Consider the following 144,179-nt stretch of genomic DNA (forward strand, 5'->3'; position numbering starts at 1 on the left):
GTGAAGCCAGGTGAACTACTCATGACCCCCAGCTGACAGGAAGCTTGGCCTGATTTACCTGCCATGCTTCCTAGGACAGTGGGTGTTATTCAGTCCACTTCTTGTCGTGCAAAGTCCACTTCTTGTCATTTGTGGGGTTTGAATTCTGGATCTGGATGTTGTCCCTGAGCTCCTCAGATCAAGGATAGCGCTCTACCACATGAGCCACCACATCACTTCCGGTTTTCTGTTGGTTCTTTGAGGATAAGTGTCTCACAGATCTTCCTGCCAGGGCCAGCTATGAGCCATGATCTTCACATCTCAGCCTCCTGTGTAGGTAGGATTATAGGCCTGAGCCACTGGCACCTGGCTTAAATGTAATTCTGGTACTCTCTCTCTCTCTCTCTCTCTCTCTCTCTCTCTCTCTCTCTCTCTCTCTCTCTCTCTCTCCCTCTCCCTCTCCCTCTCTCTTCCCCTCCCCCCTCTCTCTCCCTCTCCTTCTCTTTCTCTCTCTCCCTCTCTCTTTCTCTCTCTCAGGAACTGGTTGAATGTGTGCTGGAGGAGGTAGCCCAGCATCCCCATGTGGCTGGAACCCACAGTGACCCTCTCATTCTGGGGGTGGGCTGTGATTCAGGAGTTGTTTTGCTCAGCCTGTTGAACCAGCTTCATGAGGTAAGCCCCTCCATGCCCCGGCTAGACCATGACAGTTATTCATTGTCTATCTCATGAGTCATTCCCCACATCCCTCTGCTACACCATTGAAGGAAAGTGCATGAGAAGGTGTCAACTTGTCCCCCTGCCCAGCACAATCCCGGGCCTCTGACCTATACCCCCACTTATCTGACAAGACCCTGGCTATAAGACAATAAAAACACTCTGTGTGTACTACCCTTTGCTGGAGAGTGTCATTTTGGTTAGGGGGGAGGGGTTCAGAGGAAATACCCCAGACCTGACACCTTCCAGGGGACATTTGTTCTTGTGACAGAGCCAAGTCATTGCTGTGGATAAGGATAAAGCCTCCATCAGACTGACCCAGAACAATGCTCAAAGATAGGTAGGCTGTTGAAGTATCAAACCCACTCATGTCTGCTTCCTACTCCCACAAAGGAGGTGTAGTGTGGGTGGCCCGGCCCTGGGCCTAAGGGATTATAAATGGATGGTGGCAGTCAGGAGCTCATGGCTCCGACCCATCATCCTGGCTCTTTGGGAGGCTGAGGTCTGATGGTTGTGACTCAGAGCAGCCCGGGCAAGAAAGTCCATGAGATTCTTATCTCCCATAAACCACCTCCCTCTCCAAACCCACACATAATCCAGATGTGCTGTGTCTCAAGTGGTAGAGCCTCAGCCTTGAACAAAAGAAGCTCAGGGATAACACGCAGGCCTTGAATCCAAGTCCTAGGACTAACACAATCATAAAATAAATGAACAGTGTACACCTTTTATCTGACTATGAAGAAAGATGGATACAGTCTTCTGCTGGTACTTGTAGCCAAAGGTAAGGGGCTCCCCTTGTTGTTCCCCTAAACCTCTCCTTTTCTCCTTTATCTGTCCAGGCTTAGGCTGCAGGACAGAATTCCGATCATCCCCCTGGATGTGACCTTAGGTACCCTGCCCCCCCCCCTTCCTTGGGGTCAGGATCCTGGATGCACTCCCTACTAGGAGGATGAGGCACCGCAGAGATGAGGGTAGGTATTCTGGACACTTTTACACACACACACACACACACACACATACACACACACACATACAAACACATACGAACACACAAACACCCCTAAGCCAACTCAGACTAGCCTTTTTCAAAGACACTTTATCTCCTTGGATTAACTGACCTAGGAGAGAGTTTTGATCCCCTGTAACTGATTATTTTAAATTGGGCTTGCTAGTTGACAGGAGATAAACAGGAGCAAAACAAAAAGCCTTTGGTGCCCATCACCTGAGGCTCAGGCTCATGCCTGTCATCTGGCTACTCAGGAGGCTGAGATCTGAGGATCACAGCTTGAAGCCAGCCATAAGCTGGAAAGCCCGTGGGACTCTACTTTCCATGGAACCACCAAAAAGCTAGAAGTGCAGCTGTGGCTCAAGTAGTAGAGCACCAGCCTTGAACAATAAAACTCAGAGAGACAGCTCCCAGATCCTCAGCTCAAGCCCACATGGAGAAATGGCCCCATCTTATGGCCCACAGATTGCCCTGGCCACGAGCCCCCACTCATGGAGTGTGATACAACACCTGTCCCTGGGTGGTGTATCAGGGCCTTCAGAAATCCAGTGATGGAATCCACGCCTTTCCCTTCGTGCACTATCAACCCACACTGGCTGGAAGGCAGAGCCTGACAAGGCTGGCAGCTCTGCCAAGGTGATCAGAATGGTCTTCTTGGAGGCAGCACTTGAAAAGGGGGTCTCACTTAACAAGGAGGATCTGCCCGGAAGCACAGAGAGCAAAAGTGCTGAATATGATGGACAACACAGCAGAGCATGCTCATTTCCAGCCAGGGCTGCTGGTGAGAGACTCGGTATAAATGTGTGACTTGGTATAGATGTGTGAGACTGTCCCGAGATAGGTCTAAGGGGTCATAGAAGAACAGCTATCCAGGGCCGGGTTTGTATCTTAGAAGTAGAGGGCTCACCTAGCACGCAGGAAAGCACAGGTTGGATTCCAAGGTCCTGCATACACAGAAAAAGCTGGAAGTGGCACCACGGCTCAGGTGAAAGAGCACTCCCCTTGAGACAAAGAAAGTCGGGGACATCGCTGGGCCCCAATGTCAGGCCCCAGGGCTGTCACCATAAAACAGTTCTCTCAGGGACCTTGGTGACAGGTGGATGGCTATGCCCTGAAGCTCTCAGTAGATCCATCTGTGCTTTGTGTCTCCTTTGACAGAGGGGAGATGGATACTCCTTTTGCCCTGGGCACCCCTGGGCCCGGTTATCAGCAACCCTCCCAAGGTCTTCCACCGGGACATGGAGCAGGTGGCCCTAGAAATCCTCAGGTATCGGTTGGGTGGGGCAGGAGGATATAGGGCAGGCCCCAGAACTCCTTGTGGGTCTGATCTGCCCTGGAAGACCAGGCAATCAGGAGGAGGCAGATGGGAGCTTAGAGAGAGCTAGTGATGTGAGGGGGCCCTTTAATCCCCATGGCCCCACCCAGATTCTGAGCCTTCCTTTGCTGTCCCTGAGGGAGGTAGAGGGGTGTCTAGGTGGTAGCTTCTAGGAGGAGTAGGTGGAAATTCTGAAGGACTAGACACCTTAAGCCAGTCGCTCACCCCTCTTCTCCCACACCTGTCATCATGGCCACTCGGGAGGCTGAGATCCAGAGGATCTCATTTCCCAACCCAGGCAAGAAAGTACCATGAGAGGCTCATCTCCAATCCAACTGGAAGTGGCACTGTGGCTCAAGTGGTAGAGTACTGGCCTTGAAGAAAAATCGACCTCAGGGACAGTATCCAAACCCTGAGTTCAAGCCCCTCAACCAAGAAAGAAGAAAAATAAAAGAAAACAAAAAAAAAAACAGGAAAGAAAGAAAGGCATCCCTTCCTTGCTTGCAAGAAATGTTGAAGCAGTGGGGTTGCTATGGTTGGGAGACCAGATGCTGGCCTCCCTGGGTTTGCTCCAGTATGAAGCTGTAACAGGGTGGGTGGTGCCTTACCAAGAACTCCAGAGGTTGTGGCCTGTGGCAGGCAGGGAGTGGGTGAATGGGAGCAGGCGTGGGATGGCAGTGTCAATTATATGCTCTCCATTCATGGTTTTGGATGCTGGTGACAAAGTCTGAAGTGTAGGGTTACATGTGGTTTATGTCTTGATGAGTTGGGTTTTCCCTTGGTATTAGAAGGTGGCTGAAGCCGGTCGTTGCCCGTGGCTCACAACTGTCATCCCAGCTACTCAGGAGGCTGAGATCTGAGGATCATGGTTCAAAGCCAGCTTGGGCAGGAAAATGTGTTTGACTTTATCTCCAGTGAACCACTAGAAAGCCAGAAGTGGTACTGTGGCTTCAGTGGTAGAGCGCCCACCTTCAGCTCAAGAGCTAAGGGACTGTGTGCAGGCCCAGAGTTCAAACCCCATGACTGACAACCAAAAATAATGTAGCTGAGTTTTCTGCATAGTGGTATGTACATTTAGGAAATACCAAGATGTGTTATGAGCCATTCCAGATGTGTGAGATGTCCTCAGTTTTGTCTACACTTGGTCTGAGGATGGTAGTGCCATCTTCTTGGGTGTGGGATGTTCAGGGTGCTCAGGGACTGCTGAGGCCTTGGGCTGTGTGTGTGTTTGTGTGTGTATTTTTCCTTCGTCTCTCTCTGTCTCCTTCCTGGGTGCCTGTCTGCCTCTTTCTGACCTTGGATTGTGCCCCTCCTCCACACTGACCTTGCCCTTTAGCCCGCTATCAGGGTCTACAATGAGTCCTAAATTGCCAGAGGCCTGCATTCCAGTTTTTCTTTGGGGCCCAAGTCCGGCCTGTCCAAATCTTTGGGCACCTCCAGGGGATTCTGGATTCTGGATCAGCATGGCCAGCTAGCATAGGGTCTCTCCTGCCTCTGGGAGGCCTCAGTCATGCGATGTCTTGCCTTTTCCTCAGCTGGGTCTCTGGCTGCACGTCCCTCCCTGCACGCTGGCAGTAGAGTGGGGGATGGAAGTTTTCCGGTGGCTCTGGCCAACTCGAGCTTGATAGCTGACTGAAGGCCATCCAAGCAAGGAGGATCCGGGGCTACATGTGAGGTGAGGCCAAGGTGGCTTGGAAGTATCCGTCAGTGTCTAGGAAATGTCAACATACCTTGTCACAGGAAAGTCTATTTCCCCCTCCCCCTCCCCACAGCTTGGCTGCTCAGGTCCTTCTAGAGAATTCTAGATGCCCAGAATACAGATGCACACATTTAGATTCTAGGTCCAGGGAACTGGGGCATGAGAGACTAGTATGGCCAATACCTCAATGTTCTGGGTCATTAGCCTTGACCTGGCTATGCCCCCCTTGTTGTACGTTCACTCCTTTTTTTTTTTTTAATTTTTTTATTGTAAAGATACTATGCAGAGGGTTACAGTTACATGAGTGAGGTAATGAGTACACTTCCTCTTGAACATTGTTACCCCCTCTATTATTTTCCCCCTACCATCCCTTCCCTTCCCTCCCTCCCTTCCCTGAGGTTCTTTTTTTTTTTTTTTTTTTTGATTGTGATTAAGTGATTACATAATTTCCGGAAATTCACAGTATTGTGGAATAATGATGCTCATTTAAAGTCACAAGTTCATTCTAACTTTCCTGGAGCAAATTGTCTATCACAGTCTGTAATATATAACGGTGCTCACATGTTATATACCATATATGTGATCAGCAGCATGGGGATATTTGGTTGGGGTTCAACCAGTTGAGTGGGAGTTATTTGTTTCTTAAGTCCTGTTAGTTTTGTCATATCACCTAACATTTTGGATTTAGCATCCACTTATCAGGGAGACCATGTACTGTTTGTCTCTTCGTTCTTGGCTTACCTCGCTCAACATGATTCCTTCTAGCTCCATCCATTTCCCTGCAAATGCCATTATTTTGTCATTTCCAATGGCTGCATAATATTCCATTGTGTATAGATACCACAATTTTTGGATCCATTCATCTGTGGTGGGGCATCTAGGTTGTTTCCATATCCTAGCTATTGCGAACAGTGCTGCAATAAACATGGAGGTGCACGTGTCCTTGTATATTGGTTCCTGTTGTTCAGGGTAGATGCCTAGAAGTGGTATGACTGGGTCGTAAGGGAGGTCAATCTTTAGCTTTCTAAGGACCCTCCAGACTGCTTTCCAAAGTGGTTGTATAAGTGTACATTCCCACCAGCAGTGTAATAGCGTTCCTCGTTCTCCACATCCCCTCCAGCATTTGTTGTTGGCTGATTTGTGGATGTGGGACATTCTGACTGGGGTAAGGTGGTATCTCAGGGTTGTCTTTATTTGCATTTCCTTCACCACCAGAGATGATGAACATTTCCTCATGTGTTTCTTTGCCATTTTTATTTCTTCATTTGAGAAGTCCCTCTTTAGTTCCCTTGCCCATTTAGTAATTGGTTTGTTAGGTTTGGGAGGGATTAGTTTCTTGAGTTCCCTTTATATACAGGATGTTAACCCCTTGTCTGATATATTGCTGGTAAATATTTTTTCCCAATTAGTTGGTTGTCTTTCTAGCTTGGTTGCGATAGCTTTATCTGTGCAGAAGCTTTTTATTTTAAGGTAGTCCCATTTGTCGAGTCTCTCTCCAACTTGTTGTGACCCTGGGACTCTGTTCAGGAAGTTCCTTCCTGTGCCTATTAGTTCAAGTGTCCCTCCTACTCTGTCCTGCAGTAGTTTCAGAGATTCAGGTTTAATGTTAAGGTCTTTAATCCATTTTGAGTTGATGTTGGTGCATGGTGATAGGCTGGGGTCCACTTTTAGTTTTCTGCATGTGGCTGCCCAGTTTTCCCAGCACCAGCGGTTGAAGAGGCTGTGTTTCTTCCATTGTATGTCTTTGGCTCCTTTGTCGAATATCAGCTGGCTGTAGGCCTGTGGGTTTATTTCTGGATCTTCTATTCTGTTCCATTGGTCTTTGGGTCTGTTTTTGTGCCAGTACCATGCTATCTTTGTTATTATAGCTCTGTAGTAGAGTTTGAAGTTCGGCATGGATAGCCCTCCCATATTGTCTTTATGCCCTAGAATTGTTTTGGCTATTCTAGGTCTTTTGTTGTTCCATATGAATTTTTGGACTGTTTTCTGTATTTCAGTGATGTACGTCATTGGGATTTTAATAGGAATTGCGTTGAATTTGTATATTAGTTTTGGAAGTATTACCATCTTTACTATATTAAGTCGGCCTATCCAGGAGCATGGGAGGTCTTTCCATTTCCTAGTGTCTTCTGCAATTTCTTTCTTTAACTTTTTATAGTTCTCATTAAATAGTTCTTTTACATCTTTGGTCAGGTTAATTCCTAAATATTTTATTTTTTGGGAGGTTATTGTGAATGGGGTTGCTCCCTTTATTTCCCTCTCTTCCTGTACATTATCAGTGTATGGGAAGGCAACTGATTTTTGTGGGTTTATTTTGTATCCTGCTATTTTGCCGAAGTGATTTATGATTTCTAAGAGTTTGGGGATGGAGTTTTTGGGATCGTGGAGGTATAGTATCATGTCGTCTGCAAAAAGGGATAGTTTAACTTCTTCTTTCCCTATGTGGATCCCTTTAATGTCTTTTTCTTGCCTTATTGCCCTGGCTAAGGGTTCTAGGACTATATTGAAGAGGAGTGGAGACAGTGGGCATCCTTGCCTTGTTCCTGATTTTAGGAGAATTGGTTGTAGCTTTTCCCTATTAAGTATAATATTGGCTATTGGTCTGTCACAAATGGCTTTTATTGTTTTTAGAAATGTTCCTTCTATTCCTATTTTCTCCAGAGCTTTTAGCATGAATGTATGTTGAATTTTGTCAAAGGCCTTTTCTGCATCTGTGGCGATAATCATGTGATTCTTGACCTTGGCTCTGTTGATATGTTGAATTACATTTATTGACTTACGTATGATAAACCATCCCTGTGTCTCTGGGATGAAGCCTACCTGGTCATAGTGAATTATTTTTTTATGTGTTTCTGGATTCTGTTAGCTAGAATCTTGTTAAGGATCTTTGCATCTGTGTTCATCAAGGAGATTGGCCTGTAATTCTCCTTTTTGGTTGGGTCTTTGCCTGGTTTGGGGATGAGTGTGATATTGGCTTCATAGAATGAGTTTGGGATAGCTCCCTCCTTCTCTATTTCTCTGAAGAGCTTGAGGAGTATGGGTATTAGTTCTTGTTTAAAGGTCTTATAGAATTCTGCTGTGAATCCATCTGGTCCTGGGCTTGTTTTTGTTGGAAGACTTTTGATAGCTTCCTGTATCTCATTATAGGATATTGGCTTATTTAATTGGTTAACTTCTTCTTTGCTCAGTTTGGGCAACTTGTATTTCTCTAAAAATGCATCCATTTCTGCCCGATTTTCTTCCTTTAGAGAGTATAGCTTTTGAAAGTAGTCTGTTAGAATTATTTGGATATCTTGAGTACGTGTTGTGATGTTTCCCGTGGCATCCCTAATCCTATTAATATGGGTTTCCTCTCTTCTTTTTTAAATTAATCTAGCCAATGGGCCATCAATTTTGTTTATTTTTTCAAAGAACCAGCTTTTTGTTTGGTTTATTTTGGTTATGGTTTTCTGATTTTCTAATTGGTTAATCTCTGCTTTTAATTTGGTTATCTGGCTTCGTCTAGTAGCTTTAGGTCCCATTTTTTCTTGTTTTTCTAGCTGTTTTAATTGCAACATGAGATTATTTACTTGGTTGGTCTCCATTCTCTTGATGTGGGCACTGAGGGCAATAAATTTGCCCCTCAGGACTGCTTTTGCTGTGTCCCACAAGTTTCTTTGTGAGGTGTTTTCATTTTCATTGAGTTGTAGGAAATGCTTTATTTCTTCTCTGATCTCTTCTGTTATCCAGGCATTGTAAAGGAGTGTGCTGTTCAATTTCCATGTATTGGAGAAATTTCTGCGGTATGCTTTGTTATTGAGAGCTAGCTTGATTCCACTGAGGTCAGATAGGATACAGGGGATTATGTCGATCCCTTTGTATTTGCTTAAAGTTCCTTGCATGAACTATGATATGGTCTATTTTGGAGAAAGTTCTGTGAGCTGCTGAGAAGAATGTGTACTGTGTTGTTTTAGGGTGAAATACTTGGTAGGTGTCAGTTAATTCCGCTTGGAGTATGGCCTCTCTTAATTCGGTGGCTTCTTTGCCAATCCTCTGTTTGGTAGACCTGTCCTTTGGTGAGAGTGGTGTGTTAAAGTCTCCTAGTATTATCGTATTGGGATCTATTTTATTCTGTAAGTTTGAGAGCATTTGTTTTACATATCTGGTTGCACCAATATTTGGGGCATATAAGTTGATGATGGTTATATCCTCCTCTTGGATTGTTCCCTTTATTAATATGTAGTGTCCATCCTTGTCTTTCTGTACTGATTTTAATGAAAAGTTTATTTTGTCAGATATCAGGATAGCTACACCTGCTTTCTTACTGGGGGCGTTTGATTGGTAGATCCTTTTCCACCCCTTCACTCTGAGTTTGTTTGTATGTTTGGCTGAGAGGTGGGTCTCCTGAAGGCAACAGATGGATGGGTCTTGTTTTCTGATCCAGTCCTCAGTTCGTTTTCTTTTAATTGGCGAATTCAGCCCATTTATATTAAGAGAAAGTATAGAGAGATGCATTGTTGTCCCTGCCATTCCGTTTTCCTAAGTTTTTCTTCTTTCCTTTCCTCCTGTGCTTGCTCAGTTAGACTTTGAGTAATGCCTGTTTGGGGCAGGCCCCAGTTCCTGGTTGCTTTCTTCAGGTTGTGTCCCCCCTCTTAGAATTCTTTGTAATGCTAAGTTCACTTCTTAATCCAGTGCTGGCCCCACACCGACCACTTGTGGCAGTGCTGTGAAAGTGGCAGGAGTGGAAGTGAGATCCAGGGTGCCCAAAATCTGGATTTATGGCCTGATTGGGGGTGGAGTGGGGGCAAAGGGTGTCTTAAAAAAATCTTAGAGCTGGAACTCAGGGCCTAGGCACTGTCCTTGAGCTTCCATTGCTCAAAGCTAACACTCTACCACTTGAACCACAGCTCACCTTTCATCTTTTTTAGTAGTTTAGTGGAGAGAAGAGTCTCACAGACTTTCCTGCCTGGGCTGGCTTCAAGCTGCCATCCTAAGAGCTCAGCTTCTTACGTAGCTAGGATTGCTGGTATAAGACATTGGGACCTACTAAGGATGTTTTTGTGTGTGCTTTGTGTGTGTGTGTGTGTGTGTGTGTGTGTGTGTGTGTGTGTGTGTGTGTGTGTGTGTGTGTGTGAATTTACCGGCGCTTGAACTCAGAGCCTAGGTGGTATCCTTTAGCTTGTTTACATAAGATTGGTGTTCTACCACTTGAACTACAGTACACTTCAGCTCCCAGAAGCCCCTGACTATATGGAGAGCATAAAGCTCAAACCTGATCATATTTCTTTGACCTCAGGGAAGGATATGACTCCTTTGCAGCCTGGAGGAGTAGGGGTGGAGTAGGAGTGATAACTGTAGATGGGTGCTAGGCTGGTAGAGAGGTACTCTGTCTTTTGCCAAGAAGGATAGTGATAGCTCAAGCTCTCATTTTCCTAGCTATTCAGGAGGCTGAGATCTGGGCCAGGAGGGGCAAAAGCTGCAAGATGGCACGGCAGGTAATGCCTGCTCATGCAGGGATCACAAGAGTGCAAATCTGTCAGGCACACCTCGGGGGAGGGGATATTGAGTTGGGCTCATGAAAGACTTGTGTGCTTACAAATCCACAGCCAGCTAGCTGCTATTTCTAGCAGCAACCTGGAGTCCCAGGACTCAGAGCCCTTCTTTCCTCACCAGTGTTTGGGGGCAAATGAAGGTCTGCAATCATGGGCCAACTACAAAGGAGCATTTGAAGTGTTCTTTTCCTTGGTCCTGTGGCCCCATGCATGGATGGAGGGGCGGGTTCCCTGGAACTTACTGCCTTGGCCCAGACCCCTCAGCCCAAGAAAGACTTAGGGAGAAACCACATGATCTGGCTTGAGAGTTTACTATGACTATGCCTCAGGACTTCCCCCAGTTCTGACTCAGCTCATCATTACCACCTTCCTGTGTGTGTGGGTGCATCTTGGTACTAGGGCTTGAACTCAGGTCCTGGGCTCTGTCCCTCAGTTTTTTTTCATTCAAGGCTAGCACTCTACCACTTGGGTCCCAGAAGAATATGTCTCACCAGGCTCACTTTTTTTTTTTTTTTTTTTTTTGCCTGTCATCAGGCTTGAACTCAGGGTCTGGGCATGCTCCTGAGCTTCTTTTGCTCAAGGCTAGCCCCAGTGCCACTTTTGTCTTTCTTTGTTTCTGTGGTACTGAGAAATCGAACCCAGAGCTTTGTGCGTGCTAGGTAAGCACTCTACCGCTAAGCCACATTCGCAGCCCAAGGCTGAATTGTAACAGGAGTTATGAGGGTGGGATTTATTGGCTTACCCCATTTGGCATAGAAATCGCTGACTATTTCATATCTTTGCCGAGATTTGGGACCAGTCTGTGACTCGGCAATGAGCAATGATGAATGAATGAGAGCCACCAGACCCCACAGTTCTAGGCTCACATACTACAGAAGGATAGAGAATATAGATCCAGAACCTTCGACCATTCCTACAGCCTAGGAACTCTGAGGGCTTGTCCCAGCTTGCCCAAGTTGGGTGGGCTGAGCATGGACAACCTGCTGAATGCCCATCATCCATCCATACACAGAGACATGGAGTTACTGCTGCCTTTTTTTGGACAGGGGGCAGGTCTGGGGTTGAACTATGAACCTAGGCCCTGTCCCTGAGTTCCTTTTGCTCAAGGGCAGTTACTCTGCAACTTGAGTCACGATCCCACTCATGTTTTTTTTTTTCCCTGTGATCTCTTAGAAATAAGTGTCGCCTACTTTCCTGCCCTGGCTGAATTCAAGTTGGCATTCTCTACATCTCAGCCTCCTGAGGAGCTAGGATTACAGGCAGAAGCCACTGACACCTAGCTTTCTTTTCTTGTTCTTTTTTAACCATGATAATCTGAAATCTTCACCGTGTCATTCCAATGGTTTGCATACGATGTAAACAACCCTGGAGTTCGATTGCTAGGATTGCCACCCACAAATGGAGGGAGATCCTGACAAACTCATTCTTATTCGTGTGAATGCTAATGAAATATTATAAAAGTAATAATTAAATTTGCAGTTAATTCATGATTCTATTTTAGAATGCCACACAAATATTATTGGATTTATATCTTCCATTCTAGCACCATGGTATGATTCCCCTAATTGAAGGATTTTGACTAATTTTTAAGTAATGTGTATATAAGTATTCAACCATGATACTTCATTAAATGGTGGCATAATGTAATAACTAATAATCGATAATTATATATATAATTTAATATCATCACATTCCCTCTCTCTCAGTATATATCTATATCTATATACATACATATACACACACACATATATACATATACATATCTATTAATGTATATATTGGGCACTACTGTGGCTTGATCAAAGGTCTTCAGAATTTCCTGGCAGCTCTGTTTTCTGGAGGCTGGTGTGCTAAGACTGTGACCCCATTTATGGATTGGGCATTGTAGGCCATGAGTTGAAATCCCAGCATGGCCAAATATTTATTTGTGGAGTAAGAAGCCAACTTTGACACATTTTTTTTCCTTTTGTGTCAAAGTCCTGGGTCTCAGTATAATGTATAATCCATATGCAAATATAATCTAGGTGATATGATGTAATAAATGAAGTGTTATATGTGTAACAATACTAAATAAATAAGGGTAGTAAATGTCATACGCAGTAAACCCATGTATGTAAATAGATCTCACATATGAATATTATTTTTTCCAGTGCTGAGGCTTGAATTCAGGCCCTGGGACCTGATTTGAATTTCTTATCTTCAAGGACAATGCCACAGAGTTACCCAGGCCCTGAGTGAAAATCCCAGGCCTGCCAGAAAAATGGTGTAAATTCCAAGCCAGGGCCTTATTATTTATTTATTTATTTATTTTATTTTATTTTATTTTATTTTTTTGGCCAAGCACTTAGGTCTTGGCACCTCTGCCACAGCTGACCCTGGGATCCTAGGACCCAAGTTCAAATCTGAGGCTGGCAAAAAAAAAAAAAATAAGGAGAAGGATAAAACTGAGAAGTTCAAGGAGGTGGTTTTACTAATTTTTTTCCTTTGTGTTGTGACCATCCTGGGTCTAAATGACAAGGCCCAGAAAGTGCACATGACCTTGCATTGCTGATGTTTGGCGGGCTATTAGGGAAGCCATAGCCAAAACTGGCAACCTAGGCCTGGAGGTCAAATCCCAGGACTGCCACTAATGAATGGTGGGAGGTTCAAAGAAATACATTCCGATGATACATCCGTACAAATGGAATGTTATAAAAGCAACAATTAAATTAGAAGTTAGTGTATGATTTTCATATTATAAGATTATACACAATTATACTACATTAACTAATTTTCAATTACTACTTTATTATATATTCAATCATGATACTTAGAAAAGGAAGGAATAATTTAGTTGCCAATAGTTAGTAGTAATATCATATATGCAATTTCATAATATACAGGCATCACTCTTGTTTTATACATATACATCTATCTATCTATCTATCTATCTATCTATCTATCTATCTATCTACCAATCTACACATTTATTTGTTTATACACTTGTCACTCCTGGGGCTCAGTGGTAGAGTGCTCCCTAGTACATACAAAGCCCTGGTTTCTATTCCTCACTACCACATGCACAGAAAAATTCAGAAGTCGTGCTGTCGCTCAAGCAGTTGAGCACTAGCTTTGAGCATAAAAGCTTAGGGACTGTGTCTAGACACTTACTCAAGACCCAAGACTGGCACCAAAGAAAAGAATGTTCTGAGCACAATGATATAAGGATAGGACTGCAAATACCTCACCATAGAGCAAGCTGGCAGTCTGGTGTTGAGAGCTGCCATCTAACCTGACTTAGCCAGAGATAAACCACTGCAACCCAGCTCCATGGAACCAGATGCTACTGGCTCATTCACTCCTGTCATCTAAGATACCCGGGGTCTGAGATCTGACACTGGTGGGTTTAAAACCCAGCCCTGGCAGGAAGTCTGAGAAACTCTGAGCTGTGGCTCAAAGTGTTAGAGCTCTAGCCTTGAGCTAAAGATCTTAGGACAGTAGCCCCAACTTTGAGTGCAATCCCCATGGCTAACTCCCCCCCACACAAAAATCCCCACCACTTTAAACCATTAGATGTGAACTTTGTGCAGTTTGTGACATGTTTCTGAAAGAATGGTGATACTGATGAAAACACCCTAATTCTAATGACAGCTTATGGGATACAGCTATGTGATGAGACCTTCATGATGTGTTTTGTGCTGAGTCCTTCATGGGGTGCATTCTTTCATCTGGTCCTTGTAAGAGCTCCACAAGTAAGATGACTGTGCACATGAGAAAGTTGAGGCTCAAATATGTCCCCATGTCAGGGCCAAAATTATGTATGTATTGAACTCTAATGAGTTTTCTCCTGGATTATTTTTCTCGGTTGTGAATGTTGAACTCAGGGTCTAGGCACTGACCCTTCCCTATTGGGCTCATGGCTAGTGCCCTATCATGTAGAGCCAAGGACCCTAGGTATCTGTAGCTGGGGTCTGTCATCCTGCCTACTCAGGAAGCTGAGATCTGAAGATCTGGGTTCAAAACTATCCTGGACACAAAAGGTCCCATGAGACTATTATCTCCTACTCACCACTTAGCAACTTGAAGTGGAAGCCAGCACTGCTGACTCGTGCCTGTCATCCTAGCTACTCAGGAGGCAGAGAGCTGAGGAACACATTCCAAACCAGCCTGGGCAGGAAATTCCTTGAGATGGTTATCTCCAGTGAACCACCAGAAAGCCTGAAGGAGTGCTGTAGCTCAAGTGGTAGAGCTTGAGCTGAAGAGCTCAGAGACATCACCCAGGCCTGCCATGGGAGGTGGCACAAATGAAAGCTTCCTGTCAAAACACAGCACTGGGGAGAGAAAGACCTTGGGGTACAAAGAGACCTTTTTCTCCTGGACTTCAGAGCCCACCCACATTCATCCTCACCAATTGCCCCCAGATGAATTGTTACAAAGCTGTACAGGAGTGAGGCTTTTTGTCTGCCTGTTCCAACAATGAGGCAGACTTCCTCCAGCAGCCTGGGGTGCACAGAAACATTCAGGCTACACTGGGAACAGTGAGGGGAGCCCCGGCACATGCACTGTTTTGAAAGCTCTCTCTGTGCTATGAAATCATTCTATTCAAAGCAAATTTCCTAGCTGGGTGCTTTTCTTCATAGAGAATCTGGATGTTCACCAATAGAAATACATGCATTCATACACAGACACATGGAGTTACTGGCTCTTTTTTTGTGTTGCAGGTCTTGAGGCTTGAACTGTGAACCTAGACATTTTCCCTGAGCTCTTTTTGCTCAAGGAAGCATTTTATTGTGCCTTAAACCATGATTACTCTAGGCTGGGGTGCAGCTTTTACACCCACAGATGATCCAGGGATCCTAGGACCCAAGTTCAACTCCCAGCACTGGTAAAAAAAAATCAAACCAACACAAATTTAGGAGGAAAAAACCAGGAGGTTTTACATAACTGTTTTACCTTGTTTCCTTTGCACTGTGACCATCCTGGGTCTCAATGACTTGGCTTGAAAATTGAACGTGACCTTGCATGGCTGAAGGCTGGTGGGCTGTTAGTGAAGCTCAACTCACACACCTAGGCCCTGAGTTGGATTCTGGGACTTGCACCTACACACTGCTGAAGATCCTAGGAAAATTGTTCCATGTATAGGAACACTAATAGGATGTTTGAAATGTACTAATTGAATTACTGATTAGCTAGTCATTCTATAAGTTTGTATGCAATAAATACAGGTCATTGATTAATTTAATATTTATTAAGTCTTGTACTGTGATTAATTAATGGAGGCATAATTTTAGACCAAATAATTGGTAGTAGTAGAATATATAAAAGTAAAATATAGACATCACTTTATATAGAGTTATACACTAGAATCTACATAAATGTCTATCTGTCTCTGCATACATTTATGGATGCATATACATACGTAAATACACACATACACTGAAATCTACACATCTATGTGTTTATATAGTGGCCACTCCTAGGGCTTGATCTCAGGTCCTCAATGTTGCCCGATAACTTCACTTGCATCAGACTGGTGTGCTAATATTGACCCATTCATAAAGTGGGCCTTCTAGGCCCAGAGTTCAAACCACAGAACTGCCAAAAACTTAATCCTGATGGAAGAAGCCAATTGTCCCACTTGTTTTCCTAATTGGTGAAAATCCGGGGTCTCAGGAATGATGTCTAATACACAGGCAAATTTATGTCCGATGTAATAGGATGTAAAAAATATTATATGTGTAATCATACTCACTAAAATATATAATAAATAAAACAAAATAAAATGAATAACTACACTAACTGCAATATGCAGTAAACATGTGTATGTAAATATAAATCATGTATTTAAAATGTATACGAGTGCTAGGACTTGAATTCAGGCTCTGGAGACAGGCCTGATTTTCTTGTCTTCCAGCATGATGACCTCCCCCTTCCCCCACAATGCTGCAGATTTACCCAGACCCTGAGTTCAAATCCCAGGCCTGGCAGAAAAAAATGGCATGAATTCCAAGCCAAGGAGCCTCAAAAAATATTTTAGATATTTTTAATGTATGTATGTATGCATATATGTATGTATGTATGTATGTATGTATATATGTATGCATTTTTATTTTGTCAAGCACAGGGCTTGAACTCAGGTCGCAGCAACTCTGCCTCAGCTTCAATCACTCTAGGCTAGGGTGCAGCCACTGGACCCACAGCCAAACCTGGGTTCCTGGGCCCCAAAGGCTGACAGGAAAAAAATAAAACACTAGAAAAAAAAAACTCGGCAACTTGCATATGGCTGCAAGTTTTACATTTGTTTTCTTTGCAAGGTGACCTTCCTGGGTCTGAATGACACAGTTGAAAAGTGTTGGTAACCTAGCATTGCTGAAGGCTGGCGGGCTATCAGGGAAGCCATAGGCCAACATGGCAACATAGGCCCTGGGTGGGAAGCCCGGTCCTGACCCTTACCAATGGTGGGAGATCCTAAAAGTCTCGTTCCTATTCATAGGAATACTGATGGAAGGTTATGAATGTCAAGGTTAGAGTGATTTTAGGAGGCCAATGGAGTTTAATGAATATTTTTGGCACACTAAAAGAATACTATTAATTACATGGATGCAATTATTTTGGGACAGTGGTTGATTTAATTAATAATTCAATAAGGATGAAAACAATATTAATTACATGGAGGCATAATAAGTACCCAAGAATTGGTAGGAATGTAGCATATATAACTGAATATTGTATAGACATCTCTGGCACTCTATAAAGATCTATATTTATTTGTGCACTACCATCTACATGTTAATCTGTTCTTATTTTTCAAACCCTGGGGCTCGATCTCAGGTGATGGAAACTACTTGTGGGCTCAATATGCACCAGGCTGGCATGCTGACACTCACCCATTCATGAATTGGGCCTTGTAGGCTGTGAGTTCAGATGCCAGCACTCACAAAAATTGAATCGTGGAGTAAGAAGCCCATGGTGACACATGTTTTCCTTTTCTGTGAAAGTCCTGGATGTCAGATGTGAAGTTTCATACATAGGCAAATCTATATCCTCTGTAATAAATGTAATAAATATTCCATGTGTAATAACAGTCAATAAAATAAATGGCAAATAGATGAATGAAACAAAAAATTTAATGAATAGCTACACTAAGCACAATATTGAGTCAACAGATGGGGCTCTATTTCAGGGCCTGGAAACTGGCTAGGAGCTGAATTGGCTGCTGTGCTTACTATCACCCATTCATGAACTTCTAGGCCCTGAATTTAGATCCCAGCACTGCCAAAAGTATAATCTTGGAGTGAGAAGCTAAGCATGACATGTTTTCTTTTTCTTTGAAAGTGCTCAGTGTCAGGTAGGATGTATAATTTGGATGCAAATCTATATGCTATGTAATAGGATGTCATAAATGTAATAAATGTCATAAGTGGAATAATTGTCACTACAATAAATGATAAAGGGTTGAATTAGTGAATCATTCTAGATTAAATTAGATGCAACAATTATAGGAAGTGTATTAAGTTTTATTAATATTTTATTAAGCATTACCAGAATAAAAATTACATGGAGACATAATTAAATATCGAATAATAGGTAGTGACACATGATGCATAATTTAATTATATAAGACATCTGTCTCATTCTATAAAATATGTAAATATATATGTGTATATGTACATATATGATAAACAATAATGGGATATTGAGTAATTATTAATTAATGCTTTATTAATTGTTCAACTGGGACACATCATTAAATGGAGACATAATTTAATATCTAATAATTGGCAGTAATCCCTGCAACTACTGCTGCCTCCTTCTTGCCCTCATCGCTGGCCTGTCAGTGCCAAAAAAAGCCTCCAGGAGAACCCCTCCACCCCTGCACCAATGTGTCCTGTACTTCCAGTGACTCCTGGTGGTCAGTATGATCTACATGACCACAGAAGAGCATGAGGATATATGTTACACACAGACATGAAGAACTAGTATGATGGCTTGACCTTCATGGCCTCTGAAAATGGAGGTTTGACCTGCATAAGTTTTGCTTCACTATGAATTTTCTATTTTCACACTGAACACCATATACTTTCATTGTGATTCCTTTATTGGTTTTTGTCTTATTCTCTCAAAACAAGTCTATTATCATAGGCTGATACTATGTCTCTGGTGATGGCACCAGCAGATCCAAGTGGAAAGGGAAGTGGGACATAGAGTACCCATCCTTTCCAAAAGAGTCCACCACAGGTCAGAAGAACAAGTCTTAGGAGAGTGGGCACAGCTGATGCTTCCCTCTCTGAAGCATGGCTCAAGTTTGGAGAGGGATTTCAGGACATCTGAAATATTGAATTATTGAAATATTGAATTATCTCCAAGACCAAAGAAACAACCACATCTAGTAATTGAGCTCACAAGTATACCATGGAGATCCAGTGAAAATGATCAATCAGATGAAGATAGGACACTGTTTAAAATACAGAGAAACAATGGGATTGGCACTATTGGCAGGAACAATTTGTGTACAGAAAGAAGATAGGGCCAAGGGAGATGAACTGCAGTTGATTGACTAGAAAATGGACAGTGACAGAGAAGAAACCAGTAAAGGCAATGAATGTGAAGATGGAGAGGGTGCCATGGAAATTTCAGATGGTGCTTCTAGTGCAAGTAGTTATTCTTTGGCAAGTGATAGTAGGAAACCTGAGCTTCCTAAGGCAGGACCTGACTTTATTGCCTAGCTGGACTAAAAGTGAAGATCCTCCTGCCTCACATTCCGGAGTTCTAGGATTACAGTCATGCATTACCACATTCCTGTTTGAAACATTTAACTTTCATGTTAGATTATTTCTTTTTCACCTGTGGCCTTTATAAGCCTGACTTCGACATTTTTGGACCTTGGCGTGAACATTTGTCTGGATTATGAGGAAACAATAATTATTCCAACAGTTTCCCATATTGAAACACCCACTCCTTGGGTACTTGTCAACTCACTGTGTTCATCTGGCCTGTGTGGAGATTGTCCATTCTGCTCTGGTCCTTAAGAGGTCTGCAAGATTCTCAGCTGTGTACTAGAAGAACACAGAGATGGAGAGTTTTAGATAGCAATGAGAAAAAAGAAATTTACTTCACTGAAACTCTATTATTTGCCTTATTTTTGCCTGTCATATTTACCTTGCTCACAGTTTACATTCTTTTATGGTATAATGAAGTAATAACATTTATTTTCCTCAGCATTTAAGTTTAATTCTTTGTTTTCATTGAGACAAACTTCTAAGAAAGAACAACTAATCTCATGTTCATTTCCACAAATGGATGTTTTTATTTTCATATTCCCTTGTAAGACAATAGTTCTTGGTGTGGCAAGTCAGGAAATAGAAATAGATTAAAATTTTAAACATGATACATTTATTTGTGATGTCAGTAAGCTTTGGAATTTTAGTCACTAAAATGTGTGTGACTACTACGTTTACTCTTGCCCACTCTGGTGAGAGCATCCTTAATTACTAAGTTATTAACAAGTGAATGGATTGCCAGACAAACTTTGAGAGTTTTTGTTTTCTTGGCAGACCATTAAACATTTATTTAGAGGAAAAAATACCACACTATTTCTGCTCTTCATAGAGTCTACTATACTTCAGTTAATTCATCTGTAACTATTAGCATACAACTGAATGTATTTGCTTTTGGGTTTATTGGAACATTCTAGCAGCCACAAATAAGGGAAACCATGCAGCTTGTGTTCTCTGGGTCTGGATTACTTCCCATAATATAATTCTTTCCCAGTCTTTCCACATTATTACAAATGGTAGTCTATCATGCTCTCTGACAGATGAGTGGGATTTCTCTCTGTTTGTTTGTGTGTGTGTGTGTGTGTGTGTGTGTTCATACATACATTTATATATATGTACATATACACACATATATGTATATATATTTATATCTATATATACATATATGTATATAAAATGTGGTATACATGTATGTAACCTCATACATACATACATATATATATGTATGTATGTAACCTCATACATACATATATATATATATATATGTAACCTCATACATGTATACCACATTTTATTGATCCATTCACCATTTTAGGGTTTTCTGGGTACTGGAAAGTGAGAGACAGGAGCCTTATCCCTCTGTTTGTGGGAAGACATGAACTCTTGTAGCAACAGTCCTGAGCCTTGTTACCCTTTTTTATGGCCTGAAGTGGTAAAAGCTGATCGACAATTTGTTCACTTTTGCAATTCCTGGGGCCTGAACTCAGTGCCTGTGCACTGTCCCTAAGCATTTTTTGCTTAAATCTAGCATACTAACACTTGAGCCACTGCAACACTTCCAGCTTTTTCTGGATATGTGGTTACTGAAGAATCAAACTCAGGGCTTCATGCATGCTAGGCAAGCACTCTACCACTAGGCCACCTTCCCAACCCAATATTTTATTTTTTAAAAAACTAACATGTAAAAGAAACAACTACATGAGCAACTGTATTACAGGAGGCAAGCTCCATGACTAGAACCATGACTTCCCTGGCCAGAAACCTGGGAGACCAGGCCTTTGCCACAAGTCTCCTGTGAGGTCAGCTTCCAACCACTGAGCATCATTTCATTGGCCTGAAAGGAAGGAGAGTGTTGAGATGTGAAACATGATGCAAGCAGACAGAGGGAGCCTCATCCCCCAATGTCAACAATGAGGATGGTTACTCACAAACCCCAGATCCTGTGGCACATGTGCTAGTAGACACTAATTATGAATTGTGTAGAGTCATGATCCAATGGGCAGATGGGTTGAGCTATTATGAGAAAGACATAACCTCATTCAGAATCATATGGACTCCAAAAATGTGAACTAGAAAAGGTCTACTTTGTGTTTGAGGTTATTGTTTTAACTTCCTTTATCTGCACTCTGTCCTCTAAAGTCAGCTCCCATGTGTGAACTCTTCATATGCAAGAAAATGAGCCATAAATAAGGCCAAGTAATTGTTAATCTTATGGAAGTGAGCCAGGCATAGAATGGCTGTCTGGGGTTTCTTTTCCTCTCTGAGTTACAAAAAGTGATTTGTTCCTGAGACAGAGCCCATGTTCTAATGGCTGAGCTATTACTGCTGGATATCACATTTCACCATGTGGATATAACTATAAGAGACAAAGCAGCCAGGACTTTGATGTTCCCAAAATTATTGCCATGCTGAGTGAGTCTGACACATGACTTCGAATGACTGCATGAAGGAAGTGAACATTCTTTTGTTTTTACAACATGTAATAGTGTATAAATCGATACATGCTTATTCACTTTACACTGACTTTAATTTTGTCCCAGGTTTTCATTTTGGTTTCAGAGGAAAGTGTCTGGATTTACCATTCCAACAACAGGCTCCCAGATGCTCATGCAGGGTGAGGAGGGGAGAATGGGTCGAAATGATGACTTCCTTCTGTGTTTCCCTGGCAGTGCTGAAAACCAGACCCAGAGCTTCTGGGCTTCAGGTAAACAAGCAGTGGGTAGAGTCTCCCTTCTCAAGAGATGAAATCTTCATGAAAATTGCCCACAGGACACTACAGTTTCCACTGCTTTTTTACTTCCACGCAGTGCACATAGCACACGAACTAATGCTGGAGGGCACAGGTATGGCTGACTCACCACCCTTCAAGAGAGGCAAGAAGGATGAACACAGTGGCAGGGGACCTGTTCCTCAGCAGACAGCCTTGCAAGGTTCTGAACATCACCCTAAGTGAGGCTGGCATTTGAGCACAGTCTTGGACAGATCATAAGCATCTGAAGAGTGTGGAATGTTCTGCTAATACACAGGTTGACTAAGCAGCCTGTCCTTGGGGGAAAAGGATCTACTATAAGTAAACATTTATCAGAAATCTCACTAAAGCTTGTTCTTTATATTAAGTCAGTTCTTCAAGGCAGACAAGTGAGAGTGGATAAAGGAGAAGGGCCCTAGGACCACTGAATTTTCCCATCTTAGAGCATCATTTTCTTTCTCAACATATAGTAGGGAAGCCACAGCCTAGTCCTGCTAGCCAATAGAAGTATATTCTCAATAGTATATGCCAATATGTTCAGGTCCAGATAACTCAGTGATAGTGGTTCCACTCTGTTCTCTCAGTAACTTCTCTTTTTTGAGATAGGGTCTAATCTAAGTAGGACTTTGGGCTAAGCTACCTTTGTATGCAGATCATAGGCATGTACCACCATGCCTAGTCTCATTACTTCTTTTTGTTTTCTGCCCTTTGAAAGTCAGCCAATAGCTCTAACATCGTTCTCTTCCATTACATTCTATTCATGCCCTTATCTGGTTCTCTCCATCTGGTCTAACTGGAGCCATCTGTCTCTAGCCAGCACACTGTCATGGTGGTCCATCTTCCCAGCTAGCTCCATACACATCTGTTTGTTACTAGGGAGTCTTTCCTGACTTGTGCTTTTCACTTTTCCAAATGACTGGATGTGCAAGACAATAAAAGGAGTTCCTGAATTTTGCCAAGAGTGTGAATGACATGACTGATTCAAGGCTGTTAACCATTTTCTTTTCTTTTCTTTTCTTTTCTTTCTTTCTTTTTTTTTTTGGTCCGGTTGTAGGGCCTGAACTCTGGGCCTGGGCGCTGTCCCTCAGCTCTTCAGCTCAAGGCTAGTGCTCTACCATTTGAGCCACAGCGCCACTTCTGGCTTTTTTTCTTTTTGCTTATGTGGTGCTGGGGAATCGAACCCAGGGCCTCATGCATGCAAGGCAAGCACTCTACCACTGAACCACCTTCCCAGCCCCCTGTTAACCATTTTCCACTTAAACACACAAGCAGTGGGCCAGGATTGGTGGCTCATACCTGTGATCTTAGCTAATAGGTAGGCTTAAATCTGGAGGATGGTGGCTCTGAGACCAGTCTAAGCAGAAAAGTCTTGAGATCCCACCTTCAAAATAATCGCAAAAGAAGGGCTGGAAGTATGGCTTACGGTGAGCATACAATATGACCAAGAGCTGTCATAGTATAGGTCACCTTGTGCTGCTTGTAGCACAGGTCCTTTAGTCCCAGGTCTGTACTAATAACATCTCTTCAATTCCAACTTTGTGTATGTGTGTGTATGTGTACAACTTCACGTACTCATGCACTTGTTGTGTACACTGATAATATTAAGTTGCACGTGCTTATGTTGCAGAGACTTCAAACTAATTTTTATCTTTCCAAACACAATGAACCATCAAGAATTCTACCACTGTCAACATTCATTACAAAGATTCCACTTCCAAAATGCCATTTGGTTAGATGGTGTTTACCTATCCATATTTACTTAGTCTTTCCTCTAGTTGACCCTCATCCTCCCATACCATTGCACCTCCACACATTCCCCCAGATTATTGTTTACAATGATCTTAACATTTTCCTGGAAATAAGGATTCTTTAGTGGTAGAATTAGCATTTAATTGCTAGCAAGTCAGCTTCTTCAGTAATAACTCACAATGAGCTTAAAGATCTACCCTTAATCAGGTAGGGATAGGTGGACACAGCATAGTAAAATGGACAAAAAAGCATTTCAATGCCAGGTGGACCACTATGGGACCTGATGCGATACCATCATGTGCTAAACATGGACATCCCAGGTGAGGGCAGAATACTCTCTTGTACGTGTGGGACTCCTGGATATCAGGAAAGTAGGAGGCTGAGACCTGAGTCCAACCCTTACTCTTCTCAAATTGCTGGCAAAGTTTCAGAAAAACTCAGTATTCTGCCCAAGGAAGGTATGCTAGGCTACAGGTGAAGAAAGACAGGAGCCTAAAACGTGGCATGCAATTTCTGAGAAGACACCTTCATACTTACTAAGAACTTATGAGCTTATAGAAATTGATTTGTTGTGGTCAGACAGTGTGGGTATGCAAGCCAAGGAGGGGACTGGCCACTTCCTTACAGTATCATCCTATAGTGACAAGAAGAGGAAAATAACCCCAAATGGGACTGCACTGGTCATCTACTTGATGTCAAAGTATTGGGGCTGAACAGTACTGAGTGTTAACCTGGACTGCTGGTCAGAGAGCTGGAAAAGTAGGGAATAGGATGTGAATTGAATGATAAATAGAGGGATGGGTTGATGGAAAGAATTGTCAACTGCAACATCACATTCAGATCTACCAGAGATCTCTCATAAAGGGCCAGTACAGTCAACCATATGAACCCATTAGCACTGGTCATTCTTGTTTGCTAGCAATCACTTTCTGACTTATCAGACATACACACACACCCCAAATGGCCATGGTTTGGTGGACACAGAGGGCTAGAATATAAATGTCAGTAAATGCCTGACATGTTAGCAGAGAGTATCAAAGTTTAGCCACCCTGCATTTTTCATTCCCAAGATTCTCAGCCTGTTAGGTCCTTGTGGCAAACTCAGTGCTCCAATGGGAAGAGATGCTGCCTCCAGGCCTCCCTTTCTTATCCTCCAGGTCTCAGAAGTCCCCAAAAGGCTGGTCTGGAGGTGTGGGGGAATAATGCAGGCAAAGCCCAAATGTTGGAGACTCCAATTCATAGCAATGATAGGGTGCTGCAGAGCTCTGGATTGTGTTGTGCCTCCAAGGGAAGGAGGCACTGTTGGCACATGAGTGCATCAGGGCTTCCTGATCCTCCCTGCCCAACAGCAGCTGTTCTGGATTGAGCAGCACACTGGGATGGGGTATGAGGCACCCTGGGGACAAGTACCCACCAGTAGAGGGATGGATAGGGCAGGTAAATCTACAGAGAACAGTGCCAGTACTGGGCAGCTGTGCTCTTTTATCAACTTCTCCACATTTCAGTTTTCAAAAACAACTTAGACTTTAGAGTAAGTTTCAACCTATGGAAAATTTACACAAGTGTGTTTCCCTCACTGCCCTAGCTCTCCCTTGATTCACATGTCATAAAACATGTTAATCAAAGTCAGAACATTTCCACTGAAGCCATAGTAGTCATTAAACACAAACCCCGTACCAACCTCAACATTGCCTCCTTCTGCCCTTCTCTCACTCAGGAGTCCATCTGGTCCTGCAGATCGTTGCTCTCCTCTCCTTTGAGGGGCCAAAGTTCCAACTAAACCTCCATCCTTGGCCATTGTGAGGGGTTCTGCTCAGCATTTGCTGTCTTGGTAAGCATAGATTGAGGGATGTCGATGGACTGTTCCTCTTTGGCAGGAGCCTACAGAGCAACAGATGCTGCAGCCATCTCAGTGAATCACACTGGGGCACCGAGGTCACCATGCTTAACCTTGTTCATGGTACTCGTGTTAGAACTCAGAGTATTGTACTTGCTAGGTAGGTGAGCTATATTCCTATTTTGTGCTGGTCATTTTTTAGTTATGGTCTTGCTTCCTATCCAGGTACATGCCTGGGCCTGGACTCACCTATTTTAAGCTTCCTGTTGTAGTGAAGTTGATATTAATTGATAGCTTAAGAGGAGATGTCACCCAGTTTTTGGCTTGGGCTGGTCCTGAATAATGATCATCCAAATCTCAGCATCTTAAATAGTTAGGATTACACATGTGACTCCCAGCTCCAATGTGCCTTCCTTCTCAACCCTACCAACTCAGCAGTGACTGACAGCTTCCTCTCCTCAGTTACTCTTACCCTCTGGAATTTCAGAGAGGAGACACACATTTTCTTCTTCATTGTACTCTAATTGCTCCCAAGATTGCCTGAAATTGTACTATCTCCCCTCATTGTAGGCTCCCCAAGGAAGTGATACCCTTGGATACTGGATATTTCTACATGAGGAAGTAAACTTAGCTGTGAACCCCAAAGGGAGATCCTGTTACTTCAGCTGTGGGCTGTCAGTTCCTTCCGCAACTCCCTCAGCTACAGTCATTTTCCATGACACAATTGTCTTCCTGCACTCCCCACACTGATGGGTACAAAGACAGCATCATGCCAATTGGCCAGGTCAAACTATGGGACACTCAGTGGTGGAGCTGGAGGAGTTGCACTTGTCCCCTATCCAATCTGACATCCAGTCCCTCTCTTCAACAGAATTCAATCTTTGTGGATTCTCCTCTCTGCCAACACTCTCAGTCTGTCTCTAGAACTAAGGAACAAGGTATATGTAATTGAGAAAACACAAACACAATCTCTCATCATGAATGGACCAATTTAAATAGTGAAAAAATGAACCACAAAATTATACTGAACCCCTCTCCCTGCTTCTTGTATTTGTGCAAGTTTGCTCCCTAATTGCTTTTGTGTGTTTGTTGGGGAAGGTGTGTGGGTACGGGTGCGGGGGATATTGTGTATAATAGGACTTGAACTCAGGGCCTATGGCTCTTAACCTAGCTCTTTTTTGTTCAAAGCTGGCACTCTACCATTCCAGCCACTGATCCCTAGTGGCTTTTTCCAGGCTAATTGAAATAAGAATCTCTTGGGTTTCTCTGCCTACAATGGCTTCAAACTGCAATTCTGGTATCAGCCTCCCAAAAGGCTAGTGTGTGAGCCACTAGTGCATGGCCTCCCACTGCCACTTTAAAAGGGCAGCTTTTAAAGTGAAGTAAAAGAAAATTCTTGATTGAAAACTGGGTATCAGTGTGATTTAGGTAAATCTGGAGGCTCCTCATGGGAGGAAAGGCCTTCTCCTGGGAAGTATTACAGCACTACATGAACCAAGTGGGTTTGATGAAATGTCCCCAGAGAACACACAAGATACCCTGAGTGAAACAACACCCAAAGCACAGGTTCTTAGGACATTGTCTAAAATAAGTTTTTAACCAAGGTGCTCACAGATGTGCCTCTCATATCCTTGGGAAAGATATCAGTAGAGCAGCCATCTGGATTCTGTCCTACGGGGGTACAAGGTGTTTGGAACCAAGCCTTTTCCTTGGTCCAAACCACATCACAAAGAGGCCATGTGGATGCTCCTAGTCCAATGGCTGGGCCTTTTACTGCTACAAAATTAGGCTTCTTAAACTGGATGAAAGTATTCACTAAGTTTCTAAAGTTAAAAAAGTACACAGGGAACAAGTAAAAACATTGCATATGTGAGCAGATGACAAAAAAATCTATTCTAGATTGGAAGTTGCCAAGCAGAAACTATGCAAATCATAAAAATTAAGATTTCTTAAAAAGCCTCCTCCCAGAAAAGGTAGATTGTGGATCTACCTGCTGCAGGTTGTAAAGGCTTACCTACAGCCTGGATATTACACAGGTGTCGCTGCTACCACCAGTTGTAGGTGACATAGCCAGAAGGGCTTTCATATTTACAGTGGCTCTTGGCCACTCTGACTATTGCATATAGCATTTCCAACTTTCTCTCTTTGAAGACCCAAGGATCATACTGACTTTAGGGAGTTCTTGTATCCAAGAAAAGGGAAAATTCAGAGTGAACTTGGCACTAAGATTGTCTGGTACTGACTGAAGGGTTATTGACTAAGCGATATAACCTGCCCCTGCAAGGAGACTTTACACATTGAATTGGAAACACGTATTTTCTAAGGTCTTATAAACTGGACTAAATTAACTTATGGACATGGAGATAAGCTAATTTAAGACATAAGGTTGGAAATAAAGATCAGCAAGCATCTCAATGCCTGTATCCCATTATGTGTTGTTGGATGCTACTGCCACAGGAAATTGGAGAGCAAAGCAGACATGGGAGAGGGAGGCCTTTGCAGGGAACAAGAACTTGCCATAAAACACAACCAATGCTGTGCTGGAGTTTGTTTTATAGGCTTTGTAGTTCCAGGGAGGTTGATGCTATACTATATAGGGAATCTGCTTCTTCCTCCCCACCATACAGCTGATTCTGTTTTCAGAGGTAGTCTCTTGTTCTGATTTCACAGAGTAGATCAAAGCATAAACTTATACCTACATACATATAAAGTGACTCTTTATAGGTAGTTTGAGCCTGACCTTTGAAGAATAACTAAAACTTTTCATATACAGAGTTCTAAGCCAGAGCTTGACTGACAACAGCTATTGAGGCACTTCCTACTCGTTCCTCATCCTCTGAATACTATCAAGATGGAATATAGTGCTGCATCTCCCCTCCCCCTCCCTTCCCCCCCCCCACCCCTGTGCAAGTCCTGCAGTTGAATTCAGGGTCTTCTGCTTAGTTGGCTGGCACTTGAATACTTGAATCACACTTTCAGTCCTGTTTGTACTAATCATTGGAGGCTCAATTTTAACAGACTTTTCTAATTGATCTGGTATTAACACAAATCCTCTGGATGTATCTCAGACTTTTGAGTAGCTAGAATTACAGATGTGATTCACTGCTTCCAGCTAGATTATATTGTAAGGAGGGAGGTTGGGAGGTTTGTAAGGAACACAGGAGAACAGGGCTTGCAGATGCAGATTCCAGCAACTGGTGTGAGGTGTAGTCCATTAGGTGAGGCCAACCTCATCTCAGCCTTGCCAATTGCCCCCAAGGTAAGTAATGTTTTGCATTATGCAAGAATTGATCCTTTAAAAGAATAAGCCACACTAATATCTAAGGTTTCTAAATGAGATGGCCCAAGGCATTATTCGAAAGCTCACAATGGAGTTTAACAATAAAGCTGTGGTACATGAAAACATAAGAATAAAAAAACTGTCCATGATTCCATGCTTCTCCCATGATATATTTGTACATACATAAAAAATTCTCATCTCAAGCCCAAAGAAACACAGGTCCCATGGTTTCCCTTATTTGCAATGACTAGTATATGTCTGAGACAAGCAGAAATGTTCAGAGGAGTTGATGTTAGGTGAAATGAATCCCAAGATAAGGACTCATATTTTTTCTTTCTTGCTATTGTTTTAAACATATTTATAAGATGATTGTTTTGTGGTTTTTTATGTCCCTCCTCCTCAGTATAATCCCTGTTTTCACTGTATTTGATGTTGCTATAATTTGTGGAGGGGAAGGGAAAAAACAAATTGTTTAAACAGGGATACAGGTGGACCCATTGCAACAATGAGATGTACAAGACGTTATGTCAAAAATGAATTTTCAACTCTGGCATGGTATGGGGAGGGAGATGGGAAGGGATGGTAAGGGGAAACAAAGGAGGAGGGAACAATGCTTGATAAGAAATGTACTCATTTGGGCTGGGAAGGTGGCTCAGTGGTACAGAGATTGCCTTGCATGCATGAGGCCCTGGGTTTGATTCCTCAGCACCACAGAAGCAGAAATAAAAAGCTGGAAGTGGTGCTGTGGCTCAAGTGGTTGAGCGCTAGCCTTGAGGTGAAGAGCTGAGGGACAGCGACCAGGCCCAGAGTTCAGGCCCATGACCGGACTCCCCACCCCCCAAAAAAAGAAATGTACTCATTACCTTGCTCGTGTAATTGTAACCCCTCTGTACTACATTTTCAAGATTAAAAAAAATTCTGGTTTCAAAGTCTTTGAGGAAAATCAATACCAGGATTTCAGTAGGATTGATACATTGTTTTATAACTGGAATTTCAATTTTTGCCTGGAATGATAATAATGTCAAATGAAATTATGTCTCTATTTCAGAGGTCCATGCTAAATTCATCAGCAGCCCTGCTCAGAGGAGGGGTGCAATGATGATGTGTAAACTCATTTGTAAACATGAGTTGAACAGAAACTCAGTTTGTTAAAACACAGCCACCCACCAAATCTTTGTAGAAATGACCTGTCAGGAGAGACCTCTCCAGTCCACAAAGCTGTATGATCATGAACTACAAAAATCCAGCGGCAGTGTGGCTAGTGGTAGGAGATCATGATGGACCTAAAGAGGAAATGTGTACAGTTTTGTTAAGTATACATGCGGTTGTGTTTGCTAGCCATTGGACTTGACATAGGGCCTGTGCACTGACTCTGAGCCTCTTTGTGCTCAAGGCTAGTGTTCTACCAACTAAATCCCAACACCACTTCCAGCTTTTTCTTAGTAGTTTATTGGAGATAAGAGTCTCATGGACTTTCTTGTCTCAGCTGGCTTCAAACTGCAATCCTCAGATTTCAGCCCCCTGAGTAGCTAGGATTACAGGCATGAACCAGCAGGCTCCTGGTTTTTATACTTATCTTTTAAAACTTAATATTAAAGCCCATAAACATTAATAGGTGTACAATGCAGCATACTCAATTTGTATTTGTTCCCACTGGATTATCTGTGAACTGAGTTAAAGGCTGTCTTAGATATGGAAGGGAAGGAAAGATTTTCCACAAAGTTAGTTTTTGAAGACATTATTATTCAATAGAATTCCTTCTGAGAAGACACTTGACAAGATCAGATATTAGGTCAAACCCTCATGGAAGGGTGTAGGAATTGTCTGGGGAAACCAGGCAACAAAATTTGAATTAGGAGGTAGTGTGCTTCCTTCCTCAGCTTACTCAGCTTTATTATCTGAAGAAAGGAATGAGTAGGAAGAGGTCAAGTTCTAGGGCCAGTTTACGGGTTTGTTTTGTTCTCTCTCCAAATCCTGTAATATAGGAGTGCTGAATAGTAGCCTCTTCCTTTGGAAAGTCCGCACATTATCTCACTCTATCATGAGAGGAGACCTCACTTCTGTGGAGATAAGCTTGCTCTTGGGTCCTTCAGACACATAGTATGCAGACATCAAAAGTCCAATGCTATAAAGGGAACCCAAGATACTCAGTTTTATCAATGATGTAAGGGCCATTTCATGACAATGAATCTGCAAACTGGGTATCATCAATTCCAATAGTGGAAATAGCAGCCCTGGACAGTGGATGATGTAAGATGTTAATTGATCTCCATTATCACTTCCCTTTCCTTCCATTCTGAATATTTGCCACAATGAAGATCTTTGCCTCAAAAAGTTTAAGGAATTTGAGTCATGATACCACAGAAACAAGCAAAAATACAATACATAGAAAGATTGTTTTGTGTAATGTCCCTCATAGGCATATAAAGTTAATTTAAATAAACTGAGTAAGAGAAAGGTTAAGTGAAACTGCTTTAAATAAGTAGTTTTTTCTGATTCTCCCATATTCCATTAAGCAAAATTATCGCTGATAAAAATACGTTTACTCAAAGCAGCAGCAATGCAGGTTTCACAGAAGCACAATGTTTCAGTTTCCTATAATATCAGCTGAGCCTTCTGTGGGATCTAGGAGAAGGACATGGCATAGGGAGGCTGGGAGAAGTAATAGGAGTGAGGATCTGATGAAAACAATCATCTAAAATCACCTAAAAGTGCATGAGATGAGGTTTCTACTTAAATATCTGTATCTATCTTTTCTCTTTCTCTAATCCCAGTACTACAAGCCTCAGCCACTGTCAAGGGCAGAGACTGGACACCTGAGGAGGGAGAAGACTGGAGAGCAGCAAGATTGGTAAGAAAAGCTCTAAGATACATAAGAGAGGACTCAGGTGGTCTCACAGAAGATGTACAAAGTCACCACTGAAGACAATGGTATGTGTGTGTGTTTGTGTGTATGTGTGTGCATATGTGTGTGTGTGTGTGTGTGTGTGTGTGTGTGTAAAAAGTGAGGCTTAAAGACATGCAACATATCCTGAACTATGATTTAACAATGAGCAGTGTCTACACTTTGATATGAGGTTCTGATAGTCTAGAGCAGAATTATGTCCACTGATGAAGGTTTATAATTTCAAGTCAAGTAAAAAGGCAATGCCTTCTAGCACCACATCTGAGAACTCAGAATAATAATGGGATTATAATATTTCAAACCATAGGTATGTTATTTTGGGGAATAACAGAGATGGGGGGGACTGAGATCCAAGGCTAGTCTAGGCAAAGTTTTAGCAAGCAGACCTTATCTCAACAAATTATTCTGGCTAGGTGGTTCATTCCTGAAATCCCAGCTCTGTGGGAGGTGTATGTGAGGGAAGAGCAAAGCCCAAAAATTACTTAAAATACTTAAAGCAAGATGGGGGCAGGAGGTGTGGTAGAATGCATGCCTAGCATGTATGAGGCTTTGAGTCCAATCAAACCATAATACTATTAAAACAACCCAACAGATGTAAGATGTGTTCATTAGCTGATTCAGCTTTTTTCCTCTCTACTAGAAATATTTAGAATTCGGGGAAGCATAGGAGAAGTGTACAGCACAAGTACCATGCAGCTGTACATTATCTATACAGCACTCTTAGCCAACATGCCGAGCACTTGCTGGGTTTCAGTTGTTGGCCTCTGATAAGCAGTCATTAATGTCAGACTCATAGAAAGAGCAGATGAGTTAATTGAGTCAACTGACTTAAATGACTGACATTGAAGCCTATGCAGGGCTGTGATCTTCAGTTCTAGTACTTGGAAAACTAACCCCAACCCCGATGCAAACACATTGGCTCTGCAAACCTGATTGCATCTGCCATCTTGGTGCCTTTTCTCTTTCTATCATCTGTGAGATGGTCTATGAAGTAAATTAAGTCCAGGCCACAATAGAAGATGCTGCCGGGTGCACTGAGATAGACCTGCTGTCATTGGCAGTGGCTGTTTTCAGGGCACTCAGGACTTCTTTTATCACCGGGAAGTCACCATAAGTTCCAATGATAAGGACCACTTTGGGTACAGACTACTATAAGCATTTTAAAGACCCCTCTGTATGGTATTTTCACAATAATAATCATAATAATAAAAAGAAAGCCTTTGTTTCTCTGAAGGTTACAAGAAATGGGTATTTCTGCAGTTTGAACAGCAGGTGGCACTTCTAACTACTTTACAAGTGAGTCCAGTCTGTTGTTTTTGTTATTGTTGTTGCTGATTTAGCTTAGGATAGAAACCTATGTGATATGGTGAGAGGGCAAAAAATCATTTAAAATGATCTTGGAAACATTAAAAAACCTCACCAGTGAAGAGATTGCAGTCTAAAAATGTACCAAAAATCAAGCCCTGAACTGCTTGTTCTGTATGAGTGTAGCTAGCACACAGACCTTCTGTAGGTAGCTTTCCTTGTCTGGAACAACCTACTCAAGCTGTGTACAAAGGAAAAGAAACAACACTAGAACTTAAAATTTGGAAATGCCCAGTGCAAGTTGAGATGTATGCATTTCCAGAGCCTTCCTAGCACTAGGGGCTTTTGAACAACAATCTCTTCAACAACAATCTCCTTGGCCTTTGCAAGCTGCCTTTTCAGGTATTAGTCAATATGCATACATAGAAAGCCCCCTTGCTGTGTGCTCTGCCACAACACTAAGACCATCAGTATTGTAGGATGATAGGGAAACTTTTCCCAGGACAGAATGCAGCCATTGTTATGTTTAGCAAATAATTAACCTGTCAAACTGGGCGCCAGTGGCCCTTGACTATAAACCTAGCTACTCAGGAGGCAGAGATCTGAGTATGCCAGTAAAAAACCAGCTTGGGAAGGATAGGCCTTGAGACACTTATCTCCAAGAAACCACCAGAAAACTGGAAGTGGCACTGTGGCTCAAGTGATAGAGAGCTATACTTGAGCTGAAGAACAGAGAGACAGCCCCTAGGCCTAGAGTTCAAGTCCCATGACCAACAAAATAAAGAAAAAGAAAGAAAGAAGGAAGGAAAAAAGAAAGAAAGAAAGAAAGAAAGAAAGAAAGAAAGAAAGAAAGAAAGAAAGAAAGAAAGAAAGAAAGAAAGAAAAAGAAAGAAAGAAAGAAAGAAAAAGAAAGAAAGAAAGAAACCTGTCATGATGAGAGATATGGCAAAGCTCAAGCCTTTGCAGATAAAGACATCCTGACCTGGGAGATGGCTCAAAAACAGAGGCACTGTTACCTTCTCCTGGTAAGAACCAAAGCTCCCACTGGAGCCCATACCATTAGAATAGAGCAGATGCCCAGCACATGCCTACAGCCCCAAGTCAGTGTGACCAGAGTGATTAGCAGCCAAGCTTCCAAGTCCCCTTTGATTCCTGCCTCCTGGGCACATTGTGGGCCAGCTCAGAAGGAGGTTTCAGAAGAGCATAAAGAGCCATGAAGCAAAGCAGTCATGTAGAAACGCAAAGCACATGACTCTCACCTCTGGGATTCCAGAGTTATTCTCAGATTATTTTGTGGATAAGAAGATGTGAGTGAATCATCTTGCTTCCTGAAAAATATCTCTGTATAGGTAGGCACTCTTTGCCTCACACTGAAATGCAACCACTTGTCCAAAGGCTGGTCTCATCTGTGGCCAATAAATTTCCTTTTCCCAGCCATCACCCCTTTAACAGACATCTGTATGTTGGCTGATAGCACATCCATGAATGGAGATGTACCTGTGAAGGGTTTGAAACCATAGTGGTCCATGATGTCCTATCACCATTTCTCTCCCACTGTCATCTCAGAATTAGACCAGAAGCTGGTTGCAATCACAGCACATATCAACACAAGACTGTCAATACCAGAACCTTGTCAAAGTCTACTTTAAAGATACCTTTCAGTTTCAATCTATGTCTGACAGAGTATCTACCCCCTACTTTTTTGGTCTAGGATATGTGTAGCTATAAACTAGGAGACTTTTTTTTTAATTGTATTTTATTTTATTTGAGAACATACTGTACAGGGGGGCTACAATTACATGGGCAGGATAATGCATACATTTCTTACCAAGCATTGCAGCCTCCTTAAACTAGGAGACTTTTAGAGAATAAGATTAGAGAGAATGGGTCTCCTGGACAGGATCTGCTATAGGTATGACAAGTTGGAAGGAAAAAGGAAACAGCATAAGGAAATATCATTAACATGGCCAAAGTGGTCAAAAGACACCTCTCCAATGCAAGAATGTCTGTTCTTGTCAGGCCATGGCCTGGTATGGTGGTGCCACTATACACTCTGGTCCCATTAGAGTAACATAAATGTCATGGCTTCTTCCTTCCACGGCCTAGGCTGACTACCAGAGGTTAATTCCCTGTTTCTACCTCTGCTTTCTAAAAGGGTACACACATCAAGGGGCTTTCTTCTTCCCCCCTACAAATATTCTACCAATGTTCCCTCATTTCACAACTCCTCATTGCCAATCTGGGTGCTGCTTTTCTATGAGTCCTAATGTATCCTCTCCTGAGCCTAACATTTGTTGCCTTTCCTCCTTTTGGTGCTGGGGACTGAACTGAGAGTCATGTGTTTGCCAGGGATGTACTCTACCACTGAGCTGCATCTTCACCTCTGAACTTTGTTTATCATACTTGTCAAGAACTCTATTAAGTATTTGATACAATTACTAAGGTACATGAGAATAAGGGAGATGCTACACTTAGCAATTGGACAAAAAATCACCTATCTATAGGAATCACCTCCACATTAGCTTGTGTGGCAGTGAATGCAGAGCTCTGGCTAGGAGAAAACAAAAGTCATGCCTGAAAAATACATGGGGGTCTACTGGTAAAATTATCAACAGGAGTTTTCTAAGGAGTGAGGCATGAGTCATTAATTATGAACCAAGAACTACTTCTTCAAAAGTGTAAAGAAATAAGCCAAAGCCACCAGAAAAGACTCATGAAAAGACTCATAAATGAGTACTTAAGAGAAAACAAAAATGTTCTTAGTCAAACACTGGTAGATAGGATGGGTGGTGCCTCCATCACAGCTTGGCCTCAATCCTTAACCCACTGAGGAATGAGAGTGCCTTGGCCAGGCCTGCCTTCAGTTCTGACCCAGCAACCTTAGAAGATTTGGGGTCATCCAACCTGGTCAATTCTAGGACTAGAGTCCTAGGGGAGTCAACACTTACTCCCTAGGACTCCCACAATGGAAGCTATTTGCACTTTGATCTCCCTGGGGCAAGGACACAAAACCTGCTTCTAGTCATAGATCACTCTCTGGGACAGTTTTACTTTCTAATGAGTGAGACCAGCTTGGCTTAAAGACCTCTATCCCACCCCTCCCTACCCTACCCCAACCTCAGGCCTGGTAGAGGAAAACTTACGGAACTTACCATCTCCCAACTTTACTAGCAACAAGGGACTTGCACCTCACCCAGAAGTACCTTTTCCTTAGAGCTTTCTATAATTTGCCATATTCCCATAGCCCTGTTTCTGAAGAAAAAGGTGCTCTTACAGGTTATTGGTGGCCATGGAGGAATGCTTGGCACAGACAACCTGCCTGGAGCCTCACTGAAAGAAGAATGAAAGATTCTGGCAAAAAGAACCAGTGACTGATTTGGCCTCCAGTGAAAACAGAAGTGTTTACCTTTTTCCTGGCTATTGTAGGTTCTAAGCAATTGAGATTTCTGTTTCACTCACGTAAAGTAAACATACCCAACAGGCTAGATCCAGCCATCCCTTATATCCTTACAACACCCTGTGGGCCTCAGACAGCTTTGACTGCTGGAAAAGTGAACGTGAGAATGGGTCATTGGGACAGGCCATGTCTCCCCTCCTCTCCTTGACTTGGAAGTACTGTGTCAAGCAGTTCTTGATACACTATGGGACTGGTCAGCTTCTCAGCCTCTCACTCCCTCAAACAGCTAGAGTCACTTCTGTACTTAAAGCTCCAGACACCTTGAGAAACTACCCTGGAAACCAGGAACTTGCACTCATCCTGTGAGTGCTGCTTCATTGCCAATTGAACTCTAAACACAGGGATCAGTGTTCCTGATACTGTTTCTGGGGAATGTGACTGAAATCCCTCTGATGGGACATGAGACAAGAACCTGTGGTTGTCTGAAGAAGTAGCATCTGGATCTAGTTTTCTTTCTCTTCAAACTGCTTTTTTGCTACTTGCATGCTTTTGAGAGATTGAAAACTATAAAACTGGGCCAGGGGGAAAAACAACATTGGCACTTGTCATCCTCCTCTTCAAAATAGCAGAAAAACCATGAATTTAATACTCCTCTTGAGTACCAGTCCTATATTGTTAAGATTAAATCCTTCTGGCCAAATTTATATTTCAAATACACTGAAAGAATAAAAAGGATTCTAAAGAAGAATAAGGGCTCAGGGTATAAAATGTATACTTCTTTATTTATACAAATAGGGTTTTAAAACAATCATATTTAAAAGAAATCTGCATTTTTACATTCACCGTCAGTGAGTTCCTGACAGAGAAGGCTGAGCATGATGATACATAGCAAGGTCCCACTGCAGGACAACAGTAGCTCAGGAAAGCACCATTTATTTGAGAAGCCGTAGGCGGGCTCTGGCATTCCTGTTGCACTGCTAGCAATGGGAAGTCTTAAACCTCTTCTTCCACAAGACTTCTTCAAATTCCCCCTGTTTATCAGCAGTGGCATCTTTGCATTGCTGGTACTTGGACACCGGGTTGTTGATGTTGCTCTCAGCCTCAGTGAACTCCGTCTCATCCATACCCTTGCCTGTATACCAGTGCAAGAATGCCTTGTGCTGCAACATGGCACTGAACTGCTCTGAGGTGTGCTTGAAGGGTTCCTGGATGGCCGTGTTGTTACCAATGAATGTGGCCAACATCGTGAGGCCATGTGGGGGGATGTCACACACAAGTGTCTTCACGTTGTTGGGGATCCATTCTGCAAAGTAGCTGCTTATTTGTTCTGCAAGTTGAGCATCTGCTCATCCACCTCCTTCATGGACATGCGGCCTCGGAAGATGGCAGCCGCTCTCAGGTAGCAGCCATGGTGGGGATCACAGGTTACCATCGTGTTCTTGGTGTCAAACATCTGCTGGGTGAGCTTGGGCCCTGAAAGAGCATTGTACTGCTGGCTGGCATGGCTGGACAGGGTGCAAGGCCAGGCATGAAGAAGTTCAAGCAGGGGAAGGACACCATGTTCACAGCCAGCTTGCTCAGGTCTGCATTCAGCTGGGCAGGGAAGCACAGGCAGATGGTGACCTTGCTCATGGTAGCCAACACCAGGTGGTTCAGGTCTCCATAGGTGGGCATGGGCAGCTTCAGGGTGCAAAAGCAGATGTCATACAGGGCCTCGTTGTCAATGTAGAATGTTTCATCTGCATTTTCCACCAACTGGTGGACAGACAAGATGGTGTTGTAGGGTTAGGTGAGGATGATAGGGTTAGGTGGATAAAGGCTCAGCCCAGCACTGGGAACTAGTGTCTGGATGTTAGGGAGGAGGGGTGCCTGTTAGCCATCTCCTATGGACTATGATGACATATCAAATATGAAGTTGTCTGGTCTGAAACTCTGGCCAAATGGTTCCGATCTCACTGAGTCTAAGGTGCCAGTGTCCAACACCTTGGGCAAGGGCATGACACTGAAGGTGTTCATGATGCTGTCTGGGAACTCCTCTCGGATCTTATTGAGAATCAGGGTGCCCATGCCTGACCTGGTGCCACCTCCCAGGGAGTAGTGCAGCTAGAAACCCTGGAGACAGCCACACCTTTCTGCTCACCACTTCCAACACTGACTCCACCAGCGCGGCTCCCTCTGTGTAGTGGCCCTTGGCCCAGTTATTGCCTGCTCTGTTCTGGCCTATCAGACACAAAGACATGATGAGACACATACTCCAGGAATAATGACTGTGCTATATGCATTGTGAAGACTATAGGCTCCTCTGAGCAACTTTGGCTATTATTTTAGATACACTTTGGTGAAATAAAGGAAATGTTTTCTTTTTTTGGGTCCAGTCATGGGCCTGAACTCTGGGCCTGGGCGTTGTCCCTCAGCTCTTCAGCTCAAGGCTAGTGCTCTACCACTTAAGCCACAGCACCACTTCTGGCTTTTTTTTCCTGCTTATATGGTGCTGAGGAATCGAACCCAGGGCCTCATGCATGCAAGGCAAGCACTGTACTGCTGAGCCACCTTCCTAGCCCTCAGGAAATGTTTTCAATGTGTCTGGGACCCTACAAATCACCCAGGTTCTAAAGAAAGTAAAGACAATGTGGAGGAAGATACATTTTAACCCAAACCACGTGCGTACTTCTAAAAATGAGCAGAGCCTGGGGATGGGAAGGGGTCTCAGTGGTAGAGTGCTTGCCTCACATGCACAATGCCGTGGGATCGATTCCTCAACACCACATAAACAGAAAAAGCCAGAAGAGATGCTGTAGTTCAAACGGTAGAGTGCTTGCCTTGAGCTGAAGAGCTGAGGTACAGTGCTCAGGCCCAGAGTTCAAGCCCCACGACCGACCAAAAAAAAATGAACAGAGCCTGCCTCAATACTGGAAAAGTACTTACTTTCACAGGAGGAACAGGAGAACAGAATGGTAAGAGGGAAGCTAAGCTGCAGGCACTTGTCTGCACCTTGCTCATACATAGCTGTGCTTTGATTTCTGGTGTCCTGAAGTGGTTCCCTGTTATTGCCAGGTATTTGAAATGGCCAGCAGCGCTGAAACCTTGTTGGAGGCATTCCCTGCTCGCTGTTCATTCCCTTCAGAGGCTGTTTGCAGACTGGCATTTATCTGTGCTGATTGAGTGGCCAGGGACATGACTCCCATGGACTGAAATAGGTAGGTTAGGTGAGGATGATATCTAGATGGATAAAGGCTCAGCTCAGCTCTGGGAACTGGAGTGCCTGGATGTTAGGAAGGAGGGGTGCCTATTAGCCATCTTCCATGGACCATGCTGACCTACTAAATATGAAGTGTCTGGTCTGAAACTCTATGGTTCCAATCTTACTGAGTCTAAGGTGCCAGGCTCTACGTCCACCATGATGGCCCGAGGAACATATTTGTTGCCTGTGGGAACAAGAGTTGACTTAGGCCTATACTTGACAAGGAACTTAGGGGCAGAGCTTATGATTCTAAGTGGCTCTCAGCATTCATTACAGAAATTACAGCATTTCAGACATGGAAACAGAAAAGATATCTTGAGAATGAATCACCATGCAAGAGGCTTCAGCAACTTTAAGGACGTTTGCAGTTGTCTATTTCCATGCATTTCATTCCTTTGCTTTGGGCATGGTGGCTGAAATCTCAGCTACTCAGGAGGCAAAGATGAGCATCAGGCTTTGAGTCTAATGGGGCAAAAGAAAGATGACAACACCTTTTCTTGTTGTTGTTGTTCATGGTGGGGCTTGAACTCTGAGCCTGGGCTGAGTCCCTCAGCTCTTCAGCTCAAGGCTAGCACTCTATCACTTGAGCCACAGTCCCACTTTCAGTTTTCTGAGTTGTTTATTGTAGATAAGGTCTCAGGGGCTTTCCTGCCCAGGCTGAATTTGAACCATGATTCTCATTTCTCAGCCTCCTGAGTAGCTAGGATTACTGGTGTGAGTCATCATTGCCTATCAGCAAGAACCTTTCTCTTTTTTTGTTAATTTTATTTTTATTGTAAAGGTGCTGTATAGAGGAGTTACAGTTACATGAGTAAGGAAATGAGAACATTTATTGTTGAACATTGTTACCCACTCCTTTGTTGTTCTCCCTTTCCTTCCCCAATTAAAAGTAGCTAGGTGCAGAGCACCATTGGCTCATGCCTATAATCTTAGCAACTGTGGATTTGGAGATCAAAGGATCGCTGTTCAAAGCCAGCCTCGGCAGGAAAGTCTGTGAGACTCTTATCTCCAATAAACTAATAGAAAACCAGAAATGGCACTGTGGCTTAAGTGGTATGGCTGCTTGTCTTGAACAGAAGAGTTGGGGCACAGTGCATAGGCCCAGAGTTTAAGCGCCACTGCTGACAAAAAAACAAACAAAACAAAAGAGCCAGGTGTGGCTCTTCAGCAAGTAAATGTAGAGGAATTCAAGTATAATGCTTTCCTGGGGAAAATACATAAAATACATATTTCTTGTGTTATAATGTTTCAATAATTGTTATCAAATAGCACATTTCCCTGTATTCAAATACTCAGAGCAACCTTGGGCAATTACTTGCAATTTGCCATTTAACCTGATTTTTCAAAAGGGATATCAGTTAAAATGATATAAACATGAGTTTGAGATTGCCCCCTTCCTAAACAATCACATGAAGAAAACTGGCCATCCTTCCTGATATGCAGGATCTAATAAAGACACAACATAAAATACTGCTCATAGGAGTGACACAATCCCACACAACTCTCAACCAAGGAACCACAAGATTAAAGTCTTATATCTTACTTAAGCAATATCAACACAAAATACCAAGGTGAGGACATCCCCAAATGTAGATCCATAAAACTCAAATACATTAAATAGCTCTGTCCTTTTGTTTGCACTTTTTCATTGGTTTATTACACAGGAAAACCAATTATCTACGATTCTGTTTGTATACAATAATGTAGAATGGAAACTCTTTATATAAAATTAAATGAATTTCACATTGACATTTACAAAAACTGAAAATCTACTCTGTAGACTTCAGTAAGGTTGTTTGTATTAGGAAAGACAATATGAATCATTTAAAAGCAGTGTTTACACATTATTATTGGGTTTTTCTACATCACAACAATGTTTTTTACTTTAAAAACCTTAAAAAGAATTTATTGTTGGCTAAGTATTCATATTCAAAATGCTGAAGTCCAGAAGTGTTATAGATTTCAGGGTGAGACACTTTATTTATGCTTTGTGATTTGGACTATTCACATATATATTAGTGACTGAACATCCCTCTTTAAAATTTTAAAATTTTCAATTTCAAAAATTTTCTTTTTAGAAATTTAATCTGTATTTTAAAGAGGGCAATGCAACTGGGCTCTGGTTGCTGAAGGGTGAAATTCTAGCTACTCAAAAGTCTGAGATCTTAGGATCGCAGATTGAAGCCAGCTGGGGCAGGAAATTCTGGGAGACTCTTATCTCCAAGAAACTACCTGAAATAGTTGGTGCCATGCCACCTCCTATGCCACCTCTGCATGAGATCGTGTTAGACAAAGAGCTTTAAGGAAGCATGCCTGCAGGAAGAGGGTGTTGGTTCAAGGCATCCCATACACTTGGCTGCACCTTTATAGCCTCTACCTTTATTCTTACTATATTCTTCTTGGCTGTACATTCGTTGCTTTTATTCTCATTTTGGCTATTTTTCTATTGATCCGTGAACAGAGCATGTTGTTTCTTTCCAGTCCAATGGAGATGACTTCTCTAAATAATAAAGACTAGGACCAAAGATTAAATGTGGGCGATGCCCCAATCAATCTATCATCTGATGTGACGCTGCCTCCAAAAACTCCTACAACTTCACAAGCGGTTTTGCAGCTCACGCATAGTAAACATAAAAACTTAAAATTTCCAAATATGTTACAACAAGCAGAATTAATGAATTAAACTAAGCTAGAAGGAGTTATCCCAGAAGCCCAGAGAGTTCTAAAAAAAGGAACCCCTGATAATAAAAGGAAAAGAAAGATTGAAGAGATGAAGGACAATGCCTATGCCCAGAGTTGAAACCCCATGACAAGAAAAAAAAATCCAGGTGTGGCTAGTCAGCAAGTACAGGTAGGGGGAATTCAGTAAAAGGCTTTCCTGAGGAATTCACAAGTGTATACTCAAAAATTAAAACAAAATATATGGTGGAGTGGCTCAGGTGGATACAGCACTTGACTTACAAGATGGAGGCCCCAAATTCGAACTACAATACCACCCTAAGAAAGGCAGGAACTCCTTCCTTGTCATTAGTATTCCTAGGGACCTATTCTGCCACGGTATTGGAAGCCAGTTGGGAGACACTCACTAGCTGCCTCATTGTAATACACCTCGATTCTCTGCAGCTGTAAGCTGCTGTCTACATAGTAGTTTCCAGTGCAGTCAATGTTGTGCTCATTGCTTAGCATTTCCCAAAACTGAGATGGAAATAGAAGTGTATTATGGCCTAGAATGTTAACTGTCCAAACAATGGATTTTAAAATAACTATAAGAAACCCAAGTCCTGTTGACACAACTATTTTTGTAAAAAAATTAGATTTTTTAAATTAAAAAAGCACAAAAATTGATAGTATTTTAGTTTTGTTAATCTCTTTGCTATCTTGCTGAATAGAAGACATCTGGGTTCTCCTATGAGTATTCTATCTTATGGGATACCATATTCTGTTTGGATTCTATGACCAGAACCTGGTCTTATATGGACATTAAGTTGCCAAAGCAGTAACTTGAAGACTCAGCTAGAAGGGTCTCCAGAACCCCAAGGGTCCTCAGAGCATACACTGATTTAGACAACCACTGATTTAGAAAACACCCAACTTAAGGGAACTGAGTTAGGGCATGAAAACTCAGAGAAATTTGCATTAAGGTGGACGAACTGTTCTCAATTATCTGATACTCATCAGTTGACAAAAAGGGAATCCTCTGTATCTGTCAGCTCAAAGACACTGCACTCCTTTCATTCAAATCAGACCAAAAATGCATTAGTCTATTCCCAGGAAACTAAGTACAATGACTTGAGTCTCAGGTAAGACAAAGACATGCAAGCCTTGCTTAAAAAACCACACCCACCTGGGCCACACAAATTAGGGAAATTGGGGAAACTATCTGGGGGACTTGATTTCCAGGAGGTTAGGGACTACTATGGAGCCCCACCTACCTCAGCCTAGACATGACCACCACCACCTGCACCCTCCAACCCCATCCTCTTCCTCCTCATCCCCCTAAATTTGAGACTAGGATCCTAGGCCAGTGTCATGCTCCCCTTTGCGCCAATCTGGTTGCCACAGTGGCTTGCCGGTATGTACATGATCTCCCTCACGGTGTAGGGCTGCAGAGCAGTTGGATGCGTGTCCTCAGCAGTGGTGTACACAGAGGCAAACAGGTAGGGCTGGGGAGCAGGAATCTGACACAGCCAACTCAGATCCCCATTTAAACCTCTGGTTGTTACAGGGGCAGAGGAGATGGGGTGGACTTGATAGGCAGAGCCAGTAGGTGCTCCAGCTCATTCTCCCTACTGCTGGGTAATCAGAGATAGCTACCTGTTATCACTTAGCCCTGGCATCCAGCTGTCAGCCTCAAGTCAATTAGCACAGCTGCCACTCTATTTGGAACCTCTTGTCACACTGCCATCCACGTCCCACCCTGACTCACAAGAGAGGCTGAACCCTGGGATCCAGGAAGCAAGAGGAGGGGCTTCCTTTACACAAGGTACTTGTGCCAGAAGCCAAGAACAAGCCTACCTTCTATTTTTGATAGGAGGGCCTAGAACTGAAGGGGCACGTTCAGCTGTGATCCCAAGAACAAGCACAAACTGTTGGATTCCATGACTGATTTCCATTCTGGGAAGAGTCAGGGGCTTAGGGCCTTGCCTTCATACTCAGGTTTTCTTTTCTTTTCTCTTAAAAGCAGCTTGCTTTATTACTTAAGCCATAGGTCTACTACAGTCTACTTTTTGTTTCATTTGGCTTTTGCTCCAAGCATGAGAACTCAGCTCCTGCTCTGTGTGTGTGTGTGTGTGTGTGTGTGTGTGTGTGTGTGTGTGTGTGTGTGTGTGTGTGTGTGGCCGGAGTTAGGCACGTTGGTGTTAGGGCTTGAAATTAAGGCCTGGTGACTCTTTTTGAGATTTTTACTATTATTGAGATTAGGTGATTACCTAAATTTCTCTTATTTCAGAATATTGTGGAATAGTGATATTTAGTTGAAGTCACAAACATATTTTAACCTTCACAATGCAAATTGTCATTATTATGGTTGTTAAAGTTTGTGAATTCTATAAGCTTTGACAATACAATTCTATAAGCTTTGACAATACAATTATTTCTTCCAGGTGATATATACATTTCTTTCCTTTTGCTTATTGTAAGACGTTCTGTCTTTCACTCTCATTCCTCTCCTCTCTTTCTGAGGTTTTATTGATTTACTTAGTTAACTGAAGGGTAGGTGGCTCTACTACTTGAGCCACAGCTAAACTTCTGCCTTCTTTAAGTGATTAATATGAGGCAAGAATTCCATGGGTAGTCCAGGGCAGTACAGAAAGGCTTGAAATCTGATGATCAGAGTTCAAAGTCAGCCTGGGCAGAAAAGTCAATGGGACTCTTATCTCCAGTCAACCTAATAGGTGGAAGATAGTAGAGCTGTAGCCTTGAGCAAAACACTTCAATTTTAAGTCCCTCAACTGAACACACTGAAGCAAGTTTCATGGACTTTCCTGTCCAGTATGGCTTTGAACCATGACCTACAGATTTCCGTTTCCTTAGCATTCAGAATTATAAGTGTGAGTCAACATTTACAAATCTTTAATTACCTCTTCTTTCACCTTTTCAGTTATTTATTCTTTCTTTCTTTCCTTTTGACATTTGTTATTAGGCGCTAGCTCTTATGCTGTTTTTTTGTTTCCCTTGAAACTACCATGCCCTACAACTTTGACCACAGGTAAACTACAGGCTGTTTTTCTTTTTTGCAGCTCTTTTTCTAGGGCTTAAACTCAGGTCACAGTGACTGAGGTTCTATTTTTTTTAATTGAGTGGTGGTTCTTAGGTCTTGAAATTAAGTCAAGATGACTTTCCTTGAGGTTTATTTATTTTTACCTTAATAGTAGCTGGTTTCACTACTTGAGCCACAGCTCAACTTTTGCATTTTTTGTGGTTAATAGGAGATTAGAATATCAATAGAAAGTCAAGAGCATTACAGAAAGGACTGAAATCTGAGAATCATGGTTCAATGCCAGTCTTGGGCAAGAAAGTCAATGAGACAATTATCTCTAACAACCACCAAGAGGTTAGAAGAAGTAGACCTGTAGCCATGAGCAAAACATAGCAAGTTCAAGCCCCCATACTGAACACAGTAAAATATGTCTCCTGTACTTTCCTGCCTGGGCTGGCTTTGAACCACAGTCCTCAGTTTTCAGTAATCTGAGCAGGTAGACTTACAGTTTTGATTTAGAAAGCCTTAATAGCTCCTTTTCCACCTTTTCATTTATTTGATTGTCCCTTCCCCCTTTTTCAAAGTTTATGTCCTTTATTATTAGGGCCTACTCATTTATGCTCAGTATTTAATTAATTAATTTATTGATATTGTCAGTTGGGGGCTTGAACTCAATGCCTAGGAACTGTCTGTCAGGGACACAGCAGGTACACTACTATTTTCAGACACAGTGCCACTTCTACTTAGTTGGAAAAAAAACAGTCACCAGGGGACTTTTTAGCCGAGGCTGGCTTCCAAATGTGATTCTCAGATCTAAGCTTCCTGAGTAGCAAGGATTACAGGCATGAGTCAGAGGCACCTGGCTTGTTTTTTTAGATCAAAACTAGCAGGCTCTACATTTAGGCCACACTACTTCACTGTCCATGAGATTTTTGGCCTTTTGTTTTTTGCTCAAAGCTAGCAGGAACAAAAACTCAACTCCTGAGGGTTCTTTTGGGGGGGAGGGGAGGCTTGAATTCAAGGCCTAGTGACTATGAGGGTTGTTTTGTTTTATTTTGGGTATTTTGTTTTTCATTTCAAAGCTAGCAGGCTCTACTACTTGAGCCTCAGCTCAACTTCTGCCTCTATTTTTCTTTTAGTGGTTAATAGTAGATAAGAGTCCCATGGGAACCAAGGCACTACACAGTATCCTAAAATCTAAGGATTACAGTTTAAAGCCAGCCTGGGCTAGAAAGTCCATCAGACTCATCTCCAATTAACCAGATGAGACAGGAAGTAGTATTTTTAAACTTGAGTAAAAACCCTCAAGTTCAAGCCCATGTCTAGCACACTCAAAAAGAAGTTAGTTGGACTTTCCTGCCCAGGCTGGATTCGAACTGTAATCTTTACATTTCAGCTTGGATTAAAGATATGAGTCTATATTATAAAAAACGAATTGGCTCTTTTCTTCTTCACATACATTTATTTATTTGTTGGTTCTCTCTCTTGTTTTTAGGGCCTCACCAATCTTGCTGAAGGATAGAATGCTCTAAAAGTTTAGTAACAGTTGCAATTTGGTTCATTTTTTGGTTTTGGTGGTTAGTAGGAGGGAAGTATAGACACTCCCACAAGGTCCTGAATTATACTGATTGCGGTTCATTGTCAGAGGACAAGGAAAGTTCATGAAATTCTTATCTCAAATTAACCTCCAAAAGATTGGAAATGGTCAAGCAAAAACTTGTAGATCATATCCCAGAAAGGAACACACACACACTCATACACACACACACACACACACACACACACACACACACACAATGGGCTTTTTACACACACATACACACACACACACACACACACACACACACAATGGGCTTTCCTGTCCTGGCTGGCTTGGAATAGTAATGCTCGATTTCAGTGTTTTGAGTAGCTAGAATTTCAAGTGTGAGCCACCAGTTTCTTGTTAATTTTTATCATTTCTAAGACTCTTTGTGCTCTCTTGTACTTTTTTAAAAATTTATTTTGTGGTTGTCTTAGTGCTAGATCTGTTTTTCACTTACCTTTTTATAAAACTTTTTTTTCTTAGCTTTATCTTAGCTTTTTTTAGGCTCAAGGTTGCTGCTCTACCACTTCAGCCACAGTTCCACTTCTTTTTGCTGATTAGTTGGGAATAGGAGGCTCATTGACTTTCCTACCCAGGCTGGCTGTGAACCACAGTCCTCAGATTTGAGGATACTGTGTAGTGCCCTTGAATTCCTGTGGGACACTTCTGTCCTATTTACCACCAAAAGATAAAGAGAGTGGGGCAGAAGTTGATCTGTGGTTCAAATAAGAAAGCCTGCTAGCTTTGAATTTAAAAAAATACTTGGAAGTCTAATTCTGGTACTAATTGTACACTATTCAAACAAAACAAAACAAAACAAAAAACAGTTAGGATTCCTAACTGATAATCTGAACTCATTTCCCAAAGCCTTTTTAAGATATATATGGTCATTTGTGTCAGCTGAGGAGAGATTAAAGAACAAGGCTTTACAGGCCAGTTACTCAGGACTTGGAAATCAGGATCCATTGGCAAAGCTTTTCAGAAAATGACTAAAAACTCACTCTTCACAATTCCAAATTGTTCTTCCTTCTGTGCAAGGGAAAGAGGGATGAGAAGGAAGAAATATGGGAACTAAGAAACCTCAAACAAGGTAAGTTATGTTAACTTTATTAGATAAAGTAAAACATAGGTGTACGGTGTGCATTCCAGAAAAGGACATGTCACCTCTGTGTGGATCCCAGTTAATTTAGTTAATCGATGGTAAGAAGTAAAACCCACTATTGTATTTATAGAAAGGAGGTACATGGCAGGCAAGTCAGTTCACTAACTTCAAGGATTTTGAACATAAAGGAGTGAAAGTGTTTGATTCTGTTTGGGCAACAGGAAGGAACAGAGCTGAGGAGGACTGAGATGTGCAGACATTCCCCAAGAAAGATCTCACTGACATCAATTCTTCAGATGCATGCTGGTTGCCAGTGGCTTATGCCTGTAATACTACTCAGAAGGCTTAGATCTGAGGATTGTGGTTTGAAGCCATCTGGGATAAGAAAGTTTGTAAGTCTTTTATGTTTTACAACTCAAGAATATTCATATTTGTTGCTAATTGCAACCCAAGGCAGTGCAATAGGATACCAAGCTGAAGAAAATTAGAAAATACCAGGCAGGTATAGAGAAAAAGAAAAAAAAAATCAATGAGGACCTTGGGTACCAAGGCTTACTGGCACCTGGGCCCCAGGTCACACAAGCAATCATATTTATTTGAATTCATGCTGGGAATGTTACCATGGATACATGCAAAAATGAAGCTTCTATATTGCAATCAGAGCCACCACAGTGAGTGAGAAACACTGGTTCCCTTTTTGTTTTGAGAAAGTAGAATGCAACCCAGAGAAAATCCAGACATTTGGTCTATTTTATCTAGCTTCCTAGGTTAAGTTGTCAATTCTTTTACCTCCCAGGCTTCAAGGCCTTTAAAGCACTATGGAAGGGGGCAATAGTTTAACCCTCTCCAGAGCTGTGCTTTTTTGTAAAATTGTGAAAATACCATACAGAGGAGTACAATTACATTGGCAAGATAGTGAGTACATTTCTTATCAAGCATACTTACCTCCTCCTTTGTTTCCCCTTACCATCCCTTCCCCTCTCAACCCCCCTTCTCTCCCTCCATCCCCCACCGAAGTTGTAAAGTTCGTTTTTCAACATAACATCTTATACATTTCATTGTTGTAATGGGGTCACCTGTAACCCTATTTATATATTTATTTATTGATTGATTTTTTATTGTGAAAATACCATACAGAGGAGTTACAATTGCATGGGCAAGATAATGAGTACATTTCTTATTAAGCATTGTTGCCTCCTCCTTTGTTTTCCCTTCCTATCCCTTTCCATCTCCCATCCCTCCCCCCATCCCTCCCCACACCCCTCCCTCCCGCTCTTCCTACCCCCCCAAGTTGTAAAGTTCGCTTTTCGACATAATGTGTTGTACATCTCATTGTTGCAATGGGTCCACCAGTATCCCTATTTAAACAATTTGTTTTTCTTCCCTTCCTTTCCACAAATTATACCAACATCAAATACAGTGAAAGCAGGGCTAATACCATGGGGGAGGTACATATAAAGCAACAAAGAAATCATTTTATAAGTATGTTGGAAACAATCTCAAGAAAGAAAAAAACTTTGAATCCTTATCTTGGGGTTCATTTCACCTAACATCAACTTGTCTGACAGTTTCTGTTTGTCTCAGACATATACTAGTTATTTCAAATAACTTTGGGCCTGGCTTACTTCACAGAGCTGTGTTTTAACCTTTGCATGGTCAGCTCTCAGCTTTCTGAGTACTATTGAGGTGGTGTTCCAACCTCTCAAACCTTTTCCAGGTTCAACAGCTCAGCTCGAGTCTCCTACACCTATTAATATTAATAGTATAGATTACAAACAGTAAAAAGATAAAAATAACATTATACATTTAAACAGAAATAACTGACTGCATTCATTTATCCAGGACAAAAAATTTAGCACTGCTGTTTAAGTCACTAATAACACTTTTTTAAGATATACTTTCATGGATTTCATAAAACTTCCTATATACTCCTTAGAGTGTCTTTTTACCTACCATTTTTATTTATTGCATTTGCATAGTAGTATATCATCCTTAAAATCATATCACCTCATAATTAAAGTTTATCTTGTAAGTAAATACTTATGAGACTCCAATAAAATATCAAAAAAGCTGAAAGTGCATCTGTGGCTTAAGAGCTATAGTACAAGCCTTGAGCAAAAGAGGCTCAGGGGCACTGTCCAGGCCCAAAGTTGAATCCCTAGTGTCCACACATATACCCCCCACCCCCACCCCAGACCCCACACACAATCAGATGATAATGTCTATGAAGTTCTTCCTTAGGATGATCTTGGTGATGTCAGCAACTGTATGAAGTTTCTATCTCTCTTCCATGCATTTGTGGTAGTAGACAGCAGAGTCACTGTAGTATAACATGTGTCTAAGATGGCATTAGCAAAGGCTATCATGTAACATATGCAACATAATGTCCAGCTCTCTTGATGGTAGATCTGCACATCTTGAGACTTGATGTGACCCATGTACTCCTAAACTCGCTTTCCCATCCTCTGTGCCACCTGCTGCAATGATTCACTATCCACACCAAATAGGCTTTCATAACCTTTCCCTAATTATCTGAATACTGGATGCCAGAGATGTCATGGAGACACTCTGTGGCTATTCCCCTCCCCTGACAGTCCATTTTACCTCCTATGCTCTCCTCACAGATGTGGGCAATGGTCTCTGAGAGACTTCGTGCCTCATCTTGGAGAGATTTAGTTTCATTGTATCCATAAGCTTTGGGAAATCATGCAGTGAAGGGTCCAGGTTAGGAACATAGCTCCTCCTTCTGCAGGTTTTCCTGTATGTTCTCTTGGCCATTGAACAGAAGGGGGGTCTCTGAAAGGGAATTTATATGGTGTTCTCTGTCTGTCTTGGTCCATATAACATAGAACCACTTTCCCATCCCTTTAATGATTTAGACATGCTCCATGTGATTTGTGCTGCACTGCTCTCAATGTAGTAACAATGTAGAGGACACAACTGGATGTTGTATGGATAGCTGTCCATACTTGGGCATGAGTCCCCTTCCAGCCAGGGCCCATAACTCCATGCTGGGAAAGTGAGAGGAAGATTAGCTGGCTTATATCTATGTAGTCTGAATGACCCCAGGAGGCATTGAGGCCTCCTTTTCATGTCCATGGCCCCTCAGCATATTGATAAAGAATGACACACCATGCCCAATCATCACCAAAATGCTCACCTGGTCCTGGGCATTATCACCACCATCTCACCCACTTCTAGAATATTCCCTTTTTCAAGGCATTGCCAATCCTCCTCCTTGCATTCTCAGTTAAAATACTGCTGTCCATGAGTAAAGAGCAGAAGACAAGGAAGCAGCTACCCTAGGGAAAGTAAATACTGGACCTCTTCCATGGTGAGAAGATAATGCAACCTGCAACTATAAAATAGCGAAGGACTTAAGATGGTTGTGCACACAGTTTGTGTAGAAAAAATGCCAGACCTAGTATGCCCTGTTCAGAGTTTCAGTCCATAATCGTCTCTAACAAAGTCATCTCAGGTACAGATAAACCAAGTTCATAGTGTCTTTCCTTCTTTTATTCTGTGCCTTTCTGGGGCTTGCAATCAGGAAATGGATACTATACCTGTAGTTTGTTTTTCCCCTCAAGTCTACTGTTTTACCACTGGAGCCACAACTCTACTTCTAGATTTTTTTTGTACATAATTTGAGATAAAATTCGTATAGGCTTTCCTACCCAAGTTGGCTTCAATCACTGATCCTCAGCCTCATGAATAGCTAGGAGTACAGGCTTGGCCACTGAGCCTGGCAGCAATACTCTTCCTTTTTTATTTCCTTTTCTTTATTTTTTTTGTCAGTTATGGGCATGAATTCTGGGCTTGGGCACTGTCCCTCATCTCTTCAGATCAAGGTTAGTGTTCTACCACTTGAGCCACAGCGTCCCTTCCAGCTTTCTTTCTGCTTATATGGTACTGAGGAATTGAATTCAGGGCCTCATGAATGCAAGGCAAGCACTCAACCATTGAGCCACCTTCCCAGCCTCATTTTCATTTTCTTAAAAAATATTATTAGGAATATGATGTTCAGAGGGGTAACAGTTAAGTCAGTTAAATTAAACAGTTGTCAGGTAATGAATACATTTTTGGGGGATAATTACACCCCTTCCCTTGCTCTCAGTTTATCCCTCCCACTGTGGCTTTTTTGTGGTTAACTGGAGATAAGGGTCTTCCAGACTTTGCTGCCCAGGGTGACTTTGAACCACAATCCTCAGACATCAGTCTGCTGATGAGCTAAGCTTGAGCTTTAAAGTCAGGATGACTGTTCTGAAGGTTGTTCTATATTTTCTATGGGCTGTGGGCCTGAATGGACTTAGGCAGTGAATGCCAGGCAGGTCTGTCATCTGGAAGCATGTGTCCTACTTAAGCCTGACTGGCTCTCAGAACAGATAGGTGATGCTTTCAGAGCAAGAACCAGTGTGTACTAGCTCAACAGAAGTCCTCACTATATTTATCTCATTCAACAACTACTGGGTTGCTTATCTTATCAACACTTTTTCTTTCTTAAGAATATATGTATTGTAAGATTGCAGTAACTACAGATTTGTAATGGCCTAAGAATATATGTGTGTTATCATATTTAATATCCAAACTACATAACTGCTCCAAATCATGTTTTATTTATCTTAAAGTAGTTCTTGAATAATACTCTTTATTAGTAATGATATTATTAATATAAGTATTAAAGTTCTTCAAACATGTTTCTCTTATTAGATTAATCCTTACAGTGACATTGAAAACACCTTCTGGAGCAGCAATGGAAAAGATACTTGGTGAATACTAAGAATGAGGGATGAGAAGTGTGAAAAACTAAGAGACTTACAAGTGTGACTGGGAAACATCTTCCACAGAGCAGAACCCCAGACTTTTGAAGGTATGTCAGTGTGAGAATAGGTCTTCAACCAGTTCACATGACCACATGGGTGAGTCTCAATGTTGCCACATAGATTCCTATATGAAAGACTCATGTCTGATGGGCTTTCACAACGCCAGATTTATGAAAGTTTGCTGTCTTCTTTCCTTCAATATTACTTCATACTTTAGTATTGAGTGCATTTTTTCTTTAAAGCATGAAAAAAACACCATCTTTTGGACTGAGGTGTTTCCTGTCTCCCTAAGAATAGCTCTGGTATTTAAGAGGATTCCTGACAGGTTCCAGTGCCTCACTTCTTTAATACCAGCTACTCATGAGGCTGGGATTTGAATATCACAGTCGAAGCCTGCCTTGGTAGGAGAGTCCATCAGAATCTCATCTCCAATCAACTACCAAAAAAGCCAGAAGTGGAGCTGTAGAGAAGCCTGAGCCCCTGCCCAGCCTTCAGGCACACACACACACACACACACACACACACACACACACACACACACACACACACACACACACACACACACGTGTCTTCCTGCCAGGCTTGTCCATGGGGTCCCATAAAATTGTTGGAGACCTCTCTTCAAATGGACTCACCCTTGTATTCATGCCATTAATGTGGAAATTGACTCTCAGTCACCTATAGATCTATTGGTTCAGATTGTGTATTTTGCATCCCACTTCCTCTGCTTGTTTTCTGAGGTGAGTCTTATAGCTCAATACAGCTGTCCATACACTTCAAGATGCTGCTTATGATCTCAGGGCCTGCATTCACACTCCAAATGGAAAAATAAAATATAACCTGAGGGTCTTGTTTAAATAGGGATGCAGGTGGACCTATTGCAACAATGAGATGTACAAGTCATTATGTCAAAAAACGAACTTTGCAACATTGCTGGGGGGGGAGGATCTGGTAAGGGGTCAGGGAAGGTATAGGAAGAGATGGGAAGGAAAACATAGGAGGAGGCAACAACGTTTGATAAGAAATGTACTCATTATCTTGCCCATGTAATTGTAACCCTTTGTACAGTATTTTTACAAAACAAAAACAAAAACAAGAACAAAAAACAAAAAAACAAATCAGCAACTTGCAGATGGCTGCCGGTTTTACATTTGTTTTCTTTGCAAGGTGACCATACTGGGTCTGAATGACATGGCTGAAAAGTGTTTCTAACCTGGCATTGCTGAAGTCTGGCAGGCTACCAAGGAAGCCATAGGCCAACACGGCCACATAGGCCCTGTGTTCGAAGCCTGGTCCTGACCCCTACCAATGCAGGGAGATCCTAAGAGTCTGGTTCCTATACATAGGAATACCGATAGAAGGTTATGAATGTCAAGGTTGAATTAGTTGTTCCTTAATGATAATACTATAAAATTAAACAGAGTGATTTTAAGAGGCCAATGGATTTTAATGGATATATTTTGACACATTAAAAGAATACTATTAATTACATGGACACAATAGATTCAGGACAGTAGTTGATTTAATCAATATTTCATTAAGGATGGAAATGAAAATATTAATTACATGGAGGCATAATAAATACCCAAGAATTGCTAGGAATGTAGTTTATATAACTGAAGAATGTATAGACATCTCTGGCACTCTTTAAAGATCTATATTTATTTGTGTAGTACCATCTGCATGTCAATCTGTTCTTATTTTGTCAATCCCTGGGGCTTGATCTCAGGTGCTGGGAACTTCTTGTAAGCTCTATATGCCCCAGGCTGGTGTGCTGACACTCACCCATTCATGAATTGGGCCATGTAGGCTATGAGTGCAGATGCCAGCCCTCAGAAAAATTGAATGGTGGAGTAAGAAGCCTATGGTGACACATGTTTTCCTTTTCTGTGAAAGTCCTGGGTGTCAGGTGTGAAGTTTCATACATAGGCAAATCTATATCTTATGTAATAAATGTAGTAAATGTTTCATGTGTAATAACAGTCAATAAAAATAAATGGTAAATAAATAAAATAAAACAAAAAATAAAATGAATAAGTACACTAAGTGCAATATGGAGTCAACATACAGGGCTCGATCTCAGGGCCTGGGAACTGCCTGGCAGCTGAATTGGCTAGAGGCTGCTGTGCTGGCAGGCACCCATTCATGAACTGAGCCTTCTAGGCCCTGAGTTTAGATACCAGCACTGCCAAAAATGTAATCATGGAGTGAGAAGCCGAGTGTGACACATTTTCCTCTTCTTTGAAAGTGCTCGGTGACAGGTAGGATGTATAAATTGTATGCAAATCTATATGCTATGCAATAGGATGTCATAAAGGTAAGAAATGACATAGGTGGAAGAAAAACAGATTGAATTAGTAGTGAATCATTCTGGGATAAAATTCAACGCAATTATTATAGGACTTGGATTAAGTTTAATTAATATTTTATTGAGCATTAAGAGAATAAAAATTACATGGAGACATAATTAAATACCTAATAATGGGTAGTAACACACGATGCATAATTTAATTTGTCTCATTTATAAAATATATGATTATATGTATGGATGTGTGTACATTTATGATAAATAATAACAGGATATTGAGTAATTAATAATGCTTTATTAATTGTTCAACTGGGACACATCATTAAATGGAGACATAATTTAAAACCTAATAATTGGTAGTAATATTATCTATAATTCAATAATATACAGACATCTATCTTTTTGTGTATATAATACTTATATACAGGAAGCTCTACCTATTTATACCTCGTTCACTCCTGGGGCTCGGTGGTTGAGTGCTCGCCTAGTAAGCAAGAAGCCCTGGGTTGGATTTCTCAGTGCCACATAAACAGAAAATCCAGAAGTTCTGCTGTTTTTCAATCAATTGAATGCTAGCCTGGAGCACCAACACTTAGGGACATTTTCTAAGCCCTTACTCAAGACCCAGGACTGCCGCCAAAAAAAGGTAGAATGTTCTACCTGCAATGATATAAGGACAGGACTTCAAATACATCAGCACAGAGCAAGCTAGGAGTCTGGTGCTGACAGCTGCCACCTAACCTGACTTAGCTATATGTAAACCGCTGCAACCCAGCTGCATGGAACCAGACACTGATGGCTGGCTTAACCCCATCATCCTAACTGTTTGGGAGCTTTAAAACCCAGCCTTGGTAGGAAGTCTGTTAGACTCTAAAATGTGGCTCCTAGTGGCAGAGCTCTAGCCCTGAGCAAATGTTATTAGAACAGTATCCACATGCTTTGAGTTCAAGCCCCATGGTTAACCCCCCACAAAAAAACACCCCTCTAAACCATTAGATGTGATCTTGTGTGGTTTGTGAAATGTTCCTCAAAGAGGGGTAATACTGATGAAACCACCCTAATTCTAATGACAATTTGTGGAATAGAGCTATGTGCTGAGCCCTTCATAGGGTGCTCTGTGCTGAGTCTTGCACAGGGTGCTATGTGCTGAGTCCTTTACAGGTTGCAGTGTGCTGAGTCCTGCATTGGGTGCTGTGTGTTGAGTCATGCAAAGATTGTCACGTGCTGTGTCCTTCATAGGGCACATTCATTCATCTGGTACTTGTAAGATCTCCACAACTGAGATGATTTTGCAGACAACAAATGTGATATATATATATATATATATATATATATATATATATATATATATATATATATATATATATCACATTCTATGCCTCCATAAGAAAAAATGACATTGCCACATTTGTTAGGAAATGGAAAGACTTGGAAAAAATTATATTAAGTGAAGTAAGACAGGCCCAAAGAAACATAGGTCCCATGGTTTTCCTTATTTGCAATAACTAGTATATGCCTGAGACAAGCAGAAAATGTCAGATATGTTGCTCTTAGGCGAAATGAACCACACCATAAGGATTCAAATGTTTTTTCTTTCATGTGGTTGTTTCTAACATATTAATAAGATGATTTATTTGTTGCTTTGTAGGTCTCTCCCCCACAGTATAACCCCTGTTTTCACTGTATTTGATGTTGGTATAATTAATGGAGGGGAAGGGAAAAATCAAATTGTTTAAATAGGGATACAGGTGGACCCATTGCCACAATGAGATGTACAATTCATTATGTCTAAAAACGAACTTTACAACTTGGGGGGTGGGGAGTGAGGGGGAAGGGATAGGAAGGGGAAACAAAGGAGGAGGCAACAATGCTTACTAAAAATTGTGTTCAATACTTTGCCAATGTAATTGTGACCCCTCTGTACAGTATTTTCACAATAAAGAAAAACAGGAGTTTGATTAAAAAAAGAATATTGTGGCTCAGATGTGTCCCCATGGCATGGACAAAATTATGTATAACTGAAGGCTAGTGAGTTGTCTCATGCAGACAATTGTTTTGTTCTATTTTTACTCAGTCATGTACATTGACCCTTACCTCTGGGCTCAGGATAGCCCTCCACCACGTGGAGCCAAGGAACCCCTTGCAGCAGAGTGCCACTGCCTAGGGGTCTATAGCTGAGGTCTGTCATCCTGCCATCTCAGGAAGCTGAGATCTGAGGATCTGGGTTCCAAACTATCTCAGACACAAAAGGTCCCAGGAGACTATTATCTCCATTGACCACTAAGAAACCTGAAGTGAAGTTTGGTGTTTGTGGCTCATGCCTGTCATCCTAGCTACTTAGGCAGATGAGATCTGAGGATCATGGTTCAAAGCTAGGCTGGGCAGGAAAGTCCTTGAGACACTTAACTCCAACGAACCACAAGGAAACCTGAAGTGGTGCTGTGGCTCAAGTGGTAGAGCACAAGACTTGAGCTGAAGAGCTCAGGGACAGCACCCAGGTCCAGACTTTAACTGCTACAACAGACAACAACAACAACAAGAAAAACACAGAAACAAACTAACCAACCTGAAGCAGAGGGCTGGGAACGGGCCTTAGGGGTAGAGTGCTTTGCATATATGAAACCCTGGGCATGATTTCTCAGGACCACATCACTAGAAAAAAGCCTGAAGTGTCTCTGTGGCTCAAGTGGGAGAGAGATATCTTTGTACAAGAGAAACTAGGTACACTGCTTAGGTCCTAAATTCAATCTCCAGGACTGGTGTATGCACGAATGCACATGGACACACACACACACACACACACACACACACACACACACACACACACACACACACACACACACACACAGACCAGAAGTGAAGCTGTGACACCAAATGGTAGAGCACTGGGCTTCTGCACTGAGCTCATGTTCAGCACTCAGTCCCTGTGTTCAACCCCAAAACCTAGCCACCCAGTGCCCAACTAGGAGAGGTCAAATATTTCAAAACCTGATGAGTTTCACCAGCCCTAGATGACAAGAAGCGTTGTGATATCCGACATGTGCTTGATTTCCCAAGGTTCCAGAAACTTAGGAGAGGCATCATAGGCCCATCATTGCCTGCAATTAAACATTTCAATAGGTTCAGTGCCCTAGTTGTCAGCCAGAAGGACTCCTGAATTATATTGAACAATGTATCTGAACACCGGAATTTAGTCTCACAAAGGCAAGATAAGTGCAGGAAACTTGGCCTGCCAAGGGTGGTGGCATAAATGAAGGCTTCCTGTCAAAACAGAGCACGGGTGAGCGAGATAGCTTGTGGTACAAAGAGGCCTTTTTTTCCTGACTTTCAGAGCCTACCCACACTCATCCTCACTAATTGGCCCAGATGGAGTTGTTTGTTACACAGCTGTACAGGAGTGAGGCTTTTTGTCTGCCTGTCCAGACAATGAGAAACTTCTTCCAACAGGCCTGGGATGCAGAGAAACCCTCAGGCTACACTGGGAACAGTGAGGGGAGCCCTGGAACATGCAATGTCTTGAAAGCCCTGTCTGTGCTATGAAATCATTGTATTGAAAACAAATTTCCTAGTTCAGTGCATTCATCATAGCTACTCTGGAGATTCACCTATAGGGATACATCCATCCATATACAAATACATAGAGCTACACTGTCTTTTTCTTTTTTGGTGGGGGGCAGGTCCTGGGGTTGGACAGTAACCCTAGCCATTGTCCCTGATCTCCTTTTGCTCAGAGGTAGTGCATTAAAATTCACAGCCCCATTTCTGGGTTTTTCTCTGATCTCATTGATATAATAGTGTCAAATTTCCTACACTGGCTGGATTCAAACTAAGGTTTTCTACATCTTAGCCTCCTGAGGAGCTGGAATTACAGTCAGCAGCCACTGGCACCTGCCTTTCTTTTCTTCTTCATTTTTTACTCTGGACATCTGACTTCTTAACAGGGTCTTTCCAATGGTTTGAATTTATAAGTAAACTACCCAATGTTCTTTATAGCTGCCTTCTCTGAGAAGGATTTTCTCTCCTTATCTTCCCCTCTGGCTACAGGTTTGAAGCCAAAAATGAGAAATGAGTGTCCCAGGATTTTGGAGCAAATGTCCACAGGCCATGCCAGTTCAGTCACTTAGCATTGAGCTGCAGTGAATTTACTGTCTCAGGACGAGAGGACTGAAAACTTGAGCGATTTTCATACTGTCTGCATTACTCCTTTTGTCTATAAAATTATGAATGTTTTTTTTTGTCTACACCCTTAAGTATCTAGAACACACTAGAAGCATCTTTCTGTTTCTGTTTTTCTCTAGAACCTCTTGAGATTTAAACTAAATGTTTGTGTGGAGCGGCTTCTCAGTGAATCCCTAAGGAAAGCCGCTTAATCCTCCTCAGGAGATCACCATTCAAAGCCAGCCTAAGCAGGAAAGTCTGTGAGCCTCTTATCTCCAATAAACCACCAGAAAACCAGAAGTGGAGCAGTGGCCCAGAGAGTAGAGCTCCAGCTTTGAGAGATAAAGCCAAGCAGGAGATACTGTCCAGAGCAGGCAGTAAAGCCTGGGATGCGCTTATGTTCAATTATCAACCAGATGGCTGGAAGTGGAGCTGTGGCGGTGGTAGAGCCTCAGCCTTGAGCAAAACAGCTCAGGAATGCATTGGGCCCTGTGTTTAAGCCCTGGGATGCCCACAAAAAAATTCAAAAAGAGAAGGCCAAGTTATGTATCAGTGTCCTCCTACCAACTTATGTGTGTATATTACTTCCCTGAGTGCAAACAGACCCTATGAAATGCTTCTGCTTTTACTTACTGATTTATTTTTCAGATATGCTCATTGCGCATACTGCAGCATTCTCTTCATTTCAAGCCCACATCACTTTTCTCTTCCGGGGCTCCATGCCTGCATCCTTATATGATGCACACTTAAGCTCTCAGCAGCCTTTATTTACATTTTATTATGAGGCCAACACAGGAACAGTCACAAATCAGGCAGGGGAAGAGAAGATCAGGGTTCATATTTATTACAGCCATTCAGAAAAATTAACTTGGGGACGAAAAATGGTAGCATACTTATGTAAAAACTACCATTAAGAAAAAGATGAGGGGGCTGGGAATGTGGATTAGTGAGAGAGTGTTTGCCCAGCATGCAAGAAGCCCTGGGTTTGATTCCTCAGTAGCACATACACAGAAAAAGCCAGAATTGGTGCTGTGACTCAAGTAGCAGAGTGCTAGAGACAGTGCCCAGGCCTTGAGTTCGGCCCAAGAACTGCCAAAGAGATACCAGGTAGGTAGATAGGTAGGTAGACAGACAGACAGACACATAGACAGACAGACAGACAGACAGACAGAGAGATAGATAGATAGATAGATAGATAGATAGATAGATAGATAGATAGATAGATAGACAGACAGACAGACAGACAGACAGACAGACAGACAGACAGACAGACAGACAGACAGACAGAGACAGACAGACAGACAGACAGACAGACAGACAGACAGACAGACAGACAGACAGACAGACAGACAGACAGATAGATAGACAGATGATAGGTGAATCTGGTCTTGGATGTCAGTAGGAAAGAAGGGAACACTTCCCTACCATGAGGCCTTCTGCAGTATGCCAGGAAACCAGCATCACCTTCACATAACCACAGAGCAGGAAGACTGTCTCTCTCCCACTTCTCAGGCAGTGGAGGGCCCGAGAGTCAAGAGGGCAGAACCAAGTTTTAACTCACATGCTTGGAGGCAGAAGAGAAAGGGCCCTGCCTCTCTTTGGACTGGGGATGTACATTAATGATGTGGAGAATGAAGGAAGGAGAATGGACTGGCAGAGGTAGAAGGGCCTTTAAATCTGACAGATAGAGAGTCAAGAACCTACTCCCTAAGACCAAAAAGCAGTATTTTTCTACTCTGTTCCTCCCCTCTCCCCTACTAAACTGGTTCTCTATTGGTAACCTAAAGATAGCCTGAGGCTCCCTTCACCTGAGGGAGGAAGGATAATTAGTCATTGTTTGAAGAGGCTGAGAAAAGCCTGACCCTGGTGTGACTCTAACAAATATTTCAGGTTTCCCCCCATTGCTGGCTGTGCCTGGAATGAATGAAGTGGTTTTGCAGCTCACTTCCCTGTTGAGTGTATACATTCTGCCTTCTAATCCTGCAGGCCTAGGTCTCTGCACCTAGCCTGTTTTTTTGAAACTGTTTCCTGTCCTTCAAATAAAGAGTTACATTGGAGTTCTTCCTGCTAGCAGGGCTAGGTCTTGGATCCTGAGAACTTCATTTATACCCAGGATGGGTCAATGATGTTTCTTTCCTGCTTTTATAGCTTGAGAACTCTAAGAACATTTAGAATGTAAGTAACTTCTCATCACCAAGGGAAACCCAGGAATTCTTGAACATGTTATCTTTCGGAAGCCCACTGGAGGACACAAGATGATTACAATCTTCACGTGAGTGGCTGGGCAGATGGATCTGCTACACTTGAACCTTGAACTCAGCCTGCTCTCCTAGTCCATGTCCTTCTTTGGTCCTTGTCCTGCTAGCTCCTCAGGAGCTTCCAAGATAGAAATAGATTGATCAAACCCAAAGGAAGTTACTTGCTTTTTCCTTCTTTTTCTGGGGCTTGATCTCAGGTCCTGGGAAAGGCAAAGCTCCTTAGTAGCTCACAGGCTGGTGTGCTCACCATGTCCCATTCACCAATTGGGCCTGCTAAGCCTTGAGTTCAAATCCCAGTACTGCCAAAAGCTTCACCCTGATGTGAGAAGCCAATTGATCCATCTGTTTTCCTGTCCTGTGAAAGTCATGGGTCTCAGCGCAGATGGAGAATACTATATAGTCAGCTCTATAGACATGGGGATAGGTTGTCATCCATCATCACAGTTATATCTGTCATCATACTCAATAATCATGAATAAGACACAAAATAAAAAGAATAACTACACTGAATGCAAGTTGCATAACACACCTGTAGGTAAAGAGAGATCCTATGTTTTAAAAAGGTGGGCTTATTATTTTGTCCAGTGCTGGGGCTTCAAATCAGGCCTGGGACCTGGCCTGACATTCTAGTCTTGAAGGATGGTGAGCTTCCCTTTCAATTCAACAGAGCTACCCAGACCTGAATTCACATCCCAGCACTGACAAAAGTTTCATCCTGATGTCAGAATCCAGTCATTGCAAATATTTTCCTCTCCTGTGAAAGTCCTGGGTCTCAACTAGGATGGAGAATGAATTCATAGGCAACCCTATAACCATGGGAACAGCTTGTCATCCATGTCAGCACAGTTATACCTATAAGCAATAAAATACACAGTACCTCTATGAATTAGGAACAAAATAAGGAGAAGTGCACTGAATGCAAGATGCTGCCCACACATGTATGTAAATATAGATCCTATGTTTAAATTATGAATTTATGACTATCTGGCCCTCTCTGGCACTCGATGTCAGGTCCTGGGAATGGCCTATCTCCTTCATTGCTCACAGACCTGTGTCCTCACATTGACCCTTTCCTCAATTGGGCCTGCTAGGCTCTGAGTTCAAACCCCAACACAGCCAAAATATGAATCCTGATGTGAGAAGCCAATCGATTCACATATTTTCCTGTCTTGCGAATGTCCTGGGTCTCAACTAGGATGGAGAATGCATAAGAAACCCTATAGACATGGCAATATGTTGTCAGCCATGTAAACACTGTTATATCTGTAACCATACGCAGTAAAATATACAATACCTCCATGGATAAGAAGTAGACCGAACACGAGATGCTGTCCACACATATATGTAAATATAGATCCTATGTTTAAACAATGAATTTATAACTATTGTGGCCCACCCTGGGGATCAATGTCATATCCTGGGAATGGCCTTCCTCCTTAGTTGCTCACAGGATGGTGTGTTCATATTGACCTATTTGCCAATTAGTCGTGCTAGGGTCTGAGTTCAGATTCCAGCACTACCAACAATTGGATCATGGAGTAAGAAGCTGAGTGTAAAACTTGTTTTCCTTTTCTCTGAAAGTCCTGGGTGTCAGGTATGATGGAGAACACGTCTACAAATCTAGATGCTATGTGATAGAATTAATGTAATAAACGGAATGGGTGTCATCATAGACAGTAAAATCAATGGTAAATAAATGAATACAACAATAAATACAAGGAAAAACCACACCAAACTTGTATGGACTGAACATCTATAGGTAAGTACAAAGCCTATCTTTATATAAATAGTATGTTTTCAAAGGCTGGGGCTTGAATTCAGGCCTAGTCAACAAGCCTGAAGTTCTTATCTTCAAATCCACTGCAGATTTACCCAGACCCTGAGTTCAAATCCAAAACCTGGCAGAATAAATGGTGGGAATTGCAAGGCAGGGAGCTAAATTTATTTTATTTTATTTTTTCCCAGAGTGGGGCTTGAACTCGGGTCGTGGCAACTCTGCTTCAGCTTCGATCACCCTAGGCTGAAGTGCAGCCACTGGACCCACAGCTGATCCTGGGATCCTAGATCCCTAGGCCTTGAAGGGGAAAAAAAAATCACAGGAAAAATGTGGCAAGATGGCCTTTTTATGTTTTCTTCCTTTGTGAGGTGACCTTCCTGGGTCCAAATGACACTGTTGCAAAGGGTATTTTACCTTCCATTGCTGAAGGCTGGTGGACTATCGGGGAAGCCATAGGACTACGTGGCAACATAGGCCCTGATTTCAAATCCCCGTCCTGACACCTACCAATGGCAGGAGATACTAAGAGTCTCATTCCCATCCATAGGAATGTTATCAATGTCACGGTGAATGATTCTTCTATAAAATTAGACAAGATGATTTCAGGAAGCTGATTGATTTTATTTAATATTTATGAAACATTAAAAGAATACTATTATTTACAGGAATGCAATAATTTCAGGACACTGATTTAATTAATAGTTTATTAAGGATGAAAACAATAACATTAATTACATGGAGGCATAATAAATACCCAAGAATTTGTAGGAATGAGTCTATATAACTGAATAATGTATAGACATCTCTGGCACTCTATAAACATATATATTTATTAGTGTACTGTCATCCGCATGACAATCTGTTCATATTTTGTCAACCCCTGGGGCTCGATCTCAGGTCCTGGAAACTGCCTGTCAGCTCAATTTTCCCCAGGATGGCTTGTTGACACTCACTCATTCATGAATTTGGTCTTGTAGGCCATGAGTTCAGATGTCAGCACTCCCAAACAATTAATCGTGGAGTAAGAAGCTGATGGTGACACATTTTTTTTCCTTTTCTGTGAAAGTCCTGGGTGTCAGGTATAAAGTGAAATACATATGCAGACCTATAATCCTATGTAATCAATGTTCTATGTGTCATAATAGTCAATAAAATAAATGGTCAATACAAGAAAAACAAAAATGAATAACTATACTGAGTGTAATATGGAGTGAACATTTGTATATGAATATAAATCATATATTTAAAATGTACATTAATAGGATGTTTTTTAGTGCTGGGGATCAATTTCAGGCCTAAGGAACAGACTTGAATTTCCTGACTTCAAGGAGGCAAGCTACCCCTTCCACACAGTGCAACAGAGTTATCCAGACAATGAGTTCAAATCCCAATCCTGGCAGAAAAAATTACACCTATGTGAGGTCCAATTCTTAGGTATTTCGTTCTGCCTCCATTTAATGAATGTGATTATTTAAATGTTTAATGAAGTATTAACTAAAATTGATCAGTGTCCTAGGATATAATTGTGTATAATTTGATCCTAGAATCATTCAAGAACTACTCATTCAATCTTGACATTGATCACATTCCATTGGTAATCTTATGGATAAGAATGAGTTTCTTAGGTTCCCCTGCCATTTGGAGGTGGCAGGACCAGGATTCCAACTGTGAGCTCCAGCTCCCACCACTTCAACCCCAGGATAGGGAACTCACAGGTCTGTGCCAGAACATCAGCAAGACCAATGATTAGGCAGGCACCAGTGGCTCTCAGCAGTCCTCCTTCATACTTACAAGGCTGTGATAGGAGGACAATGGTCAAAGTCACCGTAGGCAGGAAAATCCTTGAGACCCCTGTCCAATTTCAATGCCAACAAAGTCAGAAGTAGAGCTGTGTGGCTCCAGAGGTTGAGGGCTAGTCTCGAGCAAAAGCAGCTTACAGACTATGCCCAGATCCTGAGTTTAAGGTCCAGGACTGGCAACAAACAGACATACACAACGATCTAAAGCCGGTCACCCTCTTGTCCCCAACTGAATTAGACACAGTTCCCTGGGAAAGGGGCTGGGGAGCCACTGTCATCTTCACTCTGCCCATTCTGCCTGCATCACTGGATTCCGGCCATACTCCCATTCTTTCATGGTTCTTTCTGACCAATGGGATATAAGAATGGTGCTCACACCCCATTCCATGCTGCCTGATAGCACTGGGATTACTCTGTTGGTTGACACCACTACCAACAGTTGAGGAAGGTAGAGGTGGCTGAGTGGTCATCAAGACTCAAGCTGTAAGAGGAGAGGCCTTGCTCAGCCCTGCCACGCACCTGCCCACGCCCCGGTCCCCTTCAGCATTCTGCAGCACTGCATTTCAAACCTAGCACTGCTTGCTTGGACCCATGGTACCTCTTGGAGTCCTCAGGTGATGGCACACCACAGGCAGGCTTGTGGCCCTGACCTGGTCAAGGCCCCCCTGTCTCTGCTCCAGGCCTGAGTATTTGCCATGCTAATGCCTTCGCTGCTCGAACCCACCAGGAGCTGCCTCCAACAGCTTCTCCCAGCAGCACATGTGAGTGGCCTCCTCCTGGGCCCATACCCTATGACCCCCACACCATGCGATTCCCCCCCCTTCCCAACTGGACCTCCGGCTCCCCTATGCCCTACAGTCTGACCAGGGCGCTGCAACAAATGTGCCCCAGGGGTGGGGGTGGGAGTGGGTGTTGACCAGGGGATCCCACGCCCATCCCTAGCTGCCAGTGTCCCAGGAAACAGGGAAATGCAGGGATGGGTGAGGAGGGGGCACCACAGAGACCCTGGCTTGGAGCAGTGGGAACCACACAGCCACGCATCTACACCCTTCCTCTTCCTGGTGGGAACCTGGTGGCTTTAGTCAGAGGTGGGGAGCAGCACCTCCACACCTGCCTTCTTGGGTCTTTTCCTTTTTTCTGAGGGCTGGGGGTGTTGGATGCAGAAAATAGGTCTCTCTTGCTGTGTGAGCCCTTGTCCTCTGTGCTCAGTCACCCTTTCACCTGAAGAGAGGGTCCCAGAAGAGCCCAGTAGGGAAGTGACAGTGCTGGGGGTCAGAGCAGAATGTGAATATCTGGGAGGAACACCCCCCCAAACTCACATACACATACACCCAGCCTGTCCCTTCCCCCCAACTGTCAACAGTTCTCACAGAGTGATCACATTTCCCAGCTCTGCCAGCTTCTGCTGGTGCTCCCAGTCTATCTGGTCTCCTTGTCCTTCCCAAGAATCTGCCATGTGGCCCAGAAGCATGTAGGCTGGAAGTAGGGAGTAAGTCCATGTATGTAGCCTTTAGGACCCCATCCATTTCCCCAACACCACCCCCACCTGGGGTCAGACACCCCTCTGGGGTCACCATGACCCCCTGCTTGTTTCCTCTCCTGGCTCTGAGGAGCCGCTTGTCTCGGGACTCCTTCACCCAGCGTCCTGGACTAGGGTTTTGTTGAATGGGGAGTCAAGGGTCTGGCCCTGGAGAAAGGGATAGGCAGGGTGGTGCTGCATCATTAGAGTGGTGCTCCCCTTGGGTTGGAGCTCCTGATTCCTCCAAGGGAAGCCCCGTGCACTAGCTTGTACATTGTCCCAGATGAGGAACCAACAAACTCTGGAGAGGCACTACTCTGAGTCTGTTTGTGTGTGTATGTGTGTGTGTGTGTGTGTGTGTGTATGTGTGTGTGTGTGTGTGTATGTGTGTGTGTGTGTCTGTGTGTGTCTGTGTCTGTGTGTGTGCATGAGAGAGAGAGGGAGAGAGAGATATCATCTTCCTCCTTGTATAACCTGACTGTGATCAGGTGAGTGATCATTTGGAAAATTGCAGGTGCTGCATGGATGAGTCTTCTGTCACTGGTCTGGATTTGTGTGTGTGTGTGTAGAAGTGGGTTGTAATAAGGTGGCTGGGTCCTTTGGTAACTTGTGCCTGATACATTTGGGGGATGCATGGGCTTTGTGGCTGAGGTCTGGGGGCCTAGAGTGAGACGCTTGAAGGGGACTCAGCAACATTAAATTATAAGACCAAGGGAACTGTGTACCTTCGAGCTCTCTACTCCTTTAGGCCTGGTTGGTGGCAGCTGGAGCTTGGGAGGACCTGGGTATGGGGCCCACAGGGGTTGGCTTCCAAGGGGGACAGAGAGCATGGCCAGCACTTAGTAAGGAGGTGAGCCCTGCTGGTATGGAGTGCACCAGCATATGTCAGACTCCGGGTTTTCTCATCTTGACTTCTGATGGGTGAGGCCAAACCTATTTTAAATCTTTTGCTGTGATCTTCATATCTCAGCCTCCTGAGTAGCTAGGATTATATGCATGATCCTCTGGCACCGGGACTCTCGTTCTTTTTGGTGTATTAGGGTTGAACTCAAGGCCTTAGGCTTGCCAGTCAGGTCTTCTACCACGGTAGCCAAGCCTTTATGTCTTGGGCATTTCCGAGATAGAGACTCACTCAATATGTGCTCAGGCTGGGCTGGATCGTGGTCCTCCGATCTGTGACAGGCATGCGCCACGAGGCCTGGTCCTCCTTAGTTGGGATGGTAGACATATAGCGCCATGCTCAGTCATCCATTTAGATGATTGTCCTAAACTTAGTTTACAGCAGCCGTAAAGCTCTGGGTTGGGCCTCCACCATTGTACCTCAGTCTCCTCCTGGGACAGTTGTGAGGAAACAAGGGATCAATATAGGGGGATCTCTGGAGCAGGGCCTGGCACAGAGGGAGCGGCTGTCAGATATGGTTCTTGGCAATTCTGGGAGCATATGACAGGAAGATAACTGGGAAAGGGCTCAGATGGGGCCTGTTATTAGTCGTGTGACATGTACGGGATTATGAAACAAAACATGGTTCTCTTTCATCTTTATCCTATTCCCATGAGGAAGGAGATCCTTCACTGTGTTCAGTTTTGTAGCTGGGGAAAATGAGGCACGGAGAAGATAGGTGACCAACTCATGACCTCCAGTTGACAGAAAGCTCAGCCTGACTTCTCTGCCATGGTCCCTAGGAGAATGAGTGGTATTCAGTACACTTCTTGTGGTGGGAAGTCCACTTCTTGTCAGTCGTGGGGCTTGAACTCTGGGCCTGGGTGCTGTCTTTGAGCTCCTCAGCTCAAGACTAGCACTCTACCACTTGAGCCACAGTGCCACTTCCAGTTTTCTGGTGGTTCTTTGGATATAAGAGTCTTATGGACGTTCCCGCCTGGGCTAGCTATGAACCATGTTCATCATATCTCAGCCTCTTAGTTAGGATTATAGTCCTGAACCACTGGCACCTGGCTTAATTGTAATTCTGGCTTTCTTTTTCTCTCTCTCTTTCTTTCACAGGAACTGGTTGAATGGGTGCTGAAGAGGTGGCCCAGTGTCCCCATGTGGCTGGAACCTAAGGTGGCCCTCTCATTCTGGAGGTGGGCTGTGGGTCAGGAACTGTCTCACTCAGCCTGTTGAACCAGCCCCATGAGGTAAGCCCCTCTGTGCCCTGGCTAGACCATCCAGCCTTATTGTCCATCCAGCCTTATTGGACTTAGTATTGTTTTCTATGTCCTTTTCTAGCAACTGGCCAAAATTATGATACATAGTTATGGAATGAAAATATAATACCATCTTAAGAAAGTCATTTAGAACTCTGGGAATGTGGCTTCATGGTACGGTGATTGCCTACCATGCATGAAAACCTGAGTTCAATTCCTCAGTACCACATAAACAGAAAAAGAAACACTGGAAGTGGTGCTGTGCCTCAAGTGGTAGAGTGCTAGACATGAGAGAAAGAAAAAGCCCAGGAATAATTCCCTAGCCCTGAGTTTAATCCCCAGGACTATAGGACTGGCAAAAAAACCCCAAAAAACATTAAAAAAATTTAGTTAGTAAATGCAAAATAAATAATCCATACTTGGAATATATGTTGCTCCTTCCATACTAATACCTGACAATACTCCCTAATTCATGTACTTTACCTATATTAGGATACTGTGTTGAAAAAAAAGTTTTGTTCATTAGGTCACAACAATTAATGCTAGGAATGTGCTTAGATGTCAGGTGAAGATTATTTCTGGAAATTCAAAGATTCCAGGCTTTTGAGTGGTCACTGCTAATCACAATGAGAAGGATAGTCTAAGTGAGATTTGGAAATCTTTTTGGTCAGTCATGGCACCAAAAAGGCAGAGGCAAATTATCAGTTGGGACAAGAGAAGGAATAACTCTAAATGGAAGGAACAAATGATTGTAACTAATGCATACCAGAAATCATTCTAGGGAACCATTTTTGGTTATTGAAGAACTAGTTATCAACCAGGCTTATTGTTCATTGCCTTTAGCATTCTAAATCTCTTAGGCTAGTTCTTAATCTCTGTGTGATAAATGTATCTCCTCTTATGCTGTTTTTCCATACCTGATCTCTTTTGCTTTCTAAAAATCACAGTCTTTCCTGATACTAAATACACCTACACAGATGGCAAGGGGTTGCTAATGTAAGGGTCCCATAGTTCATGAGTCATTAATGTAACAAAATGGAATGGGAGGACTTATTTATTGCTACCTCAATTTTTCTGAAAGCTGCCATGGATTTCAAAAGGCCTCTTTTTTACAACCTGATGGGGCACCAGATAGTATTTTTGATTTTTCCATTGCTAACCCCGATTATGATTATGCCGCCTACTTAAAATATAATTCATGAAAGTTTAATGGCTATGCTCCTGATATGCCCGGGGAACCCCTGAAAAGATGGCTCACTCCAGGGTGGGTGGCTTCCATTTTGGTGAGTCACTCTCCCTTTCACAATAAATCTGGCATTCAGCTGGATTTGTTCAGACTTTTTGCAGCAACAAACATGATTTTACTGAAAAAGCCCATAGAAACTAAGAGTACTGCAATTGGGGTAAGAGCATGTGTGAGTTATCCTATGGAAATTTTAGCTGGAAAACTAGATAATTTAATCATTATTAATCAAGGAAAATCTTATTATATTAGCTGTAAGGGTTGTATTTTTACTAATTGTCTTACTTCTTCTCTGGATAAAACATATTCTGTAATTTTTATTTTAAAAAGACCTTCATATGTAATGTTACATGTAGATCTATAAAATGACCCTTGGTTTAAAAATTCTGCTTTACGAATGCTGAAAACTGTGGATATTATGTTGCAGCCAAAACGCTTTGTTACGGCCTTGATTTTAGGAATAAGTTCTTTAATAACAATAATTAGCTCTTTAGCGATTTCTACAGCAGCCTTAGTAAATGAAGTAAACAATGCTCATTTTGTTACTGATTTAAGCAAAAATGTTTCATTAGACCTAGCAGAACAACAAATTATAGATAAAAAGTTAGAAATGAAAATAAATGCTCTGGAGGAAGTGGTTCTGGCTATAGGTCAGGAAGTTCAAAATTTAAAAACACAACTCTGTTAAATGTCATGCTAATTTTAAATATATCGGTGTTACTGCTCTAAAATATAACTTTTCTTTTAATTGGAATGCTACCAAAAATCATTTGTTAGGAGTTTGGAGAGATAAAGATATCTCTCATGTTATGGAGGCTTTACAAGACAAAATTACATCAATTAGTAAAGCTCATTTAGATGTAAAAAATTTACAATCTTTGGCAGAGTTATTTAAGCATAACTTGGAGGCCCTCAATCCTCTGGATTGGATTCATGTAATAATTATAATTGCCATTGTCAGATCAATTCTCTCAATTCTTATTCTTATATTTTGAGTCATTTTCAGGATGATCTTTGGATTTGTCTCTTCTGTGCACCAAGACATTCATGAGCTTCAATTAAAAAAAAAATAGGAAGAAATGCCATGACACCTCCTGCTGAATCTGCGTGAGAGATCATGCCAGACAAAGCATAAGCCTCATGGAAGCATGCCTGCAGGAAGCGGGTGTTGGCTCAAGGCTTCCTATACACTTGGCTGCACCTTTATTGCCTCTACCTTTATTCTAACTATATTCTTCTTGGCTGTACATTTGTTGCCTTTATTCTTGTTTTGGCTATTTTTCTATTGATCCACAAACAGAGCATGTGAAGCCACTTACCCTTGTGCCTGAACTCGCTCCTCTCTGCTCTCTCTATCTCCACTCCTCTCGCAGGCCGCCTCACACCCTCTGCGCATGCACACCTGCCCCTGCGAGACCCTGGCCACTGCTGCCTCCACAGTGCGGCCCCTGGGCCCTGCCTCCTCCTCCCCTCAGCTCAGTCCCCTTTTCCCCTTGGCTCCGACCCCTACCCTTGCCCACAAGAGCAGCCCTAACTGAGCCCTAAGGCTTCCAGGCCATGGGAATTACAGCCTCACCTCAGCTCAGCACTCCCCGCCAATTGTAGCACTTGCTCAGGGGATCAAATCTCCCTCAGCCCCACCACTAGAGGAGACTCTCCTCCAAGCCTCTCCACTCTACATATCAAGGATGTGCACAGTGACCCAGTGAGAGAGAGAGAGAGAGAGAGAGAGAGAGAGAGAGAGAGAGAGAGAGAGAGAGAGAGAGAGAGAGAGAGAGAGAGAGAGAGAGACTGAGAGAGAGAGAGAGAGAGAGAGAGACTGAGAGAGAGAGAGAGACTGAGAGATTTAGAAAGATTGTTGGGGAAAACTACCTCTCAAGGACTCAGAACATAGCACCCTTTGGGCTGACTCAGCACACAGCATACTTCAAAAAACAGCACAAAGCACCCTGAGTAAAAGACTCAGCACAATGTGCCCTTTGAAGGACTTAGCATATAGTAGCCTTTGGGATGACAGCACACAGCACCCTTTGAAGGATTGAGTCCATAGTACGCAGTGAATAGGACTCAGTGCATGGCACACTTTGAAAAACTCAGCACGTAGCACACTTTCCCAGGACTCAGCACATAGCACCCTCTGTTAAGACTCCATACACACTATCCTTTGAAGGGCTGAGTATATACCACCCTTGGTAAAACACTCAGTGCACAGCACCCTTTGAAAATCTCAGCACATAGCACAGTTTTGAAGGACTCAGCACATACCCCCTTGTGGAAGAACTCAGCACAGCACCATTTGAAAGACAGTACAGAGCACACTGTCTACAGGAGTCGGCACACAGCACTCACCTCATCCCTCTCTTCTCAAGGATGCAGCACATTGCACCCATTGGGATAACTCAGTACATAGCCATCTTTGAAGTACTCAGGAAAAGTACCTGTGTAAAGGACTGGGCCCACAGCACCCATTGAAAAACTCATCTGTCCCTCCCTTCTCAAGGGATCATCACATAGCACCATTTGGGATGAATTAGCACACCGCACTTTTGAAGGACTCAGCATAAAGTACATTGTGTAATGGACTCAGCACACAGCACCCTTTGAAAAACCCAGCACAGCCCACTCTTCTCAAGGACTCAGAACATAGCACCCTTTGGGATGACTCAGCACAACAGCATGGTTTATGAAGACTCAGAAAAAACACACTATGTGGGAAGAAACCAGAAAACAGCATCCTGTGAAACACTCAGCACATACCTGTATGTCACAAGTTCAGCTGTCATTAGAGTTAGAGTGCTTTCTTCAGTATCATCATTCTTCAGAAACACTTCACAAATCCTACTAGTTCACATTTAGCTAATGTGTGTTTTATGGGGGAAGGTGAGCTGGGGGTCTTGAACTCAAAGCTTGGGCCCCTGTCTTTGAGCTCTTTGGTTCAATGCTAGAGCTCTACCACTTTGATTCACAGCTCCAATTTTGGTTTGTTTTTTTTGGGTTGTTCTTTGCCAGGCCTTATGGTGATCAGGAAGGCCAAGTTGGTGTGTCCATGGGCAAAGGCTCTTAGCTGGGCCTGGAGCTGACTTCTCACTTCTTGTGCCCGTGGAAGCAAGGCCTCCTGGAGCTCTCTTGGCCTAGGGTGGAACAGATCGGCTCTGGAATCAGCACTCAGGGTGAGCAAAAGTCAGGTTGGCCCCTGTCTATTCCCCAAATTGAACTCTAGAGGACAATAGTCCCCCACGATGGCACAGGGACATATGTTCCACGTCTGGCCACCAGGAGGCAGGAGTTGTCCACCATAGGGATTTTATCGAGTTGTGTTTTCTCTTGTTTCCCTGGGGACCGCATCATGCTTTGAAGCCACCCTGGACAGGAAAGTCCTTGAGACTTACCTACAATTAACCATCGAAAAGCAAGTGGGGCTGTGGCTCAAGTGGCAGAGCACTAGCTTTGAGCAAGAAAACTCAGGGATAGAGCCTAGGCCCTGAGTTCACACACACACACACACACACACACACACACACACACACACACACACACACACACACACACACACACACTCCACATGCATGCAAAATCAAAGATTTCTACACTGCAATCTTTGGGTATTCTCTACTTTTTCCCCACTGAGTCTGGTGGCTATTGGCCTAGGTGTTTGATGCATCCAACACCACCTGGCATATTTAATTTTGGGGAACAGAATGGCTAGAAGGTCAGCCTTCCCCCATCTCAGCTCCTTGATTGGGTCAAGGTCTATCCAGGCTCTTTGGATCTCCTTTTACAGACTCGCCAAGATGCCTTCAAAAGGTATCAAATGCTGGGCACTGATGGCTCATGCCTGTCATCCTAGCTACTCTGGAAGCTGAGATCTGGAGGATCACGGTTCAAAGCCAGCCTGGGCAGGAAAGTGTGTGAGACTCTTATCATCGATGAACCATCAGAAAACAAGAAGGGGCCCTGTGGCTCAAGTAGTAGAGTGCTAGCCGTGAGAGAAAGAGCTCCGGGACAGTGACCAGGAAAAGAGTTGAAGCCCCAGAACTGGAAGAACAAATCTTTATTGGAGGCTTGTTTTCCCTTTGAAAACGATTTTTTCTTTGTGATAAGCATAACATGGGCCTCTTCCCTGGCCACCAATAGGCCATTAGATGTCCCTTGAATATGGACCACCTCTCAGCAGACTTTGCCCTACCCAACCCACAGTTAACCCTTCCCAAGACCCAGAAGATGGAGGCCTGAGAGAAAGGCCACTGGCCACCTACTTATGGTTGCTGCTGAGGCTTTGGAGAGTCATTATGTCACATAGTCATCATTTGCATCAGTCTAAAGAAGAAAGGGAGGGAGCACTCCTCACCTGAGCCCATGAGCTGTGGGTGGATCTGGATGTGGGGTAGCTGCAGCAGGATGTGCTTTGTGGGGGAGTCCTCTATGGGGTTGTGAACCTCGATCTCTCCTCTGGCAGTTTCCACACTGTGTTGAAGTGGCAATTCTTCAAAACCTTTCTGCTCCTCCCTCATTTTGCCCGCCCTGGAGCCTGGAGGCATTCAAAGAGGTGGCAGTGACAGAAGGCGCAGCCTGTGCTGGCATCTGGAGCCCGTTGTCCATGTCTTCCCCTGTGAGGAGTGACAGTGGCTCCCGCAGCTCTCTCCTCTTCTCCATCTTTTCCTAGGACAGCTGGTACACACGCTCACGTTTCTTCTGTCACAGTTCAGCCAGAATGAACATCTGCTCTTTACATGCCATGAGGGACTCCTCAACAGTGTGATGTGTGCCAACAGCTGGCTGCATCTATGTTGAAGATCACCCGCTGGACTATGGAAGTCCATCTTATCAGGCAGGTCATGGACAAAGTAGATTTTCTTCTCGGACACCCATGTGTCCTGCTTCCCATCCCCACACAGGCTGTGGTGCCAGCTCACGGGATGGAGGGCCTGTGGCTCAAGCTTTCTCTGGCACTGAGCTGCCAGGTGAACCAGTTGCCCACAGTGGGCCTGCCACTCCTGCTGCAGGAGTTTCCCCCTGTGGATTTCAGCCACTAAGAGTCCTCACAAATCCACATCCCTCTCAGTTTGGGGAATGTCTCCATCCTCTGCAATGGTCATGTGGGGGGTGGGGGAGTTGACTCCTAACCTTGTGCTTCTCCAGGATTTTCAACTTCACCTTCCCCAGGGAAAGCCAGGAAACTCAGCTGGACCTGCAGCCGCTCCTCCTGTGGTCTGATTGCTTTCAGGCACTTGAGAGTGTCCTGCCACTTTGGGGACACCACCTGGTCTCCCCAGTTGGTCAGGCCATGCACTTGCTTCAGCTGCTCCAAGAGTTGGGTCTGCCTCTCTAGGTGCTGCTGCAGGGCCTCCTTCTCGGTGCTCAGCCACTAATTGGAGGTGATGTGACACTCACAGGTGGCTCTGAGCTCCTGCAGCTGGGCCAGGGACTGCACCTGCTGGTCCTGCGATTCTTGGCTTTCTTTCTTTCTCAGCCACTTCTTTCCATTCCTCTATCTTCTCCTCTGTGTGGACCAGATGTTCCCACTAGTGTTTCTTCACCTGCTGCTCTGTGTCCAGGATGCTGGTGAGCTCCTCCTTCTCACCGCTCACCCTCTGGAGAGTGTCCCACAGCAGGACCAGCTGTTCCTCCAGCTGTCCATCACACACATATGCACATCATGGTGTCTCAGGGATCTCCTGCCAATCCTTGGCCTTCTCCTCCAGTCTCCACAATTGCTCCTGCTGCTCCACATTCTGGAGATGGAGACTCTGGTTTTCCTGGTCCGGGATGTGAAGTTATTCCTCCAGGTTTTTCAACTCCATCTGCGTGCAGTAGGCCTGGGCCTGCAATTGCCACTCGGCCTGAGCTGGGCCATGGTTCCTCCAGCCTGTTCTCTAGGCCAAACACCTGCCTCGCCCCTCGCTCCCTCTCCTTAGTCAGTTGGTTCACCCGCTGGGTCAGCTGCTGGGCCTCCTCCTTCCACGTGGACCTCTCAATGCTCAGGTCTTCTGTGAAGGTGTCTTTCTCGAGATTGGATGTGCTCACCAGTCAGCTCACATTGTCCAGTAGTCTCTTCAGTAACTCATGCCCCACCAGTGCTTGTTGGACCTTGCAGATTCCTTTCTTCCTGTTGTCCAGAGCACTTCCAGCTTCTCCTGTAACTTTGAGTTCACTTGCTCCAGGTCATCGAAGCTTCTGGCATTTTACTTGAGCAGAAGGGTCACATCATGCAGCTGTTCAAAGAACATTTCAGTCTCATTCTGTGATCAGTGACCACAGAAGCTGACATCTCCAGCTCTGCCACGCACTGCTCTGTGGCCTGTAGGCAGCTGGTGAGAGCTTCATGCTCCCTTTCTGTGTCATCAGCCGCCTGCTGCATGCAAGCGAGTGCACATTGTAAATTGCTCTCTGCCAAAACCAACCTCTGTATGGGTGCCTTGTGGCTCTCTAGCTCCATTTTAGGTGCTACCTGCACCTAGGCTATCTTCTCCCTCTCTTTCTCCTGTTGATCCTGCAGGTCAGTCTTTTCCTGCTTCAGTGGTTGGATCTTGGCATAGAGTGCCTGGTTTCTTCTTTTGCTGGGGTCCAGGGTGGGCACCACGTGTCGGTAGCACCTCTACAGATCCTTGGTGGTATCAGGACCATTGACACTCTGGAACCTCGGGGTTGTGACTGTGTCCAAATGCACGGGAGGCCCGTGGTGGGCATCACCTTTGGCCGGACCCTCCATTGAATCACTCTCCCTGGTGGTGTTTGTCTTGTGGATCCTTCCCTTTTTCATGTTCTTTGTTTTCTTGAATGTGGCAGGTCTGTCAGGAGGATTCTTCTACCGGTGTTCTGGCGGCAGTTTCAGGCCCACAGCTTTCTCATGGAGTTTTACTGCTTCAGACATCTGAGCGCTGGGATGGGAAAGATGGGCTGGACATGTTCCCAGGCTCTGGGAAATCCTCTATTCTCCCACTCACTGATTAGGATGTCAATTTCGTACTCTACTCCAAGGTCGCCTGGAGTCTCTTGCTCACCACTTAGCCACCTCTACCTTCCTCAACTGCTAGTAATGGTGTCAACCAACAGAGGGAATCCTGGGCAGCATGGAATGTGGGTGTGGCCGCCATTCTTGTATCCCATTGGTCAGAAAGAACCATGAAAGAATGGGGGTGTCAAATGTTTACAAACAAGAACACACTAAAGCTACCAACACAACTATGTTTATTGCAGCATTATTTACCAAAGCTAAGATATGGAACCAGCCCAGATGCCCCTCAGTAGATGAATGGATCAAGAAAATGTGGTATAGATACACAATGGAATTCTATGTCTCCATCAGAAAGAATGACATTGCCCCATTTGTTCGGAAATGGAAAGACTTGGAAAAAATTATATTAAGTGAAGTAAGCCAGGCCCAAAGAAACGTAGGTCCCATGGTTTCCCTTATATTTGCAATATCTAGTATATGTATGAGTCAAGCGGAAAAGGTCAGATAAAGTGAAGTTAGGAAAATGAACCCTTAGATATGTATTTTAATTTTTTTCTTTCATGCATTTGTTTCTAACTCATTTATAAGATTATCTCTTTGTTGCTTTGTATGTCCCTCCCCCACAGTATAACCCCTGCTTTCACTATATTTGATGTCAGTATAACTTGTAGAGGAGATGGGGAAAAGCAAGTCGTTTAAGGATACAGGTGGACCTGTTGCAACAATGAGAAGTACAAGTTGTCATGTCGAAAACGAGCTTTACAACGTTGGTGCGGGGGGTGGGGTGGGATGGGGGGGAAGGCGAGGTGATTAGGTGGAGGGGTTGGGGGGAGGCTGGGAAGGGATGTGAAGGGTAAACAAAGGAGGAGGCTGCAATGCTTGATAAGAAATGTATGCATTATCCTGCCCATGTAATTGTAACCCCTCTGTACAGTGTGTCCACAAAAAAATAAAATAAAATAAGATAAAAATAAAAAAAAAAGAATGGGGGTGTGACCAGAATACTGTGATGCAGGCAAAATGGGCGGAGTCAAGATGAGAGCAGCCGCTTTCCCAGGAAAGTCTGTCTAATCCAGATGGGGACAAGAAGGTGACCTGCTTTAGCTGGATGGCTGCACAGATTGTTCTGTATGTCTGTTTGTTGCCAGTCCTGGACCTTAAACTCAGGATCTGGGCACAGTCTGTGAGCTGCTTTTGCTCAAGGCTAGCCCTCAACCTCTGGAGCCACACGGCTCTACTTCTGGCTTTGTTGGCACTGATGTTGGACAGGGGTCTCAAGGACTTTCCTGCCTAGGGTGACTTTGACCATCATCCTCCTATCACAGACTTGTAAGTATTAAGGAGGACTGCTGAGAGCCATTGGTGCCTGCCTAATCATTGCTGATGTTCTTGGACAGACCTGTGAGTTCCCTATCCTGCAGATTGAATGGTGGAAGCTGGAGCCCACAGTTTGAATCCTGTTCCTGCCACCTCCAAATGACAGGAGATCCTAAGAAACTCATTCCTATCCATATGAATACCAATGGAATGTGATATATGTCATGAATGAATGGGCAGTTCTTGAACGATTCTAGGATAAAATTATACACAATTATATCCTAGGACTCTGATCGATTTTAAGTAACACTTCATGAAGCATTTAAACAATCATATACATTAAATGGAGGCATAATGAAATATCTAAGAATTGGGTGTCACATAGAATGAAGGTGCCATTTTTTCTGCCAGGACTGGGATTGGAATTCATGGTCTGGGTAACTCTGTTGCATGGGCATGGGTATTGTCCCTGTGCTCTTCAACTCAAGGCGAGCACTCTACCGCTTGAGTCATAGCACTACTTCCGTGTTTCTAGTGGTTTACTGGAGATAAGATTCTCACGGACTTTCCCGCCAGGGCTGGCTTTGAACTGCGATCCTCAGATCTCAGCCTCTTGTGTAGCTTGGATTACAGTTGTGAACCACCGGCGCCCGCCTCTGTCACTTTTACTCTGTGCATATTTTTCCCACTTGCAAGGTTTGGAGATCTAGGATCCTAGTATCTGCTGTGGCTCCAGTGGCTGCACCCCAGCGTAGGATGATGGAAGCTGAGGCAGAGTTGCCATGACCTGAGTTTAAGACCTTGTTTCTCAAAATAAATAAATAAATAAAAAATAGCTCCCTGGCTTGCAATTCACGCTGTTTTTTTCTACCAGGCTTTGGATTTGAACTCAGGGTCTGAGTAACTCTGTAGCACTGTGGAAGTTCACCATGCTTGAAGACAAGAAAGTCGGGCCTGGTCCCTAGGCCTGAATTCAAGCCCCAGCCCTGGAAAACATACTATTTATATTCATTATAAAGATAGAATTTGTATTTACCTATAGATGTTCAGTCCATATCCTGTTTGTTGTAGTTATTGATTGTATTTTTGTTTTATTCAACTATTTACCGTTTATTGACTGTGAAGATATGCATTCCATTTATTATACTGATGACATCCCATCACATAGTATCTCAATTTGTAGATGTGTTCTCCATCATGTCTGACACCCAGGACTCTCAGAGAAAAGGAAAACAGGTGTCACACTTGGCTTATTATTCCACAATCCAGTTGTTTGCAGTGCTGGGATCTGAACTCAGGACCTAGCAGACCCAATTCAACACAGCATCCTCTAGCCAAGGAAGCTGCCAGGCAGTTCCCAGACCCTGAGATTGAGCCACAGGGGTGGACAAAATAGCCATACATGGATAGGCAGGTGGCAGTATACCAACAAATATATATTTGTATAGAATTCCAGAGACATCTACTTAAGATTCAATGACATCAACTACATTCCTACCAACTCTTAGGTATTTATTATGCTGCCATTGAAGGAATAGTATTGTTTTCATGCTTAATTACCCATTCATTAAGATCAATCAGCATCCTAGGATCATTGCGTCCCATTTTAGATTAGACGATGCCCACAGAAACTTATTCAATCATGAGTTTCCAAATATTCCATCGTTATTCCCGTGCATAGGAACAAGTCTCTTGGGAAGTCTCCCCACTGGTAGGTGTCAGGACCAGGATTCAATATCAGGGCCTTCGCTAACATATGGGCCTGTGGCTTCCGCAATAGCCCGCTAGCCTTGGCCAATGCAAAGTGAAGTAAATTTGTAGCCTTGTCATTCAGGCCCAGATTGGTCACCATGCAAAGGAATAAAATGTAAAAAATCCATTCTGCGGCTATTTTTCAGTGAGTGTTTTTATTTTCTCCTGCAAGGCTTCAGGGCCTAGGATCACAGGGTCGGCTATGCGCCCATGGCAGCCCACCAGCCTAAAGTGATCGAAGCTGAGGCAGAGTTGCCATGAACTGAGTTCAAATCGCTTGGGTGGCAAAAAAATAAAATAAAATAAAAAATAATAAACATCCGAGCTCAGAATTCACATCATTTTCTCTGCCACAGCTGGGATTCCAACTCAGACCTGGATAACACTATAGCACAGTGGGTGAAGGGGAAGCTCACCCTCCTTGAAGACTACAAGGTCAGGTCTGCTTCCAGGGCCTGAATTGAAACTCCCACACTGGCAAAAATCATATGCCCACCTAATTCAAACATAGGATCTCTATTTACATACATGTGTGTAATGCATCATGCATTCAATGTAGTTATTCTTTTTATTTATGTCTTAGTAAGGGATGCATTTTGTATTTTATTGATTATTATGACAGTTATAACTGTGCTGGCAGGGATGAGAACTAATTCCCATGTCTATAGCATTGCTTAAGCCTTCTCCATCCTAGCTGAGACCCAGAATTTTCACAGGGCAGGAAAACAAGTGGACATATTGGATTCTCACATCTGCATTCCTCTTTTGGAAGTGTTGGGGTTGGAACTTAGAGCTTAGCAAACCCAATAGGAGAAAGGGTCAAGGTGAGGACACCATGCTGAGAGCTAATAAGGAACTAAGCTCTTCCCAGGACCTGAGATCGAGCCCCAGGAGTGGGAGAGGGAAAGCACAATACTCATCCATTCATAAGCTGAAGGTAGTCAGCATATTTGTATACAGTAGGAGAGATGGTGACCTGTGATGGAATCCAATATACTCCATGACTACCGATTCTTGGATCTTTCCAGATGCCTCCATTTCATGACTGTGATGATTATGGTCAAGCTTTATCAACTCTTCATTGAAAATAATCGATACACAATGAATCTTGCCTATCATTTCCTGCCACGCCTACTCCGGTGGAGTCTGCTTAGCATGGCAAACCTGCTTTTAGATCTGAGAATGGGGCTTTAAAGAGGCCTACCTCCTGGAAAGGCTGCCAAGCCCCTGGGAAAGATGTGTTCCTGTTTTACTTTTCCTCACTGTATAGGAGCGCCTATTAATCTTTTACTGTTCCTGCTGCTTGTTCTACTTACTCATGTTCTACGTTCCCTTATTCAAGGCTCTTTTGTTGACGACTCCAACATCCGATGAGTGTCCTGAGGATATGACTAACTCACCAGAGTTAAGTGCTACCCTGAAAGCCCCTCTTATGGAGGCTAGTAGACAAGTCATAAGTAAATATAAAAGTATTGGGGGTTTCATGATGTCACTTCAGCAGAAGGAATTGTAAGAAATTTACAAGAAGCTGTAGGCACGGCTAGAGCAGAAAGAGTGTATGGCTATTGGAGACGTCCCTTTAATCCTGAAGCATATACAATAGACTCATATAGATATCCTGTGGATAAGAAAGATGTAGAGGGATATGTGGACCAAAAACTAAATAAGATTCCTAAAAAGTCGGTAGATGGAAGGTGGCAATGGCTTATCAAAGGAAAATGATGGGATCCTCCATTATCTAGAGGACCCCAGAGACTTCCCCCAGATCCATAGCCTTTTACAGTTGTGTATGATAAGGATGGCAATCATTGGGAGAACTACTTAGGAGAAAGAACTTCCTATTACTCTCTTCCATTTACTCAGAGACTTGCTAGATCTAGGCCTCTTTGGTACTTACTATCAAAGAAGGAATAAGAAAGATCTTATGAGCCAGTTAAGGCCTCTATGGAGAAGAGTAAACGATTATGTGAACGGGTTACAGAAAAGACACTGTGAGCTTAAATTTGATATATGGCCAGATTTAACTAAGTATACTAAATATCATGATTTGGGCCACAAATTGGGGACCCTCTAAAGAATGGCAAAGAAGCAAAATTGCTTAAAAAAGATTTGAATCATATAAAGTACAAAACTAAACAAAAGTAACTATGAAGTACTAGAGTTCATGCCTTTCTGTTCAGCCCTTGCCCATATGCTCTGGTTAATGGTTAATAGGTGATAAACATTGAAACCAATTGTATTTCTTAAAAATAGAGGTAAAGCCAAAAACAAGTGCCTATCGTCATAGTTCGTCATCCAAAAAACAAGATCAGGTGACCAGCTGGTGACCGATCACCCAAGAATGAAGCCTTACAACAAGATTGTGTAACCTTTTGCCCTTTCTCATGGAGACTTTTGCTATAAAAGCTTGTTATCCTCTGCAATAAATCCCACTCAGCACTCACTCCTCTTGTGTGTGAGTTGTCTGCCATCTCCCCACCTATTCCAGTTATCTCCACTTGGTGTCCTCAGTTGTCCGACAGAGCTGGTCCGTGGCAATTTCCTAAGTTCATCCTGCAGAAAGTACTCATTCAAAGATGAGAATTCAACGACCCTTCCAAGTGCCAGAAACGAGTATATCAGGATCTTCCGCCATTCCCTCAATGGAGGGGGAATGACCTGGATTCGACCTTGAGGTCTCCGATACCCCGTTGCCCTTAGGCTTCCCCGAGAGCCAGCAGACCTTCAGTCACTCCAGGTCAACTTCACTCTGCAGGCCGCTGAGTTCGGACCCAGCATGGTCACCATGCAAAGGAAAATGAACATAAAAGGGCCAGGTGGAACTTCCTGCCACTTTTTTTTTCCCTAGCAGCTTTTTTTTTTTTCCTGCAAGCCCTGGGGTCCTAGAATCTGATGATGGGTTGTAGATCCAGAGGCTGCAGCCTAGGATGATTGGAACTGAAGTAGAGTTGCCACGACTTGAGTTCAAGCTCTGAGTCTGTTAAAAAATATTATGAAGGAAGCACCCTAGCTCCGAATTCGCCCCATTTTACTGCCAGAGCTCGGGTTTGAACTCAAGTCTGGGTAACTCTGTTGCACTGTGGGGGAAGGGGAAGATCACCATCCTTGAAGACTACAAGTTCAGGCCTGCTCCCAGTGCCTGAATTGAAGCCCCAACTCTGGCAAAAATCATATGCCCACCTATTTTACACATAGGATCTCTATTTACATACATGTGTGGAATGTGTCATGCTTTCAGTGTAGTTATTTATTTTATTGTGTGTCTTAGTCAGAGATGCATTTTGTATTTTATTGAGTATGATGACAGATATAAAGGTGCTGACATGCATGACAACCTATTCCCATGTCTATAGAGTTGCCTGTGCCTTGTCCATCCTAGATGAGACCCAGGACTTTCACAGGACAGGAAAGCAAGTGAACTGTTATACTGCTCACATCAGGATTCATGTTTTGGCAGTGTTGTAATTTGAACTCAGAACCTAGCAGGCCCAATTGGCGAAAGGGTCAAGGTGAGGACACTGGCCTGTGAGCAACTGAGGAGCTAGACTATTCCCAGAACCTGACATTGAGCACCAGGGAGGGCCAGTATAGGCATAAATTCATAATTTAAACATAGGACCTCTATTGATATACATGTGTGGACAGCATCTTGCATTTGGTGCACTTCTCCTTAACTTGTGTCTAATTCATGGAGGTATTGTGTATTTTACTGAGTATGGTGACAGGTATAACTGTGCTGTCTTGGATGACAACCTGTTCCCATGGTTATAGAGTTGCCTATATAGCATGCTCCATTCCTAGCTGAGAAGCAGGACTTTCACAGCACAGGAAAAGAGGAGGATCACTTGGCTTCTCACATCAGTATTCATCTTTTAACAGTACTGGGATTTGAACTCAAGGCTTAACAAACCCAAGTGGTGAATGGGTCATGGTGAGTATACCAGCCTGTGAGCCAATAGAGTGTTAGTTCTGTCCTGGGACCTGAGATTGAGCCCTGGTGGGGCCATTATTGATATAAATTCATAATTTACACAGATGATCTCTATTTACTTACATGTGTGGAATGCATCATGCATTCAGTGTAGTTATTCTTTCTATTTTGTGTCTTAATCAGGGATGCATTTTGTATTTTATTGCATATGATGACAGATATAACTGTGCTGACATGGATGGCAATCTATTCCAATGAGTATAGAGTTGCCTATATAGCATACTGTGTCCTACCTGAGACCCAGGACTTCACAGCACAGGAAAACAGGTGCAACAATGGGCTTCTGAAAGAAGCATTCATGTTTTGGCAGAGTTGGGATTTGAACTCAAAGCCTAGCAGGCCCAATTGGTGAAAATGTTAAGGGAAGGACACTGGTCTGTGAGCAACTGAGGAGCTAGGCCGTTCCCAGGACCTGACATCGAGCCCTAGGGAGGGCCAGGATAGGCATAAATTCATAATTGAAACAGGATCTGTATTGACATATTTGTGTAGACAGCATCTTGCGTTCGGTGCACTTCTCCTTAACTTGTGTCAAATTCATGGAGGTATTGTGTATTTTACTGAGTATGGTGACAGATATAATGTGCTGACATGGATGGCAACCTGTTCTCATGGTTATAGAGTGGCCTATACATTCATTCTCCATCCTAGCTGAGACCCAGGACTTCCACATGAGAGGAAAACAGATGCAACGACTGGCTTCTGACAACAGGATGAAACTTTTGTCAGTGCTGGGATTTGAACTCAAATCTGGGTAACCCCATTGCAATGTGGGGGAAGGGGAAGCTCACCATCCTTGAAGACTAGAATGTCAGACCTGGTCCAAGGCCTGATTTGAAGCCCCAGAACTGGACAAAATAACAAGCCCAACTCTTTCAAACATATCTCTACTTCCATACTGGGGTGGTATGCATCTTGCATTCATTGTAGATTTTTTTTTTATTTTGAGTCTTATTCATGGATGTATTGTGTATTTTATTGAGTCTGGTAACAGGGATATCTGTGCTGCCCTGGATGCCAACTGATTCCCATGAGTAGAGAGTTGCCTATATAGCATTCTCCATCCTAGCTGAGACCCAGGACTTTCACAGCACAGGAAAACAGGCAACGATGGGCTTCTCACATCAGGATGAATCTTTTGGTAGGGTTGGGATTTGAACTCAAGGCCTAGCAGGCCCAAGTGGTGGATGGGTCAAGATGAGCACACCAGCCTGTGAGCCACTAAGTTGATATGCCCTTCCTGGGACCTGAGATTGAGCCCCAGTGGGGGCCTTAATAGTCATCAATTCATAATTAAAACAGAGGATCTCTATTTCCATACATGGGTGGGCAGCATCTTGGGTTCGGTGTAGTCATTGTTTTTACATGGTGTCTTATTCACGACGTATTCTGTATTTTACTGAGTATAGGATGACAGATACAACTGTGGTGACCTGGATGACAACCTATTCCCATGAGTATAGAGTTGCCTATGCATTCTCCATCCTAGCTGAGACCCAGAACTTGCACAGCACAGAAGAACAGGTGCAATGACTGTTTTCTCACATCAGGGTGAATTTTTGGCAGTGCTGGGATTCGAACTTGGGGTCTAGGAGGCCCAACTGCCCAATGGGTCCATGTGAGCACACCAGCCTGTGAACAACTAAGAAGCTGGGCCTTTCCCAGGAACTGAGATCTAGCCCTAGGGAGGCCACAATAATCGTCAATGCATCATTGAAACATGGGATGTCTATTCACATCCGTGTGTGGACTGCCTCCTGCAATGAGTGTAGTTATCCTCTCTATTTTGTGTGCTATGCATGGATGTATTTAGTATGTTCTTGAGTATATGATGACAGGTATAACTGGGCTGACATGGATGACAACCTATTCCTATGGCTATAGGGTGGCCCATGCATTCTCCATCCTAGCTGAGACCAAGGACTCCCACAAGAAAAATAAATAGGTGTAAACACTGTCTTGTCACATTAGGATGAATCTTTTGGTACTGCTAGGATCAGAAATTAGGGCCTAGTAGGCCCAATAGGTGATTGGGTCCACGTAAGCACACCAGCTTGTGAGCCACTAAGGAGCTAGGCCAGTCTTAGGACTTGAGATCGAGCCCCAGGGCAGAGGTCCTGGGGAGCACAATAGTCATCCATTTATAAGCTCAAGATATTATGCAAATAAGTACATATTTGTACAGTGTAGGAAAGATGGCGAACTGTGATGAAATCCAATCTACCCTGTGACTACCAATGGTTAGATCTTCCACTATGCCTCTATTTCATGACTGTGATGATTATGTTCATGCTTCATCAACTCTTCATGAACAATAATCTATACCCCATGAGTCTTGCCTACCATTTCCTGCTTGCATCCTGCAGGAACTACTCATTCAACCACATTCCATGACTCTTCCTAGGTCCGGAAACAAGTATTTCAGGATCTCCCGCCATTCCCTCAATGTAGGGGGGCTGTCCAGGATTTGAAATTGGGGTGTCTGTTGCCTGGTCAGCCTGGGGCTCCTCTGATATCCAGCAGGCCTTCAGCCATGCCAAGTCACCTTCAATCTGCAAGCCATCAGGTTCAGACCCAGCAAGGTCACCATGCAAAGGAAAATAAACAAAAAAGCATCAGGTGGAACTTCCTGCCACTTTTTTCTTCTCATGTCCATTTTGTTTGTTTGTTTGTTTTTTTCCTGCAAGCCCTGGGGTCCTAGGATCCAAGGATGGGCTGTGGGTCCAGAGGCTGCATCCTAGGATGATCAGAGCTGAGACAGAATTGCCACAACTTGAGTTCAAGCCCTGGGTATGGAAAAAAATTAAAAATTAAAAAATTATGAATGAAGCACCCTCGCTCAGAATTTGCGCCATTTTACTGCCAGAGCTGGGTTTTGAATTCAGGTCTGAGTAACTCTGTTGCGCTGTGAAGGAGGGGGCAGCTCACCATCCTTGAAGACTACAAGGTCAGGCCTGCTCCCAGTGCCAGAATTTGAAGCCCCAACACTGGCAAAAATCATATGCCCACTTACTTTACACATAGGATCTCTATTTACATACATGTGTGGAATGCATCATGATTTCTGTGTAGTTATTCATTTTATTCTATCTTAGTCAGGAAAGCATTTGCATTTCATTGAGTATGATAACAGATTTAACTTTGCTAACATGGATGACAACCTATTCCCATGTCTATAGAGTTTCCTATGCCTTGTCCATCCTAGATGAGACCCAGGATTTTCACAGGACAGGAAAACAGGTGGACTGATGTACTGCTCACATCAGGATTGATGTTTTGACAGTGTTGTGATTTGAACTCAGATCCTAACAGGCCAAATTGGTGTAAGGCTCAAGGTGAGGACACTGGCCTGTGAGCAACTGAGGAGCTAGACCATTCCCAGAACCTGACATTAAGCACCAGGGAGGGCCAGGATAGTCATAAATTCATAATTTATACATGGGATCTCTATTGATATACATGTGTGGACAGCATCTTGCATTCGGTGTACTTCTCCTTAACTTGTGTCTAATTCATGGAGGTATTGTGTATTTTACTGAGTATGCTGACAGCTACAACTGTGCTGACATGGATGTCAACCTGTTCCCATGGTGGTTGAATTGCCTATATAGCATGCTCCATCCTAGCTGAGTCCCAGGACTTTCATAGAACAGAAAAAGTGGAGGATTGATTGGATTCGGACATCAGTATTCATCTTTTGGCAGTGCTGGGATTTTAACTCAATATCTAACAGGCCCAAATGGTGAATGGGTCATGGTGAGTACACCTGCCCGTGAGCCACTAGGGGGTTAGGTTGTTCCTGGGATCTGAGATTGAGCCCTGCTGGGGGTCATTATTGATATAAATTCATAATTTACACAGATGATCTCTATTTACATACATGTGTGGCATGCATCATGGGTTCAGTGTAGTTATTTTATTGTGTGGCATAGTCAGCGATGTATTTTGTATTTTATTGGGTATGATTACAGATATAACTATGCTGACATGGCTGGCAACCATGAGTACAGAGTTCCCTATATAGCATACTCCATCATAGGTGAGACCCAGGACTTTCACAGCACAGGAAAACAGGCAACGATGGGCTTCTCACATCAGGATGAATCTTTTGGTAGGGTTGGGATTTGAACTCAAGGCCTAGCAGGCCCAAGTGGTGGATGGGTCAAGATGAGCACACCAGCCTGTGAGCCACTAAGTTGATATGCCCTTCCTGGGACCTGAGATTGAGCCCCAGTGGGGGCCTTAATAGTTATCAATTCATAATTAAAACAGAGGATCTCTATTTCCATACATGGGTGGGCAGCATCTTGGGTTCGGTGTAGTCATTGTTTTTACATGGTGTCTTATTCATGACGTATTCTGTATTTTACTGAGTATAGGATGACAGATACAACTGTGGTGACCTGGATGACAACCTATTCCCATGAGTATAGAGTTGCCTATGCATTCTCCATCCTAGCTGAGACCCAGAACTTGCACAGCACAGAAGAACAGGTGCAATGACTGTTTTCTCACATCAGGGTGAATTTTTGGCAGTGCTGGGATTCGAACTTGGGGTCTAGGAGGCCCAACTGCCCAATGGGTCCATGTGAGCACACCAGCCTGTGAACAACTAAGGAGCTGGGCCTTTCCCAGGAACTGAGATCTAGCCCTAGGGAGGCCACAATAATCGTCAATGCATCATTGAAACATGGGATGTCTATTCACATCCGTGTGTGGACTGCCTCCTGCATTGAGGTTAGTTATCCTCTCTATTTTGTGTGCTATGCATGGATGTATTTAGTATGTTCTTGAGTATATGATGACAGGTATAACTGGGCTGGCATGGATGACAACCTATTCCTATGGCCACAGGGTTGCCCATGTATTCTCCATCTTAGAGGAGACCCAGGACTCACACAGGAAAGGAAAACAGGGCAATGATTGGCTTCAGACATCAGGATGAATCTTTTGGCACTGCTGGTATCTGAACTTGGTGCCTTGCAGGCCCAATAGGCAAATGGTTCCACCTGAGCACACCAGCCTGTGAGCCACTAAGGAGCTAGGCCATTCCCAGGACCTGAGATCGAGGCCTGGAGTGAGGGGGGCACAATCTTCATCCACTTATAAGCTGAAGGTAGTATGCAAATAAGTACATATTTGTATAGAGTAGAGAGATGGCGACCTGTGATGGAATCCAATTTACCCTGTGACTACCAATTCTCAGATCTTCCCCAATGCCTCCATTTCATGACTGTGATGATTATGGTCATGCTTCATCTACTCTTCATTAAAAAAAATGGATACCCCATGAGTCTCTCCTATCATTTCCTACTCGCATCTTGCAGGAACTACTCATTCAAGGATGAGATGATCACATTTCACACTTCCTAGGTCCGGAAACGAGTATTTCAGGATCTTCCACCATTCCCACAATGTAGGGGGTTTGACCGGGATTCCAACCCGTGGCCTCCGTTGCACGGTTGGCTGTGACTTCCCCGATAGCCAGCAGGCCTTCAGCCATGCCAGGTCACCTTCACTCTGTAGGCCACCGGGTTCAGACCAACATGGTCACTATGCAAAGGAAAATAAATTTAAAAGCATGAGGTGGAAATTCTGGCTACTTTTTTCCCCTTCTGGCCATTTTTTCTTTCCTGCAAGCCCTGGGGTCCTAGGATCCGAGGATGGGCTGTGGGTCCAGAGGCTGCAGCCTAGGATGATTGCAGCAAAGGCAGTGTTGCCTCGACTTGAGTTCAAGGCCCAGGTTTGGCAAAAAAAATTAATAATAATAAAAATAAATAAATAAATAATTATGAATGAAGCACTGTCGCTCAGAATTCATGCCATTTTACTGCCAGAGCTGGGATTTGAATTCAGGTCTGGGTAACTCTGTTGCACTGTGGGGGAAGGGGAAGATCACCATCCTTGAATACTACAAGGTCAGACCTGCTCTCAGGGCCTGAACTGAAGCCCCAACACTAGCAAAAATCATATGCCCACCTATTTCACACATGGGATCTCTATTTACATACATGTGTGGAATGCCTCATGCTTTCAGTGTGTGTCTTGGTCAAGGATGCATTTTGTATTTTATTGAGTATGATGACAGATATAATTATACTGACATGGATGGCAACCAATTCCCATGTCCATGGAGTTGCTTATGCTTTCTCCATCCTAGCTGAGACCTAGGACTTTCACAGGACAGGAAAGCAGGTGGATCGATGGGCTTCCCATATCATGATTCATGTTTCCGTACTGTTGTGATTTGAACTCAGAACCCAGCAGACCAATTGGCAAAAGGGTCAAAGAGAGAACATGGGCCTGTGAGCAACTGAGGAGGTAGGCCATTCCCAGGACCTGGCATCGAGCCCCAGAGAGGGCCAGGATAGGCATAGATTCATCCTTGAAACACAGGATCTGTATTGACATATATGTGTGGACAGCATCTTGCATTCAGTGCACTCCTTCTTATTTTGTGTCTAATTCATGGAGGTATTGTGTATTTTACTGAGTATGGTGACAGATATAACTGTGCTGACATGGATGATGACCTGTTCCCATGGTTAAAGGGTTGTCTATGCATACATTCTCCATCCTAGCTGAGACCCAGGACTTCCACATGAGAGGAAAACAGGTGCAACGACTGGCTTCTGACATCAGGATGAAAGTTTTGTCAGTGCTGTCATTTGAACTCAGGTCTGGTTAACTCCATTGCACTGTGGGGGAAGGGGAAGCTCACCATCCTTGAAGACTAGAATGTCAGGCCTTGTCCAGGGCCTGATTTGAAGCCCCAGCACTGGACAAAATAACAAGCTCATCTCTTTTAAACATAAGATCTTTATTTACATACAGTTGTGGTATGCATCTTCCATTCAGTGTAGTTTTTTTTTTTTGAGTCCTATTCATGGATATATTGTGTATTTTATTGAGTATTGTGACAGGTATATCTGTGCTGCCATGGATGACAACCTATTCCCATGGCTATATAGCATTCTCCATCCTCACTTAGGTGCAGGACTTTCACAGGACAGGAAAACTTCTCACATCAGGATGAATCTTTTGGCAGTACTGGGATTTGAACTCAGGGCCTAGCAGGCAAAATTGATGAATGGGTCAAGGTGAGCATATCAGCCTGTGAGCCACTAAGGTGCTAGGCCGTTTCCAGAACTTGAGCTTGAGCCCCGGAGTGGGGCTGGTGCACGATATTCATCCATTCATATGCTGAAACTTCTGTGCTAATAAATACCTATTTGTACAGAGTAGGAGATGTGGCGAACTGTGTTGGAATCTTATCTACCATGTGAGTACCAATTCTTGGATCTTTCCCAATGCCTCAATTTCCTGAATGTAAGTATTATTGTCACACTTCATGAAGTCTTAATTAAAAATAATCATTGTGCCAAAGATCTTGCATATCATTTCCTATGAGAATTATGCATTGACTTCTCATCTCCTCCCTAGACCTAAATTCAAGCACCAGCCCGAAAAACGTAACATTTATAGACATTTTAAATATATGATTTATACTTACATCTATATATTCAGTCTATATCATGTTTGTTGGAGTGATTCATTATATTTCATTATTGATAGATCGATTTAGCATTTATTTTATGGACTGTGAGTGCACCTATAACATTTATTATATTTATTCCAATCTATTCCATAGCATGTAGCTTTGCAGATATATTATGTACATCATACCTGACACCCAGTACTTGCACAGAAAAGGAAAACAGGTGTCACACATGGAATATTACACCAGGAAGAAACTTTTGGCAATGATGGGACCTAGACTAAGGGTGAGTGTCATCATGGCAGCCGCTAGCCAGTTCAACTGCCAAGTGGATCCCAGTATCTGGGATTAAGCCCCAGGTTTGGCCAAAATAGCAATAACTCTCTATGCAGATGATGGTATATAAATAAATATAAATTTAGATATTTAGATACTGTCAGAAATGTCTATCTGATATTCAATGATATATACTACATTCCTACAGATTCTCAGGTCTTTAGTGAGGACCCTATTTAATCGATAGTAGTCTTTTAATGCAAAATAAACTATGAATTTTAATCAATCTGTGTCCTGTGATTATTGGGTCTAATTTCATGCTAGACTGATTCATGAACTACTCATCCAACCATGACATTGATCACATTCCTCTGGTGTTCCTAGGGACAGGCAATAATTTTGTAGGCTCTCCAGCCCTTTGTAAGTGGCATAACCAGGATTCAAACTCAGGGCCTAGGTGTCCAGGTTGGCCTATGGCTTCGCTGACAGCCTGACAGCCTTCAGCAATGCCAGGTGAACTACAGGTTGCAGCCGTGTCACTTGGACACGGGAATGGTCACAATGAAAGGAAGGGAAACCTGAGAAACTACTGACCATCTGCAGTTCACAGTTTTTTTTTTCAATGCCATTTTCATTTTGATTTCCTGTCAGGCCCGGAGGCCTAGGATCCCAGGATGGGCTGTGGGTCCAGAGGTTGCACCATCCCAGCCTAGGGTGATGTTAGCTGAGGCAGAGTTTCCACGACCTGAGTTCAAGCCCTGTGATTGGCAAATAAATAAATAAATAAATAAATGAGTGAATGAATAAATAAATAAATAAACCTAAAAATAGTAAAAGGACTAATGAAGCTCCCTGGCATGGAATTTGTGCCCCCCCTTTTTTTTCTGTTAGGCCTGAGATTTGAACTCAGAGTCTGAGTTAATCTGGAGCACTGTGGGGAAAGGGGAAGTTTACCCTCCTAGAAGATAAGAAATTCAGGACAGTTCTCTAGGCCTGAATTCTAGCCCCAATCCTGGAGAACATAACATTTATAGTAATTTTTAGTATATGATTTATACTAACATCCATATGTTCAGTCCATATCGTGTTTGTTGAAGTGTTTAATTATATTTTAGTATTTATTTATGTATTTACCAATTATTTTATTGATCCTGAGTACACCTATAATATTTATTACATTTATTCCAATCTATTCTGTAGCACGTAGCTTTGCAGACATACTATATACATCATACCTGACACCCAGCATTTGCACAGAAAAGGAAAACAGGTGTCACACTTGGAATCTTACTGCAAAATGAAATTTTTGGCAATGCTGGGACCTGAACTGAGGGCCAACGAGGCTCAATTCATGAATGGGTCAGGGTCAGCACAGCAGCCTCCAGACCATTCAGCTGCCAAGTGGATCCCAGGACCTGGGATGGAGACATAGGTTTGGCCAAAACAGCAATACCTTTCTATGCAGACAGTGGTATACAGATAAATATATATTTAGGTATTTAGATACTGTCGAGAGCCCTGCAGGGAGTCTATCTGCATGATAAGCTTGAATATCTCGCTGGAACATCTCTCAAGGCTATTTACAGAATCTGGTCTTTGCATCCTGCCCCAAACAAAGACCAGGTAGCTGCTATTGACCACCTTTTCACATTGCCCTAAGCAAGCATCCTGCAGCTGCTATGCCCAATGAAAAAGCTTCCTTATTCTAAGCATATAAATACCCCTGTGTGAAAAATAAAATTTGGCAGCTTGATCAGAATCCTTGTCTTGCTGTCCTTCTTCGTGTCTCTTGTCCCTTCATTCCTTCTCGCTTAGGTTCACTGCCCTCGTTGAAGTCCTGCGGGTCAGGACAACTGGCGCCCAACGTGGGGCTTGAGCCTCTGACTAAGGAAGGAACGCCGTCCTCCGGGAAAACTTGGCCAAGTACAGTCCGAGATCGAGAGATCGCCTCAACAGACCCCACCGAGAGACAGATCCAGGAGGAGAGTGGGGACGGCGCAAGGTGAATGACCCACCATGGGACAAGCAATGTCGTCACATGATCTATTTCTGTCAGACCTCAGGGAGGCCTTCAAGACATGGGGAACGCGGGTTAAGAAAAAGGATTTAGAATTATTTTTCTCATTCATAGAGGACTTGTAGGAATCATAGATGCAAAAAGATGGCAAAGAGTAGGAGATTGTTTAAAAGATTATTATGAAAACTTTGGTCCGGAAAAGGTTGCTGTTACCGCCTTTTCCTACTGGAATTTGATTAATGAAGTTTTAAAATGTTCTCTGTTTGATAGTGGAATTTTAAAACTTATAAAAATGGGAGAGGAGGTTCTCCAACAGGCCTCTCCGCCCCCCGCGGCTTGCCCATTGGTTGTATTAGATCTTGAAACTCCTTCTCAAAAGGTAGATGAATATTATTATCCTGTACCCCAGACTGCCCATTCCCCTCAGAATAATTGAAATCCTGAGGAAGAGGCCACCCTGGAAGAGGAGGCGGCCCAATATCATCAGCCTGATTGGCCCCCCTTACTCAGTCACCCCCTACCTCAGTCTAAACCCTCTATCTCAAATATTCCGCATTCCTCCTATGCACCCCCTCCCTTTTGTGACCCAGCCTTTCAAGGGCCCACTGCCCCTCCAGATCCAGATGTTTTTTCTCCCCCCCCCTTTACCTAACCTGGCACCTTTACGCGAGACTCTTCAACATAGGCGAGAACACCTTCAACTTTTAAAAGAACTGCGGTCCCTTGATTATGAACTCCGCACACTGGCCTTGGCCGATACGCCAAAACAGCCTGATAAAATTAAGGTTAGAGCAGGCCATCAATCAGTTCTTGCCTTTCCAGTAACTCGGAGCCAGACAGATAGGACCTCAGAGGGTGAGGAGGACGAATCAGAAGAGGAGGAAAAAGAGGATGAGGAACAGGATACTGGGGATGAAGAGGAACAACCCACCCAGGGAAAAGGCCAACAAGAGTATAAGAGGCTTAGCCTCCGGTATGGCCCGACTGCCCCTTATACGTTAGCCTTATTAGAAAACCAAAGTGCGCGCTGGCTCACCCCTAATGATTGGAAGTTTCTGGCCCGCGCCACCCTTAGTGGGGGTGATTTTGTTTTCTGGAATGCGGACTTTAAGGAACAATGTAGAGAGACCGCACAAAAAAATTTGGCTAAAACATCTTCAGAAACCTGGACCTATACTAAACTTTTGGTTAATGCGCCCTTTGATACCAATGCTAAACAGGCGTGCTTTCCTACCGGACTTTTGGCACAAATTCAAAACGCTGGCCTTTATGCTTGGAAGCGTCTCCCTCAAAAGGGATCGGCTACTACTTCCCTGGCAAAGGTTAGACAGGGGCCAGAGGAACCCTACAGTGACTTTGTCTCACGGCTTAACTTTGCAGAAAGGCTTCTTGGGCCTAGTGAAAATGAAAGTGCCTTTGTTAAACATCTTGCCTTTGAAAATGCTAACCCGGCATGTCAAGATGTCCTCCTGCCACATAAAAACAAGGGTGACCTCTCTGAGTTTGTCTTCGTGCTGGAGTAGGGACTGCTCACATCATAGGCACTGCTTTTACCAAGGCATTTCAAAGTTCAGTCCCGGGCTTGCTTGCTTACTTGCTTTAATTGTAAACAACCTGGTCACTTTGCACATGAATGTCCCTTCAGCAAACAAAGACAGGGGGCAATTCCCTCCCAAGCTACAGGTAGACCACTCCCTGCCACTCTTTGTCTTTGTCAAGAACAAGCAGCCCCAAGGTTGCTGCCAGAATGCTTGAAAACAGGTTAATGGCTTACCACAACCCAGGGGAAACCTTCCCCCTGAGGATGATTCCTTTTCTCTTGCAGATGCAGCTAGAACTCCAGACATGGACCATCCTGTTTGAATTTATTAAATAACAGATTAATCTCTTGGCTTCTAAGCCATCGCCTTGATGTGGCAGACCATGGCATTGAGATCTAGGATTTACCCCAGGCTTTTAATTAGTGTTTTGCCATGAGCTTGTTCCAGTGGGAAACAGCCCGCCTTCTTTTTCTTATTTAGAAAACTCTCCTTATTCATAACTCCTGACCATTCAACGGGCAAGACCTATTGCCATAAGGGATAGGTTCACCCCTCCTCCTGTAGGCCCCTCCGCTTGGGGGAGGATGCACCTATGGGAGGAAGAAAAAATGCTCAAATCAAGGGTGCAGGTAAGACTGCAGAGGGATGGATCCGTGAGATCCCAAAACCCAAGACCCCTGAGTGGCAAGCTCTGGTGCATGACAGTTGGCATGCATACCCACAAGCCGTCTCCTCAAAAAACAAGCCAAGGCCTGTAAAATTCCCCTCCCTGAGTGAGGATGCTCGCTTGGGAGCGGAGAAAAACCCTGGCCCCTTAGAGGAACAGAGCCTCTGTCACTCCCTCAAAAAGAGCACCAACAATTGATGGTCAATTTTCTAAATAAGAAAGGGGGAGATGTCGAGAGCCCTGCAGGGAGTCTATCTGCATGATAAGCTTGACTATCTCGCTGGAACATCTCTTAAGGCTATTTACAGAATCTGGTCTTTGCATCCTGCCCCAAACAAAGACCAGGTAGCTGCTATTGACCACCTTTTCACATTGCCCTAAGCAAGCATCCTGCAGCTGCTATGCCCAATGAAAAAGCTTCCTTATTCTAAGCATATAAATACCCCTGTGTGAAAAATAAAATTTGGCAGCTTGATCAGAATCCTTGTCTTGCTGTCCTTCTTCGTGTCTCTTGTCCCTTCATTCCTTCTCGCTTAGGTTCACCACCCTCGTTGAAGTCCTGCGGGTCGGGACAGATACTGCCAGTGATGTCTATCTGGTATTAAATGACATATACTGTGTTCTTACGGATTCTCAGTCTTTAGTGAGGACTCCATTTAATGAATAGTATTCTTTTAATGCATAATAACTATGAATTAAAATCAATTTGTGTCCTGTGATTATTAGGTCTAATTTTATGCTAGACTTATAGATGAACTACTCATCCAGCCATAACATTGATCACATACCTCTGGTGTTCCTAGGGACAGACAATAGTTTCTTAGGCTCTCCAGACCTTTATACTGGCATGACCGGGATTCAAACTCAGGGCCTAGGTGTCCAGGTTGGCCTATGACTTCGCTACCAGCCTGCCAGCCTTCAGCAATGCTAGGTGACCTACAGGTTGCAGCCTTGTCATTTGGGCCCAGAATGGTCACAATGCAAGTAAGGAAAATCAAGAAACCACCATCCATCCACAGTTTGTAATTTTTTTTCAGTGCCATTTTCATTTTGTTTTCCTGTCAGTCCCCGAGGCCTGGGATCCCAGGATGGGCTATGGGTCCAGAGACTCCACCTTCCCAGCCTACGGTGATATTAGCTGAGGCAGAGTTGCCACGACCTGAGTTCAATCCCCGTGCTTGGCAATAAATAAATAAATAAATAAATAAATAAATAAATAAATAAATAAATAAATAAATAAATAAATAAATAAATAAATAAATAAATAAAATAATTTAAAAATATTAAAAATAGTTGGGCACCAAAGGCTCATGCCTGTAACCTTAGCTACTCAGGAGGCTGACATATGAAAATCGCGGTTCAAAGCCATTCGGAGCAGGAAAGTCCTTGAGACTCTTATCTCCACTAAACCACTAGAAAACGGGAAGTAGCAAAGTAGCACTGTGGTTCAAGTGGTAGAGTGCTCTCCTTGAGCTGAAGAGCCCAAGGACAGCTCCCAAGGCCAGAGTTCAAGTCCCATGAACAATATATAATGTATATACATACATACATACATATATATGTATATATATATATGTATATGTATACATATATAAAACTAATGAAGCCCCCTGGCTTGGAATTCATGCCTTTTTTTTTTTCTGTCATGCCTGGGAATTAAACTCGGAGCCTGGGTAACTCTAATGCACTGTTGGGGACAGAGAAACTTACCTGCTTTGAAGACAAGGCCTGTTCCCTAGGCCTGAATTCAATCCCCAGCCGTGTTAAAGTAATATTCATCCACATTTCAAATAATGATTAATATCTACATGTGTTTATTGCATATTGCATTGAGTGTATTTATTTTACTTTTTGTATTATTCATTCATTCATTATTTTTATTGACTATTATTATACTTATGTATTAAATTGATTACATCTTCTGAGAACTATACAGATTTACATATGCATTATATATCTTACTTCAGACGCAGGACATTCACAGAAATTCTATAGTAGATCATCCCATGCATAGAAAAACAGAATGAATACACCAACCAAAGTCTAATTTATCCCTAGGTACCCCAGTGGCTCACATCTGTAATCCCAGCTACTCAGAGGTGAGAAGTGGAAGATTAAGTTTTAAAGCTAATCCAAGCAGAAAAGCCTGAGAGATATCGTGTCCAAATAAATTGCCAAAAACCAGGCTACAGGGATGGCTGAATTGGTAGAAAATCAGCTATGAAAAACCAAGCCAAGAAAGAGCAAGCTGAGTTCAAATGCAGGGAAAGGGGGTTTGGGGCATAAAGGGGAGAAAACTCCTCCAAAAACAGAGAACAATCAACAGTACACAAATCCCACCTAATTTAGGGTACCAACCAAAGTGAAAAAAAAATCAACTTGTGCAGTTGAATAACTTTACATGAGCACATATGTTCTTAGGTACACTTCAAAGCTATGTTTTTAGTAATATATATGTATTTGTTAATAATGTATATATTATGTGTATATATATATATATATATAAATAATGTGTATATGTATGTGAATAAACTAAGAAACCAGCCAATGAATAAATACTTCTGAATTAGTGTCTTAATCATGGCATTATAAATTATTTGTACTAAAATTATATTCCAAGTTTCCTTCTTCAGAATCAATCTTTAAGACGTTTGTTCATGTGCTAGGCGTTGGAGGCCCATCCCTATTATCCTAGTTATTCAGGAGGCAGAGATCTGAGGATGGTGGTTCAAGGCCTGATCTGGCAGGAAAGGCTGTGAAACCCTTATCTCCATTAAACCACTAGAAAACTGGAAGTGGCGCTATGGCTCAAGCGGTAGAGTGCACTCCTTGATCTGAAGAGCACAGGAATAATGCCCAAGCCGAAGAAAGAAGTTTGTTCATACAAACTTCTAACATTCGAAGGTTAAGAAACTTTTCTTCCAGGGTCTTATGCTCTTTAGGCAACTACTCCACTGCTGGGCTACATCAAAGTCCCAATGTTTTTGTTTTTCATTTTACAATCCAGTTTATTCCCAAAATGCTTACAGGTACCTACTCTCTTCACAGAAATGAGATTTTATTCACAAACCCAACCTTTTGTGGTATGACACCCCTAGTGTATTTCATGGTAGGCACTGAGGAAAACTCACACAACACAATTGCAGACAGTTTATAATTACAGAAATAACTTTAAATAGAAACAACAATTGCCAGGTGCTGATGACTCAGGCCTGTAATCCTAGCTACTCAGGAGGCTAAGATCTGAGAGTCACGGTTAAAAGCCAGCCCAGGCAAGAAAGTCCATGAGGCTCTTATCTCCAATAAACCACTAGAAAACTGGAAGTGGTGCTGTGGCTCAAAAGGTAGAGTACTCGCCTTGAACAGAAGAGCGTAGGGACAGTGCCCAAGCCCAGAGTTCAAGCCCCAGGACCAACTCCCCCCCTCAAAAAAAGAAATAACATCAACTGTCTCAACCTTCTAGGGAGAAATGATGTCCTTATTTTCATTCTCACTCTTCATGGCAGATGGCCAAAATAGAAACACCAATGTGCTATGCTAAAATGTAAAAGTTTAAACCCCTTTTTTGAAAAAACTCTGATGTTTTAAAATCAAAATGTATCAAATAAAGGCGAAGTGAACTTTAAAAAAATATTAAAAATGCTAATGAAGCTCCCTGGCTTGGAATGTGTGACATTTTTTGTCTGCAAGACCTGTGATTTGAACTTGGGGTCTGGGTAACTCTGTTGCACTGTGGGGAAACGGGAAGCTCCGTGTGCTTGAAGACCAGAAAGTCAGGCCTGTTCCCTAAGCCTGAATTCAGGCCCCAGCCATGGAAAACGTACTCCTTATATATATTTTAAAGATAGGATTGAACTTCCATACAGATGTTCATTCTATGTTATGTTTGGTGTGGTTATTCATTGTATTTTTTTTGTTTTTTTCATTTATTTTCCATATATTTTATTGACTCTGATGACACCTATACCATTTATTACATTGTTTACATCCTATCACATAGCATCTACATTTGCAGATGTGGTCTCCATCACGCCTGACACCCAGGACTCTCCCAGAAAAGGAAAACATTTGTCACACTCAGCTTCTTACTCCAAGATTAAATCTTTGGCAGTGCTGGGATCTGAAGTCAGGGCCTAGCAGACCCAATTCATGAATGGGTGAATGTGAGCACGGCAGCCTCTAGACAATGAAGCTTTCAGGTGGTTCCCACATACTGAGCTCGAGTCCCATGTTTGGCCAAAACAGCGGTACATGGATCACCAGATGGTGGTATACAAATAAATATATATTGGTAAAGAGTGCCAGAGCTGTTTATCTATTACTGAATGACCCTTACTACATTCCGACCAAATCTTTGGTATTTATTATACTGCCATTGAAGGAATATTATTCTTTCCATGCTTAATAAACTATTAATTAAGATCAATTGGGGGCTGGGAAAGTGGCTCAGTGGTAGAGCGTTTGCCTTGCATGCATGAGGCCTGAGTTTGATTCCTCAGCACCACATAGGCAGATAAAAGAAAAAAGCTGGAAGTGGCACTGTGGCACAAGTGGTAGAGCACTAGCCTTGAGCTGAAGAGCTGAAGGACAGTGCCCACACCCAGATTTCAGGCCCCATGACCTCTTACCTTCCAAAAAAAGATCCATCAGCATCCTAGGATTATTGCATCCAATTTTAGACTTGACTGATGCACAAACTACTCTTTCAATCCAGTCTCTTGTGATCTCCTGCCATTGGTAGGTGTCGGGACTGGGATTTGAAAATGAGGCCTATGTTGACAGGTCGGCCTATAGCTTTCCTGATAGTCCACCAGCCTTCATCAATGGCAGGTCAGGTCCACTTTGCAACCGAGTCATTGCAGACCCAGGATTATCACCATGCAAAGAAAAAAACGTAAAACCCCCAGCTTTCTGCAGCTTGTGACTTTTTGTGCTGTCCCACTTTTTTTTTGTCCTGTAAGCCCTCTGGTCCTAGGATCCCAGGATCGACTATGGGTCTAGAAGCTACACCTCAGCCTAGGGTGATCACAGCTGCGACAGGGTTTCCACGACCAGAGTTCAAGCCCCATGGTTGTCAAAAATAAAAACAATAAATACAAAATTAATTAATTATTTAATTAAATAAAAAAATAAATCTCCCTGGTTTGAAATATCTGCTAGTTTTCTTTCCTAGCCTTGGATTTGAACTCAGGGTCTTGGTATATCTGTAGCAATGTGAGGGAAGGTTCAGAGTTGCCAATACTTGAGTTCAAACCCCATGCCAAGCCAAAAATAAAAAATTGTCACTGACCGTGGCGGGGGAGCAGTTGTCCATATTAGAGGGAAGGGATGGTAGGGGGAAAACAAAGGAGAAGGCAACAATGCTCAATAGGAAATGTACTCATTACCTTGTTCATGTAACTGTAACTCTCAGTACAACATTTTTACAATTAAAAACGTGCAAAAAAAAGAAACAATGTAATGATCAGAGAAGCATTTGGGGGGTAAGGGAAGGATGTCTAAATAGCTGTACAAAATTCTACACTGCTTTGCTTTTAATGCTCAGTATGAAACTGAATAAACATAACTGCTTCCATTAAAAAAAATCAAGTCACTGTCTTGGAACTGGGCCAGTATTTCTGCCATTGCTAGGATTTGATTGCATCGCCCAGTAACTCTTTTGCAACAAGGGTGAAGGTGAAGCTCACTGAACTTGAGGAAAAGAAATTCAGGCTAGAGTTCCCAGGAACTAAATGAAGACACTGCAATGGAAACAATACTTCCATACATGTGTAATATATGATATATACTTACATATGTATGTTTATTACATATTATTATTTTTATTATTGATTTTGTATTTATTATTTGATTCATTTATTGTTTATTGTATTTAGTGTTATTATACACATATTTTTACATGTTGTACATGTATTATAAAAATATACAAAATAAATTAGGACATTGACTCATTTTTCATTAATACTACATTAAGTGTTGAAACATAATACATAATTAAATGGAGGTATTTGTCACAGTCTTAACATGTTTAGAATCTGTTCCCAGTATGAGCCTTGTCTTATTTATCTATGGCCATCTTCCTATACGGATTTCTTTACATGACTTATACTCAGAAGCCTTTTCTTGAGGATAGGCAAATTGAGGGATAAAATTGCAAGGGTGGGGTTAAAATATGGCTTAGTGGTAAAGAGCTCACTCAGCATGCATGAATGCCAAGGTTTGAATTCTCAGAGCCACATACTCAGAAAAAGCCAGAAACTGTGGAGTGGCTCAAGTGCTATAGCGCTAGGCTTGAGAAAAAGAATCTCAGAGACAGTACCCAGGCCCTAAGTTCAAGCCCCAGGACTGTCAAAAACAGTAGGCCAGATGCCAATGGCTCACTCCTGGAAACCTAGCTACTCAGGAGGCTGAGATTTGAACACCACAGTTCAAAGACAGCCTATGCAAGGAAAGCCTGTTAGACTCTTATCTCCAATGAACCACCAAAATACCTCACATGGCATTGTGGCTCAAGTGGTAGAGTGTTCACCTTGAACTGAAGTGCTCAGGGACAGTGCCCAGGCTTGATACAAGACACACAACTGGAAAAAAAGTGAGGATTAATTAAAGTACTTTTCCTACTTTCTAATTATGAGAACATTCTGTGGAAAATGAACACAGATGTACACTAGAATTGGAGTCAGAGCTCAAGGCTCAAGTGTCCACATCCATATACCCAGCCTCTCTGACTCTAGCATTATAACTTTGCATACTACAGGGTTCTGAAAGGTCCAATATTGAAGGGATTAATATGATCCCCAAGCCCTTTGTGATAAGCAGTTGACTTGTATTGTCAATTTCATTACAGTTCTGAAGCTAGCAGAGCACCAGTAGCTCACGCCCATCACCCTAGCATAGGAGGCTGAGGTCTCAGTATCACAGGCTGAAGCTAGCCAGAGCAGGAAAGTCTATGACACTCTGACTTCCTCTTCTGAAAGGTTAGATGTTCAAGAGCTTCCTCTGTTTCGCTTGGTGATGAGAAGTTACTCACACTCTAAATATTCTTAGAATTCTTGAGCTATAGAAGCAAGAAAGAAACATCATTGACCCATCTTGGGTTCAAATGAAGTTCTCAGGATCCAAGCCTTAGCCCTGTTGGCAGGAAGAACTCCAATGAAACGCTATATTTGAAGGACAGAAAACAGTTTTAAAAGCTGGACTAGGTGAAGAGACCTAGGACTGCAGGATTAGGAGGCAGAATGTACACACTCAACAGGGAAGTGAGCTGCAAAACGACTTCATTCATTCCAGGCACAGCCAGAAATGGGGGGAAACCTGAAATATTTGTAGACTTACACCAGGGTCAGGCTTTTCTCATCCTCTTCAAACAACAACTAATTAACCTTCCTCTCTCAGGTGAAACGAGCTTCAAGCTATCATTAAGTTCATAATAGTGAGCCAGTTTAGTGGGGGAGAGGGCAGGAACAGAGTAAAAAAAAACATGCTCTCTGGTCTTAGGGAGTGAGTTTTTGACTCTCCATCTGTCAGATTTGAAGGCCCTTCTTCTACCTCTTCCAGTCCATTCTCCTTACTTCATTCTCCACATCATTAATTCAAATCCCCAGTCCAAGGAGAGGCAGGGTGTTGGAGACCCGAAACCTGCCTGAGAATGCTCTGGCCTCTTTCAAACACTTAATTAACAAGTAGCCGTTCTCAGAAATTCCCAGGTGCACATTTAGATAACTTCCAGCCATAAAACTTATCTTATCTCCGGCCCTGAGCAAACAGCGCCTGGCTAACCATAAAAGAAATCACAGGAGATACCTTTAAGAGGAGCACAATGGCCAAAAGGATAAGCAGGAAGCATCCCTGACCCTGGGACTCCTCACCCTTGCTTCTGCAAAGTTTTTTTTTTTCTTTTTTCTTTCCCTTCCCCTGTCCCTTCGGGTATTTAAACCCTGCCTCACTTTAATAAAGCAGACCTTGACGCGACTCAGAGTGGCTCTGTCTTTCTTAATGCGCTTGGTCTCGATTCTCTCTCCCCCCCTTGGTTTTCAGGTGGTGCCCCCTCGGATCCCCCACTAAATTACCTGGCCTGCTGGACGGGTCAAGTGGCGCCCAACGTGGGGCCCGAGACGCGGTAACTTACCGACAGCGGAGAAACAAGGAGCTCCTGACACGAGGTAGAGACGGCCGGACTGCATCGCTCGTGCACCGGAACGGTCTCGGGGTAAGCATTGCTGTCGATTGGCCATGGGAAGTAGTCTGTCTAAAGAAGGTCTTTTCATTAAGGAAATGAAAAGTAGTATCAGGGAGAGAGGAATTAGAGTTAAGAAAAAGGACTTGCATAAATTTTTTTTGTTTTGTGGAAGAGAAATGTCCATGGTTAGTGTTACATGGTCCAGGAATTCACCCTCTTACCTGGAATAAGGTAGGAAGGGACATTAACAAACTCCTCAGAGACGGAGAAGAGGTTCCTGAAGCCTTTTTTAGTTTTTATGGGGTCATCAGGGACATCTTAAAAGATGTGGAGGGAGATGGACGATTTTCCCATCTCTTAGCCCTTGCGGATGACCTCTTTACTTGTCCCCCGGTAGAACATGAACCTTGCTCTAAGGTCAGTTCGCCAACCGCCCCTTTAAAAAATGAAACTAATTTGGAAAAAGGGACATCAGGCCTGGATGAGGCTGCCACTGGCACAGCTTCGCCCTCCCCATCCCTTATTGATGAGCCTTTCCCCACTAAGTTGGCCCCCCCCTTTATTGAGGCCACCTCCTCCAGATAAATCATCAAAAAATAAGGCACTCTATCCTGTAATTCATCAAAATGTGCCTGACGATGATTGGCTCGACCCCTCACAGCAGGCCAGCCTCGAGACGGAGGCTGCCAGATATGAGGAAGAAAAACACGGGTCCCGCCCTCAATATCAGTCCCAAGCTTTTATAGCAGACCGGGAACATCCCAGACAACTCCACTGGCCCTCTCCACCTCCATATGGGCCATGTACCCCCAATGTTCCAAGCGCCCCCTCAAATAATTTAGTTCCTCTTACCCAGATTCCAGGGGTAGAAGGACTCTTAAAAACTAAAGACTCCCTGTTAAGACAGGTCTCCTCTTTAAAAGATGTCCTTTCCATAAAAAGGGAATTAAGAGATCTCACCCAACAAATACAGGAATTACAGACTGACCTTACAGGAGAAGCTGGCTTTGTTTTGCCTCGTGTGGGTTCCTTACCCAGAGCACAGGCCAGGCCAAGGATAAGTAAAAGTAGCAAGACACCAACTTCAGTGTCACTCTCTTTTCCAGTAATGACCCGTTCTGGTACTCAGGGAAATCAGGTAGACACCACCCAGGGTGATAACTCAGAGGATGAAGATGCTGAACAAGGGACCTCAGCTTCTGAGGGAGAGGGGGAGGAATTAGAGCAGGAACGAGGGGGAGGTAATGTGGGCCAGGCCATATATAAAAAATTAAAAATTAAACACCTAAAAGACTTACATTCAGCAGTAAAAAAATTATGGTATTAATGCACCCTTCACCCTTTCTATACTTGAAGGACTGGGCCAAGGAGGCAGCCTGCTGCCTCACGAGTGGGTTAAAGTGGTTCAGTCAGTCCTGACTAGAAGCCAGTTCTTAACCTGGAAGGCTAAATTTATAGATAAGGCAGAGGCTCAGGCTATCATAAACAAAAAACATGTTCAGATGGCCATTACCATCTGAAGTTGCTTTTTCTGTTTGCAGTCCTTCGACTGCTGCGCAGCGCCTGTCTGGTTTCCTCTGTTTCTGTTTAGTGTTAATTGTCTCTGTTGTCTGTCTTGTTGTCCTTAAAGGGAAGGGGCGGCAACTAACAACCCCCTTAAGTCTGACTTTAGATCACTGGAAAAAGTTACAGCTCGAGCCCAGATTGTCAGGTTTTAGGAACTTGCTTGTTTGTCAATTATGAAATTGCCACTGACCACCTGTGAGTGGCCCCGGTTAGATCTCAGCCTTAGGCCTTGGTTCAGGGGGTCTGAGCGTGGGGGAGAACCTGTCAGTCTGAGGGGACGGCCGCTAGGGATTTTTCTTTTCCCTTGCCCCAAGATGACTGGGAATTCTCCTCCACCTTGGAAGGCCCCTGGGTCAATGCTTGCAGGAATCAAAAAAAAAAAAAAAAAAAAAAAGAAAATCCTCCGGAGGTGAGTAGGGGTGTTGAGTCCCCTAGTAAGTAAATGGTGGTGAGATGTCGCCCCATTCACTGAGACCTGATTTTGTCTTTGTGGCCACTTGTTTGTCTTGTTTAGTGTGTGTGTTCGTTTTATGTTTTCTGAGGTAGGGAAGATTTGGGTGAGTGTGACAGGCTCACTCAGCAGATTCTGGATTCAGCTTGCTGAATGAGAACAGCACAAAGATTCAAAAGACTAATTAGTGAGTTGCCTTGCTAGATAAGCAAGCTCTGGGAAAATGAAGCCCAACAAAGGTACCTGGTTTAAAAGAAATACTGTCTTAAAATTTTGTTTAAAAACTTTAAAAGGTGTACGTACAACTGATTTTGATTTTTGCGCGCTTTAAGATCTGTGTGAGTGTTTTGAGTGTGTCTGTGAACGTGTTCAAAGATAAAAATTGTCAGCATGCTGTAACAATTGAGTGAGTTTAAATTTAAAAATTCAAAAGGTTATGAGGTTTGGACATTACCAAAAATTTTAAAGAATCTTCACATTGTTTTAAATGGCTTTGTAAGAATTCTTTAACTTGCAAATTAAAAAATCTGGTATTTAAAAACTAATATTTTAAAATGCATAAGACAGTTTATACTGTAATCAAGTTGCCTGGCTTAACAAAAATGCATTGGCTGTTTGGGATCTAGTTTCCTTGGCTAAAATTTGGGGATAAGTATTAGAAATTTAAATGTAACAAAGTTTAACACTGTCAAAGATGTTACTTGTTCTGTCTGTCTAAAAACTGTGTATTTCATTCGAGAACCAAGAGAAGAGACGGGGAAAAACTTAGAAGCCAACAGAAGACCTATCTTTAGGGGTGAGGGGTGAACAAGCAGAAGTGCAGTTCAGCTGGTCATGCATGGTGGGACAGGCTCTGGGAGGAGTCCACGCATGGTAAAAGAGGGCAAGCTGACGCAAACGCAGTTCATCTAACCCTAAAGAGTCGGATTGGGTGTGTGGCTATTCCATAGAAGGGGCTGAGTGGCCCATCTTTGTTCTCTCTTTTCTCTGCAGATAGACACTGAAAACATGATGGTTAAAATGAGTGATGTGATGATCTGATTAGTATTGCTAAAACCTCCCCTTGGATGTGTTAACATTAAAATTAGGAAGGCCTTAAAAGAGGGCTAAAAAGTTATTTATATAATGTGGCTTACTTTCAATTATGTTCCACAATTAGGATGCTTTTAAAAGTTATAAAGGTGTTAAGTCTAGCTTCGTGATATAGTAAAGGTGACTGTAATTCTTGTATTAAGGAAAAATTGTCATTTGAGTTTAAAAATCTTAATGTGTGTCTGTTTTAAAACAAGCAACCAAGAGGCAATGAGTGACACTTGGCCTCAAGATTTCAAGGGATCTTTTCAAAATGCAAATAAAAACTAAAGTATAAAATATTAAAGGTAATTAATAAGAGGTTTAAAAAAATAGAAATGGATTTTTGGATATAAAGTTTAAATATAAAATTGTTCTTAACATTGGCCTCAATGTGCACAAAGGAAAAATTAAGATTACCAAAATAATTGCTATTCTAGTTTGCTCTTATAGGATTTTTAAGTTTCCAGCAAGCCCAAAGCAAAGCACAGAGGATTCTTACAAGTTCTCAGATGTAACTTTGACTCTTAATAAGTTTCAGGTAAGAGCATGCTTAAAAGCTACTTCTATGTTGATCACCTTGTTGCTTTTAATTGGAGTAAAATGGCCTTCTGTAAGACTCATTGATCTGCAATCTGGTTCAAAGCCAGCCCGGGCACAAAAAGGTTCCTGTGAGACTGTCACCTCTATTCAGCCAGCAGAGTACTAGCCCTGGACTAAAGAGTCAGGGGACAGTACTCAAGCCCCAAGCTCGAGACTCACAGTGGCAGAGTACTAGCCCTGGACTGAAGAGTTAGGGGACAGCATTCAAGCCCCGAGTCTGGGACTCAAAATGGCAGCGTGCTAGCCTTAAGCTGTAGAGCTGAGGGACAGTGCTCAGGCCCCGAGTTCAAGTCCAACAACCAGCTAAGGAAAATGCCAATGAGGCATTTATCCAAGTGGAAAAGACACTCCTGGGACGAAAGCAATGGAGGAGCATCCAGAGGCAGTAAGCCACTGCTTGGATGGCAGAAATATCAGATCCTAGAGTCATTTGTGCGTGGCCCTTCAAAACAGGTCAGAGCCGGGAGGTCATAGGAAGATAGTTTGGAAGCATGCCTAATGTTCATGACTACCTTGTAAGGGACAAGAACTTGCCAGTCATCTGTGATAGTAAAAAGCTAATGTTATAAAATGTGGGAGATAGTTTAAATCTCAACCACTTTATATGCCAAAAGCTCTAATTGGCAGCTCTAATTGAGCTGACACTAGTTACATAAAGTTCATCTGCTCAGGAAAAAGTTTGTAAACCTGAGAGTGTGTTTCTATTGATATCATTGATATCTGTCTAAAGGCCTGCAAAGGTAACTTAGGCATTATTTGGGATCATTAGAGATCACATTCCTAAGCCATCTAGGAAGATGCTTTTGCAAACTAGAGTGCTAAACAAGCTACACTGCTGTAGCCAGAGAAAAGGTCTGTGCAGTTGTCAAAAGTTAAAATATTATTCTTAATGACATCTAACCCTGATAGCCTCTTTGTAAAATAGGCTAAAGTTATAGGTCCCTGGCTAGGTAAGGTCAACGCCCCTAAAGTCAGCTTGAAGAAGTTACAGAAGATGGACCTTCGCCCTTCTACCCCCATGTTAAGATCAAGGGTCCAGAGTCAGTTTAAAAAAAAAAAAAAAGAGAGACATAAAGAATAGTTAACAGTTGTTGGTGTGCAAGGTGTGGAGACTGCATCTGTCAGAGATGGTTGCAAGACTAAGCCTTCTGAACCTTCTGTGTCTATTTACAAAAATATCTGGTTAGTAAAAAGGTTGTGATTTTGGTAAATTGTCCTGGGCTATTGTTTAAAGATCTTAAAAACCAGCAGGATCAAAGCCTGCCAAGCCTATGCATTGTATCCTTAACCAGTTTGTGTAGGAATTTAGAGCACAGCATGAGGTGTGACAGTCCCTTGGAGCCACTGAGAGACCCTGCTGCTGCTGCTGCTGCTGCTGCATACCCTAATGGGTAAAGTTCAACGCAGGCCTGACAGCCACCTGGAAAAACTCCTGCCTGATTCCATCACCTGAGTCTGCTTCCTGGTTGACTGCTGCTAAATCTAAGATCTTGTGGGACATTCTTTTGGGTGATATCCAGAAACCCTCTATTCCCACAGTGGATACTGGGGACAAAATATCACTGGCTTGCTTGTCTTAGGCACTTCAGTGCATAGTGACTGAAAATCCACTCTATGGTCACAGCCTAGTTTGGCTCTGGTATGGTAATAACCTGAGTGTGTTATCAGTGGAGGTAATACTCTTAGCCTTAAAATCTAGCAAGCTTCTGCATCACAGTGGTGCCTTAAGGCTGTTTTAAGATAAAGGTTCTGCAAGCCAAAGGAAAATTGGGCAGTTTTAAACTACAGCCACAAAGATGCTCAAAAAAATCGTAAAAAAAAGAGGGTAGTAAAGAAAGCCTTGAAAAAAAAAATGTAAGGGGCTCTGGTACTGTTATTTTTGTTACAATCAGACCTTGTATACTCAACAGACTGGTGTCTTTTGTAAAAGAAAAAGATCAGCGCAGTCCTATTAGTTCTGAGATCCAAATACCAAGCATTGAGAACAACTGACACCCCACAAGATAATATAGAGACACCCCTATGACTGAGATAAAAACCCCTAAATTTTAAGATTAAAATTAGCCCCAAAAAATGGGGGAATAAAAGATTAAAAATTAGAGTTACATTTTACAATTGCTAACTGCTGGTTTTGCTTCTGTAAACTTGCTTGCGCTAGCACTGACCCTTCCCCTCCCTGAAGATATAGAAAAGGTTTCGGGGTCTAGGTGTTGGCCCTGGGACAAGCTCTGTAGTCGTAATTAAAGGGCTAACAAGTAAATTCCCTATATGGCCAAATGGGACCCAAGATAAGAAACAAGGAGTATGTTCCTCTGCATTCCTGTGTAAAAACTCCCGATTTAGGGGGCTCAAGATTAGGGCCATTTGATGAGCCCAGCAGACTAGGCCAAGTGTTAATCACAAGCCTGTAACACTGTAGATTCCCTAACCCTTACCTCCCAGAGTGACTACCTCAGTTTGATCATCCACGCTAATTGTTTTATTGCAAAGAGTGTTATAAACTTCCCCAGGTAGTATGGCATTAATGTTGGGATATCCTCCTTTTCCCTGTGCAACAATGTTATTAATGTTTCTGCCTCCCTATACTCACAACAGAGCCAGGTTTTTGTTTGTGGCCTACACTGTACTTCCACAAAATTGGACAGGGGCTCTCTCAGCCGGGCCAAAGGTCAACTCTGGCCATTTTTATAAAAGGAGGGGGAATTGTTGGAGACCCGAAACCTGCCTGAGAATGCTCTGGCCTCTTTCAAACACTTAATTAACAAGTAGCCGTTCTCAGAAATTCCCAGGTGCACATTTAGATAACTTCCAGCCATAAAACTTATCTTATCTCCGGCCCTGAGCAAACAGCGCCTGGCTAACCATAAAAGAAATCACAGGAGATACCTTTAAGAGGAGCACAATGGCCAAAAGGATAAGCAGGAAGCATCCCTGACCCTGGGACTCCTCACCCTTGCTTCTGCAAAGTTTTTTTTTTTCTTTTTTCTTTCCCTTCCCCTGTCCCTTCGGGTATTTAAACCCTGCCTCACTTTAATAAAGCAGACCTTGACGCGACTCAGAGTGGCTCTGTCTTTCTTAATGCGCTTGGTCTCGATTCTCTCTCCCCCCCTTGGTTTTCAGGTGGTGCCCCCTCGGATCCCCCACTAAATTACCTGGCCTGCTGGACGGGTCAGCAGGGCCCTTTCTCTACTGTCTCCAAGCACCTGAGTTAGAACCTGGCTGTGCCCGCTTGGCTCTGGGGCCTTCGGCTGCCTGAGAAGTGGGACAGAGACAGTCTTCTTGCTCTGTGGTTGTTTGAAGGTGATGCTGGTGTCCTGGCACACTGTAGAAGGCCTCACGACAGAATTGTTGCCTTCTTTCCTTCTAACGACCAAGACCAGCTTCATTTATCATCTATCTATCTATCTATCTATCTATCTATCTATCTATCTATCTATCTATCAATCTATCATCAATCTCCATATCTACCTACCTACCTACCTAGCCAGCTAGGTATCTTTTTGCCAGTTCTTGGGTTGAACTCAAGGCCTGGGCACTGTCTATAGCACTCTACTACTTGAGCCACAGCATCAATTCTGGCTTTTTCTGTGTATGTGCTGTTGAGAAATCAAACCCAGGGCTTCTTGCATGCTAGGCACTCTCTCACTAATCCACATTCCCAGTCCCCTCATCTTTTCTTAATGGTAGTTTTTACTTAAGCATGCTTCCATTTCACATTTAATTTTACGTTTAATTTTCTGAATGCCGGTTACTACTATGAAACCTGGTCTTCTATTTCCCTGCCTCATTTGTGGCCATTCATGCATTGGCCTCACAATAAAATGTAAATAAAGGCTGCTAAAAGCTTAAGTATGCATCATATAAAGACACAGGCCAGGAACCCCAGAAGAGAAAAGCGATAGGCCTGAAGAGAATGATGTAGTATGCAAAATGAACATATCTGAAAAATAAATCAGTAAATAAAAGCAGAAGCATTACATGTGCTCTGTTTGCATTCAGGGAGGTAATTTACACACATAAGTAGGTAGGGCACTGATTCATAAACTTGGCCTCCTCTTTTTGAATTTTCTTTTTGGCCATCCCAGGGCTTAAACTCAGGGCATGATGCGTTCCTGAGCTGTTTTGCTCAAGGCTGTGGCTCTACCACCACCACAGCTCCAGCCATCTGGTTGTTAATTGGACATAAGCACCTCCCAGTCTTTCCTGCCTGGTCTGGGACTGTATCTCCCACTCAGCTTGTTCTCTTAAAGCTCGAGCTCTACCCTCTGGGCCACTGCTCCACTTCTGGTTTTCTGGTGGTTTATTGGAGATAAGAGTCTCACAGACTTTCCTGGTTGGGCTGCCTTTGGATGGTGATCTCCTGAGTGGGTTTCCAGTGGCTTTTCTCAGGGATTCACCGAGGAGCCTCTCCATACAAACCCTTAATCTAAATCTCAGGAGGTACTAGAGAAAACAGAAACATGCAGTTGTTTCTAGTATGCTCCAGATACTTAAGGTTTGAGACACAAAACACTCATAATTATTAGATCATTTTATAGGCAAAAGGAGCAATGCAGACAGTATGAAGATCACTCCAGCTTTGGTCCTCTCATCAATTCAGCTCAATGCTAAGTGATGGAAATGGCATGTCCTGTGGACATATGCTCCCAAATCCTGTGACACTCATTTCTCACTTTTGCCTTCAAATCTGTGACCAGAGAAGATGAGGAGAGAAAATCCTTCTCAGAGAAAGCAGCTATAAAGAATATTGGGGTAGTTTACTCATAAATTCAAACTATTGGAATGATCCTGTTAAGAAGTCAGATTGTCCAGATTAAAAAAATGAAGAAGAAAAGTAAGGCAGTGTCTGTGTAATCCCAGCTTCTTAGGAGGCTGAGATGTAGAGAATATTAGTTTGAATCCAGCCAGCATAGGAAAGGAAATGACACTTTTATTTCTAAGAGATCCCAGAAAAATCCAGAAGTGAGCTGTGACTCAAGATTAATGCACTACCCTTGAGCAAAAGGAGCTCAGGGACAATGTCTAGGCTCAATGTTCAACTCCTGGACCTGCCTGCCCCCAATAGAGCCTATACCTCCATGTCTTTGTGTATGTCTGGATGTATTCCTATAGGCAAAGCTCCAGAGTAGATATGATGAATGGCACCAAGTTAGGAAATTTGTTTTCAATACAATGATTTCATAACACAGAGACTACTTTTATGACAATGTATGTTCCAGGGCTCCCTTCACTGTTCTCAGTGTAGCCTGAGGGTTTCTCTGCATCCCAGGCCTGCTGGAAGAAGTCTCTCTCATTGTCTGGACAGGCAGACAAAAGGCCTCAGTCCTGTACAGCTTTGTAACAACTCCACATCTGGGCCAATTAGTGAGGATAAGTGTGTGTGTGCTCTGAAGGCCAGGAGAAAAAGGCCTCTTTGTACTCCAAGCTATCTCTCTTCCCAGTGCTCTGTTTTGACAAGAAGCCTTCATTTGTGCCACCTCCCATGGCAGGCCAAGTTCCCTGCACTTATCCTGTCTTTGTGAGAGTATATTCCAGTGCTCAGATACAGTGCTCAATATAATTCAGAAGTCCTTCTTGCAGACAACTAGGGCACTGAACTTAATGAAATGTTTCATTGCCAGCGATAATGGGCCTATGATACCTCTCCTTGGTTTTCTGGAAGCTTGAGAAATCCAAGAACATGTTGGATATCACAAAGCTTCCTGTCATCTAGGGCTGGTGAAGATCATCTGGTTCTGAAACCTTTGACCTCTCTTAATTGGGCCTTGGATGGCTAGGTTTGGAGGTTGAACAGAGGGCCTTGGTGCTGACCATAAGTTCAGTGGAGAAGTCCAGTGCTTTACCATTTTGTGTCACAACTTCACTTCTGGTCTATGTGTGTGTGTGTGTGTGTGTATGTGTGTGTGCGTCTGTGTGTCTGTGTGTGTATGTCCATGTGTGTGCGCGCATACAGTCATGGAGCTTGAACTCAGCACTGTACCTAATTTCTGTTGTACAAGGATAGCCTTCTCTCACTTGAGCCACAGAACCACTTCATGCTTTTTCTAGTGATGTTGTCCTGAGTAATCAAGCCCAGGGTTTCATATATGCAAAGCATTCTACCCCTAAGGCACATTCCCAGCTCTGTACTTCAGGTTTGTTAGATTGTTTCTGGTTTTGGGATTTTTTTTATGTTGTTGGTTGTAGGAGTTGAAGTCTGGGACTGGGTGCTGTCCCTGAGCTTTTCAGCTCAAGTCTTGTGCTCTATCTCTTGAGCCACAGCACCACTTCAGGTTTTCTGGTGGTCCATTGGAGCTAAGTGTCTCAAAGACATTCCTGCCCAGGCTAGCTTTGAACCATGATCCTTAGTTCTCATCCTCCTGAGAACCTAGGATGATAGTCATGAGCTGCAAGCATCAAGCTTCCACTTAATGTTTCTTAGTGGTGAATTGGAGATAATAGTCTCATGGGACTTTTTGTGTCTGGGATAATTTAGAACTCAGATCCTCAGATCTCAGCTTGCTGAGAAGGCAGGATGACAAACCTCATCTATCAACCCCTAGGCCATGGTAGTCTGCTGCAAGGGGATCCTTGGCTCCACGTGGTGGAGTGCTAGCCTTGAGCCCAAGAGGTAAGGGTCAAAATCTAGGTCCTGAGATCAAGGTTCATGACTGAAAAAACAAACAAACAAAACAATGGTCTGCAGGAGACAACTCACTAGTCTTCAGTTATACTTAATTTTTTTTCCTTCCATGGAGATATATCTGAGCCTCAATATTCTTATCTGCTTAAGCATCTCAGTTGTGGAGCTCTTACAAGGACCAGATGAAAGAATGCACCCTGTGAAGGACATAGCACCTGACACTGTTTGAAGGACTCAATACACAGCATCATGTAAAAGACACAGCACCCAGAACCCAATTCAGGACTCAGCACACTGCAACCTGTGAAAGACTAAGCACATAGCACCCTGTGCAGTACTCAGCATAGAGCACCTTATGAAGGACTCAGCACATAGCTGTATTCCACAAGCTGTCATTAGAATCAACGTGTTTTCTTCAGTATCACCATTCTTTGAGGAACATTTCACAAACCACACAAGTTCACATCTAATGGTTTAGTGGAGTGTTTTTTGGGGGGGGAGGTTACCTATGGGGCTTGAATTGAAATGGGATACTGTTCTAATAACATTTGCTCAAGGCTACAGCTCTACCACTTGGAAGAGTCTCACAGACTTCCTGCTAGGGCTGGGTTTTAACGCAGGTGAGCAGCTAGAATGACTGAGGTAAGCCATCAGCGTCTGGTTCGGTGGAGCTGGGTTGCAGTGATTTACATCTGGATAAGTCAGGTTAGGTGGCAGCTGTCAGCACCAGACTCCTAGCTTGCTCTGTGATGAAGTATTTGAAGTCTTGACCTTCTATAGTTGCAGATAGAACAGTCTACCTTTTTTGGCAGCAGTCCTGGGCCTTTAGTAAGGGCTTAGCCACTCTCCCCAAGCGTTTGTGCTCCAGGCTAGTACACAATTGATTGAAAGAAAGCGGAACTTCTGGTTTTTCTTTTTATATGGTACTGAGGAATGGAAGCCAGGGCTTCCTGCTTACTAGGCGAGCACTCAACCACCGAGTCCCAGGAGTGCATGAGGTATAAATAGAGATTGCTGTATATAAATATTATATATACAAAAAGAAAGATGTGGGCTGGGAAGGTGGCTCAGTGATAGAGTGCTTCCCTTGCAAGCATGAGGACCTGAGTTCAATTCCTCAGCACCACATAAGCAGGAAAAAAAAAGCCGGAAGTGGTGCTGTGGCTCAAGTGGTAGAGTGCTAGCCTTGAGCTGAAGAGCTGAGGGACAGAGCCCAGGCCCAGACTTCAGGCCCACGACTGGACCCAAAAAAAAAATATAGAGAGAGATTTATGCATATTATTAAATTATAGCTAATAGTACTACCAATGTTAGGTATTAAATGATGTCTCCATTTAATTATATATCCCAGTTGAACAATTAATAAAACATTAATTATTACTCAATTTACTGTTATTGTTTATCATATATGTACACACATCCATATATATAATTACATATTTTATAGAATGAGACCTCTATTTATAATTAATTTATGCATCATGTGTTACTACCAATTATTAGGTATTTAACTATGTCTCCATTTACTTTTCATTCTGTTAATGCTTAATAATATATTAATTAAACTTAATCCATGTCCTATAATTATTTTGTCTAATATTATCCCAGAATGATTCGCTACTAATTCAATCTGTTTTTCATTTATTGTAGTGACCATTTTTCCACCTATGACAGTTTTACCTTTATGACATTCTATTACATAGTATATAGATTTGCATATGAATTATACATCCTACCTGGCACAGAGAAATTTCATAGAAAAGGAAAATATGTGTCACTCTTGACTTCTTACTCCAAGATTGCATTTTTGGCTGGGCTGGGATCTAAACTCAGAGCCTAGAAGGCTCAGCTCATGAATGAGTGACTGTCAGCACAGCAGCCTCTAGCCAATTCAGCTGCTAGGCAGTTCCCAGCCAATGAGAATGAGCCCTGTATGTTGACCCCATATTGTGCTTAGTGAAGTTATGCATTTTATTTGTAGTTTTATTCATTTATTTACCATTTATTTTATTGACTGTTATTACACATGGAATATTTATTACATTTATTACATGGGATATAGATTTGCCTATGTATGAAACTTCATACCTGACACCCAGACGCTCACAGAAAAGGAAAACATGTGTCACCAGTGCTTCTTACTCCACGATTCAATTTTTGTGAGTGCTGGCATCTGAACTCAAAGCCTACAAAGCCCAATTCATGAATGGGCGAGTGTCAGCACGGCCAACCTGGGCCATATGGAGCTGACAAGCAGTTACCAGCACCTGAGATCCAGCCCCAGGGGTTGACAAAATAAGACAGATTGACATGCGGATGGTAGTACACAAATAAATATAGATCTTTATAGAGTACCAGAGATGTTTATATATTCTTCAGTTATATAGACTACATTTTTAACAATTCTTGGGTATTTATTATGCCCCCATGTCATTAGTATTATTGTGTTCATTCTTAATGAATTATTAATTTAATCAACCACTGTCACAGAACTATTGCATCCATGTAATTAATAGTATTCTTTTAATGTGTCAAAATATTCATTAAAATCCATCAGCCTCCTAAAATCACTACTTTTATAGTAGTATCATTCAGGAACAACTAATTTAATCTTGACATTCATAATCTTCTATCAGTATTCCTATGAATAGGAATGAGACTCTTAGGATCTCCCACCATTGGTAGGGGTCAGGACCGGGCCTTGACCACAGGGCCTATGTTGCTGTGTTGACCTATGGCTTGCCTGGTAGCCCACCAGCCTTCAGCAATGTCAGGTTACAAAACTTTTCATCAATGTTATTCAGACCTAAGATGGTCACCTTGCAAAAAAAAAAAAAAACAAATGTAAAACAGATAGCCATTTGCAAGTTGCCAGATTTTTATCCGTGTCATTTTATTTATCTTTTTCCTGTAAATCTTTGGGGCCCAGGAACCCAGGTTCAGCTGTGGGTCCAGTGGTTGCACCCCAGCCTAGAGCGATCAAAGTGGAGGCAGAGTTGCCCCAACCTGAGTTCAAGCCCTGTGCTTGACAAAATAAAAATAAATAAATAAATAAATTCATTAAAAATATTTATAAAATAATGAGGCTTCTTAGCTTGGAATTCACGCCATTTTTTCTGCCAGGCCTGGGATTTGAATTCAGACTTTGGGAAAATCTGCAGCATTGTCGGGGAAGGGGAAGCTCACCATGCTGGAAGACAAGAAAGTCAGGCCTGTTCCCAGGGCCTGAATTCAAGTCTTAGCACTCAAAAAATAATATTCATATACATTTTAAAAACATGATTTATATTTGCATACACATGTTTAGTTATATTGCAGTTAGTGTAGTTATTCATTTTATTTTATTTTTATGTATTTCTTATGTATTTTAGTGAGTATGATTACACATATAACATTTTTTACATCCTATTACATAGGACATAAATTTGCCTATGTATTATACATCATTCCTGAGACCCAGGAATTTTGACACCCATAAGGAAAACAAGTGGGACAATTGGCTTCTTCCACTAGGATTAAGTTTTTGGCAGTTCTGTGATTTGAACTCAAAACCTAGCAGGCCAACTTCATGAATGGGTCAATGTTAGCACACCAGTCTGATGCAAATGAAGTTTTCAGGCAAATTTCAGGACCTGAGATGAAGCCCTAGGAGTGGCCAATATATAAAAAGATAGATATGTAGATTGCAGTGTGTGTGTATTTACATATGAATATACATCTATAAATAAATGTATACAGAGAGAGACAGACATTTATGTAGAATCTAGTGTATAACTCTATATAAGTGATGTCTACATCTTATTTTTATATATTCTATTACTACCAATTATATATTCTATTACTACCAATTATATATTCTATTACTACCAATTATTTGGTCTAATATTATGCCTCCATTAATTAATCATAATTATATATCATTTTTTATTTTATTTATATTTATATATTTATGCGTACAATATTATACTAGAAAGACTAGATAAATAGTAATTCAATTTGTACATGTCAAATATTCTATTAATGTTCCTATAGATAGGAACGAGTTTCCTAGGATCTTCAGCTGTGTGTAGGTGGCAGTCCGAGGATAGAACTCACGGCATAGGTATCTGGGTGGGGCTTAGGCTTTACCAACAATCTGTGAGCCTTTGGCCATGCAAGGTCACATACAATTTTCAAGCTGAGTCATTGAGACCCATGGTGGTCACAGTGCAAAGGAAACAAAGGTAAAACAGTTGTGTAATACTTGCTGGTTTTTTCCTCATCTATATTTTTGCCAGTGCTGGGAGTTTAACTGGGGTCCTAGGATGACTAGATCATCTGTGGGTGTAAATGCTGCAAACCAGCGTAGGGTAATCATGGGTTAAGACACAATATGGTGCTTCCTTGAGAAAAAGGAACTCAGGGACAGTGCCTGGGGTCACAGTTCAAGCCTCAGGACCTGCCACAAAAATAGAGCCAGTAACTCTATGTGTCTGTGTATGTATGCATGTATTTCTATCAGTGACCATCTAGAGTTGCTGTGAAGAAAGGTTTGAATGGAATGATTTCACAGCACAGGGAGTGCTTTCAAGACAGTGCATGTTCTGGGGCTCCCTTCACTGTTCCCAGAGTAGCCTGAGGGCTTCTGTGCACCCCAGGCTGCTGGAGGAAGTCTGCCTCATTGTTGGAACAGGTAGACAAAAGGCCTCACTCTTGAACAGCTGTGTAACAAACAATTCATCCGGAACAATTACTGAGGATGAGCAATGAATGAGGATGAGGGCAGAATCTGAAGGCCAGGAGGAAAAGGCCTATTTGTACCCCAAGCTATCTCTCTCCCTAGTGCTTTGTTTTGACAGGAATCCTTCATTTGTGCTGCCTCTCGGGGCAGTCCAAGTTCCCTGCACTCTTCCTGTCTTTGTTAGACTATGTTCCAGTGTTGAAACAAACTGCTACAATTAATTTAAGGGTCCTTCTGGCAAAAAACAAGCGAGCTGAACCTAATGAAAAGATTCCTAATTGGCAAAGGTGCCTCCCTAGTTTTCCGGATGCTAACTCTAAGCATTTGTGCAAAATCACAATGCTTCCTGTCATCTAGTGCTGGTGAAACTAATCAGGTTTTGAAACCTTTGCCCTCTCTTAGTTGGGCTCTGGGTGTTTATATTTTGGGGTTGAACACAGGGCCAGAGTGCTGACCATGAGCTCAGAGCAGAAGCTCTTTTCTTTACCATTTAGTGTCACAGCTTCACTTACGGTATCTTTGTGTGTGTGTGTGTGTGTGTGTGTGTGTGTGTGTAAACACCAGTCCTGGAGCTTGAACTCAGTACCTCAGCTCTGTACCTGAGTTTCTCCTGTATAAGGATAGTGCATTACCACTTGAGCCACAGAACCACTTCAGGCTTTTTTTTTCTAGGGATGTAGTACCGAGGATTCAAACCCAGGGTTTCATACATGCAAAGCACTCTACCCCTAAGAAACATCCCCAGCACTCCACTTCAGGTTTCTTTCTTTCTCTCCTTGTAGTTGGAGGAGTTGAAGTCTGGGACTGGGTCCTCAAGTCTAGCACTCTACCACTTGAGCTACAGTGCCCCTTCAGGCTTTCTGGTGGTTCACTGGAGATAAGCATCTCAAGGAATCTCCTGCCCAGGCTGGCTTTGGACTGTGATTCTCAGCTCTCAGGATCCTGAGTAGCTAGGATGACAGGCATGAGTCACCAATGCCCAGCTTCCACTTCAAGTTTCTAAGTGGTGAATAGGAGATAATATTCTCATGGGACCTTTTGTGTCTGGGATTGTTTGGAACCCAGAACCTCAGCTTCCTGAGAAGGCAGGATGACAGACTTCAGCTAAAGACACACTTTGCTGCAAAGGTGTCCTTAGCTCACAGGTAGAGCACTAGCCATGAGCCCAAGAGGAAAGTCAGTACCTAGGCTCTAAGTTGAATGTTCATGATGGAGAAAACTAAACCAAACAATTGTCTGCAGGAGACAAGTCAGTAGAGTTCAGTATATACATAAATTTGACCCTGCCTTGGGGACATATCTGAGCTTCAACTTTCTCATCAGCACAATCATCTTACTTGTGGAGCTCTAACAAGGTCCAGATGAAAGAATACACCCCATGAAGGGCTCATAGCATAGCACCCTGTGAAGGACTCGGCATACAGCAACCCGTGAAGGACTCAGCACCCAGCATCCCAGGAAGGGCTCATTACATAGCTGTATCCCACAAGCTGTCATTAGAATTCGGGTGCTTTCATCAGTATCACCATTCTTTCAGAAACACGTCACAAACCACACAAGTTCACATCTAACAATACAGATGGGTGGTTAATGGGGGGGAGGGTCGTCCGCTTCGGGGATCTCACTCATAGGTTGGGGGTACTGTCCTAAGACCTTTTCCTCAAGGCTAGAGCTCTACCACTTTGAGCCACAGCTCAGAGTCTCACAGACTTCCTGCCAGGGCTGAGTTTTCAACCCACCAGTGTCAGATCTCATCCCCAAGCAGCTAGGGGTGAGCCAGCAATGTCTGTCTAAATAGAGTTGGTTTGCAGCAGTTGACCTTTGGCTGTCAGGTTAGATGGCAGCCATGAGCTTCAGACCCTCGGCTTGCTCTGTTATGAGGTATTTGAAGTCCTAGCCTTCTATACTTTCAGTCAGCACGTTCTAACTTGATTTTTTGGTGCTGGAGTGACAGCACCACTTCTGGCTTTTCTGTGCATGTGATAGTGTGGAAACAAACCCAGGGCTTCATACATACTAGGCGAGCACTCTACCACTGAACCCCAGGAGTGACAAGTGGAGACTTAGATATGTAGATTGTTTTATATATACATATATATGCATAAAACAAGAGGGAGATGTCTGTATATTATTAAATTATATATACTATATTACTATTAATTATCGATAAATTATTTCTTCCTTTATTTAAGTATCATGGTTAAATACATAATGAAATATTTATTGAAAATTAGTCAATGTACTATGATTATTGTGTATAATTTTAATATAATCATACACTAAATACTAATGAAATTGTTACTTTTACAACATTCCATTCATATGGATGACTATTGGAATGTGTTTCTTAGGATCTCCTGCCATTTGTAGGTAGCAGTCCCGGGATCCGAACCCCGGACCTAGGTTGCTGGTTTAGGCTGTGACTTTCCTGATAGCCCACCAAACTTCAACAATGCAAGGTCATGTACACTTTTCGGGTCCTGTCATTTAGACCCAGGATGGTCACAATGCAAAGGAAAAAAACAATGTAAAATTGCCTTCCGGAACTTCCCAGTTTTATACTTCTCCTTTTTTCCCCGTCTTTTTTTTTTTTTTTGGTCTGTTGTGGGGCCAGAAGTCTGGGTCTGGGTGCTGTCCCTCAAATCTTCAGCTCAAGGCTATCGTTCTACCACTTGAGCCATAGCACCACTTCTGGCTTTTTTCTGCTTATATGGTGCTGAGGAATCCAACCCAAGGCCTTATGCATGCAAGGCAAGCACTCTCCTATTGAGCCACCTTCCCAGCCCTTCACTTTTTTTTTTTGCCAGTCCCGAGATTTAAACTTGGGTCCTGGGATCTCAAGATGGGCTGTGGGTCCAGAGGTTGCACCCCAGCCTAGGATGATCAAAACTGAGGCAGAGTTGCTACTAGCTGAGTTCAAGCCCCGGGCCTGGCCAAAAAAAATAAGGCACTGGTTTGGAATTTGCACCATTTTTTTGCAGGCCTGGGATTTGAACTCAGCGTCTGGGTATCTCTGTGGCACTCTGGGGGACAGGAAGCTCACCGTCATTGAAAACAAGAAATTCAGACCAATTTCCAGGACCAAATTCAAGCCACAGCACTGGAAAAAATAATATTCATGTATGAAATCTTTTTACATACATGGGTTTACCCCATATGACATTTATTATCCTTATCTATTTATTCTTTATTTTACTATTATTACATATATAATATTTATTTCATTAATTACATCTTTATCACATGGATATATTTGCACATGGATTTTACATCATACTGAGACCCAGGACTTTTACAGAGAAGGAAAAAAAAATGTCAAAATTCGCTTATTACTCCACCTATAAATTTTTGGCCATGCTGGGATATGAACTCGCAACCCACAATGCCCAATTCATGAAAGTGTCAGTTGTAGACAAAGCCTTTGGCAAATTGAGCTGCCAGCCAGTTCTGAGGATGTGTGATCAAGCCATCATAGTGGCCTAGATTTAGATATAGATATAGATAGATAGATAGATAGATAGATAGATAGATAGATAGATAGATAGATAGATAGATAGATAGATAGATGTGTAGTTTGCTCTCTCTCTCTCTCTCTATATATATATATGAGAGAGAGACAATATGAGGATATTGAATAATATATATTGTGAATTATTAGTTATTAAATTAAGCCTCCATTTAATGAAGTATCATTGTTTAATACTTATTAAAGCATTAATGTAAAAGTAGTCAGTATTCTTTAATTAAGAGAATCATACCATGGTGCTAGAATGAAAGACATAATCCAATACTTTTTGTGTGGCATTCTTTAGGAGAATCATGAACGACTGTGAAATTTAATTGTTACTTTTATGACAGTCCATTAAGCATTCCCATGAATAGGAATGATTTTTTCAAGATCTCCCTCCATTTGTAGGTATCAGTCCTGGCATTTGAACTCCAGGCCTCGGTAGTTTACTTCGAAATGCAAACCATTAGTATGACACTGTGAAGATTTCAGATTGTCATGATAAAACAAAGAACATCAAGAATAAAAGAAAGCCAGGTCTCAGAGGCTCATGCTTGTAATCCTAGCTCTTCAGGAGGCTGAGAGGTAGAGAATGGCAGCTTGAATTCAGTCGGGACAGGAAAGTTCAGGACACTCTTATTTCTAAGGGATCACAGGAATATAAACACCCAGGAGTGGGACTGAAACTCAAGGGCAGAGCACCACTCTTGAACAAAAGGAGCTCTGGGAGAGTGACTAGGCTCATAGTACAAACCCCGGACCTGCCAAAAAAGAAAAAGTAGTAAATCCATGTCTCCCCATGTATGTATGCATGTATTTCTATTGGTAAAGATCCACAATAGCTATGTTGAAAGGCACTCAGCTAGGAAATTTGCTTTGAATAGAATGATTTCATAGCACAGAGACTGCTTTCAAAACAGTGCATGTTCCCGGGCTCCCGTCACTGTTCCCAGTGTAGCCTGAGGGTTTCTGTGCACTCCAGGCTGCTGGAGGAAGTCTGCCTCCAGGTCTGGACAGACAGACAAAAAGGCCCCCCTCCTGTAGAGCTGTGTAACAAACAACTCCATCTGAGCCAATTAGTGAGGATGAGTGTAGGCAAAATTTGAAGGCCAGGAGAAAAAGGCTTCTTTGTACTCTAAGCTATCTCTCTCCCCAGGAAGCTTTCATTTGTGCCACCTCCTGTGGCAGGCCAAGTTCCCTGCACTTATCCTGTCTTTGTTAGATTATGTTCCAGTATTGAAATAACCTGCTCCAATTAATTCATGGGTCCTTCTGGCAGACAATAAGGGAGCTGAACCTAATGAAAAAATTTCTAATTGGCAATGGTGCCTCCCTAGGATTCCAGAAGCTTGCTAAATCTAAGCACTTGTGCAAAATCCCAAAGTTTTCTATCATCTAAGGCTGGTGAAGTGCATCAGATTTTGAAACCTTTGACCTATCCTAGTTGAGCCCTGGATGGCTAGCTTTTGGGGTTGAACACAGGACCTGGGTGCTGACCATGAGCTCAGAACAGAAGCTCAGTGCTTTACCACCATTTGGTGTCACAGCTTCACTTCTGGTATCTGTGTGTGTGTGTGTGTGTGTGTGTGTGCATACACTTGTCCTGGAACTTGACCTCAGGACCTGAGCATGGTTCCTGAGTTTCTCCTGTACAAGGGTAGCACTCTACCACTTGAGCCACAGGGCCACTTCAGGCTTTTTTCTAGTGATGTGGTACTGAGGATTCAATTCCAGGGATTCATACATGCAAAGCACTCTAACCACTCCTCTTTTGGTTTGTTTGTTTCTTTTCTTTTCTTGTAAGTTGGAAGAGTTGAAGTCTAGGCCTGGGTGCTGTCTATCCTAGAGCTTTTCAGCTAAAACCAAGCACTCTACCACTTGAGCTACAGCACCCCTTCAGGTTTTTGGTGGGTCACTGGAGAGAATTGTCCATCTCAAGGAATTTCCTGCCCAGGCTGGCTTTGGACCATGATCCTCAGCTCTCAGGATCCTGAGTAGTTAGGATGACAGGCGTTAGTCACTGGTGCCCAGCTTCCATTTCAAGTATCTAAGTGGTGAATAGGAGATAATAGTCTCATGGGAACTTTTGTGTCTGGGATAGTTTAGAACCCAGATCCTCACATCTCAGTTTCTTGAGTAGGCAGGGTGACAGACCTCAGCTACAGACACCTAGATCATAACTCTCTGTTGCAAAGAGCCATGGGGAATGCACTGAAAATTTGGGGGTACTGTTCTAAGGTCTTTTGCTCAAGGCTAGAGCTCTACTACTGTGAACCACAGCTCAGAGTTTCACAGATCAGCCCCCGAGTATCTTGGATGACAGTGGTGAGTGAACCAGCAACTTCTGGTTCCGTGGAGCTGGGTTGCAGTGATTTATCTCTGGCTAAGTCAGGTAAGATGGCAGCTGCAAGCACCAGACTCCATGCTTGTTCTGTGATGAGGTATTTGCAGAACTATCCTTATATTGTTGCAGTCAGAACATTCTATTTTATTTTATTTTTTTGGTGCCAGTCCTGGGTCTTGAGAAAGGGTCTAGACACAGTCCCGAAGCTTTTATGCTCAAAGCGAGTGCTCCACTGCCTAAGCGTCAGCACGACTTCTAGATTTTTCTGTGCACAAGGGAGTGAAGAATCGAACTCAGGGCTTTGTACATAGTAGGTGAGCAATCTACAAATGAGCCCGATGACTGACAAGTGTATGAACACATAAATATGTAGATTGATAGATAGATAAATAGATGCATATATATATATATATATATAGCAAGAGAGATATATACTAGGAAATTGCATATAAAATATTATTACAAATTATTGGCATTTAAATTATTCCTTCTTTTTTTAAGTAACATGATTGAATAAATAATAAAGTATTAATTGAAAATTAGTCAATGTAGTTTTATATAATCATACACTAACTACTATTTTAATTGGTACTTATTTTCTTTTATTTTACATTGTGAAAATACTGTACAGAGGGGTTACAATTACATGGGCAAGATAATGAGTAAATTTCTTATCAAGCATCGTAGCCTCTTCCTTTTTGTTTCCCCTTCCTATCTTTTCCCATTCTCTCCCCGCCCCTCACCCCCCCACACAATCATCGTTCCAAGCACCCCCTCTACCACAGTTGTAAAGATCATATTTTGACATAATGACTTGTACATTTCATTGTTGCAATGGGTCCACCTGTATCCCTATTTAAACAATTTGTTTTTTCCCTTCCCCTCCACAAATTATACCGACATCAAATACAGTGAAAGCAGAGGTTATAAAGTGGGGAGGGACATAGAAAGCAACAAAGAAATAATCTTATAAATGTGTTAGAAACAATCACATGAAAGAAAAAACACATTTGAATACATATCTTAGGGTTCATTTCCGGGAAATCAATTTATTTGACCTTTTCTGCTTGACTCAGACATATACTAGATATTGCAAATGAGGGAAACCATGGGACCTATGTTTCTTTGGACATGGATTACTTCACTTAATATAATTTTTCCAAGTCTTTCCATTTCCTAACCAATGGGGCAATGTCATTCTTTCTGATGGAGGCATAGAATTCCATTGTGTATATATACCACATTTTCTTGATCCATTCATCTACTGAGTGGCATCTGAGCTGGTACCATATCTTAGCTATGGTAAATAATGCTGCAATAAACATAGTCGTGCTGGTAGCTTTAGTGTGGTCTTGTTTGTGAACATTTGGGTAAATGCCCAAAAGTGAAATTGCTGGGTCATAGGGGAGCTCTATGTGGAATCTTTCGAGGAACCTGCATACTCCTTTCCAAAGTCATTGAAGAAGTATACACTCCCACCAACAATGCAGTAAGGTCCCCTTCTGTCCACATCCGCTCCAGCACCTGTTGTTATTGTAGTTCTTGATTATAGCCTTTCTAACTGGGGTGAGGTGGTATCTCATGTTCTTTTGATTTGCATTTCTTTAATGGCTAGGAGGTTGAACATTTCGTCAGGTGTCTATTGGCCATCCTTCTTTCCTCTTCAGAGAAGTTTCTCTTAAAGTCTTTAGCCCACTTATTTATTGGGCAGTTGTTTCTTTAAAGATTTGTTTTTGGAGGATTTAACTTTTTGAGTTCTAGGTATACTTTAGATATGAGACTCTTGTCCATTGTATGACTAGTGAAGATTTTCTCCCAATCCGTGGGCTTTGATTGATCTTACTAGCTATGTCCTTTGCCATGCAGAAGCTCTGCAATTTCATGCCATCCCATTTGTCCAACCATTCTTTGATTTGTTGCTTTTCCGGCTCTTTATTAAGAAAATTTCAGCCTGTGCCAAGTAGACCTAGGGTTTCTCCTATTACACCCTATAATGTTTTCAGAGTGTCTGCTTTGACTCTGAGGTTTTTGATCTTTTTGGAGTTGATTCTGGTGCACGGTGATATATAGGGACCTAGCTTATTTTTCTAAAAGTAGTTAACCAATTTTGCCACCACCATTTACTGCAAAGGCTGTCTTTTTTCATTCTATTTTTTTAGCTCCCTCATCGAAGATTAGATGGCTATAGGTCTGTAAGTTCATTTCTGCGTTTTCAATTCTATTGCATTGGTCCTGAGGTCTGTTCTTGTGCCAGTATCAAGCTGTTTAGATTACTATGGCTTTGTAGTAGAGTTTGAAATTTGGTATTTATATTCCTCCAGCACTGTTCTTTCTGTTGAGGATCATTTTTGCTATTTGGGATCGTTTGTTGTTCCATATAAATTTTTGGAGTGCGTCTTCTATTTCCTTGAAGACTGAGGTTGGAATATTGATAGGTATCTCATTGATAGACAGCCTTGGGAAGTATTGCCATTTTCATGAGGTTGATCTTTCCAATCCAGGAGCATGGGAGTTTTTGCCACTTTCTAAATTCTGTTTTGATTTCCTTTTTCAACTTTTTAAAGTTTTCATCATAGAGCTCCTTCACTTTTTTGGTTAATTCCTAGATATTTTATTTTTTTGTGGGGCTATTACAAATGGAGTCGATTTCCTAATTTCAGCCACACTTTTCTCATTGTTGGCATACAGAAAAGTCAATGATTTTTGAGGGTTAATTTTATATCTTGTTACTTTGCCAAAGTTTTGAATCAGCTTGAGTAATTTGGGAGTGGAGTCTGTGGGATTCTTTAAATACAAGATCATGTCATGTGCAAAGAGGGAGAGTTTTACTTCTTTCCCTATTTGGATCCCATTTATGTTTACATCTTGTCTTATTCCTGTAGCTAGGTATTCTAATACTAGATTCAAAAGAAGTGGAGAGAGTGGAACTCTTTGTCTCATTCCTGAGTTAAGAGGAAATGGCATTAATTTTTCACCATTAAGAATAATGCTGGCTGTAGGTTTGTCATATATTGCCTTTATTGTATTGAGGAATGTTCCATGGATTCCTAATTTTTCCAACACCTTCATCATAAAGCGGTGTTAGATCTTGGCAATTGCTTTTTGTGCATCTATTGAGATAACCATGTGGTTCTTATCCTTGCTCCTGTTGATGTGATGAATTATATTAATTGATTTGCATATATTGAACCAGCTGTGCATCTCTGAAATGAATCTTGTTTGATCGTGGTATATGATTTTTTGGATGAATTGTTGAAGTTGATTGATCAAAATTTTGCAGAAATATGACATTTATTACCCTTATTTATTTAGCATTATTACACATATAACATTTCTTTTATTACATCATATCACATAGGATATATGTAGATATGTATTATACATCATACTGAGACCATGGACTTTCACAGAAAAGGAAAACAATGTGCTAATATTGGCTTCTTATTCCATGAATAAATTTTTGGCCATGCTGGGATTTCAGCTCACAGCCTAGAATGCCCAGTCCATAAATGGGGTCACAGTCTTAGCAGACCAGCCTCTGGGAAACTGAGCTGCCAGGAAGTTCTGAGGACCTGTGATCAAGCCACAGGAGTGCTTGATATTTAGATAGACAGACAGATAAATAGATAGATAGATAGATAGATATAGATAGAGACATGTGTAGATTGATATACATATATATATATATATATATACAAAGAGAGGGACTGTGAGGTAATTAAATTATATATATTATTACCAATTATTAGTTATTAAATTATGCCTCCATTTAATGAAATAGTACTGTTGAATACTTATAAAAGTATTAATTAAAAATCATTCAATACCCTTAATCATACCATGGTGCTAGAATGGAAGACATAAATCCAATATTTTTTGAGAGGCATTCTAAAATAGAATCATGAATCAACGGCACATTTATCATTTTTATAACATTCCGTTAGCATTCACATGAACAGAAATGAGTTTTTCAGGATCTCCCTCCATTTGTGGGTGGTAGTCCTAGCATTTGAACTCCAGACCTCGGTAGTTTATTTCGAATGACACGGTGAAAATTTCAGACTGTTAAAATTGAAAAAAATAACAAGAAGAAAATAAAGTAAGGTGCCATTGGTTCCTGCCTATAATCCTAGCTCCTCAGGAGGCTGTGATGTAGAAAATACCAATTTAAATTCAGATGGGATGGGAAAGTCTAGGACACTCTTCTTTCCAAGAGATCACCAGAAAAATAAACATGAATGGGGCTGTGACTCAATGGCAGAGCGCTACCCTTGAGCAAAAGGAGCTCAAGAGCAGGGCCTAGGATCATAGTGCAATAGAGTACCTGCCCTCCCCCAAAAAGGAGGCAATAACTACATGGATCTCTGTATGGATGATGGGCATTCAGCAGGTTGCCCGGTCCCCAGCCACCCCAACCTGGTCAAACTGGGACAAGCCCTCATAGAGTACTAAGTGTGAGCCAGCAGCTTGAACAAAGCACCCTCTGCCATTTAATAACTGAAGACCTGAAGGCTTTGCCTGGGCTAGTGTGTGCAACGGGTGCATAATGTTCTGTCTGAGGCATCCCATTGGGACACTTTGCAGCCAGCCACTGCTTCCAGAGAGTCCACAGTCCCTAGGTTGGAGGAGTTGTCCAAGGTTCTCTCTGCATCATCTCTATCCCTGTGTAGGATGTGAGCCTAGACCTCTGGGGCCTGGTGGCTATCACTCATCTATCATTCTTCATTGCCAAGTCAAAAGCTAGTCCCAAATCTTGGCATAGACATGAAATAATCAGCTATTTCTGCGCCAAAAGGGGTAATTCAATAAATCCCACTCTCATAATTCCCATTAGAAGTGGGCTGCAAATGTGGCTTAGTGATAGAGTGCTTACATAGCACAAACGAAGAGTTTCATTCTTTAGTACCACAGAAACAGAAAAAGCCAAAAGTGGCACTGTGGCTTAAGTGAGAGAGTGCTAGCCTTGAGCAAAAGAAGCTCATGAACATACCCAGACCCTGAATTCAAGCCCCAAGACTGGCAAAAAGAAAAAAAAAAAGTGAGTCTGGTGAGACATATTCTTCTGGGACACAGAGGAGGGCCAAGGTTATAGGTAAGAGGTAGAGTAGAAGGCAGGTGCTGCTGGCTCACCCCTGTAATCTTAGTTACTCAGGAGGCTGAGATCTGAGGATCCCAATTACTAACAAAAAGTCTATATGAGATATTTTTCTTCAATTAAACACCCAAAAAGTGAGAAGTAGAGCAGTGATTCTAAGAGTAGAGTGCTAGCCTTGAGCACAAAAGCTCAGGGTTAGGACAACGTCCAGACCATAAATTCAAACATTAGGACTGGCACACACACACACACACACACACACACACACACACACACACACACACACACACACGCACACGCGCGCATGCTCGCGCGGGTGCACACATGCACATGCACACACAACACACCAAGATAGAGCATTTGCCAGTCACCCTGCACGTTTTGTCTATAGCAACTTAATAATAAAAAAAAAGGGAGAAGGGAAGGAAAGATTTGCTCCAGGAGGTGATATAACCAGTGCCAAAATTCCACAGGAGTTCTAAGGCATGGAACTGGACAGAGAGCCTCAGGCAGAAGGTCCATCATGGGCAAAGGTCCTTATGTGTCGTATGGAGCAAGTGGTGTAGGTGGAATGAAGGTTCTATGGCTTCAGACATTCTGGCAGAACATTCAAGGCTGGATCAAGGTTTGTTGAGACACAGGTAGGGCAAATGGTGGGTTCCCAGAATGGGGCCCAGGGGGAAGATTAGCTTGGCTTTTCACCATGGACTCCAGCCATTTCCTGTGGCTGGAAGCCTATTTTTCACACCTCCTGACCCTCAGGCCTCCTTTGCATGGAGGATTCAAGGCAAACACAGGGAAGAATGCTTGCTTAAGAAAAGCTTCTAGCACAATGCCAGAAGTGGCTCAACCCCTGTAAATCCTAGCTACTCAGAAGACTGAGATCAGAGATCATGAGTCAAGCCAGCTCAGGTGAGAAAAGTTAGTGAGACTGTTCTTGCAGATTAACTACAAAAGCCAGAAATGGAGCTGTGGCTCAAGTGGTAGAGTGCCAGCCTTGAGGGAAAAAGTTAAGAGACCAGAGGCCAGACCCTGAGTTCAAGCCCCAGCATTGGCACCTAAAAAAATAAAGAAAAGCTTTCAGGAGCTACTGAAAGGTCAGATCAGCCAGGTGCCAGTGACTCACACCTCTCCTCCTAGCTCCTCAGGAAGCTGAGATATGAGGATTACGGTTCAAAACCAACCCCAGGCAGGAATTCCAGGAGACTCTGATCTAAAAGGAACCTCCTGAATACTGGAATTGGCCCTGTGACACAAGTGGCAAGCTGAAGAGCTAGGGGACAGCATCCAGGCCCAGAGTTCAAGCCCCATGAACAACACCTGACCTTCTTGGACCTCACTCTGTGACTCTAGGCAGAGTGGGCCCCTGAGGATCTCCCAATGTCTTGGTCTTCTACAAGTCTTGAGTGCAGCCTCTTTTGAGGCCTTTTCCTATAGAGCAGGCCACAGTATCAGAGAAGAATCCAGCCCTGGGGTATGGAGGTCATTGGTCGGGTCATCAGAATGGCATCTGTCATGGGTGCATCTGACCAGGCAATCGACGTCTCAGATCATAGTTCTGGGCCAGGAGGGGCAAGGGCTGCAAAATGGCACAGCAGGTAACACCCACTCATACAAGTATCACAACAGTGTTAATCATCAGGCACACCTTGAGCAGGTGTTGAGTTGGGCTCATGATAGACTTGTAGGCTCAGGAATCTAAAGCCGGCTGGCTGCTGCTTGTAGCAGTCGCTATCTCTGGAGTCCCAGGGCTCAGAACCCTGTTTTCCTCACCAGTGCGTGGGGGTATATGAAGGTCTGCAATCGTGGGCCGACTACAAAGGAACATCCATAGTGTCCTTCCCTGGGTCCTGTGGCCCCATACACGGATGAAGGGGCAGGTTCCATGGTACTAACTGCCATGACCCAGAACCCTCAGCCCAAGAAGGACTTAGGGAGAAACTACTTGATCCACCTTGAGAGTTTACTATGTCTATGCCTCAGGACTGCCCCCAGTTCCAGCTCAGCTCATCATTACTACCTTCCTCTGTGTGTGTGTGTGTGTGTGTGTGTGTGTGTGTGTGTGTGTGTGTATGTGTGTGTGTGTAAAGAACACTGCTGGTGGAATATCAATACTAAATTTCAAACTCTACTATAAAGCCATAGTAATCAAAACAGCTTGGTACTGGCATAAGAACAGACCTCAGGACCAATGGAATAGAATTGAAAACCCAGAAATGAACCTACAGACCTATAGCCAACTAATCTTTGATAAGGGAGTGAAAATAATAGAATGGAAGAAAGACAGCCTCTTCAGTATATGGTGCTGGCAAAATTGGTTAACTACTTGTAGAAAACTAAAACTAGATCCTTATATATCACCCTGCACCAGAATCAACTCCAAATGGATCAAAGATCTCGGAGTCAAAGCAGACACTCTGAAAACATTACAGGATGGAATAGGAGAAACCCTAGGCCTCCTTGGCTCAGGCCGAAATTTTCTTAATAGAGACCCAGAAACACAACAAATCAAAGAAAGGTTGGAGAAATGGGATTGCATGAAGTTGCAGAGCTTCTGCATGGCAAAGGACATAGCTAGCAAGATCAATAGAAAGCCCACAGATTGGGAGAAAATCTTCACTAGCCATACAACGGACAAGAGTCTCATATCTAAAATATAGTTGGCATCCACATTCTTTGGCAAGACCAGCCCCAGGGCTCAGCCCCATAGCTCACCTGCCAGTGGGGTGCTTGGGGCGGTTTCTGCCATGAGGCTCTCTAGCAGGAGGGCCTTGGGCGGTACCCGAATTAGGGCCCCATCCCAGCGGTTTGCCCATCAGTACCTGCACCTTGAGCAGGACTCGCCCTTTAGGTCTCCCTCCATCCCCTGGATTCAGGGCAGAACAGATGCAGGGGCCTGACTGGGCCCACCCACTTCCTTCTGCTCCCACCTGCATCACAGGGACAGACTCGCGACAAGGCCCTGCCCTTTCAGGCTTGCTGGCATCTGTTTCCTGAACCTGGTCCCGCCCCATTTTTCCTGCTGTTGCTTGGATCCCAGTGCCTTGTTCCCAGTAGGCCTTTTGCAGCCCCGGTACCCCAGGCAAGACCCTCAGGCTGAGGCCCCAGCAACTCTTCCTCTGCCCCGCATCAGCCCATGGGATCAGGACAGCTCCAGAAGTCATTTCCTGGAAAGCAGAGAATGGCCCTGGCCTGGAAGGGATGAGGTTGGAGCAAGCTCCAAGACTGGTAACTGACTCTTAATGGCCCATGGAGCCTATGCCATTCTGAGAGGGCCGGGCTGCCAAGGAGGGGTGGGATAAGTGGAAGTGGCATGAAACTTAGGACAGTGGCAGGCCAGGAATGGAGGAGGTAGGGCTGATGGGGGAAATGGAGGAGCAAGGATGGAGCAGATGGAGATGGGGTCTCGGTGTTGTGCCTGCTGGGCCCCTAGGCCCCTATGGTTAGGAGAAGCAGGAGAGGGACTGGCGGGGCAGGAGAGGCAGGAGCAGTTAGTGGGAAAGGGCCAGCCAAGCGGGGAAGAGGAAGGCAGGATTTCTGGGCTTCCTCAATGAGAACCAACCCGGGCTGCCAGGGAGGGGCAGCAAATGGGGAGCAGGCCAACCCAGCAGTGTGGGTGGACTTAGTAGGCAGAGCCCTCAGAGACCAGTAGGGGAGAAGGGGTGGGCCTCCATCTGGGAAATCTTGAAGTTGGCCTTCAGGGAAGGGAGAAAGTAGGAAGGGAGAATTTGGGGCTGCTGCCATATGCCTGCAGGGGGGGAGGGGGGCTAGGCCTCCCTTGGGCTTTGCTACAACACATCCGACCATACCAGTGGGGCCACGGGGCACCAGCACCTCCTCCCAGACTAATATCCTGGGATGAGGGAATGTAGGAGATAGGAAAGGCTGCCCTCAACCTGTGGGTCCCCTCTGGCTCCTGAGGCCTCTCTAATTCAGACCCACTGTGGCTGACATGGCCCAGGTGCCAACAGAGAGCCTTGGCTCTGTGTGTGGCTGTGGCATTGAGAGGTCATTTCCCAGGGAAATGGGTGAGCATGGGGGAGGGAACTCAAGACACATCCGAGAGCAGTGGAGGAGAGAGCCTCCCACAGGAATGCAGGCCAGCTTCTGGATTTCCCACACAGATCAGACTTGGTTGCATAGGGCTGGACAGCCAAGAGGGATCCAAGAAGGAGCTGGGGATGGGAGTGGGGTGAGGGGGTGGGGAATCAGCTGGTGACCTCTCCAGGTGGGGTGAGAAAAGGCATCTCCAGAGGAAAGGGGTTGGGGGAGGCCGTGTGCACCTGCAGAGCCCACAGCAGAAACAGTCCAGGAAGGAAGAGGGGGAAACATGAGCCAGGTGCTTGGGCCTACTCCTGCCCCACCAGGGAGCCCATCTCTCCCAGTGAGTTGTCTCCCTGGAGTCGGGGGAGTGGTGGTATTGCTCCTTTGGCTCCCTAGGTGGGGCAGGGGGCAGGGGCATGTCTCACAAGCCTTATCCAGACATGGAGAGGTCCTTCCTGCATGGGGAAGGTGGAGAGGGAAAGCACAGTGCAGAATCAAGTCCAGGAAGGAGCACTGGAGGATGCACGGTGTACAGGAAGCACCCTCTGGCTCAACAGTGGGTGGAGCAGTGAAGGGCTGGCAGGGGGGAGGGGGAGAGTGGGTGGTCGGTTCAGATGCGGCATCTGGTACTCTGTGTATGTGGGGGGGGGTGCTCCTAAAATCTATTCCCAACAGATGGAGAGACCCGCACTCAGGAAGTGAAGAAGCCTGAGAGATCTTGGTGGTCATGAGTGGCCAGGGATAGAACAAGGTAGGAGGGACGAGGAGGGAAGATGGCCCCCTTTGGGGTGGTGCAGGACCTACTCAGGAACTTGGGCTTCTGGGGGCATTCTGGTGCAGATCTGATCTGTTTGTGTGGGGGGCAACTTTGGCACATGTGGTGGGCAGGGCTTCTAAAAGCTATTTCTGCTGGGAGGGTGGGTAGGAGGGGTTTCTAAGAGCAGGAAGATTTAAGAAGCAAAAATAAAGACATTAGACCATGAAAATTATGTAAAATTGGAAAGGGTGTGGAGGATTTGACAGGAGAGTGCTGGGGTGAAGAGGGGCTGCATGTGGTCGAAATTAAGGAGATGTGGCTCCACCTGCTCAGCTAATCGGCAGCTCTGGCCCCATACAGCCCAGGGATGGGGGGTCTCATCCAGAGGGACACTTCCAGTACACAGATCGGGGTAGAAAGAGGGGGGAAGGAGGTTGAGTCAGATACCTTCTAAGAAGTCACCCAGACTTCCATTTTCCATTGGTCTCTGTAGGTTCCAAGGTAGAAGGTGGCTCTGAGGCTTTGTGTAGAATCAGGGTCAGTATGTGAAGATCCACGTTCAGACCCCCTTGCAGAGACCAGGGACTCGGGAAGGAGCTGGACTCGGAGCCACAGGTCTCGAGCAGAAGAGTGCCTGCCAAGTGGGAGAAAGACATGCCGGATTATACAGGCCTGTAGAACCAGAGTCTGGGCTCTGGTGTACACACACACACACACACACACACACACACACACACACACACACACACACACCGGCCTTGCCTAGAATACCTATCTATAGGTAATGGTGAGAGAAAGATATCCTACACAGGGAATATACACATAAGGTGTCTTCAACCTAAGCCAACACGGCTTAGGGCCAGTGCAGACAGCATAGCCAATTAGATGTAGGTGGGAGTTCATCAGTAGCATTTTTTTAAATTGCAAAAAATTTGGACAGGGAACAAATATACACATTTTTCAACCATCATATTCCACATCCTTCTTCTTCCTTCCTAGGAAACACACCCAATCAACAAAAAGGCTTAGATATGGCTCTTGACCATGAAAGTGGAAGCAGAATATTTTGGATGTCTGAGCTGTTAATAGTGTTTTCAATAATAATGTCACATGCAACAGCCCTATGAGTCCTGCAGGTCAACACTGTACTTCCTTAGTGATGTGATAGGAATGTAAACCTTACTGGACTTAGTATTGTTTTCCACTTCCTTTTCTACCACCTGGCCCAAATTATAATACAAAGTAATGGAAAGAAAAAGTAATGCCATCTTAAGAAAGTCATTTAGGGTTCTGAGAATTTGGCTTCATGGTACAGTGATTGCTTAGCATGCATGAAACCCTAGGCTCAATTCCTCAGTACCACATGAACAGAAAAAGAAACACTGGAAGTGGTGCTGTGCCTCAAGTGGTAGAGTGCTAGCCTTGAGCAAAAAAAAAAAAAAACACCGAAAAGCTCAGGAACATTTCCTTGGCCCTGAGTTCAAGCCCCAGGACTGGCAAAAATGTCACTTAGCTAGTAAATGCCGAATAGAGAATCCATACTTGGAATATATAGTTGCTCCTTCCAACTATTACCTAACAGTAGTCCTTAATTCATGTTTTTTTTTTAACCTATATTAGGATACTGTGTTTAAAAAAAAAAACCCTTTTGTTAACAGGTCACAGCAATTAGTGCCAGGAATGTGCTTAGATATCAGGTGAAGATTAATCCTGGAAATTCAAAGATTCCATGCTTTTGAATTGTCACTTCTAATCACAATGAGAAGGGTAGTCTAATTGAGATTTGGAAATCTTTTTTGGTCAGTTATGGCACCAAAAAGGCAGAGGCTAATTAATAGTTTTAACAGAAGTGAAGGAATAACCCCAGCTCGAAGAAATAAATGATAATAATAACTAAATTATACCAGAAACTGTTCTAGGGAACTATTTTGGGTTATTGAAGAACTAGTTATCAACTAGGCTCATTCCACATTGCCTTTAGCATTCTAAATCACTTTGGCTAGTTCTTAATCTCTGTGTGATAAGTTGTATCTCCTTTTATGTTGTTCTTTCATTCCTGATATCCTTTGCTTTCTAAAAATCTGTCTTTCTCTATTTCTCTATGAACAATTCCTAATATTAAATAACACCTACACAGATGGCAGAGGATGCTAATGTAAGAGTCCCATAGTTCATGAGTCATTAGTATAACAACATGGAAAAACGAGGACATAGTTATTCCTACCTCAATTTTTCTGAAAAGCTGCAATGTCATCATTTGATTCAAATTTCCATTCTTTGCATACATAGTGTCATTAAATGCAGTAAATTCAAACATGAGCCAGGTGCTGGTGGCTCACGCCAGTAATCCTAGCTACTCTGGAGGTTGAGACCAGAGGATTGTGGTTCAAAGCCAGACTGGTCAGGAAAGTCCATGAAACTTTTCTCTTCAATTAACCACCAGAAACCCGGAAGTGGTTCTGTAGCTACAGTGGTAGAGTGCTCAACTTGAGCTGAAGAGCTGAGGGACAGTGCCCAGGAGCAGAATTCAAGCCCCACGACAAACAAAACAAGTGCAAATATGACTTTCAGTTTCCCCAAAAGGAACTACGAAGTCAATATTAATCTTCCTATGCATAAAAAATAATTCCAAAATGATTCAGTGCACCTACTTTAGTTGAGTTATTTAAGTTATGGCTTCTTTGATGGATATATTCTTTTATTTTAAAAATTACTAAATATTAGCTTTATAAATAAACTTCTTCTAATACTTCTTGTTTCAAAAGAGAAGTCCATACAGTTGATGTCACTTGGTTTTCTCAGTTCAAAGCCAACCCAGGCAGGGGAGTCTGTCACATTGTTATCTCTAATTAAACACCAAAAAAGCCAGATGTGGGGTTTTAGCTCAAGTAGTAGTATACTAGATTTGAGGGCAGGTAGACAAGAAAGACAACTGTTCAGGGACAGGGTCCAGCCTCTGAGTTCCAGCCCCACATCCAGAAAAAACTGAACAAATGAAGAAGCAAACAAAAAACCCACATATTTCTTTGGGACCATCCTTACAGCACTGGTTTGAGAAGAGGCTCCTTTTGCTTATCATATTCACTGGAACCTGCTTTTTGGAATCCTCATTGCTATGGTGAACTCAGGACCAGATTAAAGGAATGGATAACTGACTTTTGCAACAAGAGAATCATCTCAGGAGTTAAATACCCATGCATAAGACATTTTAAAACCTCATGTCTTTGTTTCTTTGAAGTAGAATACTTTAAAACAAAGTTATTTTCTTTTTCTATGCTGGCCTTCAAATGGCAGATTGTTTCCTTTTGTAATACTCTCAATTTTAGAAGTTTACAGAAAAGTTTTATATGAGTAAAGAACAAAATGGAACAAGTCAGGGACAGATTTTCCTTCAAGCCTTGGATTATTTTCTTGTACAGTAAAAAGGACAGCACAAATTAACTTGAACTTGGTCATTGCCCTATGTTCAATTCCTCTCTTGGAATCAGTATCCACTTCCCATAACAGTTCCTTCCACTTACTTCCAGGAACAATCTATGGTGCTACTCCCGATAAAATGAATGTTTTCTGGCTTCATTGAAATAGCACAAGTACATCTTTGGACATGAGGTAACACGTGTTTCAGAGACAACTTAGTAATGAGAAAATATGGAATTGTCATGGTTTATAAAACATTATCCATGTACATATGGCCATATAAGATGATGTTAAGTAAAATGAACCTCAAGATAGGAACACAACTTGTTTTTTTCTTTTTTGTTATTGTTTTTAATGTACTAAATGTACTATGTGATTTTTTGTTTCTCTTCTATTTTCTTCCTCCATGGTGTAACCCCTGTTTTCACTGTATTTGATGTCATTAATCTGCACCTTACATATACATTTTTCTAATGTGGGGAGGGGAAGGGAAAAAAAAAACGCTGAAACAAGGAAACAGTATGACCCATTGTAACAACAAGATGAACAAGACACTATGTTGAAAACGAACTTTAAAACTTGGGGATGGGAGGGGGAGTTTGGATGGTGGAGAGAAAAAAAGATGACGGGGAAAAACAAAGAGGATGTAACAATGCTCATTAGATAATGCACTTATTAACTTACTTATGTAACTCTAACCCCTCTGTACATCATTTTCAAAATAAAAAACATGACAGAAATTATCCTGGAGTACATTAAGTTGAAATTTCCTATGCTCTGTAAATTAAGACCAATTTTAAGTGGGAAGAAGATTCTCAGAAACATTTTTTAGTAAGTGTGTGTGTTCATTAGTTCCCTAGTGTACGTAAGTTAACAGTAGGAGATACAATGAGAATAATAGGAGAAAGACAAGTTCTGTGTTTAAATATAATGGTCCAATACACTATAGAAGACTCTGCAAAACACAACTTTGAAACAATAAAGCCAAAACCAGTATTTAGATCTATGGGAGTGATATAGAGAAAGCATTACTATTAATGAAACATGAAGGATAAGGCCACTCTCTTTCATCTACTAACTCTAAATCATGGTAGCTAATCATGCAAATTTGTAAAAAGTAGAATGGAAAAATAATTCTGGTTCCAAGTAAGTCAGATATAAGAGCATGGACTTAATTGGAAAAAAAGGCCATGTTGATAAAGCAGGAATTATATTAGCAATGAACTGGTGGCTAAGATCACATTTCTTTTTCCATTTTTCTTTCTTTTTTTTTTTTTTTTTTGGATGGTTGTGGGCTTGAAGTCTGGGCCTCCACTCTTCAGTCCAAAGCTAGTGTTCTACCTCTTGAGACACAGTGCTACTTCCAGTTTTCTGCTGGGTAATTGGAGATAAGGGCCTCAGAAACTTTCCTACGCATGCTGGATTTGAACTGCAATCCTCAGATCTCAGCCTCGTGAGTAGCTAGCATTATACGCATGAGCCACCAGCATCCCTCTTAACATCACATTTCTAACAGTGTATACTCAGTATATGTAATGTGTATGTTTCTCTATCTTTATATGAACTCGAGTTAAAAATCTGGGCTACAGCTTTTGCACTCACAAAAATGTTTCTAGTTTAAAAGTTGATACTCCTGGAAAAATAGAACCTAAGAATGTAAAGGAGTCTGGGAAGTTCAGCTTGCATCAAGCCTGGGAGAACAGTCTTTGAGACACTATTTATAATTACCAGCCAAAAGCTGCACTGGAAGAATGGCTCATGTGATGGAATACTAGTTATAAGTAAGATTGCTGAATAAGAGCTTGAGGTTATCATATATATATATATATATATATATATATATATATATATATATATATATATATACCTACAAACATGCACATACACACAAAGGCACTTATATGTGCAAACACACATATGAAACAACTCTCAGAATGTGCAGAAATGTTAGAAAATAATAAAAAAAAATATGTCCTAAGACTAGAATCAAGTGATAATTTTTTAATTTTAGAAAGTCCTCAAGTGAAATTTCCCCCCAAAACGCTTGAGAATATTACATAGTTAGGGACCAGAGATAGTAAGAAAGTCAAGTAATCGTTATTGAAGGGGTTGGATCCATGGAGGAATGAATCAGAGACCCCTGCAGGTGCATCTGAAAACGTTCATATCCTGTGTCAAATGTTAGAAAATAGTACATAAACATTCTGAGCCATCAGTCTTTTGAAAAATATTATCGGAGAAGTTCAGAAATGCTAGTCTATATCAAGATTAAATAAACCAACAAAGTATGGTAGGACAATGAGATACAAGCCTGGAATTCTAGCACTCAGACTAAAACAGGAGATCAGAGAGTGGAATTACATAGTGGTACCTTCCCTGGACTAGGTAATATAATTTTGTCTCAATAAAACAAAACCAGAAAGGAATAAAAAAAAAACAAGAAAGGAATATACAGTTGCAAGTTTTGGCTAATTTTGTCATTATGTTTTAAGAAGTCAAGTTTCCTATTGAAATGCAACTCATATGTAATCCTCAGTTGTGTTTTAAATGCTGTCATCATTACAGAACATTCCTAGATGCTAAAGAGCTCAAGATTCCCAAACAAAAAATTGAAAAAGTAAGCATCATTCTGTTGGATTCCAAAGAAATGATGGATTACCAAAGCTTAAGCCTAGGGAAATAGCGAAGTTCATCTAATGTAGGACTTTGTAGACCTGTCTAAATTAGAATTTAGATTTAAAATAAATATTTTTGTTTGTAATTTTTTTTGTAATTTCATATTCTATTTCATATTGTATTTCATATTCTATAGGATAGAAGATTTAATTCACAAATTCACAAATGATTCTGGCATTCTATTTGCCTAAAATATTCTGTCAAGTGAGGTATAATTAGAACTTAGTTAATAGATAATTGAAACAGTTCCTGTGTAACATGATAATGTGAATAATCTAGAAAAAGTTGCCAACAAATTTATAACATTAATTTATAAATTTAGAAAAAGAGGAATTTTGTGAGACTTTGGTACACCATGGTATGTATAGAGTAATTGTGTGACATCCTTTTTCTTCTACCTATATATAACACAGGAAGAAATTTCCTTAATTACATACCTCTGTATATGATGAGAAAAATGCTAGTTTGGGGTTTGTTTTTATTTTTGTTTTTTTTGTTTGCTTTATCCTTGGGCTTAAATTCTGGGCTTGGGTACTGTCCCTGAGCCTGTTTTTGCTCAAGGCTACTGCTCTTCAATTGAACAACAGTACCACTTGTGTCTGGCTTTTCGTGAGCAGTTTATTGGAGATAAGAATCTAAGGAACCTTCCTGCCTGTGTGGGCTTTGAACCATAAGCTTCAGATCTTCATATTCAGGTATTCAGATCTCCTGAATATCTGTGATAGATAAAAATATAGCTATAAATAATATTTGCAAGTGTTTTGATCTCAAGAATACCACTGGGGGGAAAATGATGCAGCAAAGTTTAGTGTAATGTTCTTTCCCCAATAGGAAGAGCATCACATTAGCAGAAGTGTAGTATTTTTTCACAAGAATGATAAGCTAGTCCTGATGTGAATTTAGGGAATTTTAAGGTCCACCTTACAAGTTGGAAACTGTTGGGCTAGGATGAATTTACAGCATAAAAACTTAGGATTGATGGTCATAGAAATAATAGCTTACTCTGATGAACATATGTTTACACTTGAGGAATTTATTATAGATACTTCATAGTTTTATCTTCTACCAGAATGTGGCTATTTTTTCTGTTGACTTTTAAATATGTACCCCCCCCACTGGAAACTGCATCAGTTGCAGAATAAAATGCAAACAGGTACTGTTTTGAATGTCTCTGGTTCGGCATGTTCAGAATTTGAAAATGAGTAGTTAGTAGTTACAGGAATGTTGAAAAATACATATATTCTGTCCTCTTAACAATTAGTCAGTTTTAAAAGTTAGGAGTTTCCATAGAATTGAACTGTTTTCTGTTTTAGTATGACAATACTAAAATAATGTGTTTTTTCCAAAATAATGGCAAGTATATTCTGAAAAATTTGTATAGTTTGATAACATTCAAGTTGATGACCATCTGATAAAGAAAGGGGTAATTAATACAAATTAGAAAACAAATAGCGTTCATTTTTTAAAAAGGTAATCCACATAGAATATTTACTATACCAATATAGTGAAATTATATTTTATGTGGCTTATTTTTTAATTTAATTTTATTGTCAAAGTGATATATAGAAGTGGTTGCAGTAATTGTAAGGTAGTAAATATATAGCATGTTGAACTTTTTACCTCCTCCCTCATTTTTCTCATACTTTTCCTTCACCCTAATACCCCTTACAAGTTGTAATGTAAATTTCCAACAAGTCTTGTGCGTATTGCTATTGCACTGGTTTGTCTTTTTTTTTTTTTTTTGGTCCAGTCGTGGGGCCTGAACTCTGGGCCTGGGCGCTGTCCCTCAGCTCTTCAGCTCAAGGCTAGCGCTCTACCACTTGAGCCACAGCACCACTTCTGGCTTTTTTCTTTTTGCTTATGTGGTGCTGAGGAATCGAACTCAGGGCCTCATGCATGCAAGGCAAGCACTCTACCACTGAGCCACCTTCCCAGCCCTGCACTGGTTTGTCTTTTGCCCTTTGTCTCGCCATTTTGTTGTTCCTCTTCTCTTGCCAAATTAAGATATATGTATATACAATACACAGGATCCCAAAATCAAATATAGCAGGGGATAAACCATAGGGGTAAACACAAAGAAAAAGAAATTACATTGTACATCAAAAACAACAACCTCAAAGAAAAACCTCTGTTTCCATATCTAGGAGTTTATTTTGCTCAGCATTATCTTATATGGTCATATATACATAACTATTGAGACATTCGGCTCATCTGCTAGGACTATCCTAGACATTTCCTACTTATTACAAATGAGAGAAACCATGGAATCTCTTTGTGTCTTGCTTATTTTACTTAGTAGGATATTTCCAAGTCTTTCCATTTCCTTATGACTTAGAAGCATAGAATTCCACCGTGTGTGTGTGTGTGTGTGTGCGTGTGTGTGTGTGTGTGTGTGTGTGTGTGTGTGTGTATACCACATTTTGTCAATTCGTTCATCAACTGAGTGGCATATTGGTTTAAAACATGATTGCATGTAAGTATCACTTTGGGTCATTCAAAAATGACAGATGCCACTTCCCCAGACATTCTAAAATCATGATTTCTATGTCAGGATTTTATGGTGGCAGGTGTTGAGATATCTGAATTAGTCTATCTATATCTTGCACTGAATTAGGCAGGAAGATATCCAATATCATATAGGATAAAAATGGTAGTGATAAAATATTCCCTTGAGAAAGACATAGGAGGTTGCCAGAAGTATGAAGTAGTTGAGATAATTTTGAAGAATTTAGAAATGCAAGCTCAGGTATGTCTCTTTAAATAATAATTATGTAAGTGGAAGGGCAAAAGAAGGGGAAGAGAAGAAAATAACTGACAGCAGATCATTGTCCCAAATTAGAGTATAAAAGACATAATCTATAACTTCCAAGTTAAAAAGAGACCAATATAATACGTCGCACTTAATTTAGGTACATGCAAAATGTTTACTTGGCTTTTTCCTACTCTAATGCTCCTAAATAAATGAAGACATAAGAAAAGGTATGTGATTGCCATTATTTCAACCTGAACACTAACTGTGATGAGCCCTCTTTTTCTCACTTTGCAATTGGAAAATAGTACCTAAGTTGATGATGTTGTGGCTGATTAGAGGTAGACTAAGGAGCTTCTAATTGTACAATTATCCCAGAATAGTTTAAAGTAGTTTTTTCTCCCAAGATATCCAACTACATTTTCTGAAGTTGTGCTTTGAACACACCCTCACACATGAGCAGATTATTTGAAATTATACTTCAGCATTTC

At 42.6% G+C, this 144,179-nt stretch overlaps 2 pseudogenes; both read right to left on the reverse strand.

The window, feature by feature from the left end:
* Positions 1–19,268: 19,268 nt before the first annotated feature.
* Positions 19,269–34,308, reverse strand: LOC138804037 (chromodomain Y-like protein; annotated as a pseudogene).
* A 2,891-nt stretch (positions 34,309–37,199) lies between these two features.
* Positions 37,200–89,390, reverse strand: LOC138804038 (tubulin beta-2A chain-like; annotated as a pseudogene).
* Positions 89,391–144,179: the final 54,789 nt, after the last annotated feature.

The sequence above is a fragment of the Dipodomys merriami genome, unplaced genomic scaffold (assembly GCF_024711535.1).
Source record: "Dipodomys merriami isolate MVZ:Mamm:240054 unplaced genomic scaffold, mDipMer1.0.p SCAF_353, whole genome shotgun sequence".
Taxonomy (NCBI): domain Eukaryota; kingdom Metazoa; phylum Chordata; class Mammalia; order Rodentia; family Heteromyidae; genus Dipodomys; species Dipodomys merriami.